Source organism: Heterocephalus glaber, unplaced genomic scaffold (assembly GCF_053883595.1).
Source record: "Heterocephalus glaber isolate CG9 unplaced genomic scaffold, H.glaber_assembly_v1.0 deba00001442, whole genome shotgun sequence".
NCBI lineage: Eukaryota > Metazoa > Chordata > Mammalia > Rodentia > Bathyergidae > Heterocephalus > Heterocephalus glaber.
Genome location: NW_028258296.1, coordinates 45,272,351 through 45,416,529, shown reverse-complemented (window position 1 = coordinate 45,416,529; position 144,179 = coordinate 45,272,351). Strand labels below are relative to the sequence as shown.

The 144,179-nt window shown below is 38.0% G+C and overlaps 1 long non-coding RNA gene across 1 annotated transcript; it reads right to left on the bottom strand.

Annotated features, from left to right (window-relative positions):
• Positions 1 to 49,046: 49,046 nt before the first annotated feature.
• Positions 49,047 to 131,661, bottom strand: LOC147827722 (uncharacterized). The gene is made up of 3 exons (XR_015452033.1): positions 131,352 to 131,661; positions 52,638 to 52,735; positions 49,047 to 50,225 (listed from the first exon to the last, which is right to left on the bottom strand). It is a non-coding gene; the product is annotated as an uncharacterized LOC147827722 (long non-coding RNA).
• Between the last annotated feature and the right edge of the window lie 12,518 nt (positions 131,662 to 144,179).

Sequence of the window (144,179 nt, the reverse complement as noted above, 5' to 3'; positions counted from 1 at the left end):
TATTTTGCATTGTGAAATGAACATAGACATTTTGAGAACCAAGAATAGAATCATAGCTTGGGTCTGGAATGTCCCCCAGAGGCACATGCATATAAGGGTTGGTACTCAGGTTGGTGCCATCGGGACACTGAGGACTTTAAGAAATGGACCTCAGTGGGACCTTTTAGGTCACTGGGGATATGTCTTCAAGGGATTGTGGGACCCTGTTCTCTTCTTTATTTTTTTTATTACATCTTGGCCATGAAGTAAGTAGAGTTATTTTACCACAAACTTCTACCATGATTAAGGACTGAAATCTTCAAAACTGTGAGCCAAAATAAGCTTTTTCTCCTTATCAGTTTATTCACCTCAGGTATTTGTTATAACTATGGAAAACTGATTAATACATGATAGATCCTCAGGAATGATCCACATGCACTTGAAAAGAATGTGTATTCCACCTTGTTGTTGGGTAGAATGTTCTAGTTAGGTCTAGTTAATTTATAGTGCTGTTTAAATGTTCTGTTTCCATATTGAGCTTATGTCTTGGTGTTCTATCATTGAAAGTGATATTTTGAAGTCTTTCACCATTACTATAGATATGTCTATTTCTCCCTTTACATGAGTAAATACTTGCGTTATATACTTTAAAATTCTTTTATACATAGTATATGTACATGATACTTGCCTTATGTACTTTGAAATTCTTTTGTACGTAGTATATGTTTATCCATAGTGTATGTATATGGTACATATACATACATATATGGTACATATATGTATATGTTTATAATTGCTATATCTTCTTGAAGAATTAGCCTATCAATATATAACATCTATTTCTCTTATAAGTTTTTAGCTTAAAGTATATTTTGTCTGATATTAGTATATCCACTCAGCTTTCTTTTGGCATGGAAAATTGCTTCCTTTCTCTTCCAATGTATTTATGTATGTGGATCTTAAGTGTGTCTCTTGTAGACAGCATATAGTTACATCATATTTTTCGAGATTTTCCTTTTTTAATACATTTACATTACCTGGAGAGTTTAATATATGCACATTATTGATAATAAAAGTCTCTGTGCTATTTGTTTTCGGGGTTTTTTATGCCTTCTTTTTCCTCTTTTTTCACACTATTGTCTTCATTTGTATTTATTTGATTTTTGGGTGTGTTCCATTTTGTTCCCTCCTCATTTAATTTTAGTTCTAGCCTTAGACACTTAATTACTGATGGCCATGGTAATTATAGTTAATATCTTATATTTATAACAATTAGTTTGAATTAAAATTTACATAGTTTCAATATTATATAAAATTTCTACTCCTTTACAGATCTATTCCCTTACTTTATACTATACTGTTATTGTCAGAGTTACATATTTATATATGTATACTCAATAACAAGATTGATAATCATTTTATATATTTGCCTTTTAAATCACCTAGTAAGCAAATGTGGTTACATATGAAAACTCAGTAATTATTCTCTTATCTATTTTTATATTTACTTGCATACTTTCTTTTATTAGTGATTTTTATTTCTTCACTACACTTCTAAACACTGTCTTCTGTCCTTCTATTTCAACCTGAACAACTCTTTTTAACTTAGTTCTTGGTTAACAGAGCTTTTATTCCAGAACTTTAATTATATCATCCCACTATTTTTTTGGCATCAATTTTCCCCCCCTTAAATTCTTTTATTGGTATATTTTAGGTATACAATACATTTACATTTCTCATTGGGAACTTATACCTTTACATGATGTATCTTGATTCTTATTTTTTCCCCATTCCCTGTCCTCTCTTCACCCCTGCTTCCCTATTTACAAAGACTTTGTTTCCGTTTTTCCATTTTCTGATATTAATTCCATTCCCTTCTATCCATTCCTCTACCCCTCCCTCTTCCCCTTCCCCTTTGCCCCTTTTCTTCCCATTTCACACTATCTATTATACCTTTTAGTCCTTATTTACACTTTCAGTTTCTCACACTAGAGATACTATTCGGTATTTACACGTGTGTCCTATTTATTTCACTTATGAGTATCTCCTCAATGTGCATCCATTTAGCTATAAATGTCTCTAATTTCTCATTCTTTATGGGTGAGTAGTACTCCATCTTATTAAAAAAAAACCCACATTTTCTTTATCCAGTCTCCAGTTGATGGGCATCTGGGCTGCTTTCAAGTTTTAGCTATTCCAAATTGTGCTGCTATGAACATGGGTGCACATATAACACTGTGGTATGATTCTTTTAATTTTGAGGGGAAGATACTCAGCAGGGGAATATCTGCATCAAATGGGACTTCCACTCATAGTTCTTTCAGGTTTCTCCATACTGACTTCCACAGTGGTTGCACAAGTCAACACTCCCACCAGCAGTGCAGCAGGGTTCCTCTTTCTCCACAGCCCCACCAGCATTTGTTGTTGGTTGATTTCATGATAGCAGCCATTCTTTCTGGGGTGAGGTGGAATCTCAGCATTGTTTTCATTTGCATCTCTCAAGTGACCAGTAATGTTGAACATTTTCTCATATGTTTATTTGCTATTTCTACTTCTTTGAGAAATGTCTGATCATTTCAGATGCCCATTTTTCGATTGAGTCTTTAAATTTGGGAGGTCTGATTTTTTAAAATTCTTTATAGATTTGAGATAGTAGACCTTTGTCTGAGGAACAGCAGGTGAAGATTTTTTCCTACATTGTGGGTTGTCTCTTCACACGGTTGGTGGTTTCTTTTGCTGTGCAGAAGCTTTTTTATAACAAGAGATCCCACTTGTTGATTGTTTGTGCTAGTTCATGTTCAACTAAGGTTTTGTTCATAACATCTTTTCCTACACCAGTGTCTTCAAGAGTTCTACCTAACTTCTGTTCCAGCTGGTTCAGCGTTTGTTTTAATATTTAGATCTTTATTCCATTTCAATTTTAGCTTAGTGCATGGTGAGAGATAGAGGTCTAGTTTTAATTTTTGGCAAGTTGAAACTCAATTTTTCCAGCACCATTTATTAAAGAGGCTATCTTTCCTCCAGTGAGGGTGTTTTGCTCCTTTATCGAAGATGAGATGGCTAAGTGTGTCTGGAGTTGATTCTGCATCTTCTAATCTGTTCCACTCATCTAGAATTGTTTTTGCTATTCTGGGTCTCTTCTGGTTGCAAATGAATTTTTGGATTGCTTTCTCAAGGTCCGTGAAGTATGCTACTGAGATTTCAATTGGGATTTCATTGAATCTATATAGCAGTTTTGGAAGTATGGCCATTTTCACTATATTAATCCTTCCTACTCAGGAGCAGGGGATGTCTTTCCATTTTCTGATATCATATTCAGTCTCTCTTTTCAGAGTGCTATAGTTTTCAGGGAAGAGGTCTTTGATTTCTTTTGTTAGGTTGATTCCTAGGTATTTCAGTTTTTTGGATGCTATTGTGAAAGGAATTGTTTGCCCTATTTGTCTCTCAGTGAGTCTGTTGTTTGTGTAGAGGAAAGCTATTGATTTTTGTATGTTGACCTTGTATCCAGCTACATTACTGAATTTGGTTATTAAGTCTAGAAGACTTTTGGTGGGATTCTTGGGGTCTTCTATATAGAGTATCATGTCATCTGCAAATAATGACAATTTGACTTCTTCATTTCCTACCTTTATTCCTTTTATTTCTTTCTCTTGTTTAATTGCTGTGGCTAATGTTTCCACAACTATATTGAACAGGAGTGGTGATAGTGGACATCCTTGTCTTGTTTCTGATTTTAGTGTGAAGGATTTCAGTTTTTGACCATTTAGTATGATATTGGCTGTTGGAATTTCATAGATGGCTTTTATGAGATTGAGGTAGAGATCATCTATTCCAATTTTTTGTAGGGTTTTTTTCATAAATGTGTGTTGTATTTTGTCAAATACTTTTTCTGCATCTATTGAGATATTCATGTGGTTTTTGTTCTTGGCTCTATTGATAGAGTGTATTACCTTTATTGATTTGCATGTGCTGAACCATCCCTGCATCCCTGGGATGAATCCCACTTGGTCAGGGTGTATGATCTTCTTGATGATCTTCTGCATTCTATTTGCCAGTATCTTAGTAAGGATTTTTGCATCTATATTCATTAGTGAGATTGGTCTATAGTTCTCTTTTTCAGTTGGGTCTTTCTCTGCTTTGGGGATCAAGGTGATGCCTGCTTCTAGAAATGAATTCAGAAGTATTGCTTCCCTTTCAATTTCATTGAAGAGTTTAATCAGTAGTGGAAGTAGTTCCTCTCTAAATGTCTTGTAGAATTTAGCATTGAAGCCACTGGGACCCGGAGTTTTTTGACTGGTAAGTTTTTAATTACATTTTCAATTTCATTGATTGATATTGGGTTGTTTAGAATGTTTAGGTCTTCTTTGTTCAACTTTAGTCATTCATGTGTATCTAGGCATCTGTCCATTTCTTCTGTGTTTTCCATCTTCTTGGTATATAGATTCTCAAAGTAGGTATTGATGATCCTCTGGATTTCTGCTGGGTCCATTGTAATTTCATCCTTTTCATTCTTAATTGCATAGATTTGGGTCTTTCCTTTCCTTTTTCTGATAAGGTTGGCTAAGGGTTTGGCAATTTTATTTATTCTTTCAAGGAACCAACTCTTGGCTTCATTGATCTCTTGTATTGTTTTCTTAGTCTGCATTACATTAATTTCTGTCCTGATCTTTATAATTTCCTCCCTTGTATGAGCTTTGGGGTTGTCCTGCTCTTCTTTTTCTAGAAGCTTGAGGTTCAGCATCAGGTTGTTTAATTGGGTTCACTCTGTTTTCCTAATGTGTGTATTCACTGCTATGAATTTCCCTCGTAAGATTGATTTCATTGTGTCCTATAGATCTGATAAGTTTTATTGTCATTGTTATTTAATTGTGGGAACCATTTGATTTCTTCTTTAATTTCCTCTGTGACCCATTGGTTATTCAGAAGTGTGTTGTTCAATTTCCACGTGTTTATGAAGTTTTTGCAGTTCCTTTTGCTATTGATCTCCAATTTCATTGCACTATGGTCTGATAATATACAGGGGATAACTTTAATTCCTTTGAACTTACTTAAACATTTTCTATGAGCGAGTATGTTGTCTATTTTGGAGAACAACCCATGTGCAGTGGAAAAGAATGTGTATTCTGATTTTGTGGGGTAGAATACTCTGAACACCTCTTAAGTTCATTTGTTCAAGAGTTTGATTGAGTTCTAGTATTTCATTACTTATTTTTCTGTCTAGTTGATCTATCTCTTTGTGACAGTGGGGTGTTGAGGTCCCCCACTACTATGGTATTGGTGCATATATGACTTTTCATGTCCATTAGTATTTGTTTTATATAGTTGGGTGCACTAGTGTTTGGTGCATATTTATGATTGTCATCTCTTCCTCTTGGATTGTTCCCTTTACAAGGATGTAGTGTCCTTCTTTGTCTCTCTTAATCAGTGTGGGTTTGAAATCTACTTGATCTGCAAAGAGGATAGCTACTCCTTTTTTTCAGATTCCTGTTGCATGAAGTATTGTTTCCCACCTTTTAACTTTCAGTCTATGATTTTCATTTTGAATTAAGTGTGTTTCTTCTATACAGCATGTTGTTGGATTTTGCTTCTTGACCCATTCTGACAGTCTATTTCTTTTGATTGGCAAATTGAGAACATTCACATTGATGGTTATAAATGATATGTATTGATTTATCATTGTCATGATTTTTTCTTTTTGTTGGATTCTCCCCCTTTACATTTAATTTCTTGTCATGCCTGATGGGTTCATTCTGCTGTGCTTCCTGGGGTTGTGATCCTCTTTGTCTATTCCTGGGATATTGTCTAAAATTTTTTGGAGTGCTGGTTTGCTATTCATGAAGTTCCTAAGGTGCTCTTTGTCATGAAAATATCTTATTTCTCCATTAATTTTGAAAGATAATTTTGCACAGTTCATTAATCTGGGTTGGAAGCTGTTTTCCTTTAGGGCTTGGAATACATCAGGCAAAGCTCTTCTTGCCTTGATGGCTTGTGTTGAGAAGTCTGCTGTGATTCTGATGGGTTTTCCTTTGTATGTGATTTGTTTCTTTTCTCTAACTGCTTGTAGAACTTTATTCTTCTGTTGAGTTTCTGGAATCCTAACTATTATATGCCTATGTGTAAATTTTTTTTATCAAGGCTAGTTGGGAGTCCTATATGCCTCATTTATCTGTAGTTGTTTTCCCCTGCTTGGGAAAGTTTTCTGCCATCACTTCTGTGAACAGTTTTTTTTATGTCATCTGCACTCTCTCCTGTTTCTTCATTGACTGCAATAAATCTTATGTCATTCTTCTTTGCATCATCTAGCAGCTGCTGGCTTGATTTCTCATGGTTCCTTACAATTTTAAAGCAGTTTTTCTTTTCCTGGTCACTAATTGGAATCGTATCTTCTATATCTGAAATTCTGTCCTCACATTGGCTCCTTCTGCTGTTTAAACTTTCAGTGAAGTTTTTGAACTCCTGGAAATCTGTTTGCATCTGTTTTATGGATTCCATTTGTTTCCTATGTTGGGATTCCATCATGTTCCTCAGCTCCTCTCTAAATTTATTGATTTTGTCTTGCACTATGATCACAGTCTCTGCTGTTATCTGAGAAATTATTTCTGATTTCATTTTTTCCTGATCCTCTTTTGTTGCCAGTTCAGGGAATCCAGGTGGTTGAGTATCAGAGTGGTCCATCTCATTTCCCTTTGGAGTTGCTCTAGGTGATCTGGAAGTTTGGTTTTGAGACTTGTTTTTGTGTCTTTTCATTTCAACGTGTGGCAGGGGGTGCTGTTGGCGCCTGTGCAGCTTACCTCCTCTGAGCTAGGAGTGATTGAACGGTGGCCCAGAAGACCCTACCTCTGGGCTGGGAGCAGTGGAATGGCAGCCTGGAAGCCTGTTCCACTGGGCTGAGAGTGGTGGGACAGTGGCCGGCATCAATGTTTTTGATGAAAAATTGTTTATTAAACTTATTGATTCTGCATGTCCATGATGAGTCTTTTCTCTCATCCTATCTTTAATATTCTCTCTTTGGCCTTATCAGTTTGATTAGAAAATGTGTTGGTGTCTGAGATTCTGTCTTGCTCTAGAAAAAAATAGCTTTCATCAAGAACTCTAAAAAACAAAAAATACTGGCAAGGTTGTGGGGAAAAAGAAACACTTGTACATTGGTGGAATGCAAACTAGTATTATCAATATGGAATTTAAGAAACTAAAAATAGAAATTCTATTTGACTCAGCTATACCTTTTCTGGGCATTTTCCCAAAAAGAATTAAAAGCATCATATTATAGTTATGTATGCCCATATTCATATCAGCACAACTCATAATAGTAAATCTTGGAAGTAGCCTACGTGCCAATCAACTGATGAATGAATAAAAAAATATTGTATGTATGCACAATGGAGTAAGTAATATTCAGCCACAAACAATAACTTTGAGTCATTTGTAGGAAAATGGATGCACCTTGAAAATATAATATTAAGTGAAATAAATCTGATACAGAAGGTTAAATGTCACATGATTTCTCTTGTATGAAAAACTCAAAGTACAAATAATTTAGAGAACAAAATAAAAGGTAGGAAATAAATGGTAGAAAATAAGTTGATAGATTACATGGAAAAGGGAAGAGGATCCGAGAATGGGGTGTGGTGGAAGGAGGAAGGGAAAGGAAAGTAAAAAGAATCAAGCTGTGATATGTATATGTACCAGTTCCCCACAATTAATGCATTTATTATGCATCATTAACATGTACCAACAAAATTTTTTTGAAAAATTAAATAAATGTATCTTGGCCTAAATCATTTTATTTTATCTTATTTGGAGTTGAGATTGTTGAATATGTACAGTGACATCATTCATCAAGTTTGGCAGGAAATTCACTATTACTTACTCAAACATTATTTATGCCTCTTTCCCTCTGTACTCGTCTAGGACTCCCATATTTTTTATGCTGCTCTTCTTGATGATATTCCACAGGTTCTTAACACTCTGTTCACTTGTCTTTGTTCTTTTTTCTTTCTGGTCTTCTCAATTTACCTTTGTAGCTCAATTTACCCTATTTCTTTATATTTTTCTGTATTTTGGATAATATTGTTTCTATGAGTGATTTTATTTTGTTATTCTTGCATTTGCCATGTTTCATGATTCTGAGTATATGTGTGTGCTTACTTGCATAGACAATCCTTAGTAATTATCAATTATTATCTTTATCAATATTAATCATTAGGTATTTTTATTATCAATAATTTCTCATTAAACACAATTATGGTGTTTAGTCTTGATTCTTCTTCATGTTATTGTTCTCCTGTGCTTTTGTTTTGTTTTTGTTTTATTTTAAGCAATTCAACACTTTAATTTCTTCACTTGCAAAGAATTTTCCAGGTAGAAAAATTATTATGAAACTTGACCTCCAGGAGGCAGCAGTTCCCTAACATGATGGAGAGGCACTGTTTGAACCAAAGGTTTTATGTCTGGGATCATTTGTATGCCAATACTAGTGCTCACAAGCTAGAAAAACTCATTTGCCTGGAAGCAGATAAAATGCTACACTATAAAACTAATGCCATTGTGAAATACTTGTTGTTTCCTGTTTATTTTGTTGTTTTATTTTTTGGTTATGTTTTGAAATACAGTCATGTTTTGTTTTAAAAAATAAATTAATTAAATAAAATAAATAAAACTAATACCTAGAAACATTCATCACAAGAGGACGGAAACCAAGCTCCCTTTTCTGAAACCATTGTTGATGTCCTCTCAAATAAAACTATTTATATACCCATAAATATACATCAGGTAAAAGCCATACATCAACAGTCAACACTACAACATTTTTATAATTCCCAATAGATTGTGGGAAATTCTCTTTAGAAATTTTTTAAATTTTTAATGAAAAATTTAAATGTGTAGCAAAATAATGAGAATAACAATAGTTAATATTCTATGTATCATTATCTTCAAAGTAGTTAGAGTACAAGACATAGACAAAAAAGAATCTCTCACAGAAGAAATAGGTAATAGCATAAAACTGTCTTGTCAATGAACTAAAAGAAACTAGTAGTATAAATGATACAAATTAGTATATAAATTAAAATATTTTTGAAACAATGGAATAGATAATTTAGGAAATTATTTAAACTTCTTTTTATTTCATATTTATCTATAGTCTGTTCTGCTCTCTCTACGTATATTTTTTTCTAATATAAGAGAAATTGTACAATATTTAAGCTATATCTCTGACATTTCATCTAAGATTTTGTTCTCAAATTGCATTCATTTACCTATTAGTGCTTCAAGTTTATCTTTATGGCAGAGTAGTATATTATATTGTGTGTGTGAATACCATATTTTCTTTATTTATTTATCTGTTGATGAACACATGCACTTTTTCCAAGACTGAGCTGCTATAAACATGGGTATGCATGTATCACTGGAATAGGATGATTTTATCTCTTTTGGGAAGATACTTAAAAAGGAAATAGCTTGGTCAAATGAAATTTCTCTCTTTAGTTTTTGGTAGACTCTCCACAGTAATTTCAATAGCGGTTGTACTAGTTTACATTCCCACCAAGAATGTAGAAGAGTTCCTTTTCCCCCACGTTTTCACCAACATTTATTGTTATCAGATTTTTTGATGACAGCCATTCTTTCTGGGGCAAGATGGTATCTCAATGTAGTTTTAATTTTTAAATTTGCATTTCTCTAGTGGCTAGTGATGTTGAACATTTTTTCATATATTTATTGACCATTTTTACCTCTCAAGTGTTTACTCATTTCAATTGCCCTTTTTTTGATTGGGTCTTTAATTTGGGGTAGTCTAATATTTTTTAGTTCTTTATATATTCTAATGTGTTTCCCCCAAAATAAGACCTACCTGGAAAATAAGTCCTGCTTGATCATTACCATGGTGGAAGCCATTGCCATGTATAAGAGTATACCTCACTATTCTCTTGCTTGGTGGCTACTCTGCAATGGCAGATAAGGCAATGACAGGCTGATTGGGACTGGCATTTTTGACCTCTAGTTTTCAAGGCTGATTCTTTTCCAGTTAGGTTTTCTTTTCAGGGAAATATACTAGATGTTAGTCCTTGGTTCATGGAATAGCTGGCAAAATATTTTTTGCACTCACTCTGAAGGTTGTCTCTTCACTCTGTTGGTTGTTTCCTTTCCTGTGAAGAAGGTTTTTAACTTGATATGATTTCATTTGTTGTTCTTGGTACTATTTCCTGTGCAGCCAGAGTTCTGCTTAGAAAGTCCTGGCCTACACTTATGACGTCAAGAATTTTATCTATTTTGTCTTCCAGCACATTGTTTCTGTTCTAACATTTAGTACTTTGATCCATTTTAGTTTAGTACATGGTGAAAGATATGGATCTGCATTCAATCCTCTATATGTGAATAGGCATTTTTGCAAGCACCATTTACTAAAGAGAATATCTTTCCTCCAGGGTATATTTTTGGCCCTTTTGTCAAAGATCAAATAACTAAATGTGTCTGGGAATATTTCTGCATCCTCTATTCTCATCCACTGAGGCACATGACTGTTTTTGTGCCAATACCATGCCATGTTTAAAGATATTATTGTATTGACTTCTGTTCCTATTGTTAATGTTCAAAAATAAACAGTTAGACCATTTCCTGGCTCACTGTAGATAATTTAGCTTCTCTCTATGGCTACTTTTAAGGTGCTCTTTTTGCCTGCCTTTGCTGAATTGTCATTCTACCAACTTGTTTTCTATGTATTTCATTGTATTTATTATTCTTACATTAATTATGCTTCTTGGATCTGAAGGGTCATGCATTTTACAAATCTAGAAACCTGAAGGGGCCACCTGCCCATGTCACTCCCACCCAACTGCAGCTGCAGCATCACACCTCACACAAGGATGAGGAAGGGGAGAAGAAGGAGCCTGTCTGTCCATGCTGTTACTGGCATCAAACTACCAACTCCTAACTGTCTCTACACTTTGGTTCCCCTCAGTACTGGGCAGCAGTGATGACTACCAAACAACTGACCTGACTGAGGATAAGTTCAATACCCAGAGGAGAGTTTCTCTCCAGGCCTGATCTATTATCCTACCACAGAAACTGGGTGAGAGACAGCCACAGAAGACAGATGCAGAAAGAGTGAGGACTAGACATAGATCACCTGAGATCCTCTGAGAAGCTCATTCTCAGGCCAGGAAGGATATAGGATCTGCATTCTATAAAAGGAGCCCAGGCTCAGTGGGTGTAGCCTCAGAATAGGCTGGTTCTGAAACAAAATCCTACAAGCAGTTAGAGAAAAGAAGCAAATCACCTACAAAGGAAAGCCCATCAGAATCACAGCATACTTCTCAACACAAACCCTCAAATCAAGGAAAGCCTGGAGTGAAGTATTTCAAGCACTAAAAGAAAATAACTTCCAACCTAGACTGATGTATCCTGCAAAATTATCATTCAAAATCAATGGGGAAATAAGATACTTCCACGGCAAAGAACACCTGAGAAATTTCATGAACACCAAACCAGCACTACAAGCAATTCTAAACAATACCCTAGAAAAAAGCAATGGAGGCCACAACTCCATGAGGCCCAACAGAGGGAAGCCACCAGGCAAGGTAAGACACTAAAGGGAAAGGGGAAAAAATAAGAAATAAAAGAGCCAACAAAAGTAAAACAGCATGACAAGGATAAATCAATATCTATCATTTATAACCATCAAAGTTAATGGCCTCAATTCACCAATCAAAAGAAATAGACTGGCAGATTGGATTAAAAAGCAAATTGCAACAATATGCTGTATACAAGAAACACACCTAACTCAAAAAGAAACTCATAGACTGAAAGTAAAAGGGTGGAAAACAGTTCTCCATACCACAGGAACCCAGAAGAAAGCAGGGGTAGCAATCTTATTTGCAGACAAAGTAGATTTCAAACCAAAACTAATTAAGAGAGACAAAGATGGTCACTACATCCTTGTGAAGGGAACAATCCAAGAGGAAGAGATGACAATCATAAATATATATGCACCAAATACAAATGCCTCCAACTATACAAAACAAATATTAATAGACATGAAAAAACAAATAAACACTAACACAATTGTAGTGGGGGACCTCAATACCCCCACTATCACAAATAGACAGATCATCTAGACAAAAAGTTAAGAAGGAAATTCTAGAACTGAACCAAGTTATTGAACAAATGGACTTAATAGATGTTTACAGCGTGTTCCACCCCACAAACTCAAAATACACATTCTTCTCAGCTTCACATGGGTCATTCTCCAGAATAGACCACATGCTAGCTCATAGGACATGTCTAAGTAAATGTAAAAGAATTGAAGTTACCCCCTGTATATTATTAGACCATAGTGCAATAAAATTGTAGATCAATAACATGAGAAACTGCAAAACTCCAACAAACACATGGAAACTGAATAACAGCCTCTTGAACAACCAATGGGTCACAGAAGTAATTGAAGAAGAAATTAAACAGTTTCTAAAAGTAAATGAAAATGCCAGTACAATATACAGGAATCTATGGGACACAATGAAAGCAGTTCTGCTTGGGAAATTCATAGCAGTGAATGCCCATATTAGGAAAACAGAGAAAACTCAGATAAATAACCTAATGCAGAACCTCAAGCTTCTAGAAAAAGAAGAGCATAACGAATCCAAAGCTCATACAAGAGAGGAAATTATAAAGATCAGAGCAGAAATCAATGCAATGGAGACTAAGAGAACAATACAAAAAAAATCAATGAATCAAAGAGTTGGTTTTTTGAAAGAATAAATAAAATTGATAAACCTTTAGCCAACCTTATCAAAAAAAGGGTAAAAAGGGCACAAATACATGCAATTAAGAAGGAAAAAGGTGAAGTCACAACAGATCCAACAGAAATCCAGAGGATCATCAATACCTACTTCAAGAACCTCTACTCCAATAAAATGGAAAACACAGAAGAAATGGACAGATACCTAGATACATATGAATTGCCAAAGTTAAATGAAGAAGATATAGAAATTCTAAACACCCCAATTACAATGAGAGAAATTGAAAATGTAATGAAATATTTACCAACAAAGAAAAGCCCAGGTCCTGATGGCTTCACTGCTGAATTCTACAAGACATTTAAAGAAGAACTAATGCCATTACTCTTTAAGTTCATCAAGGAAATTGAAAGGGAAGCAAGGCTTCCAAATTCATTCCTGGAAGCAAGTATGACTTTGATTCCAAAACCAGGGAAAGACCCAACCCAAAAAGAGAACTACAGGCCAATCTTCCTAATGAACATAGATGCAAAAATCCTCAACAAGATACTGGCAAACAGAATACAGAGGGTTATCAAGAAGATCACACCCCCCCACCAAGTCGGATTTATCCCAGAGATGCAAGGATGGTTCAACATTTGTAAGTCGATAAATGTAATACACCATATTAACAGAGTCAAGGACAAAAACCATATGATCATCTCAATAGATGCAGAAAAAGCATACGACAAAATCCAAAACCCATTCATGATAAAAACCCTACAGAAAATTGGAATAGAAGGTCTTTATCTCAACCTGATTAAGGCTATCTATGAAAAACCAACAGCCAACATCATACTAAATGGTCAAAAACTGAAGACTTTCACACTAAAATCAGGAACAAGACAAGGATGCCCACTATCACCACTACTGTTTGATATAGTTCGGGAAACATTAACCACAGCAATTAGAAAAGAGAAATTAATAAAATAAATAAAGATAGGAAAAGAAGAAGTTAAACTGTCATTATTTGCTGACGATATGATACTTTACATAGAAGACCCAAAAACTCTGCCAGAAGACATCTAGACTTAATTGACAGATTCAGTAGAGTAGCTGGATACAAGGTCAACACTCAGAAAACAATAGCTTTCTTGTACACAAATAACAGACTCACTGAGAGAGAAATTAGGGAAACAATTCCATTTATGATAGCATCCAAAAAAATGAAATATCTGGGAATCAATCTAACAAAGGAAGCAAAAGAACTCTACACTGAAAACTACAGCACTCTGAAAAAAGAGATTGAGGAGGATATAAGAAAATGGAAAGACATCCCTTGTTCCTGGGTAGGAAGAACCAATATAGTGAAAATGGCCATACTTCCAAAACTACTATATAGATTCAATGCAATGGCAGTTGAAATTCCAAAAATACACTTCACAGAACTAGAGAAAACAATCCAAAAATTCATTTGGAAGCAGAAGAGACCTAGAATAGCTAAAGCAATTCTAAGCAACAGAGACATGGCTGGGAGTATCACAATCCCCAACTTGAAACTATACTACAAAGCTACTGTGATAAAATCAGCATGATCCTGGCAAAGGGACAGACCTGAGGATCAGTGGAATAGATGAGAAGATGCAGAAATAACTCCAGACATACTCAGCCACCTCACCTTTGACAAAGGAGCCAACCACCCTCATTGGAGGAAAGATAGCCTATTTAATAAATGGTGTTGGAAAAACTGGATTTCAACCTGCCAAAGATTAAAACTAGACCCATACCTATCACCATCCACTAAACTAAGATTGAAGTGGATTAAAGATCTAAATATTAAGACAGAAACACTAAATATGCTGGAAGATGTTAGGTAGAACTCTTGAAGACATTGGCATAGGAAAAGACTTCATGAACAAAACCTCGGTAGCATGGAAACTAGCAGAAAGAATCAGCAACTGGGATCTCATCTTACTAAAAAGCTTCTGCACTGCAAAAGAAACCACCAACAGAGCTAAGAGACAACATACAATATGGGAAAAAATTTTAAGCAGCTGTACTTCAGACAAAGGACTACTATCTAGACCATATAAAGAATTGAAAAAAATCAGATGCCCCAAATTCAAAGACGCAATTCAAAAATGGGCATCTGAAATGAACAGACATTCCTCAGACAAAGAAGTAAAAGCAGCCAATAAATATATGACAAAATGTTCAACATCACTGGTCATTTGTGAGATGCAGATGAAAACAACACTGAGATTCCACCTCACCCTACAAAGAATGGCTGCTATCAAGAAATCAACAAATAACAAATGCTGGCGGGGTTGAGGGGAGAAAGGAACCCTTCTCCACTGTTGGTGGGAGTGCAGACTGGTGCAACCACTGTGGAAACCAGTATGGAGATACCTCAAAGAACTAGGACTAGAGGTCCCATATGACCCAGCTATTCCCCTGCTGGGTATCTTCCCAAAAGAATTAAAAGAATCACACCACAGTGATATATGTGCACCCATGTTCATAGCGGCACAGTTTGTAATAGCTAAAGCTTGGAAACAGCCCAAGTGCCCATCAAGTGGAAACTGGATAAAGAAAATGTGGGGTTTTTTAATAAAATGGAGTACTACTCAGCCATAAATAATGAAAATCTAGAGTCATTTATAGCTAAATGGATGCATATTGAGGCCATACTTTCAAGTGAAATAAATAGGACACACGTGTAAATACCGAATAGTTTCACTAGTGTGAGAAACTGATAGTGTAAACAAGAGTTAAAATGATTAAAATGAATAATTGATCATTTGAAATAGGAATAAAGGTTCAAATACGTAGGAGTGAAGGGGGGGGAAGGGGAAAGGAAAAGAGGGAAAGGAAAAACTATGAGAAAAGAAAAAAAAAGGGAAATGAAATCTATGTAAATAGGTAAGGGCGGAGGGGGTGAAGGGTGCACAGGTAATGGGGAAAAAAATAAGAACCAAGATACATCATGTATAGGTACAAACACCCAATGATAAATGTAAATGAATTGTATACCTAAAATTTACCAATAAAATGTACCAAAAAATTAATTAAAAAAAAGAGAATAGGCTGGTTCTGAAGATGATGGTATTGAGCCCAGTTGTCTGCTTACCCCACTGCCTACATTCAGCAAAGACTAGTGGTCTGATTTACTATGGGTCAGTATCTGATTTGCATTAGTGTTTGTACTAAAATCATAGTTCTCTTTGCTTTGATTAAGGTGATATCTGATTAACTCTTAGGGTTTGTCAGTATCCAGTTTATATTTCACTGTATTGTTCTTGCTGACTTTACTACTATACCCAAGGTGACATAATTGATGCTGTCAGTTGGTTTTCTCTATATGCCAATATCTGGATTGTCAGGGTTGGGGGTCATAATATTGTATCTTATTCCCAAAGAACTGGATACTGGACCTAATAAACTGCAACTTTCCATCCCAAATAAATGGAGATAGCTGGATCTTGGAACAGAAGCAAAGGCCAATAATTAGTCATGCCCAGAAGATATCTGTGAAAAGTAAACATTAACTAAAGAAGTTTCCATTCTAGCACAAAAGGTACCACTATATCAACCAGCAAATGTCAGCACAGAACATAGAGAATAGAAATATGAGAATAAAAGGCAACAGAATGCCTCCAAAAACTTCCAACTCCCCCAAAGCCAATCCAGGAGGCACCAAGGGGAAGAAAACCAAAAGCCACCCAGCATAAATATTTGAAAGGATATCAGTGTAACAAAACAGATCAATAAGGTGTTTGGTGAATTCATAAAAGATATAACTAAAGAGATAATTATCCCAATGAAACAAATCATCAGTAAGTATCCATAACACACTAATAAAAATCTAGTAGAGCTAAAGAAAACATGAACGGCCAACAGGGAAAAGAATAAGAGTCCGTTAAAAAGTTCTAAACAGCCGGGGATTTACCTCAGTGGTTCTGCTGCCTGCCCAGTAAGTGCAAAGACCTGAGTTCAATTCCTGGTGGAAAAAAAAAAAAGGAAAAGAAAGAAAGAAAAAGAAAAAGTTCTAAACAGAAATCCAGGAGATTAAAAGTATGTCTTAGAAGTATGGGCAGCAGAAGCCACCAATGTGCAGAGTGTCAAATCTAGAAGACCAGGCTATGGATGGTGATCATTTAATGTGAGATACCTTAAAAATAAAAAGAGAATATGAAAAATTGATCCAACAGCTGCTATATGACACAAAGAAGACTAATCAAAGATTAATTAAAATTAGTGAAAAATAAGAAGACAGCACAAAGGGCATATAGGAAATAATAGAAAAACTTCCAAACATGGAAAAAGAATTTAACACACAGATAATTGAAGCATATAGAAGCCCAAATAGGTGATCATAAAAAACCCACCTAACACATCATAATTGAAATAACAAAAGTCCAACACTAAACATAATATTAAAAGCTGTTAGAGAAAAGCAACAAATAAAAAAGAAAACCTATCAGAATTACAGGAGACTGCTCAACACAGACCTTAAAGGCAAGGAGAGTGGCATGAAATGTTTCAAGCTCTAAAAGAAAAATCTTCCAACCCAGAGTGCTATATCCTGCAAAGTTATCTTTCAAAATTGATGGAGAAATGAAATATTTTCATGATAAGGAGCACCTAAAGAAATTCATGACCCCTGAAACAGCACTCCAAAAAATTCTTGTGGATATCCTAGATCAGCTAATGGGCAGTTTACCCTTGAGCATATGAGCAAGCCCAACCATGATTAACAGAGCACCTAGCCAACCTCCAACAAGCTCCAGATGCATAAGCAATAACTGCTTCCTACTTAATGCTACCAGGGCTTGAGTGTTGCTTGTTATGAAGTACCTTTGTGGCAATAATTAATAAACAGAATAATGCTTCTTTGCTAAGGCAATTTTATATTATCTCTTTTTCTTCAGGGAGAATTATATTTTCTTTACCCCTTTATAAATTAGTAACCATAACAGAAAAATCATCCACATCATGTTTAAACACTTTGGAGTTATTTTTCTCATGTAATAAGACATATTTAATTAAATAGTTTCTGGTATAAGCTCAATGGTATAAGCCCAAGACTTCAGATTGAGGTCCCCCATGATGTGATGTTCTTGTCTTTTCCCTCATGATTACAGTATGGATAGCCTCAAAAAATCTTCACATTTATACTCTTGGAAGAAGGTAATGGGGAAAGATATGGGAAAGAAAAGAAAATATACAAGCAAGGCTTTCCAAGAAATCCTCAGCCAGTTTCCACACATGGCACATTACCTAGAATTGGATTACACAGCACTGGGGAAAAAATGTAGAATTGGATCACATTATTATAACAGCTATAATTTAATCTAGACAAATAAGTTTTTTATTTTTTATCCCTTAATCAAGGAATGCAATAAAATTTTACTGGAATGATTAAATGGGCTACAGTATTTGCATCCCATGTCTGTTACTTATTGTTTTTCCAGAAGTGCCATGTGTTTCCCCAAAGAAAATAAAGTAGTTGTGTTAGTTGGAATCTAAACTAATAATAAAGAGACTCTAAAATGTAGTGGTTCTACCAAAACAGAAATTTATTTCTACCTAACAGAATAGAGGCCAATTAAGTGATCTAAGTTATGTATATGGCATTAGTTCATGTGGTTTCTTCCATGCTATATTTTTCAGCATCACTAAAATATTCTCTTCAACTGTATAAATGAAAATATCTTAGAAGAACCATATATGAATTTCATCATATAAGAAGAAGAAAGGAAAAAATGAAAGGCAAGCAATTTTAAGGATTATACATGGGGTAATATATATATTACACATGGAACGATATATACATAACACACATATATATAGATACAGATATAGATATAGATAAATATAGACATAGATATATAGATATCACCACACTTACACACACACACACCACATTTTATTCACATGGCCAGGCAGAAAAAAATATCATCTCTAATTTGGTGGATTTGGTAGCTATATCCTCTGGTGATTTTTTTTTTTTTTTTTTTGACAGAGATGGTTCTGTTACATTAGAAATAAAGGAAAATAGCTACTAGAGGACTTGTATTTGATACAACATTGCAGCTAATTCATCTCATTGTTTTAATGGTGTTACTAAATGAATAAAAGCCCTTAGTTTGCATGAGATTTAATGTATCAGTATTTTCCTCATGCTTATCTTAATCCTTTATCTTTACATTTTTATTGTTTTGTTATCCACAGTTAATATGGAATTGAATTTTTTCCTATAGTGAGAAGTAGAAATAACTATAAAATATTTGTTCCATTTGCAAGTGTCTCAGAACTATTTTTTTAAATTGTCCTTTCTCCCGTTTCATAAGATAATATTTGTCTTAAATCAACTTCAATATATGTATGTATGTGCACTCTGAATTCTCTTTCTTGTTATATTAGTCTCTTTATCCAAGAGTTAGTGACAGTCCTTTAGTGACACTGAGTTTCACTTTGTTTTTTTCCAACAGTCTCTGAAAGCTATTCTTGGCCATTTGCATTTTTGTACAAATTTCAAGATCTTATGCCTAAGGTCCACATGTGTACTCTTTAAAAATTCTTTTATTGGTACATTTTAGGTATACAATATGTTTATATTTGTCATTGGGTGCTTGTACCTGTACATGATGTATCTTGGTTCTTATTTTTTTCCCCATTACTTGTGTGCCCTTCACCCCCTCCACCCTTCCCTATTTACATAGACTTTGTTTCCATTTTTTTTCTTTTCTTATAATTTTTCTTTCCCTTCATTCCTTTCCTTTTCTCCTCCTACCACCCCTACACCTTTGGACCTTTTCCTATTTCAAATTATCAATTATTCTTTTTAATCATTTTAATCCTTATTTACAGTTTCAGTTTCTCACACTAGAGAAACTATTCAGTACACATATGTATTCTTTCTTGCACACACATATACACAAATACACACACACAGAGTTGGGATTTTCAGTTTTATGAATCATGAGTATGATTTCCCAACATTTATTCAAGTCTTCATGAAGTTCCCTCACTAGTATTTTACAATTTTCTGCATAGAGCTCTTTTACATTATGAAAGATTTATTCATAGATATTTGATATTATGCTATTTCAAAGTTAATTTTCTTGTTATTAGTGTATTAAAATATTGTTGGTTTTCTATATTGGCTACACCCAGCAATCTTGATGAAATCATTTTTAATTTTAATAATTTATTGGTAGATGCTTTTAGATTTTCTATACAATCATGTGTCTATAAATAATAATATGCATGTGAATTTCTTTCTCGGCCTTCCAGTATACATTTATCTCTTATTTACCTTTTTTGTAATGGCTAAGATTTCTGGTACAGTATAGAAAAAATGATGTTAGCAGACATCTGTTTTTCTCCAAATATCAAAACAAGAAATTTAATATTTTGACATTAAAAATATATGTACCAGACTTTTGAGGCTACATTTTTCAGAGTATGGAAATTCTTTTATAAATATGCTAAAAGTTGTTATCTAAATATTATTTAAATTTTGGCAAATAGTTTTCACATCTATTAAGATAATTATATAATTTTTCTCTTTTAATCTATAAATGTGGTGAAATACATTCTTTGATTTTTCTAATATTAAACAAACCTTCCACTACTAAAATAAATTCAATTTGATTGTGAACTAATATTCTTCTTTATTTTGCTAGATTTCACTTGGTAATACTTTTTAAAGATGTATTTACATATATATTCATGATCCAAATTGTCCTTTTTTAAATTTTTTGGTACTGGGGATCAAACTCAGGACTTTGTGCTTGTGAGGCAGGCACTGTGCTGCTGAGCTAAACCCATGGCCCTCATTTTCTTTACTTATGGTTAATGAAGGAAAAATGTTAATAGAAACTAGACCAAAGTCTATCACTTCTCTAAATAGTTCACATTCTAATCTGGACTGAGCATACCAGCAAAACTTTGTTTGAATGGACACAATTACATTGTCTTCCATTCTTTTATTGGTTTATCTTTTGATGTGTTGCCATTTGTCTCTGGTAAGTAAGAACCCTTTGAAATGCACCACAGTGTTTACTGTAAGGATGTTGTTAAGGACTTATCTCTTTTTGTTACTTTTTTTCTTTTTTTAAGGCTCTTCAGGAAAATTTTCTCTCATACCTTAACACTGGAATGGTATTGCTTTTTTTTCTGAGTTTTCTATTTTCTTTTTTTCAAGAGTCACAGTAAATTGCATAATTTAACAAGTCTATACAGTTGTGTAATTTGTCGTTAAATTATGTAATTCATGAAGTTTTTCATTTAAATTTATTTCCCTTAGCAAGAGATAATATGACATACATTTTTAGTCTTCTAACCTAAGAAACAATTGCAAGTGTTAAATACTAAAAAATAATTTTAACATAAACTATTTGTTATGATAGTATAAGTGACACTTAGACTTCCTAAAATTGTAAGTATGGTTCAGTCCTTTATGGAGTAGAATAAGATACAATGTCATGAATCTACATTTAAAGATATATTTAAGGAGTTTATAATAACAAGAAACACAGCTGCCATTACATAAAAGAGAAATGTATAAAATGATATTTTATGTTCAGAATGGTCCCATTTATTTAAAAATAAATATAGAAAAAAGGACTAGAGGGAAATGAATCTAGATATTCATACTTGCTATGGATAATGGAATTATGGAAATTTTTTTCTACTATTATAATCAGAAGATACAATTTGCCTTAAAATAGAATCCAGTATTTTATTCACAGTATCTCTAGGACAGGCATAAAAAAGAACAATTTGTTCTGCTGGATCAAAGAGAATTGAAGGTAGAAGAAGCTCGGTACTGGGATAGCTCACAGCAAATGCAAATGTTCTGCTCATGTGGCAAAATGCTTTCATCCAGAGAAAATGAGATTTATGTAGCTGTCCATATCTAATTAAACAACTGAATTCACTCGAATATCCTTGCTTTTTTTTCCTTCATCATTTTCCCTTGGTGCCATAGAACCATCTTTATATTTTCCAGTTTTTCCTTAAAACTGGTTTTATAGTGTAAAGGTTAGCAGAAGGGAACCAGGTTTTATAGTGTAAAGGTTAGCAGAAGGGAGTTTAACCAACAGAAGATGTTGGCAGACATCAACCAGTCTTAGAGATTAGCATAATTGTTGAAGAAAAATTTTCCTTAGCCAAACACAGGAATCAGTTTTTATTTAAACCAGGAGCTATTCTAACTAGTCAGCTTAACTCCAGAAATGTAAATAAGCTTCTTGGATATCACTCTGAGAATCTAACAACCTTGAAAAGTGATTATACCTTCCTTCTTTCCTTTCATACTTTCCTCCATCTGAAGTCACTATAAGAAAAATACTGATGAAGCTGAAGTGTTTATGAGTTTCAAATAAAACTATTCTATTATGTTTATTAGTATACAAATACACTAACAGAGGCTAAGACAAAAAAAAGAATCAAGTTTTACATTAACTAGAATTTTAAAAGATTAAAAATTTTGTGGAAACCAGAGGACCATGTGAAGAGTTTCTCCTTCTAAAGTAGGTTGGATAATCATAATAAACAAATGAGAAATGGGAAATCTGAAAACAGAGAATGAATCTTTAATGGCCTACATATCCCTTCCCTGACCCAGGCCTTCTTACAACAAGGAGAACTACTTCAGGCAAAGTTTAGTGGATTGGAAAAGCACAAAGGAGCCTGGTCCTTATGCCATCTTTGATTCATAGTATTAATTTGGACTTCTTATTTGTGAACTTTCAATTATTCTAGGAAAAATAAGCCTAAAAATTTAAGGCAATTTAGAAGGTTTCTCCAATTCATCACTCAATACATTCTTAAAAATTTGGGAATGGTCACTATTGTAGAGCATTGCCCTTTGCTAAACTCTATGAGAGAAGCTCACTAGGACTTAATATTTATTTATTATGTACCTAATCTGTATAACCTTTACAAATACTAAAAAAATTTGTTGAGCTTTCTGAAGCTTGCCTTAACTCTTATTCACAGAGGATCTGATGGAAAAGGTATTCCAATCTATTAATCAGGCTTTGTAGGTTTCAAAGCAATGGCAGAGTACTTCAGGCTTGAGAACAGTATTAAAAAGTGGACATTGAGTTCGTAGAATTCATTGTTTGATTTTAGAGAACATGAAATTGTGTTTTGGATATCTAGCAGGTTTGGGAGTTACATTCCTTCCCCCTATATCATTTTGGAGGTCTTCCACTGAGATTACTGGTCAGAGGAAAATAGAAATTCAAAGTAACCTGGAAAGAAGACCTGCCCCAGTGCAGAACAGGTGACCATTCCAGGCCACTGTACCACAACCCCCAGTGCCGAGGAGCAGAGCTGCCACCAGCACAGAGGAGGTGAACCTTCCAGGCTGCCAGACGACCACCCCCAGTGCTGAGAAGGTGAGGCTCATGGGTACCAGCACCACACATCCCTCCCCAGACACCCCCTGTTGAAATGAGAAGACACGTAAACAAGTCTCAAAACCAGACTTCCAGATCACCCCCAAAGGGAAATGTGATGGAACAATCTAATACTCAACAACCTGGATGCACTGAAATGGCAAAAAAAGAGGATCTGAAAAAAACGAAATCAGAAATAATTTCTCAGATAGCAGCAAAGATTGTGCCCATAGTTTAAGACATGATTAATAAATCTAGAGAGGACACAGATAAAAAAATAGAGGAGCTGAAGAACATGATGGAATCCCAACATAGGAAACAATTGGAATCCATAAAACAGATACAAACAGATTTCCAAGATATTAAAAACTCCATTGAAAGTTTACATAGTTCAATGAGCTAATGTGAGGATAGAATTTCAGATATAGAACATGAGATTGCAATTAGTGACCCGGAAAAGAAAAATTTCTTTAAAATAGTAAGGGACCATGAGAAATCAATCCAGCAGCTGCTGGACGATGCAAAGAAGGATACCATAAGACTGATCAGAGTCAATGAAGAAACAAGAGAGACTGCAGACAACATAAAAAAACTGTTCACAGAAGTGATGGCAGAAAACTTCCCAAGCAGGGGAAAATAACTTGTCATACAGATCAGTGAGGCATATATGATTCCAACTTGCCTTGATCCAAAAAAACCTAGATATAGGCATATAATAGCTAAGATTCCAGAAACCCAACAAAAGAACAAAATTCTACAAGCAGTTAGAGAAAAGACACAAATCACCTACAAAGGAAAGCCCATCAGAATCACAGCAGACATCTGAATGCAAACTCTAAAGGCAAGAAGAGACTGGAGTGTTGTATTTCAAGCCCTAAAGGAAAACAATCTCCAACCCTACAAAACTATCTTTCAAAATTGATGGAGAAATAAGATACTTTCATGACAAAGAGCACCTTAGGAACTTCATGAATAGCAAACCAGCACTCCGAAAAATTTTAGACAATATCCTAGGAAAAAGACAATGAGGATCACAACCCCAGGAAGCCCAGCAGAACGAATCCACTGGGCATGACAAGAAATTAAATGCAAAGGGGGAGAATCCAACAAAAAGAAAAAGAAAAAGTCATGACAATAATAAGTCAATATGTATCAGTTATAACCATCAATGTTAATGGTCTCAATTCACCAATCAAAAGAAATAGACTGGGTCTATTTCTCTTGGATTAAGAAGCAAGATCCAACAATATGCTTCATACAAGAAACACACTTAATTCAAAAAGAAACACATAGACTGAAAGTGAAAGGGTGAAAAACAATGCTTCATGTGACATGAACCCCCTAAAAAGCAGGAGTACCTATGCTCTTTGTAGATCAAGTGGATTTCAAACCAACATTGATTAAGATAGACAAAGAAGGACACTACATCCTTGTAAAGGGAACAATCCAAGAGGAAGACATGACAATCATAAATATATATGCACCAAACACTCGTGCACCCAAATATATAAAACAAATGCAACTGACATGAAAAATCATATAAGCACTAATACAATAGTATTGCAGGACCTCAGTACCCCACTGTCACAAAGACATGGATCAACTAGACAAAAAGGAAGCAACAAAATACTAGAACTCAAACTCTTGAACAAATGAACTTAACAAATGTTTGCAAAGTGTTCCACCCCACAAATTCTGAGTACACATTCTTTTCGGATGCACACAGTTCATTCTCCAAAATAGACCACATACTCACTCATAGAACATGTTTAAGTAAGTGCAAAGGAATTGAAGTTGTCTCTTGTATATTTTCAGACCATAGTGTGATGAAATTGGAGATCCATAGCAAAAGAAACTGCACAAATTTCATAAACACATGGAAATTGAACAACATACTTCTGAATAACCAATGGGTCACAGAGGAAATTAAAGAAGAAATCAGACAGTTTCTACAATTAAATGAAAATCACAATACAACATATTGGAATCTATGGAACACAATGAAAGCAGACTTAGGGAAATTCATTGCAGTGAATACTCATATTAGGAAAACAGAGCAAGCCCAATTAAACAACCTGATGCTGAACCTCAAGCTTCTAGAAAGAGAAGAGCAGGACAAACCCAAAGCTCATACAAGGGAGGAAATTATAAAGATCAGAGCAGAAATCAATGCAATGGAGACTAAGAGAATGATACAAAAAAATCAATGAAGCCAAGAGTTGGTTCTTTGAAAGAATAAACAAAATTCACAAACCCTTAGCCAATCTTATCAGAAAAAGGAGAGAAAAGGCCCAAATCCATGCAATTAAGAATGAAAAGGATGAAATTACAATGGACCCAGCAGAAATCCAGAGGATCATCAATACCTACTTTGAGAATCTATAGGCCAAGAAGATGGAAAACACAGAAGAAATGGATAGATTCCTAGATACGTGTGAATCACCAAAGTTGAACAAAGAAGACCTAAACATTCTAAACAACCCAATATCAATCAATGAAATTGAAAATGTAATTAAAAACTTACCAAATCAGAAAATCCCGAGTCCCAGTGGCTTCACTGCTAATTTCTACAAGACATTTAGAGAGGATCTACTGCCACCACTGATTAAACTCTTTAATGAAATTGAAAGGGAAGCAATGCTCCTGAATTTATTCCTAGAAGCAAGCATCACCTTGATCCCCAAAGCAGAGAAAGACCCAACCAAAAAAGAGAACTATAGGCCAATCTCACTAATGAACATAGATGCAAAAATCCTTAATAAGATACTGGCAAATAGAATGCAGAATATCATCAAGAAGATCATACACCCTGGCCAAGGGGGATTGAACCCAGGGATGCAGGGATGGTTCAACATATGCAAATCAATAGATGTAATACACTATATCAAAGAGCCAAGGAAAAAAAACATATGATCATCTCAAAAGATGCAGAAAAAGCATGCAACAAAATTGAACATTCATTTATGATAAAAACCATACAAATAAATTGGAATAGATGGTCTCTATCTCAATTTGATAAAAGCCATCTATGAAAAACCAACAGCCAATATCACTCTAAATGGTGAAAAACTGAAATCCTTCACACTAAAATCAGAAACAAGACAAAGATGTGCACGATCACCACTCCTGTTCAATATAGTTTTGGAAACATTAGCCCAGCAATTAGACAAGAGAAAGAACTAAAAGGAATAAAGATAGGAAATGAAGAAGTCAAATTGTCATTATTTGCAGATGACATGATACTCTATATAGAAGACCCCAAGAACTCCACCAGAAGTCTTCTAGACTTAATAATCAAATTCAGTAATGTAGCAGGATACAAGGTCAACACACAAAAATCAATAGCTGTCCTCTAAATGAACAACAGACTCACTGAGAGAGAAATAGGGCAAATAATTCCTTTCACAATAGCATCCAAAAAACTGAAATACCTAGGAATCATCCTAATGAAAGAAATCAAACACCTCTTCTCTGAAAACTATGGCACTCTGAAAAGAGAGATTGAAGATGATATCAGAAAATGGACAGACATCCCTTGCTCCTGGGTAGGAAGGATCAACATAATGAAAATGGCCATACTTCCAAAACTGCTATATAGATTCAATGCAATCCCAAGTGAAATCCCAGCAGCATACTTCACGGACCTTGAGAAAACAATCCAAAACTTCATTTGGAAAAAGAACAGACCTAGAATAGCAAAAGCAATTCTAGGCAACAGAGATATGGCAGGGGATATCACAATCCCCAATTTGAAACTATACTACAAAGCTACTGTGATAAAAACAGCATAGTACTGGCAAAGAAACAGACCTGAGGACCAGTAGAACAGATTAGAAGATGCAGAATCAACTCCAAACACACTCAGCCACCTCATCTTTGAAAAAGGAGGCAAACACCCTCACTGGAGGAAAGATAGCCTCTTTAATAAATGGTGCTGGAAAAATTGTGTTTCAACTTGCCAAAGATTAAAACTAGACCTGTATCTCTCACCATGCAATAAACTAAAATCAAAATGGATTAAAGATCTTAATATTAAAACAGAAATACTAAACTTGCAGGAAGAGATGTTAGGTAGAACCCTTGAAGACTTTGGCGTAGGAAAAGATTTCATGAACAAAACCTCAGTTGCATGTGAACTGTCACAAAGAATCAACAAGTGGGATCTTGTCTTACTAAAAAGCTTCTGCACAGCGAGAGAAACCAACAACAGTGTGAGGAGACAACCCACAATGTGGGAAAAAATTTTCACCTGCACTTCCTCAGACAAAAGTCTACTATCTAGAATCTATAAAGAACTTTAAAAAATCAGACCTCCCAAATTTAAAGACCCAATTGAAAAATGGGCATCTGAAATGAACAGACATTTCTCAGACAAAGAAGTAGAAACAGCAAATAAACATATGAAAAAATGTTCAACATCACTGGTCATTTGAGAGATGCAAATGAAAAAAACACTGAGATTCTACCTCACCCCAGAAAGAATAGCTGCTATCATGAAATCAACCAATAATAAATGCTAGTGGGGCTGTGGGAGAAAAGGAACCCTGCTCCACTGCTGGTGGGTGTGTAGACTGGTGCAACCACTATGGAAATCAGCATGGAGATACCTCAAAGAACTAGGACTGGAAGTCCCATTTGACCCAGCTATTCCCCTGCTGGGTATCTTCCCCAGAGAACTAAAAGAATCATACCACAGTGATATATGTACACCCATGTTCATAGCAGCACAGTTTGTAATAGCTAAAACTTGGAACCAGCCCAAATGCCCATCAACCGGAGACTGGATAAAGAAAATGTGGGCCCCAGCCAGGCACATCCATGGATGCCACAGAGGGCTCCCCAGTTGCAGGGAACCCGCCCCATCCAGCCTGTACCCCCAGCCATGATCCACTTAGTCACGTGGGCACCTGCGGGATGCCCCCGCCCCTTCTCCTCTGGCCTCTTGACTGAACTGCCACCTGGTTCCACACTACAAAGACACAGGGGACACCAGACAACCAGACCACCATACTGGGTAAGTTGGAGGGATCATCACCTCCCATTGGAATCTGGACTATTGTCAAGGAAAGGGCAGCTGGAACCAGCAGTACAGCCCTGCAGAATTCAATCCTGCAAAAGGACAGAGAGCTCAACTTGGGACTTGGAGCCATAAATCTGCCTGAATCTCATGGGTCTGCAACTGGCTTGCTAAGACTCATTGACTTATATCTGCACACTACTACCAACATTGTCTATTGTGACAGCAGAGACAAACCCTGAAAGAGGCCCTTCATTTTCGTTTTTATTTTTTAATTCCAAAATTAGTATTAATGGTTTATTTTTTTTGCTCCTCTTATCTTTAATTTTTTTCCTACTCTTTGCAAATTTTTGTTTTTCCTCTTCGTTTTTTCTTCTTTCTTTTCTCTTTCCTTTCTCTCTATCGTACACTCACTCTCTTGCTGTCCCACATTGTTCATCTTCCTTTTTGTTCCTGTTCTGGCCCTCAGTCAGATTTCTTCTTTATTTTTATTTTATTCTCTTTTTCCTTCTCTCACCTGTGTCCTCTGGCCTCACTGCTAACCTTCCCCTATTCTTCTACCTATCTATCCCTCCCTCCTCAACTCCTTCTAACTCATTCCGAAGGGTAAAGTTGTTATATTGAAGAGTTTATTCACTATAAACATATGTTGGGTTGGTCCTCGATTTTGATTTAATTCACACAGTTAAAGGAGATAGATTAATAACTACCACAAATTGTCATTTTCTAAGATGTACTTGATGCTATGGTGTTGCTGATTGTATCACTTGGGCTAAGGTGTTGTTATTGATCTAGTCAGTGGACCTTTGTGGTATAATGAAAATGAGAGAGCCTCAGAGGCATTAGAGACTCAAAACTTAAAGACCAGCTATATCTGGAAGACACCTCTGAGAAGAAATGGTTCTATAATTGTTCTAATTACAAGCAACAAAGATACATACAATAAGCAATTTCAAAGTATCAACCCAGAAATTAAACCAAGGACAGTACCAAAAACAAAATGAGAAGACATTTAAGCAAGGCACAAACTCAGAATCCACCTCACCAAGGGTAAACCCCAGGGGAAACGCGGTAGAAAAGTCCAATAATAGATCACCTGGACATCCTAAACTGATAGCACAGGAAGTAATAAAACAGAAGAATGAGGCTCTAGAAAACTTCAAAGCAGAAATAATCTCCCAGATATCTACAGAGATGGTGAGCAGAATGAAAGACATGATTAGAAGCCCTAGAACAGAAACTATATATATATATAAAGATGAGCTCAGAAACATGCTGGAAGCCCTGAATGCCCAGCATAAGAAAGAAATGGAAACCACGATCACCCAACATAAGAAGGAAATGGAATCCATGAAACAGATTCAAACAGATATTCAGGACATTAAAAATTCTGTTGAAAGTATGCACAGCAGATTAAGGGAATCTGAAGATAGAATATCACATATAGAAGAAAGGATCACAGTTAAGGACCATGAAAACAGAAATTTCTTAAAAATAGGAAGGGACCACAAGAAATCAATCCAGCAGCTTCTAGGTGATCCAAAGAAGAATAACATAAGACTGATAGGAGTCCACAATAAAACAGGAGAAAGTACAATTGACATAAAAAAAAAAACTGTTCACAAAAGTAATAGTGGAAAACATCCCAGACAGAGGTAGAGAATTGGACATACAGATAAGTGAGGCATATAGAACTCCAACTAGACACGATAAAAAAAATGTACACCTAGACATATAATAGTCAAAATCCCAGAAACCCAAAAGAAGAATAAAACCCTATAGGCAGTTAGAGAAAAGAAACAAATCACCTACAAAGGAAAGCCCATTAGAATCACAGCAGACTTCTCAACACAAACCCTCAAATCAAGAAGAGCCTGGAGTGAAGTATTTCAAGCACTAAAAGAAAATAACTTCCAACCTAGATTGTTGTATCCTGCAAAATTATCTTTCAAAAGTGATGGGGAAATTAGATACTTCCACAACAAAGAACACCTGAGAAATATCATGAACACCAAACCAGCACTACAAATAATTCTAAACAACATCCTAGAAAAAAACAATGAAGGTCACAATTCCATGAGGCCCAACAGAGGGAAGCCACCAGGCAAGGTAAGAAACTAAGGGAAAGGGGGAAAAATAAATAAAAGAGCCAACAAAAATAAAACATCATGACAAGGATGATTCAATATCTATCAATTATAACCATCAATGTTATTGGCCTCAATTCACCAATGAAAAGAAATAGACTGGCAGAATGTATTAAGAAGCAAAATCCAACAACAACAACAAAAAAGGAAACACATCTAACTCAAAAGGAAGTTCATAGACTGAAAGTGAAAGGATGGAAAACAGTTCTCCACACTACAGGAACCCAGAAAAAAGCAGGGGATAGCAATATTATTTGTAGACAAAGTAGATTTCAAACCAAAACTAATTAAGAGAGACAAAGACGGTCACTACATCCTTGTGAAGGGAACAATTCAAGAGGAAGAGATGACAATCATAAATATATATGCACCAAATACGGATGCCCCAAACGATACAAAACAAATATTAATGGACATGAAAAACCAAATAAGCACTAACACAATAGTACTGGGGGACCTCAACACCTCTCTATCACAAATAGACAGATCATCTAGACAAAAAATTAACAACAAAATTCTAGAACTGAACCAAGCTATTGAACAAATAGACTTAATAGATGTTTACAGAGTGTTCCACCCCGCAAAACCAGAATACACATTCTTTTCGGCTGCACACCAGTCATTCTCAAAAATAGACCACATGCTAGCTCAAAGGACATGTCTAAGTAAATGTAAAAGAATTGAAGTTACCCCCTGTATATTATCAGACCATAGTGCATTAAAATTGTAGATCAATAACATAAGAAACCGCAAAACCCCCACAAACACAAGGAAACTGAATAACATCCACCTGAACAACCAATGGGTCACAGAGGAAATTAAAGAGGAAGTTAAACAATTTCTACAAGTAAATGATAATGCCAGTACAACATACAGGAATCTATGGGACACAATGAAAACAGTTCTACGTGGGAAGTTCATAGCAGTGAATGCCCATATTAGGAAAACAGAGAGATCTCAGATAAATAACATAATGCAGAATCTCAAACTCCTAAAAAAAGAAGAGCATAACAAATCCAAAGCTCCCACAAGACAGGAAATTATAAAGGTCCAAGCAGAAATCAATGCAATGGAGACTAAGAGAATGATATAAAAATGAATGAATCAAAGAGTTGGTTTTTTGAAAGAATAAATAAAATTTATAAACCTTTAGCCAACCTTATCAAAAAAAGGAAAGAAAAGACTCAAATCCATGCAATTAAGAATGAAAAAGGGGAAGTCACAACAGATCCAACAGAAATCCAGAGGATCATCAACACCTACTTCGAGAACCTGCACTCTAATAATGTGGAAAACACAGAAGAAATGGACAGATTCCTAGATACACATCAATTGCCAAAGTTAAATGAAGAAGATTTAGAAATTCTAAACACCCCAATTACAATGAGAGAAATTGAAAATGTAATAAAAAATTTACCAACAAAGAAAAGCCCAGGTCCTGATGGCTTCACTGCTGAATTCTACAAGACATTTAAAGAAGAACTATCTTTAACTTTACTCTTTAAACTCATCAAGGAAATTGAAAGGGAAGCAAGGCTTCCAAATTCATTCATGGAAGCAAGTGTGACTTTGATTCCAAAACCAGGGAAAGACCCAACCCAAAGAGAGAACTACAGGCCAGTCTCCCTAATGAACATAGATGCAAGAATCCTCAACAAGATACTAGCAAATAGAATACAGAGCGTTATCAAGAAGATCATACACCCTGACCAAGTCAGATTTATCCCAGGGATGCAAGGATGGTTCAACATTCGTAAATCAATAAATGTAATACACTATATTATCAGAGTCAAGGACAAAAATCATGTGATCATCTCAATAGATGCAGAAAAGGCATTTGACAAAATCCAACACCGATTCATGATAAAAACCCTACAGAAAATTGGAATAGAAGGTCTTTATCTCAACCTGATTAAGGCTATCTATGAAAAACCAACAGCCAACATCATACTAAATGGTCAAAAACTGAAAACTTTCATGCTAAAATCAGGAACAAGACAAGGATGCCCACTATCACCACTCCTGTTCAATATAGTTTGGGAAACATTAGCCACAGCAACTAGAAAAGAGAAAGAACTAAAAGGAATAAAGATAGATAGGAAAGGAAGAAGTTATACTGTCATTATTTGCTGATGATATGATACTTTACATAGAAGACCCAAAAAATCTGCCAGAAGTCTTCTAGACTTAATCGACAGATTCAGTAGAGTAGCTGGATACAAGGTCAACACTCAAAAAATAATAACCTTCTTGTACACAAATAACAGATTCACTGAGAGAGAATTTAGGGTAACAATTCCTTTTTTTTCCCCGTTAAATTTATTGGTACATTTTCGGTATAAAATACAGTTACATTCATCATTGGGAACTTGTACCATTACATGAGTATCTTGGTTCTTATTTTTTTCTGCTTCCCTTGCCCTCCCTTCCCCCCCTCCACAATTCCCTATTTGCAAAGACTTTGTTTCCATTTTTTTTCCTCTTCTCATATTTTTTCCTTTCCCTTTTTTCCCTTTCCCTACCCCTCACAATTCCCCTGCTCTTTTAGACCTTTTCTTCCTCTTACACAATATCAATTATACATTTTTAAAATTACAATATTAAGATCCAGGAGACATTACCATAGATTTTACAGAATTTAAAAGGATATAGAAAGCATATTACAAAAATCTGTTTTGAAATAAATTTGACAACTTCTAAGAAGCACCTTGGAAGACAAATTGATGAAACTAACTCTGGAGGAAATATAAAATTTGAATAGCACCTATTAAAGAAAGTATATTCCTAGCTTGAAAACCTACCTATATGGCAACAACAGGCTCATATACATTTTAGATGATAAATTATATCAAACAATTAAAGCAGAAAAAAGAAGGAACACTTCTCCCTTCATTTTAGGAAATCAACATTGTACTAATCCTAAAATTGGATAAAGATAATAGAAGAAAAAGTATGAACATAGATAGAAATTTGTTTAACAAAACAAATTATTGGAAGTCAGATCTGGCAGGATGTAGAAAGTGGTTTTGTTATAGGGATGGCAGTGTTGGTTCAGCATTGGAAGATTCACCCCCAAAAGTCATCATTTAAACAGAGGAAAGGAAAAAGCCATATGATCCTGTCACTAGTTGGAGAAAAAGTATTGGACTAAATTCTACAGCTGTTCATGGTAAAAGCTATCATGAGACTAGAAGTAGAACAGAACCTTCTCAACAAATTAAAGACATGTACTCCATACTTTCAGCGAGAACGCCTTATATGAATGGAGATGATACAACGCTTTCTCCTTAAGGTGGGGAACAAGGGCAGATATGCTAACTCTTTATCTGTCCATTAAATTTGAAACCTAGTCCCCACCAAAATAGTCTGGCAATAAAATGACACAACTAGGATATGATTGGCATGGCAGAAGTAAAATCTTTATCTGTAAATGAAATGATCATCTACATAGAAAATACTAAGAAATCTCTAGGAGCCCCTAGAACTTGTACTTGAATTTAGCAGGATTAGAAAACACAAGGTATGTATAAAAATTCAGGTCTGTGTATACTTGCTATAAATGAAGAATTGGATATTGAAATTTAAAAGTTATGTAGGAGTACAAATGTCCCAGAAAAGCCAAAAACGAAAACAAAAACAAAAACAGTGTTGGAAGACATTTAGGACCTAATTTTAAGACTTCTCCTAAAGCTACAGTAATCAAGGCAGTGTTGGTATAAGGAAAGACATATAGATCATTGAAGTATAACAGAGAATCTAGAAATAGAACCACACATATATGGTCCACTGAGTTTTGAAAGATTATTTAACATTAGCATTTTATAGAATATAAACTCGATTTAAGAGCCAAGGAAGAGATAGTGTTTTCAGCAAACGGCACTGGAACACCTGGTATCCGTATATAAAAGATTAATCTCAACCCTTTTAATCCATACATGAAAATAACTTGAAGGGTATGACCCTAAATAAGAAAGCCTAAAAGTATAAAACTTTAAGAAGAAATTATAAGGGAAAATATTTATGAATTCAGGATAGGCAAGAACTACCTAGGATACAAAAGACATGATGTATAAAAGAAAAAAATTGAGAAATGAGATTCCATCAAAATTTAGAACTTTAAATGATATCATTAAAATGAAAAGTAGTCCTTAAACAGACCATATTTACAATGCATATAGCCTATGACCAGAATACATAAAGAATTCTTAGAGCTCATTAATAGACAACCCAATTAAAATGTAGACAAAAGAAGATGATAAATAGCCAATATAGCACAAGGAATGGTGTGCAACTCTAGAATCAGAAAAATACTAATCAATAATAAGATAATAATACAATAATAAGATTGAATTATACACTCATTAGGGAGATGAAGTTCAAAGTTTTAAAAGCCTTGTCATGACTTTTTCTTTTTGTTGGATTCTCCCTCTTTGCGTTTAATTTGTCACGCCCAATGGATTCATTCTGCTGGGTTTCCTGGGGTTGTAATCCTCATTGTCTTTTCCTAGGGTATTGTCTAAAATTTTTTGGAGTGCCGGTTTGGTATTCATGAAGTTTCTGAGGTGCTCTTTATCATGAAAGTATCTTATTTCTCCATCAACTTTGAAAGATAGTTTTGCAGGGTACATCAATCTGAGTTAGAAGCTGTTTTCCTTTAGGGCTTGAAATACATCACTCCAAGCTCTTCTTGCCTTGAGGGTTTGCATTGAGAAGTCTGCTGTGATTCTGATGGGCTTTCCTTTGTATGTGATTTGCTTCTTTTCTCTCACTGCTTGTAGAATTTTGTTCTTCTGTTGGATTTCGGGAATCCTAACTATTATATGCCTATGTGTAGATTTTTTTTTGATTAAGGCTAGCTGGAGTCCTATATGTCTCACTTATCAGTATGTCAAGTTCTTTTCCCCTCCTTGGGAAGTTTTCTGCCATCACTTCTGTGAACAGCTTTTTTATGTCATCTGCACTCTCTCCTCTTTCTTCATTGACTCCAAACAGTCTTATGTTATTCTTCTTTGCATCGTCTAGCAGCTGTTGGATTGATTTCTCATGTTCCCTTAAAATTTTAAAGCAATGTTTCTTTTCCTCCTCACTAATTGCAATCTTATCTTCTATATGTGAAATTCTATCCTCACATCGGTTCATTCTGCTGTGCAGACTTTCAATGGAGTTTTTAATGTCTTGGAAATCTGTTCGTATCTGTTTTATGGATTCCATTTGTTTCCTATGTTGGGATTCCATCATGTTCCTCAGATCCTCTAATTTTTTATCTGTGTCCTCTCTAGATTTATTAATCATGTCTTGCACCATGATCAAAATCTTTGCTGTTATCTGAGTAATCATTATTTCTGATTTCATTTTTCCCAGATCCTCTTTTGTTGCCAGTTCAGAGAGTCCAGGTGGTTGAGTATCAGAGTGTTCCATCTCATTTCCCTTTGGGGTTACTGTAGGTGATCTGGAACTCTGTTTTTGAGGCTTGTTTATGTGTTTTCTCATTTCCATGGTGGGGGGGGTGTGCTTCTGGTGCCCACGCAGCTCACCTTCTCTGCCCTAGGAGCTTGGGATGGCGGTGGGGGAGCTCCCTTCCAGATGCTGGGACCGGCTCACCTTCTCTGCCCTAGGAGCCTGGGATGGCAGCGGGGGAGCTTCCTTCCAGGTGCTAGCACCAGCTTACCTTCTCTGCCCTAGGAAACAATTCCTTTTAAAATAGCATCCAAAAAAATGAAAAATCTAGGAATCATTCTAACAAAGGAAGCAAAAACCTCTACACTGAAAACTACAGCAGTCTGAAAAAAGAGATCGGAGAGGATATAAGAAAATGGAAAGGCATCCCTTGCTCCTGGGCAGGAAGAACCAATATAGTGAAAATGGCCATACTTCCAAAATTACTATATAGATTCAATGCAGTGCCAATTGAAATTCCAACAATATACTTCACAGAACTAGAGAAAACAATCCAAAAATTCATTTGGAGCCATAAGAGACCTAGAATAGCAAAAGCAATTCTAAGCAACAGAGACATGGCTGGGTGTACCATAATCCCCAACTTGGAACTATACAACAAAGCTACTGTGATAAAAACAACATGGTAGTGGCAAAAGAATAGACCTGACGATCAGTGGACTAGATTAGAAGATACAGAAACAACTCCAAACATACTCAGCCACCGCGTCTTTGACAAAGGAGCCAATTACCATCACTGGGGGAAAGATAGCTTATTTAATAAATGGTGTTGGAAAAACTGGATTTCAACCTGCCAAAGATTAAAACTAGACCCATACCTATCACCATGTAATAAACTAAGATCAAAGTGGATTAAAGATTTAAGTATCAAGACAGTAACACTAAATTTGCTGGAAGATAACTTAGGTAGAACTCTTGAAGACATTGGCATAGCAAAAGGCTTTATGAACAAAACCTCAGTAGCTCGGGAACTAGCAGAAAGAATCAACAACTGGGATCTCATCTTATTGAAAGGCTTCTGCACTGCAAAAGAAACCACCAACAGAGCTAAGAGACAACCTACAATGTGGGAAAAAAATTTTAGCAGCTGTACCTCAGACAAAGGACTACTATCTAGAATATGTAAAGAACTGAAAAAAATCAGACCCCCCAAATTCAAAGACCCAATTCAAAAATGGGCATCTGAAATGAACAGACATTTCTCAGACAAAAAAGTAAAAGCAGCAAATAAATATGTGAAAAAATGTTCAACATCTCTGGTTATTCGAGAGATGCAGATGAAAACAACACAGATTCCACCTCACTCCAGAAAGAATGGCTGCTATCAAGAAATCAACCAACAAGAAATGCTGGCAGGGGTGTGGGGAGAAAGGAACCCTTCTCCATTGCTGGTGGGAGTGCAGACTGGTGCAACCACTGTGGAAACCAGTATGGAGACACCTCAAAGAATTAGGGCTAGAGGTCCCATTTGACCCAGCTATTGCTCTGTTGGGTATTTCCCCCAAAGAATTAAAAGAATCATACCACAGCGATATATGTGCACCCATGTTCATAGCAGCACAGTTTGTAATAGCTAAAGCTTGGAAACAGCCCAAGTGCCCATCAACTGGAAACTGGATAAAGAAGTTGTGGGGTTATTTTATGAAATGGAGTACTACTCAGCCATAAATAATGAGAAACTGGAGTCATTTATAGCTAAATGGATGCACATTGAGGCCATACTCTTAAGTGAAATAATGTGTAATTACATGTGTAAATACCAAATAGTTTTTCTGGTGTGAGAAACTGAAAGTGTAAATAAGGCTCAAAATGTATAATAGATAATGCGAAATAGGAAGAAAAGGTGCAAAAAGGAAGGGAAAGTGGGAGGCATAGAGGAAAGGAAAGAAGGGAATGAAATTAATATGAGAAAATGAAAAAATGGGAACAAAGTCTTTGTAAATAGAGAGAGGTGCAGAGGTTGAAGGGAGGCCAGGGGAAGGGGGAAAAATAAGAATTAAGATATATTATATAAGGTGCAAATCTCCAAAGATGAATAATCATTATATTGTATACCTAAAATGTACCAATAAAATTAATTAAAAAAAAGATTTGTCAACTCTTGAGTCATCTTGTGGAAGCCATTGTTATTGCAATTGTATGTAGAGAGGCAGGTGCTTAAAGGGATCCATGTCAGATGACACCGTCTTTGCAAAATTCATTTACAAGAAGCCGCCTAGCCTTGGACTTCTTCCCTTGGAGTCCTATTGTTCTCTTAGGAAGTTCATAACTCTAACCTAGCTTCTGACTTTAAGTACCTTTCTGGATGCAGGCTCTCCTCCTCTACTGACCATCTATTTTAAAACTGGAAAAGTAATAGAAGCACAATAGTAGAGTAGTTAGGAGATATTCTAGGCTCAAACCCTAGAGCTGCTTCTTCTGCCTGACAAGGTATTTAAACTTTCTGAGTCTAATTCCTAATCAATAAAACAGACTAAAGCAGTACCTACATCATAAAGCTGTTTTGAGCATTCAATGAGTAAATATATTGCAATAGCTTAAAATTTGCCACAGAGAGAGTAAGCACTAGAGAAGAACTTGTTACTGTGGATAATTGTAGTTGACAAGTAAAAATTATATATATATAGTATACAAATTGTTTTGATATATGAATATACTCTAGAATGGCTAAATCAAACTAGCATACGCATTATTGTGCATACTTAGCATTTTGTTATGAGAGTACTCATATTCTCTTAGTCTATTCTCTTAGCAATTCTCAAATATACCAAATGTTATTAACAATTTTCAACATAATGTAAAATAGAATTTATTCCTCCTAATTAAATTGTGTCTATTGACCACATCTCTCATAAAAATAACTATGTTTATTATTAACTTTAAAGAAAATTGACATAGTATAGAATCTAATCTACCCAATTACACTGGAGTGTCCTGTCCGCAAGTATGACTAATGATTTTCTTCTTCCATTCTACCCAGTCTTCTCTGTTACTATCTTGACAAGTCTTACTCTAGGGGACAGCAAAAGAGAAACCTAGAGGACCAAAGCAAAGAAGAAAGTTAGAAAAATGATCATACTAACATAATTGATCAAGAATATCTACCCCTACCTCCTGCTCTGTGACACCACAAGACTTAAAGAAGAGCTATGTATCAAAATGACCTGTCCAGCATTCTTTTCTCACCATCTCCCTGCATAATCCTGCTCTCCTTCCCCATTTGCAGGAACTCAGTGGGAACAGGGCCTTTTCTTGGAAACTTTCAAGAGAATTTAGCTCTGGTCTCAAGTCTGGAAATCAGTGCAAAGAGCTTTGATCATTTCTATAGATCTACCATCAGAGGGCAGAGTGTCATCACAGGAAATGGAGGCAGTGAAAGTTTACATGGAGAATCCTCCAGAAAGCCTTTTAACAGCTCTTCCAACTCAGTTTCTCTGCAATTTGGCCCAGGATCTTGGAGATCACTTTGCAGTTACAGACATTCTGCCTACTCAGGTCCCTCACACCAAGCTGTGACCACACAGGCATTCAGACATTTCTGTACCTAATGTTCAGACATTTCTATTGCCTGATGAGGAGAAAAGGGACTACCAGAAGAGAGTGTAGGAAAGGAAAACACAAGGACAATGCCATGCTATCCACCAAACATCATTGCAGACAAAAGACTCACTCCCTTGTTCCCTTTGATATTGAGCATATTCATCTGATTAAAAAGGGGAAGGAAAGCAAATCAAAGTGAGAGGGGTGATTTCTTCCTCTCTTGCTGCCAGGTCTTTGCATTTTAGACATCTTAAAGCTTTGGCTTAAGTGAAAGGCCCTCATCAAATTTGGTTGCAGAGCAGTTGGGCAGTCCTTCATCAGCTGGTATGAAGTGACATAATTCCTAAAACCATATTTCCCGGTCCCCAGTTCTCCTCATTTAATTTACTTTTAAAATTGGGTTGAGTCAGAGTTTGGTTTGGGTGGAAGACAGTAGAAATCTTTGTACTCAAATGTCTTGCAGTGATGTAATTAGTGTTATCATGTATGACTCCACAGAAAAGACTCACAGTGGTCCTCACATATTATATAACTTTCTGGACTCACTGTCACATTGGTACAGACACTGTAAGATACCTTTACCCTAGACAAGCAAAGGGCCAGGAGTCTTGGGCTAGGACACAGGGAGCTTGAGTTCTGGCTCCAATTTTGCCTTTGTTGTGCAGCTGTGTTCTGGAGAACTAATCTGAGCTTCACTTTCTTCCATTTGAACATAATTGTTCCTCTTAAAGGGTAATGCCTGCTGGGGAAGGCAGTTTTCTAAATCTGGGACTTCTCGATACCATTTCTAAATTATTCTTTCTTAAGCCTCAGGATTCAGGAAGGCAGATGAATGAAGAATAAGGAACCAAGATTTGCAGAAAAAAGGATATCTCCCAAGGTCATGGAAAGAGTGTGAAATGTCAAATTAGTGTGATTTTGCTTTTTGATACACACACACACACACACACACACACACACACACTTTCCATTCCCAGAGCTTAATTTGTGTTTTCTGGCACAAGAAACATAGCACATTTGGAATATAGTTGACTGTTCTGTAATACCACACATTTAGTATATTATTAACTGCTATGCAACTCTTCTATGATTATCACCTTCAGGAAAGTCTTGGGGGAAAATTTATTAGTTCTAATCTCTAGAACAGATTTTTTGCCTATTCATCCCACCTGAAGATATTTTGGGATCATTTTTCCTGTATGATCTCAAATAAATCACTTACGTTCTGTGGTCATCACATTTACAGTATTTTAAAATTGGAAGTCATAAGAAGGTTCTATTTTCCTTTTCTTCTTTTCTTGGTACCTCTCCATTCTCCTCTCTCCTGCACTCCACATTCTCCACATCAGGATTCTACACTCAATTCTGAACTACAGTACCAGTTTTCCCAGATAAAATCATTAATTCTTGACTTCTATATATGCAGCACCCTCTACTTTGAATTCCTTTTCTAAACTCTATATTCTCCAACTAAATCCTACCAAACCTCCAGGACTCCACTTTGACATCATCTTCTCCAGGAGAGCTTCTCTGCTCCTCCCTGCCACCATTTCATCTGAGCTTGATGCCCCTGCCTTACATAACAACACAGCCTGCAATTGTCTGACCAATGTTCTGTGTCTCTCTGGACCATCAACTTCTTAATTTCTTAATTATCTTTGCATACTTGATGCCAAGAACATTGCTCTGGTCTTCATCTCAATATCTTGCTTACCGGGTTCAATTTTTAATGTAGACTTACGTGCTCCTCCCTAACTCTGCACTGATGTCGAGCAGAAAATCATGACTCTGCTTTTGGATACTTCTACTTCTATGGCAGGGATGTGCTCTGAGAAGCCATGATACACAGCCTCCTTTCCCATGGCTGGAGGTATTTGTAAATGGTTTCTGTTGAGCAGGAGAAATTTCCTAAGAAGAGGGAAACCACATCCATCTCGTACACTTGACATTTGGGCAAAGGGATTTTATGTGCTATTTAACACTCCAAACTAGCCATACACAAGATTGCTTTTGTTGTTTAGGAAGGTGAGGCTCCAAAAGGAACCAATTCAGGGTTCTAGGAATAAGAAGTAGTAAAGCTTTGACTAGGAATCAAGTTGTTTCTGTTCCTAGACTCCAAATCAGGGAGAATATTGCTTCCCCACCTTCTCTCACCCTCCCTCTTCCCTCCAGATAACAGTGTCTGCACTGTACTTACAGAAGCCCTAGGAAGAATAAGAAAGGCAGGACATTGGAACAGACAGATCTGCAAGGGCCTGCCCTCTGTGGACTTGAGGAAGAACTCTGTGTGCTTTTCCTCTCTTCACCTCAGCAATGCATTGATCTCACAGTTGGAAAAATCAATGTCAGTGAGGGCAGGAGGAAGATTTGCTCAGATACATTTGTCACTGGAGGTGGCCTCAGACATACACTGCAGTAGCTCATCTGCCTCATTCCCCAGACCAACCCCTGCTGTGGGCAGTGCTGAGCATGGGAATCAGAACCAAAGAATATCAAGGTCAGGGTCAGAGGACCTGAGAGGATTTCTACTCCAATTCACCATTGCAAAATTGAAGAATCTGAGGATAAGAAGTGAGTAATCTGCTCAAGATTACACAGATGAATGGAGACAGGGCTAAGATGGACTCAGATCTCTAGATGCCACTCCCACACTCTCACATTATGAAGACATGATTCAGGGCTAGGGGATCACTTTTCCTTCCCTGCCTCCTGATGCTCAGCTGCCTCCATCAAGGTTTCTTCAAAGAAGGAGCACAGAGCATTGGTTAACAACACAGGCTTAAGGTCAAGTGGATCTACTTGCTCCTACTAAAAAATTATTTAACTTATATGTCTTGCCATTTCTTTTGCTGTATAATTCACTGCATGTGCCAGTGACTATACATGTATTACACTTAAAATAATTAAACAATTGGATGAGCCTGATACAGTTGCCTATGGTACTCTAGGCACAGAGACATTCAGAAGCTTGCCCAGGGTCATACCTCTTCAACATGGCAGCAGTAGGTATTGAATGAGAAAAATGTAGCTCTGGATCCTGTGCTTTGACTTTTGTGCGGTCACTACACCTGAAGCTCTCTGCACACTCATTCCACCCAATCCAACAAGCATGAACACTTGCCTGCAGATGACCGCACACTCAGACCATGTCTACTCAGCTGTAGGCAGACAGTGGGTCAGTTCTCCCATTGCTGATCAAAAGGGTACAGAGAAAAGGAAAATATGAGTCAGCTAGGATTTGGGGGTTCCATAGACTGTGATACTATGTTCCTCCATCACTGTAAATTGCTAAGACAGCCTGTACCCACAGAATCTAGTTTGCTTTGGGCCAGCCTATTTCTGAAGCTGAAAGACACTGCATTTTTTGAGCAGATCCAGGAAAGGCTTAGCAAACAGAGAGCTGCTTTTGACCCCACAAATCCCACAGTAATTTGGTTCCACAGTGTAAGTGTGGCCCAAGATGGATACTCACAAACATCCCTCCACTCAGCACATTAATTATTCATAATGTCCTTAAATACTCTTCTATGATGAAATGTTAAGTGACACATTAAATATTCATCACAATGTATCTAGTGCAAGGCCAAGGGTAGAATGAAGCAAAACAAATGTGATTTCTGATTACATCTTTTTAATTCTAGGCACTAAACACCCCCAGGCAGCTAGGACTCCATCCTATTCTGAAAGAAAGCCAGGAAAGTATATTCCACAATATCCCCTTATGTGCTGCCAAACTCTTTAGAATCTTGGCATGAAGTTCTTTCCTTTTTCTTTCTTTTTTTAACTTTTAGAAATGGAGGTATAACTTACATGAATACATGTGCACAGTCACGTAGCCAACATGCACATCAAGATATGGAAGACTTCTAGCAACTCAGAAGTCCTTCCCATATTTCTTCCCAGTCAATATCCATCTCTCTTCACCCCCATAAGAAATCATTATTTTGACAAGAAATTGTTTTTAAATTTAGCTTATATATTTCCTATTGTTTTTGCTTTCAGATTCTATAATTTTAAATTTGAAGGCAAGGCCAAGTAGTCAAGTTCATTGACCTGAAGTTGGCTAGAGTGGCAGCATGGAGAACAAAAGGGTCCTAGGGGAGTCCTGGGAGAGATGATGCTGGCCAGATCTGGAGCAGCTGGAGGGAAGGTGGAGTAAAGAAAACAACTGTTGAAAGTATTTTGGAGGTAGAGGTGGCAGTACTAGATGAAGTGACAATGAAGGAAAGGGTCACATCAGGCATCGCTGATGGGCTTTGACTTGAGTGTCTTGGTGCAAGACATTTATTTCTTTTTTTTATTATTTTTCCCCATTAACTTTATTGGTGCATTTTAGGTATAAAATACAGTTGCATTCATCACTGGGAACTTGTACCATTACATGAGTCTCTTGGTTCTTATTTTTTTTCCCCTTCCCTTGCCCTCCCTTCCCTATTTGCAAAGACTTTATTTCCATTTTTATCCTCTTCTCATATTTTTTCCTTTCCCTTTTTTCCCTTCCCCTACCCCTCACAATTCCCCTGCTCTTTTAGACCTTTTCTTCCTGTTACACAATATCAGTTATACATTTTTTAAATTACAATATTAAGATCCAGGAGACATCACCACAGATTTTACAGAATTTAAAAGGATATAGAAAGCATATTACAAAAATCTGTTTTGAAATAAATTTGCCAACTTCTAAGAAGTACCTTGGAAGACAAATTAATGAAACTAACTCTGGAGGAAATATAAAATTTGAATAGCACCTATTAAAGAAAGTATATTCCTAGCTTGAAAACCTACCTATATGACAACAGCAGGCTCATAAACATTTTAACTGATAAATTATATCAAACATTTAAAGCAGAAAAAAGAAAGAACACTTCTCCCCTCATTTAGGAAATCAACATTGTGCTAATCCTAAAACTGGATAAAGATAATAGAAGAAAAAAGTATGAACATAGATAGAAATTTGTTTAACAAAACAATTAGAAGTCAGACCTGGCAGTATGTAGAAAGTGGTTTTATTATAGACATGGCAGTGTTGGTTCAGCATTGGAAGATCCACCTCCAAAAGTAATCATTTTAACAGAGGAAAGGAGAAAGCCATATGATCCTAACAAATAGTTGGAGAAAGAGTATTGGACTAAATTCTACAGCTGTTCATGGTAAAAGCTATCAGGAGACTAGAAGTAGAACAGAACCTTCTCAACAGATTAAAGACATGTACTCCATACTTCCAATAAAAACTCCTTCTATGAATGGAGATGATACAATTCTTTCTCTCTAAAGTGGGGAACAAGGGCATATATGCCTACTCTTCATCTGTCCATTAGACTTTGAAACATAGGTCTAAACCAAAATAGTCTGGCAATAAAATGACACAACTAGGATAGGATTGGCATGGCAGAAGCAAAATCTTTATATGTAGATGAAATGATCATCTACAGAGAAAATACTAAGAAATCTCTAGGAGCCCCTAGAACTTGTACTTGAATTTAGCAGGATTAGAAAACACAAGGTATATATAAAAATTCAGGTCTGTGTATACTTGCTATAAATGAAGAATTGGATATTGAAATTTAAAAGTTACGTAGGAGTACAAAGGACCCAGAAAAGCCAAAAATGAAAACAAAAACAGTGTTGGAAGATGTTTAGCACCCAATTTTAAGACTTCTTCTAAAGCTACAGTAATCAAGGCAGTGTTGATGTAAGGAAAGACATATAGATCATTGAAGTATAACAGAGAATCTAGAAATAGAACCACACATATATGGTCCACTGAGTTTTGAAAGATTGTTTAACATTAGCATTTTATAGAATATAAACTCGATTCAAGAGCCGAGGAAGAGACAGTGTCTTCAGCAAACGGCACTGGAACACCTGGTATCCGTATATAAAAAATTAATCTCAACCCTTTTTTTCCATACATGAAAATAACTTGAAGGGATCTATGAACCTAAATAAGAAAGTCTAAAAGTATAAAACTTTAAGAAGAAATTATAAGGGAAAATATTTATGAATTCAGGGTAGGCAAGAACTACCTAGGATACAAAAAACATGATGTATAAAAGAAAAAAAATTGATAAATGAGATTCCATCAAAATTTAGAACTTTAAATGACATCATTAAAATGAAAAGTAGTCCTTAAACAGACCATATTTACAATGCATATAGCCTACGACCAGAATATATAAAGAATTCTTAGAGCTCATTAATAGACAACCCAATTAAAATGTAGACATAAGAAGATGATAGCCAGTATAGCACAAGGAATGGTGTGCAACTCTAGAATCAGAAAAATACTGATCAGTACAATAATAAGATTGAATTATACACTCATTAGGGAGATGAAGTCAAAAGTTTTAAAAGCCTTGTCATGACTTTTTCTTTTTGTTGGATTCTCCCCCTTTGCGTTTAATTTGTCACGCCCAATGGATTCATTCTGTTGGGTTTCTTGGGGTTGTGATCCTCATTGTCTTTTCCTAGGGTATTGTCTAAAATTTTTTGGAGTGCCGGTTTGGTATTCATGAAGTTCCTGAGGTGCTCTTTATCATGAAGTATCTTATTTCTCCATCCATTTTGAAGGATAGTTTTGCAGGGTACATCAGTCTGGTTTGGAGGCTATTTTCCTAATTTAGGGATTGAAATGCATCACTCCAAGCTCTTCTTGCCTTGAGGGTTTGCATTGAGAAGTCTGTTGTGATTCTGATGGGCTTTCCTTTGTATGTGATTTGTTTCTTTACTCTCACTGCTTGTAGAATTTTGTTCTTCTGTTGAATTTCTGGAATCCTAACTATTATATGCCTATGTGTAGATTTTTTTTTGATTAAGGCTAGCTGGAGTCCTATATGCCTCACTTATCAGTACGTCATGTTTTTTTCCCCTCCTTGGGAAGTTTTCTGCCATCACTTCTGTGAACAGCTTTTTTATGTCATCTGCACTCTCTCCTCTTTCTTCATTGACTCCAAACAGTCTTATGTTATTCTTCTTTGCATCGTCTAGCAGCTGTTGGATTGATTTCTCATGTTCCCTTAAAATTTTAAAGCAATGTTTCTTTTCCTCCTCACTAATTGCAATCTTATTTTCTATATGTGAAATTCTATCCTCACATTGGTTCATTCTGCTGCGCAGACTTTCGATGGAGTTTTTAATGTCTTGGAAATCTGTTTGTATCTGTTTTATGGATTCCATTTGTTTCCTATGTTGGGATTCCATCATGTTCCTCAGATCCTCTATTTTTTTATCTGTGTCCTCTCTAGATTTATTAATCATGTCTTGCACCATGAGCAAAATCTTTGCTGTTATCTGAGTAATCATTATTTCTGATTTCATTTTTCCCAGATCCTCTTTTGTTGCCAGTTCAGAGAGTTCAGGTGGTTGAGTATCAGAGTGTTCCATCTCATTTCTCTTTGGGATTGCTGTAGGTGATCTGGTAGTCTGTTTTTGAGGCTTGTTTTTGTGTCTTCTCATTTCTATGGGGTGGGGGGGTGCTTCTGGTGCCCACACAGCTCACCTTCTCTGCCCTAGGAGCTTGGGATGGCAGCAGGGGAGCTTCCTTCTGGGTGCTGGGACCAGCTCACCTTCTCTGCCCTAGGAGCCTGGGATGGAGGTGGGGAGCTTCCTTCCGGGTGCTGGGACCAGCTGAGCTTCACTCTGCAAGACATTTATTGGGAAAAGGAAGATAGCAGAGTTGCAGAGTTGAGGGCAAGATGAGATCAAGAGCTCTGTTTGAGCTTGTTTACTTAAGATTTCTGGTAGGCTTCCAAGTATACAGTGCAAATCATCTAGAGTTTGGGGAAGATGTCAAGCCTGGAAAGATAGATGTATTTAAAATCATTCACCTGTAAAGGAATTTTAAGCCTGAGAATGGCATGGAGTCACCAAGGATAAACAGAACAGAGAACAGGATACAAGACAAGAGTGTTCTTTGTGATGATAGCATTTGCCGTCAATAAGCTCTAACAATTAGAAAGAAGAAAATAAACATTGTCTAGTTATAATTCAGTCTCAAGATTTAACAAATTTAGTCAGGTGCAGTACAAACCTGTAATCCCAGAACTCTGGAATTCTGAGACAGGAAAATCACAAATTCAAAGCCCAGCCTCAACAACTTAGCAATTTAGCAAGAACCTGGCTCAAAATTTTAAAAAACAAACAAAAACAAAGAAACGAAAAGGGCTGGGAATGTAGTTCAATGCAAAGGCCTGAGATTCAATCCCAAATAAACAAACAAACAAACAAACTTAAAATTTACCTTCAGGTTGAGGTGAAAATGTTATTTTTAAATGCTTGACAACCTCATGCAAATAAAAGAGATCAGATTCTCACTTTTGGTCAGAGCAGCTGTCCCTTTAGGGTCCTAGTGGGCCCCAGCCTGATGAACACCAATCTCTAGGTAATCTCACAAATTCTTTCCAGTATTTCAAAAAGTGTGACTGAAATAATATGATGTTTAAATTTAGTTACAACATAAGGTGTTTCTGTTTTGACTAGAATTCTATCAGTCGGCAACATTGGCTATCTTATGATCAGAAACCTTGTTCAATTATTTTTTAAAATGAGAAAATATATAAGCATGCATAAGCAATACGGGGAGGGGTGGGGGTGAACTCAGGACCTTTGTACTGAGCTATATCACCAGATCTTTATTTTTTAAATTTTGAGATATGGTCTTGCTACATCAATAAGTTGCTGGGGCTGGTCTCAAACTTGCAATCCTTCTGCTTCAGCCTCTCAGAGTGCTTTGGATTACAGGTATGTGCCACTACACCTACCCTAATCAATGCATTTTAAAAAGGAAATCAATTATTTCTATCATCTATAAAAATAGGAATGATAGAGTTCGATCCCTGGTACTAAAAAAACAAAAAGGAATGATACAAGTATCTGCCACTTTGGGATATTCTACAAGATTACTTGGGAGGATGTACATGAAGGCCACACTGTATGTGCTCACAATATGGTTGAAGTTCTTATTATTGTGGAATAGTTTTGATATAAGATGGATCCCAAAAGAATAAATAATAAAAGATGCCCTTGCTGTGAAAGATGTGGAGATCCCACTATGCTCTGTTCCATGGCACATTCCTTGGTGCTGATAACAGACAGCAAGGACCTGGCTAGCAGTTCACATATCTCTATCTCCAATGGCCTGGCCTCCTCCCCCCCCCATTAAGTTTATTGGTACATTTTTGGTATGCAATACAGTTATATTCATCATTAGGATCTTGTACCATTACATGAGTCTCTTGGTTCTTTTTTTTTTTCCCCTTCCCTTGCCCTCCCTTCACCCCCTCCACCCTTCCCTATTTGCAAAGTGGCCTCCTCTTACTGAAGGAACCCTTCTCCAAGAATCTGAACACTTGGGCTGGCTCTAGCAGCTATGATAAATGAAAAGACAACCCAGTCTTCCGCAAGCTGGCTCAAACAGGCAAACTGAGGGAGACAAAATCTGCAGTAACCTGGCCTTTTAGAAATCTTTCAGCTTATTTCTGAGTTTTTTACCAATGATGTTGTTATAGAAACAATAATACAAAGCAGAGTGTTTTGTACCTTTTCAAGCTTCCCTTGTAGATGGATTCATCCCCTACAAAGTCTGAGGAAAGATGAGGGAGGGTCTCATCATGATGCAGCTCAGAGGGAGGCAAGTGTGCCTGGCCCTAAGAAAACTAGAATGTCATTTTAACAAAAATGCATGATTAATGGCAAAAAAAATTTTCAGCATATGTTATTTAATTTTATATGTATATATTATATGCTATATATACTATTTTTATTAGCATTCATATGCTTTAAAACTTTACACCATATATATGGAATATATATGTATATATGTACCATTCGATCTCCATTTGACCAAATGGAGATTGCCTTGCCAGGTCAATACTAATATACTCTTTTCAGATATATGGATTCAGACCTTAAGAGTGATTAAGAAACTTATTCAAAAGCTGGAGGCAGGGCTCCAACCCTGCCTCCTTTCCATCCACTTTTCTCCATGGAAAAATCTGAGTGATCCAGAAGCCTATGGGTCTGCATGAAGCAAATCTGGGGCATGACCCTCAGGAGCCCAGGATACTCATTTAAGCCATGCTTTTGACATTTTTAAAGATTGTTTTTTTGTTAATGCAAATATTAAGTCAGACATTTGGATGTTTTACTCTAGGTAGAGTCAACTACCTAAGTAAGTGTTAAATGTCTCCGTATGCACTCCACTTTTGTTCTATTTAAAAATATATTTTATTGTTATAACTACCACAATTACAAGTTTCATTCGTATGGTGATAGAAATAGAAAAAATAGAAAAATTGTAACTCTCCACAGGATTTGTTTTGAACTATTGAATAACTATGTGATCCAGGGCCATTTACTTAATCTCTAAGCCACTATGGTACAACAGAACCAATCTGGTAGCCAATAGTCATAACTCTATTGATGACTGAAAATATGACTAATTTACTCAGAACCTAACTTTTAAATTTTAATCATTTCAAACTTACAGAGCTGTATTAGCTGGTGGCTATTGTATTGAACTGAGACATCTTAGACCTATGTCCTCACCTATAGAAGGAATTGTTAATGCTGGAGTTGATTGTTAAGCTTCCTGTCATAGTTCTTAGCATAGTGGCACATATTAGGCACTCATTAAATATTTGTTAAATACCTATCTGTAGAATGAAAAAATAGCCAAATGAATAAAGATATTAACAAATACAGTGATGTATCTGAAGGGAATATCAGCAGTGGAATTATTTCAGGGTGTTTTCCTGGAAAACTCAGTATTTTGAGGAATTAAGAGAAACACTGGCATTGACTGCAGCAGGGCGGAAACTCTTGGCAACTATTCACATGGGAACAGAACCAAGTACAACCCAGATCACACTTGCCTTTCCACTTCCTCCATACTTGGAAAAGCAGCTTCCTCTTGGGAAGTATTTGCATAACCCAAGACTCCAGGTGAAGAAGGCTGTCAGTGCTGAAAGTACAGGGGAGGAAGAATGTCAGGAAAGAGGGGACAATTGTCAGGAAGTCCCAGTGACAGCTGCCAAGACTTCATTCCAATGCACAGGAAAGATTTCCTTCAGACACAGCTCAAAATAGTCACTGCCCTCAAATTTGCTGGTTAAAATCAGTAAGTGACTCACAACTGCCCATCTTGGCTTTAACTCTCCATTCTCCATTTCTGTTCAAAGGAGTGTCTCCCTTCTAGGCTGAGGCCTGCTCTCAGACTCACTTCTCAACACTGATTATGGCAGGTGTCTTAGAGTTTCAGAGGGGGTGACCAACCCAGAAGGCATATTTCTGTTAAACACTTAGCTTTGTTAGGAATATGAACATGGAAGGTTTAGCCCCCTCTCTCTTAATCAACTATATGTTCCTCTAACCTATGAACTTACTTTGCTTCTATTTTTAAACATTAGAGATTTTTATTGTAGCAAAATATATGTAACAATTTTAATAATTTTAAGCATAAATTCTATGGAGAAAACTCACAGTGTGGGGCCACCACCAACACTAAGCATCTCCAAAACTTCATCCTTCCAAGCTAAAATTTTGTTACCACAAAATACCAACTCTCCATTGTCCTTCACTTCAGCCCCTGGTAGCCATCATTCTTTTTGTTTTAATCTATCAGTTTAACTACTTTAGCTACTTAATGTAAGTGGAACCATAAAGTGTTTGTCTTCGTGTGACTAATTTATTTCACTTAGCATAATGTTTTCAAGCCTTCTCCATTTTGTATCATGCATCAGAATTTCCTTCATTTTGAAGGCTAGATACTGTGTTTCACTGAATTATATATACTCTTTCCTTTTTCCACACTGAGTGGCTTCTATCTGTTGGCTATTGTCAATAGTGCTGCTGTGAATAAGGAGGTACACATGCCTGTGTTCTTGCTTTCAGTTTCTAAACATATATGCCTAGAAGAGGAATTGCTGAATCATACGGTAATTCTTAACCATTTGAGGAAGTTCTTTTTTTAAATCATTCCTAAATTATTTTTCTCTTTGTTATATTCTTTAGTACTTGAATTTTATTCCTAATCCTCTACTCCTATATATGTACATGTTTTCAGCTTTTAGCTTTTTATCTGAAGTCCTAATCTTAATCTTTTATTTCTTTTTGCTTTTTAAAAATTTCAGCATATAACCTCTTAATATAAACCTCATGTAAGTTATCTGATTTTCAGTGTTTCTCAAATCTATAAGCTTTTCTTTCATTTACAAATCATCTCCAGCTAATCCTTTCTATTCTATTTCTATAGTTTAATGTTTTTACCTAGAAATTGGCATAATTCATTCATAAATCTTTAAGTTGTCTCCTACAAATTATCATATTTCTGGTAGTTATAAATGTTTCCTTTCTGAGATTCTGTGTATGGGATGTTGGGAAAGTTATGTGAAACAGGAAAGGGGAAGCGAGCATAACTGGAGTCTGTCGTGGGCAGATTACCTGGGAAATAGAGTTAGAGGTGGTGGGGCAGGGTGGATGGGGCCTCTCAGGAGCAACACTGGGAAGGAGTGTGGGGAGCAGGGTGGATAGATGGAGAAGGGGAACTGGGATGAAAGTGCGTTGGAGTCCTAAGACCCACAAGGAGTTCTGAACCTGGAGTGGGTCTTCACAGGTATCCAAAACTGAGGCTGAAACCGGGCCATCACTCACTAGAAGCTTAGCCACACCAGGAGGCCTGATCTTGGGAAAGAGGTTCCTTTCCTGTAGAGCCACACTGGGAAGGTGCTCCTGTATGCTGTCAACAAGTGGCACTCCTTGGGTTGGTCAAGGGGCCTAAGTCATGCACCACAGCATCCTTTGTGCTCCTACAAGAAAACATACTGTATTTTGGGGATGGGACGTCAGTTCTTATAATCTAGGCCAGTGGTGGCCAGCCAACTTGGAAGCATGTATTACAGTTACCTGGAGAGAAAATGTGATAAGCTTCCTTTCTACCAAGTGTGTAGTTTGAGGAACCAAATCTAATCATTGTAATATAACCACTTCACCTTGGAATATAGAAAACTGGCCTAGGATAATATGATAATACCCCGACTTCTTAGAATGGTTGAGTCTATTTATAGGACCCTACCAAAAAATGTGCTATCTCATATCATAACAGGTCCTCCATAGCAGTAGATTCAGACTTTATGAGGCCTCATGTTTATATAATTTGAGAAAGTTTTTTAAAATAATACAAAATTATGAATATAAAATTGACAAGCATCATGCAGAGCCTTGGAAGGAGCCCTCAAATCTCAGGAAAGTGCTCTTTCTGTTAGGAGGAATGTAACTTTCTCTAGCTACTCAATTACCCTCTTCCTTTAGAGTGTCTTAAGAAATTCTTCATTAGCAAGGGCCCCAGCAAATCTCACCTGAAGACAGTTGAGCTCACCTGGAAATTCTGAAGATACCCCATCTCCAGGAACTGGTGACATAGTGTACCTTAGACTGAAGGAATGGGGCCAGGCAGATTTGGGCCATGTTTTCTTACTGGGAGAAAAACATAAAGTATATTATGATAAAATTAGTAATCATCATAATAATAACGCATTACAATCTTTAAACATTTAGTTTGTGTTAGCTCTTGTTCTAAGCACTTTATACAAATGACCACATGTAATCTTTATAAGCGCACTTGTCAGAAGACATTATTTTTTATTGTCATTTTAAAGATGACAGAATTGAGGTAGAGAGTTTAATTAATGTGCCCAAAGTCTCACAGCTATCAGGCAGGGAAGCCAAGATGCAAATTCAGGCCATGACTCCAGCATGATTTCCCTTGACCTCATACTATTGTACCCTAAGAGAAAGCCAGCAGTAGTTTGCGTCCTCACTTGAAACATGGCCAGTTGAGGTCCTACAAAAAGGCTCCTCTATGTCAGATTTTCTGAGGGGCTTAAGGTCTTTTGCTGAAGGGTTATAAATGCTCACATCAAGTAAAGCAACTGAAACCACTTGAGCGATACTTAGGCAGATGCTGTGCTTTTGGTGTAAGTTCAGAAAGATGCTGTACTTTTAGAACAGAGTCTAAAGAATCCTTTAAAAAGTCAGCTCTTTATTTCTGTCAAACTAACATGCTCATGGGCACCTTTTGATTTAGAAATTCATTTTTCTATGGATTTCCCCATACATCTCTGTGGCTGTGAAGAAAAAAAAAAGAAATTTTTATAGCAGTCATGGTGGATGAGTCACCCTTATCAGTCAACTTCTGCTCCACTGCATGAGGAATGAAATTTCTTTTTTCTGCCTTGATTTATTTCTCTGCCCCAATGAAGATGGTCTGCATTACTAGTCTCGCTGTCCTATCTGCTTATACTTGCTGTCCTTTTTTGATGGTTATCTCTAGGTTCAAATAATTTCTTTTTCTGTGGGTTCAAATAGCTTCTCTGTAACTTAAATGCCAGGATTGGTAGTGACTCCACTGATACTTTATTTCAAGTTTTAAGAGAATGAGTATATTCCTGTGGACAAGTTTTTCACAGATATATTCATTGATCTGAATTGTAAAAAATTCTTTCCACGTGTAATAGTCAGATATTCCATTCCTAAGATACAACATCCAACACCCACAACTTAAAGGAGTACAAGTTTAATTTGGTTCATAGTTTTGGGGCATTCAGTCCATGGACAACTGGCTTCAAGCCAGAAACACCATGGTGGAAGAGTCTGGTGGAGCAAAGATGCTTAGGTCATAGTAACCAGACACAGAACAAGGGAACCGTGCAGAGAGGAGGGAGCAAGGAACCAGACATAGACTCCAAGATCACACCTCCATAACTGACCTGGACACACCCAGAAGCACACTCCACCAATCCTCTGGATGGCTCCCAAGCTAATCAAATTGGCACAATCGAGCTTAGTTGTCACATAAACCTTAGTTTCCTCTGAACACAGTGGAACTAAATAGTAAAAAATTGAATAAATCTCAGACAAATATTACTTATTTTCTGCCCATATGTTATATTATGTACTGTGGCTAGCCCTTTTTTTCTGTGGTCCAATCAAAACATATATGTGTTACCCTTACGTATCTTCGCATAGCTTCTATGAAGCCTACCTGTACTCATGATTATTCAGGGGAGGCTGGGGGACTGACAATGAATACACCAAAATTTTTCTAGCTGGATTTGAGCAGTTCTATCAAAAAATCTTTTAAACCTTGGATGTCTCAAAGGAGAAGTTTGTCCTCTTATCTCATCTGAATGAGTTCCATTACCTTAAAATGATTTTATTCATATTCTGGTCTAGTATATATAAGGCTTACCCTCCTGATGCCTTGCTTGGCAGAGAAGAATCATGTATAACAGAAATTAGAAAAGGTCATGCAGGAATTTTTCCATATGTATTTATCATAGACTTCTCATTGCCTTAAAAAAAGACCCAAAACCATAGGAAAAAACCTAACTATTTCTGTTATAGCCTTTGTGGACAGGAAGAGACTAGTTGTGAGGAAAGCTACAAGATTTTGACCCTGACCCCTGACCCTGACCTGGTGTAGAACACATCTTTCACTGACAAAGAATTGGATGAGTTGGAATATGATGTTGATGGATCTAACAGCACTATGCAAGCACAGTGGGATAAAATAGGATGTGTTCAGAACTTTTTAATAATCAAAAACAAATAATTTAACAACACCATTAGGATAACCTACACATTCCCAATACAACAAAAAATATAAAATAACATTCTCTTATTTTGGCAAAATAGGAAAAAGATGCTCAACATCATTAGAGAAATACAAATCAAAGCCATAATGAGATTTGACATCACAACTATTAGAATGGTTACTGCCCAAAACAAAGCAAAACAGAAAATAACAAGTGATAGTAAGGATGTAAAGACATTGGCCTCCTTGATCTGTGTTGGTAGGAATGTAAAATAGTGTAGATTCTATGGAAAAGTGTGACAATTCCTCTAAAAAGAGAAAATAGAACTACCATATGATCCATCAATTCTACTTCTGAGTGTATATTCAGAATATTGAAATTAGAGGCTCAGACAGAAACTTATACATACATGTTTCTAGCATTTTATGCACAGTAGTGCAAAGGTAGATGCTATCAAAGTATCTATAGCCCACAGTGTTCATAGCCAAATGTCAGTAGCCAAAAGGTGGAAGTAATCCAGCATCCTACTGAAAATTGTCATGCCTGAGATTGAGATTTCACTTGCCCTTTTTTTTCTCTCTGCTACATTTTTATTGTGGCCATACTCAATGGCATTGTGTCTTTGACCATACAATTGGTGGTCCAATAGGTTCCAAATTGTTAAAAGCAGAGATGTCATGGCTACTCCTAGAAATATTTCCTTGGCTCTATTTCTGATGCACACATCTTGGAAGACTATTCACTTTCATAACAGGATACCAACTTTACCTCCAGTTGGTTTACTGTCTAATTGGATCAGAAAAACTTCTCAGAGAAGGTGGTATTTAAGCATAATCTTCAAAGAAGGGTGAAAGTTTGCTAAGAAAATTGGGGAGAAAGGGCATTTCAAGTAAAAAGAGGAAATTTACACAAGACATAAAATTTTGGAAGTTCTTAGAGACTTTAAAAAGAGTAAGTGAGCTGGGTGTGGTGGCTCACACCTGTAGTCCCAGAACTCTGGGAGGCTGAGGCAAAGGAATCTCAAGTTTGAACCCAGCCTAGGCAACATAGCAAATTAGTAAGATTCTGTCTCAAAAAAAATTTAAAAAGAGTTGTGGGGATTTAGCTCAGTGTGAAGATTCTGGGTTCAATCTTAGTACCTGGAGAGAGGGGACATTGTGGTTGAACAAAAAAAGGGGTCAGTGTGATCAGTTTGGATTAAATGTGCTATGCTCCTCTCTTAGTCCTATAGGAGGGGAGGGAACAGAGAAAAACTGTGTATGAATTTCTGAGGGCTAGAATTCTTTAGAGAGAAATGTCATGATATATATATTTTATATATATATGGATCCTTGCTCCATCCAGGATCATCCACAGGTGTGGACAAGAATTAATATGGATAGCCTTCTGTTCTCTATAAAATGAGATCCCAGAAGTCAACCAGTCCAGCATCTTCATACTCAAGCATTCAGCCATCCCCAGGCTGGGGAAGCATAATTGATACAGTTGGATTTAGGAAAGTGGGCAGGTGCAAGTGTCATGACATGCTCGATTCTGAAATGCTCCTTTCCCAAAAAGTATCTCTTCCCAGCCTTCTAAAGCCTATGCTAGTCTTTTTTTGTGTGTGTTATCACATTTTTTTCACTATCACTAAGGGGGGCAGGCATAATTCTCTACTGAGGTTTAGTCCCAGAAAAAGAAGTAATATTCCAAGTGTATCAGTTAAGGCTAGAAATAACTACGCATGACATCTGATAAATAGAGGCAGAAGTCCAAAGGCAGGTAATTTAGGGCTGACTTGGCTATCGGATGGTCACCAGAGACCCAGAATTTTTCAGACTTTCTGCACTATCATACTTCATGTGTGGTCAGTCCTCATCCCCATGGCACAACATAGCACCAGATATCATATCCACAATCCAATAGCAGAACAGAAGAAAGAGAAAGAAGAGATGTTTCCAATATAAGAAAAAGTTCCATAAACTCCATACATTTCAACCTATATTTGTCATTAACTAAATTAGCTATATGAGTTTTGATAATCAATGATGTGTCCCTCTAAAAGTTAAGGTTCTGCTATTTCTAGACAAAACTGAATGGATATTCAGAAGACAACTAGCAAACTCTGCTATAACTTGGAAGAAACTAGGCAGACACAGACTGATACAGTTTCAAACCTTGTCTTGTTCTATCACTTTAGCATTCTTCCAGGACGAAGGGAGAGTATTAGCCAACATCCAAAGCCAGGAGATTTCAGGGAAGTCCAGAAGTGAAGAGTTCAGTATAATAGGCTCACCTGGAATGTGGTGAGCACTGTATATGGAGGTGATGTGAGAAGACAGGAAGAACCCTGATGCTAAAACAGGAAGTGTGGATGCTCTCAGTCCTAAAGGCTGTGGGAGTCACCTCGGGCTTCTAAGGAGAAAACAGCCATCTGCTTCTCAAGTGGATGCTGAGGATCTTGGTGATACGGCAGAGTCCAGTGTTCAGGGGATCTACTGCTGATATTTGGCCATTTCTAATATTAGGCAAGTTTAACCTCTTTTGCTTCATTTGTATGAAAGTTTATATATATTGGTAAAAGGCTGAGAACAGTACCAGACTTAAAGTAGATTCTTGTGCCATGTGACAATGTTTTGGTCAATGGCAGATTACATATGTGACATGGTCACATAAGATTATACTAGAGCTGAAAAGTTCTTATTGCCTAGTGATATCATAGCCATAGTAACATTGCACTGTATTATAATACATTAGCCACATATTTATGGTGATGCTTATGTAAACAAACCTACTGTACTACAAGTTGTATAAAAGTATCGCACATACAATTATGTATAGTACATAATACTTAATAATAATAATAACAAAGTAATATGCTGCTGGTTTATGTATTCCTATGCTTTTCAACCCTTATTTTAGAATATGCTCCTTGTTTTAGTTACTTTCTTGTTGCTAGGACATATAACTAACACCCACAATTTAAAGGAGGAAAGGTTTATTTTGGCTCACAGTTTGTAAAGGTTTCAGTCCATAGTCAGCTGGCTTCAAAGCAGGGCAGCATGGCAGTGAAGCACGGCAAAGTAAAAACAGCTTATGGCATGGTGATGGGAAGCTCAGAGAAATCAAAAGGGGAGCGAATGAGATAAACCCTTCCTGGCCACGCCCCAAGTGACCCACCTCCTTTGACCAGGCTTCACCCCAACATCACATTTAGCTATAAACTCATCAGTGGACTAATCCATTGATGAGTATCACACCACCATGATCCAATCACCTCCCAAAAGTCCCACCTATGATTGTACGAGGCTATGGGGGCATATAAACTACAGCACCTCTTTTACTTGTAAAACTATGCCATGTCACCCTGCCAGTAGCATCATGCATGTTTACCACATCTCTTGATCATTATTTTTCTCTTGTGCTTATTTTGTTCATCATTACCCCTAATTGAGCAGAATCTAATGTGGCTAGTAAAAAGCCACAGCAAGTGATTGGCCTGTAAATGAAATTGAAAGTTATTAAAGACAACAAAGGTAGACAATAATGGATAGTGCTCTCCAGTCAAGCATGTCTCATTACATAACAGCTATGATTTTGAAGAAGAGGAGCAAAGTAATACAAGTTGTTAAAAGATCTACTGTACCAAAGGCGACAAGAAGGGCTTATAGTAGATATAGAGAAACTTCCAGTGACTTGGATGGAAGACCAAACACAGAAGCATATCCCTCTGGGAACCATGATGGCCACTCCAAACCAAATCCTTTGTTTGTGATGTTAAAAGAAAAATGTGGATTCAACTAGGATGAATTTCCTGCTAGCTCTGGATCGTTTAAACAATTCAAGAATCACTATTTGTTACTTAAGTGTGAGAGACAAATCTGCAAGTGCTGATGTGAAGGCAGTTGAGAATTTTTGTGAAGCCTAGAAAAGCTGATTATGGAGGAAAATTACTTGACAGAGAAAATCTGCAATATAGATGAAATCTCTTTATTCTGGACATGGATTCCTGAAAGCCTATCTGTGCAGTAGGCAATACTACCTAGGTTTCTGTAAGTACACTCAGATGTTTATGACAAAAATTGCCTAACAATGCACTTCTCAGAACCTAGTCCTATCGTTAAACAATACATGATTGAGATAGGTCTCCCGCTACCTCAGCAGCTATTATGTACAGTAGCTGCCCCTCTTCCTGTGGTGCCTTGCCCCCTCCCCTGTGTGACATCATGCCAAGATGGCTGCTCCCACCAAAGAACAAACCCTTCTTCCCAGCATGCCCCTGTTCCCACCTAGAGAGTAACCTAATACTCGCTCACCTCCTACCACCTAGTGATGTCACCGGCTCCTCCACTCCCTAGTCACTACCTCACTCAACCCCACCTCAGCCCCTACAAGCCCCACCCCAGTCCCTATAAAAGACACTCCCTGGCCCGGCCATATTGCTTTTGTCTCTCCTTTGTTCAGAGACAGCCCGGCAGATCTATTCCCCTAATAAAGGCTTGTTGTGGCCTGGTCTGGTCTTGGTCTTCGGTCCTTTTACCTGACATTTCGAATGTCTAGAAATTTGTTGTAGTTGTTACAATGTTACCATGGCTCTTAAATTTCATGAAATCAGACTGTAGGTAAAGAAAGAGATATTCTCCTGGGGCTATAGCTACCAGAACAGAACCAAGTAGGGGATTCTTCAAAAGTTTTATGTGGTTTTTCAGGGACTGGTAAGTTGGGGGCCTCCTTCCTTCAGCTGGAAGAGAAAAGGGATTTTGGTGAAACTGGAGCAGCCTCCATCCCAGATTTTTCATCCTCCCAGATGTTCCTCAATTTCCTCTTGGGCTCAGACTCAAGACCCAATTTTTTCTTCTCTCAAAGACAGCATCAATTTAATGCTCTTGTGTGGGTCAACTTCTGAGGGTAGAGAAGCTTATCTTGCAGGTTGGGTTTTACATCAGAAAGAGGTTCTTTTATCTATCTGGTAAGACACTGACAGTTCCCTACAGCTATTCCTCAGGGTAAGAGAATTTCTGTGGGATTCTCTATGAGTCTCCAAAATCCCAGCTTCAGCCCTCTGCCTCAAGGAAGTTAACCCTAATGCCACTCAAATTTAAAAGAAAAAAAGCTTCCCTATGCCCTTAATATAATATTGAAAATAAAATTAATTTTCAATTGCATAATCCTTTCCCCAGATAATACTCAGATTAGTTTCAGAAGAATAGTGCCAAGATGTAAAAGTAGATGCTGAAAATGTCTGTCTTCACTAAGTTTATCACTCTATTCTATAAAATCAGCAGCAAAAGGGCTCTGTACAGTTGGTATCATTACCGTCATGTTTAGGTGAGCAAACAGCCCGTCAGGGAGAGGGAGCTGAGGCCCAATGCCTGTGTAATTTCCTGTTTGCCAGCATGTGGCGCTGTTGGCCATTACCTCCTCTGGAAGAGCTCTTTTGACTTCTATGATACCAATTTTCTCTGGGATTTTTTCCACCTCCCTATTTAATTGATTATTCTAAATTCTTTTTGGTATTTTCTTAATCTCCCGCTTTCTCGGAGGTTTCTAAATCCCGATTCTGTCTCAGAAAATCTATCTCCTCTCTTTTTAATTTTAAACTTTTAAAAATCAAAAACATAATTTAAAAAGGCAAAATAGTGCCAAAATGTTAACAACTGTATAGAGCAGTCTCAGTGTTTTGTTTTGTTTTGTTTTGGTACCGGGGATCGAACTCGGGTCCTTGAGCTTGTGAGGCAAGCGGTGGAAACACTGAGCTAAATCCCCAGCCTGAGCAGTCCCAGTCTTATATCAACTTCTCTCAACATTGGTTCTGTTCCCAAGGCAGAGAGACTGGAAAGCTGCTATTTTGTACAAACTTCAACTTTAAGGAACACCATTCAAATACAGATGTCTCTCAATGTATGATATTGTTATGTCCCAATAAACCCATTGTAGGTTTAAAATATCTGAAGTTGAAAATGCATTTAATACACTTAGCAAAATGAACATCATAGCTTAGTGTACCTTAAAATGTCCAGAACATTTACATTAGCCTACAGCTGGATAAAATCATCTAACACAAATTCATTTTATAATAAAGCACTAAATATCTTATGTATACACACAGATGGGTGTCAAAAAAATCCAAAATTGTTGGAAATCCAACAAATTGTGGAGAATCAATTTTTTGCCTTCTTAATCTTTGGTCTGATTAGGATCTTCAGCTTGCTACCACTGCCTAGCAATCTAGAGAATATTTCAGCACATGTCTCATGCCCCAGAAAAGATCAAACTTCAAACTAAAATTTTTAATGAATAAGAATAAATTTCAAACCATCATAAAGTGAAAAAAATCCTAAATTGAACCATCATAAGTTGGGGACCACCTGTGGCCTAGGATTGGAATAGTGCCATCCACAACACTCACCATGTATGGTAGTCTAGCCAACCTGAAACCATTTTCAACTAATTTATCTATCTTATTTAGTATTTATCTTCATGATTCTAAATAATAAGCTTGAACTGCTTTCTCAAGATTTTCCAATAGCAGTTATGTGTTGTATTGGTCAGCTTTCCCAATGCTGGTGACTAAGACAATAGGATAACTACATCACTTTTCTTCTTATTGGGACAAAATATCCAATACCAGCAACTTTAAAGAGGAAAGGTTTATTTTATCTCACATTTCAATCCATGGTTGGCAGGCTTAAATGCTGAAATAGCATAGTGAAGAAGCCTGCTGTTAAGGAAAGCTGCTTGCATCGTGGCAGCCAGGAAGCAGAGAGGAGGGACAGGGAAAGAGATACACTCTTCCAGGTCACACCTCCAGTGACCTTCCTCTGAAGAGGCCCCACCTCTTAATACTCAGCTGCTGAACTGATGAATCCACTGATGAGTATATCACCCCCATAATCAAATCCCCTTCCAAAAGCCTCATCTTTGAGCAAATATAAACTTTGGGGGACATTCTAAGTATAAACCATAGCACCTACATACAACTGAAAACAGAAGAATCCCTTCTTCAAAGACTCAACAGGCCCAGCACTCCTAAAGACTGTTTATATTCTTGTCTGAGACTCAAGACTACTCTTAACTGTAAACCCTTGTAAAAAATTTTAAAAAAACAAATTCATAATCCCAATATACAGTGGCACAGAATAAACATTCTCATTTCAACAGGGAAGAAAAGATAGGGTCAGTCCAAAGCAAAATTAAAACCCAGCACAGCGAATATTAATCCCTGAAGCTCCATGCCCAGCACTTGGGGTGTGAAGTAGTGATATGTGAGTTCCAAAGGGCTTGGACAGCCCAACTCTGATAATCTTGCTAGATGAAGCCCACATGGATTCTCTCTTGGGCTGATTCTGCTTGTTGTCTGCAGCTTTCCTCAGCAGACATTCACATTCCCAGGATCTCCAGCTTCCCAAGATCTCCATTGTACCTTCAGCCTCATTCCCCTAGCTTCATGCATGCATCTTCCTCTCCAGGATATACTGGCTGGCTGCCCAGTCCTTCCTTTGAAATCTGGGTGAAAGCCTTCATGATCCTGCAACTCTTGCTTTCTGCATGCCTGAACATCCAGCATCAAGTGAACAAACCCCAGGTCTGTCACCAGTTTGAGAAATGGCCAAGGCCCTTGCACTGCGGCTTCAGTGGCCTCTAAGTGCCTGAATGGCCAAACATGGTGAAATGAATCTTGGTGAACCAATTTCCAAAAAGACCCTTCTGAAGTCCTAAGGACTCTCTTCTCAACAAAAGATTCCCTAGTGCACCCCTGAGCCTAAACTTGGTGGAGTCTTGCTGATTCTTGACTTCAAGACATCTTTCTTCTTGTCCCTATGCAAAGTATTTGGCTTATTTTTAATGGTGCTAATCTCTTCAGCAATCATACCTCCTTTGGCCCTAACTTTATATATGGTTCTCTTTGGGCAAAAGTGTAAGTTTTTCAAATCTTCCTACTCTGCTTTTTGCTCCTGATTTTCACTATAAATATGGCTACAAGCAGTCATCAGTATGCAGCCTATCACTTGACTATTTGGCTAACTTGAGATATCCTTTTCCAGATCAGTGTCTGTCATCTTTAAATTCATCTTCACATAGTCTTAGGACATGGATAAAATGTAGCTGAATTTTTTTTTATCAGAATGTAACATACATTGCTGCTAATCCAGTTCTGAATAGAGTCCTTATTTCAATGTGAAACCTCGTGAAGCTGGCCTTTACTCTCCACATTCCTATCAGCATTCTGGTCTTTTGAGCTCCCACCAGAATTGTCCATTAAACTGTGCTTACAGAATTCTAGACCTTCTCTAGTGTTATTTTCCAGAATTTTCTAAACTTCTCCCCCAAATCGGTTCCAAAGGCTTCCAAACCCCATAGTCAGGGATAGTCACAACAACAGCCTCATTCCTGGTACTGATTTTCTGTATTGGTCAACTTTTCTGTTGTAGGAGAAAATACCTGATACCTGCAATTTAAAGGAGGAGAGATTTATTTTGGCTCATAATTTCAATTTCAGATCATTGTCACCTGGCTTCCAAACAGAAACATCATGGTAGAACAAAGCCACTCACTTCAGGGAAGCTAGAAAGCAAAGCACAGGAACAACATGTCAATGAAAGAGATGTCCTACAGAGCCACTCCCCCACTTTCTCCAACTGGGCCCCACTTCCTATAAACACATTCAGCTATGAACATCAGTGAATTAATCCACTGTGAAGTAGTGAATTAATGCCCCTTGATACAATCACCTCTCTAGGGGGTCTCTTAATCCAGTCAAGTTGACAAGATTAACCGAATCATGTGTTGATTTACTACTAGATAATTTTTGGTAGTACTAAGGAAACAAAAAATAATCTAAGTTCCCCAATACCTCCCCATCATTTTTCTTCTTTTATCTTCTCTGTATAATTAGATCATAATTTTGTTTCCACCAATATTCGTATACCCTTGTCTGCCTGCTAAAATTCTATTCAATCAAACTTAATCTCAAGCAAAAAAACCTCTTTTGTCTCCATTTTGTAGATAATCTCCTGTATGTTTCACACTCTCCTGAACATGCTCTGTGCTGCTAGTAAGATACTGAATCCAGATTATCTTGAATATGTTAACAGATATGTAAATTTCTCTCATCTGGTAGAGAACTCCTGAGTGGTAGGGATCATGAAGATCTCTTATAATACCAGAAGTGTTTTTCATAAAGCATAAACTGAATAAAAATGTATTGAAAATATCAGGTTTTCCTGTTACTGAATTCAAGGAAGCAATGTTCAGTTGGTACTTATATAAGGGACACTGAATTGCTTTATTCACTCTCTTGATATTCAAACATTTATTCACCTACTTTTTTTTTATTCTTTTTTTTTCATTCACCTACTTTTGACAGGGCCCTGTGCCATATACTGCAGTTGCAAAGATGAAAAAGACACAGTAATGAAGTGGCTCACAGTCTGGCAAATGAACAGACAATAGTATAAACAATTACAAAAGCATATGATGATGCTACAACAGAGATGGTGTCTGTTATTTTTCCCATTGCTGAGACAAAATACATGATACCCACAAGTTAAAGAAGGACAGGTTTATTTAAACTCATAGTTTGTAGAGGTTTCAGTACATAGTTGGCTGGCTCTGAGGCAGGGCAGTATGGTAGAGGGGCATTAGAGAAAAACAGTTCATGATGCAGAAGGCAGCAAGCAGCAAGCAGCAAACAACAAGCAGCAAGCCACAGCAGCAAGGCTGCCTTCCCTTTTTCTCTTTGTATTTCATCCAATCTATTAGCCTATTGATTGGCACCACTCACATCCGGGGTGGTGCTTCCATTATCTACACTAGGCTAAACTCATTTAGCTATCACACACCCTAGATCCAGCCACCTCTGAAAAGACCAACCCCTAAGTGCATGAGGCTTTCAGGGGACATCTAGATACAAGCCATAACAAATATGAACAAGATGGGAAGAGATTACAACCCTACATGGGAAAGGAAATAAGCTGGGGTGAGTGGACCAGAAGAGTTATTTCCAGCTAAGATATAAAGGATAACGAACAATTCTCTAGAGAGAGAGGGAATAAAAATGATATTCTAATAGATGATATGTCACTTATAGCTTTATTAAGAAGAGAAAAACCATAAATTTATTATTTCAATATTAAAATATTTTTAAAGAAACTATTGATAGGCCAGGTCCCATACAAGGCATATAATTTTAATATAGGTCTTCCCAAAAGTGAATAAAGGAGCAGCACATTTAATTCAACAGAGAACTTTATACAGAATTACAATAATATAGTCGATATATCTTCTAATAATTGCTTAATTCAAATAGAAGCTTAGAAGAAGAAATCATGTTGATAACATAGCCATTAGACAGTTTCTCTCAAACACCAACTGTCCCAGCAAGCATTTGGAAAGAGCTGCATTGCAATCAATTCCTGGTTGAATTCTCTGATGAGGGTTGGAAATGCCATTATTCTAAATTGTTGATTAAAGAGGGATTCACATGCTTTCCATACCAGATGTGCAGGAGGTAGGACTGACTGCTTGTGCTGAATGATTAGGAGCCTGATTTATATTATCTCAGAGGCAGAGCCAGTGTACGTCTCACAGTGGCTGAGGAAGGAAATGTGTATGTGTGTATATGTGTGTATGTATGTATGTGTGCATGCATGCATGCGTGTGTGTATGTGTGTGCTTAATACTAACCTCATGCCGACCACTATGATAGACACTTTATTATCTACTTTAATTTTTACTTTAATTTTGAGATAGATTTACTATGGAGATGCCTGGTAAAACAAAGTATTTCTTTCTTTTGATTGGTATTATTATTATTTAGTTATCAGGAATGATGGCAGTCAGTTCTGCATGTAGACACAGAGAATCACGTTGGGACCTACTTTTCTGTTCAAGGAAGTTATTTAAGTAACCTCTCATGTTTTTGCAAATACAAGACAAGAAGGTGCTCTGACCAGGGGAAGTTTTCTGTTTTGCACTTGACCATGTCTTTCTCTAATTTCTCTGAATCTATATAGCTCATGGGTAAAATGGAACTTAGCACATTCCAACACTGTCAAAAAAGAAGGTAGGAGATGGAGACCAAGTCTTTTCCTTTGAGGTTCAAAATTATTGGATCTTTTTTTAACAAATTTTCCAGCTCCATAAGAGCAAGGTCTGCTCCCAAATTTTGAAGGTTAAATTTAATTCTTCCTTTCTCATTAAATCTCACTTCATAAAAGTTTTGGCTGCTTTTAAACTCTTTTTGTGTATTTATATCCAATTGAAAATTATAAAAGTGATGCATTCAAATAGTAGAGAAGTGTCTGTCCTCTTGTGTATTAACATCAAAGAATGCAAAACTTGATTATTATTCATTATTCATATTATTCATGTCAAATTCCTTAAATAAATAATCTAAAGAGAGGTGGTACATAATTACAGGATATTTTAAACCATTTACTATTGGAGTTATGTCCATTATTATCCAGGTCATACTTCTGATTTAAGAAATATTGTTTCTGTAAATATAAATTTATTGTTTCGACTCTCTCACCCAGAAGAGCCTCAGGACCCAAATAAGCTAATTGTAGCAGGGTGTTCCAGACAGGATTCTGGACAGAAAAAGGACATTAGATAAAAACTAAGGGATCTGAAGAAAGCATGAGTTCTAGTTGATTAAAAAATTTATTGTTTTTTATTTAAAAATAACTTTATTATCAAACACACACACATACAGAAATTAAAACCATTCAAAGAAAAGCAATGCAAGGGAAAAAATTACAATAATATTCAAATACAGTAGAACTCAACCAAAACAAAACTGAAAAGCTCTTAAACATTTTTCCATATAACTTAATAAAACATCTCAATCACCAACAAGACACCAGAGGATGTGATTTGTTTCAGAAAGATCCCCAAAACCAACACTGAACAAATAGTGGTCTGGAAAAAAACTCCAGTTAGCTACCATACTCCACATAAGCCAAACTTCTGCCTAATTTAAATTTTGATACAGTCATATGACACGCGATGGAAACACAATCCGAGAAATATGTTACTAGGCAATTTCATCTATGTGTATCCTTAAATACACTTTCAGTTTCTCACACTAGAGAAACTATTCAATATTTACACATACATGTCCTATTTATTTCACTTAAGAAGATGGCCTCAATATGCATCCATTTAGCTATAAATGTCTCTAGTTTCTGTTTTTTGGCTGAGTAGTATTCCATTTTATAAAAAAAAAACACATCTTCTTTATCCAGTCTCCAGTTGATGGACACTTGGTTTGTTTCCAAGCTTTAGCTATTATAAACTGTGCTGCTATAAACATGGGTGCACATATACCGCTGTGGTACGATTCTTTTAATTCTTTGGGGAAGATACCCAGCAGGGGAATAGCTGTTTTTTGAGGTATCTCCATACTGATTTCCACAGTGGTTCCACCAGTCTACACTCCCACCAACAATGGAGAAGGGTTCCTTTCTCCCACACACACACCCAGCATTTGTTATTGGATGATTTCTTTATAACAGCCATTCTTTCTGGGGTGAGGTGGAATCTCAGTGTTGTATTCATCTGCATCTCTTGAATAACCAGTAATGTTGCACATTTTTTCATATATTTATTTGCTGCTTTTACTTCTTTGTCTGAGAAATGTCTGTTCATTTCAGACGTCCATTTTTGAATTGGGTCTTTACATTTGGGGGGTCTGATTTTTTTTCAGTTCTTTATATAGTCTAGATGGTAGTCCTTTGTCTAAGGTACAGTTGATGAAAATTTTTTCCCACATTATAGGTTGTATCTTAGCTCTATTGGTGGTTTCTCTTGCAGTGCAGAAGCTTTTTAATAAGATGAGATCCCAGTTGTTGACTCTTTGTGCAAGTTCCTGTGCCATTGAGGTTTTGTTCATAAAGTCTTTTCCTATACCAATGTCTTCAAGAGTTCTACCTAAGTTATCTTCCAGCAAATTTAGTGTTTCTGTCTTGATACTTAATTCTTTAATCCACTTTGATCTTAGTTTATTGCATGGTGATAGGTATGGGTCTAGTTTTAATCTTTGGCAGGTTGAAATCCAGTTTTTCCAACACGATTTATTAAATAGGCTATCTTTCCTCCAATGAGGGTGGTTGGCTCCTTTGTCAAAGATAAGGTGGCTGAACATCTGTAGTTGTTTCTACATCTTCTAATCTATTCCACTGATCCTTGGGTCTGTTTCTTTGCCAGTGCCATGCTGTTTTACCACAGTAGCTTTGTACTATAGTTTCAAGTTGGGAATTGTAATACCCCCAGCCATATCTCTGTTGCTTAGAATTTCTTTTGCTATTCTAGGTCTCTTCTGGTTCCAAATGAATTTTTGGATTGTTTTCTCTAGTTCTGTGAAATATATTGTTGGAATTTCAATCGGCATTACATTAAACCTATATAATAGTTTTGGAAGTATGGCCATTTTCACTATATTGGTTCTTCCTATCCAGGAAGAAAAATTTATTTTTTTGAGATCAGATCCCAAATTGTTCATTGATGGTTTTAGCTGAACTTAATTCAGACTGTTTTAAAATAAAATTATCATTATTATTTTGATATTTTTAGAAATATTCATAAACCCAAGAGATGTCAGAGTTAGACAGATTTCATTTCAGCCTTCCAATAATCTATTCATCTAGATTTGGGAGTAAATTGATGGCATTTCAACCCAATTTAATAAGTATCTTCAGGGATCATGACATAAATAAAAGGTGTAAAACCTAGTCCTTACCCAAGAATCTTATAGTCTGGTAGGGAGAAATAAATACCTAAAGGAATGGCTATAATGCAAAGCGATAATATGGAATCAGATTAGGTGATCTTTTATAGCATGAAAGTAGTACGTGTGTACTAACAGGAGTGAAGGCAGAGTGTAAATTTACAGATAATATATCTTCTTTCAGAACTGTAGTGAGATTCATTCCATATTAATCTTTTGTATCCACTTAATCTCTCTATTACTATTGTGTGTATGGTCAGATTTAGGGCAATATTTAGGTTTGAAATAAGCTTAGAAAGGAAATGCTGACCTTCAACCTTGTCTAGTGTATCTTTCTAAAGGACTGAGATAAACAATGAAGAGTGGACTATTAAATGGGCAATGATGCGGGCTCTTTGCTTAAGATGTAAATGAAATTTCCTCTCAACTTATTTTACAAATTAACATAAATATTTTAAATTGCTATGATAAATGATTGGCTGTGTTTTCATCTTTTAGTCAGGCATCTGTCCTTGGAAAAGAGACCTAGGAAGAGCAACACTCAGGCCAGATATTCTACAAATCAGTGCTATCCTGGCAGGCAACTCTTCAACACTATTATGCTTGCCTTATACAGTAATAATCATTTGAATGACTGAAAGAGTCTTCTTTTGCCTTCATAATTTCATATAGCAAGTACACTGAGCAATATATTTTAAAATTCAATTCTGAGCACTTTTCAAATCCTAACTCATTTAGCCCTCATAACAATCTTTGAGATAGATATCATTATTATATCCCCACTTTATACATACTTTGAAAAATTAATTGAAAATTAGTTCAATTTAGACTGTCAATAATCTGTTAATCTATGATGTAAGAGGAAATGGTGGCACAGAGGGCCTAAGTAATTTGCCAAGATCACATAAATGGTAACTGCAGAGGTAGAATTAAACCCAGACAATCTAGCTCCAGATCTTTGCTCTTAAACAGTACAATCTAGAAAAAGGAGCCATGTGGACCTAACTCCTACATCTTCTGGAAACCTAGAATTGGCTTTCTGTATGTCCCAAGGGTAAGATTATTATAGACATATATAACAGACAAAAAAGTAAAAATGTGTAATACTTTGGAAATTCATAGTTTTAAAATATCTTTATTAGAAAGAAGAAAGTCATAAAATCAATCATCTAAACTTATTTCCACTTTAATAAGCTGAGATAGAAGAGAAAATTAAATTCAGAGCAAGTAAAAGACAGTAAATAATGAAATCAGGAATAGAAAACAATTTTTAAAATGAACAAATAACATAAAATCAAGGCAAATATTTGAAAAGATTAATAAAATTGTTGAACTTCACCTAGACTAATTGTAAAGGCTATAAAATGTGACTGAAAGTTTTTGAGACTTTTCTCATCATGAGATGAACCCTAAGTTCTTTCCTCTTTATCTAGGCTGACCTGGTGACTTGTTTGGGATCAAAAACATCCAGTGGATATAGCACTCCTTTACTTCCAAAATATGTCATAAAAGTCCAAACAACTTCCACCTGGTTCTCTTGGGATTCTTGCCCTGGAGGCAGACAGCTGCTATGCTGGACAGGCCACAGGTCACACCATCAACAGCCCCAGCTGAACTCCCAGCCCACATTTAGCACCAATAGGCAGCCATGTGAAGAGCATCTTTGACATCCAGCCTAGATGAGTCACATATGATCAAGGCCTCCACTGACAGCTGAATGCAACTACATTAACGGTACCAAGAAAGAACTGTTCAGTTGAGCTTTTCTAAAACTTCTAAAACACAAAATCATGAGTAAATTAAATTGGTGACTTTTTAGCACTAATGTTAAAGATTAAAAAGAGAAAAAATAAATTTCTGATATTGGGAATGAAGGCAGAGACACTAACATAGAAATTACACAAGAGAGAAGGAAAATAAAGCAATATTATGAATAATTTTATGCAAATTGGATTAAATGGACAAATTCCTTGAAAGACACAAATCACCAGAGTTAAAACAAGTGACAAAAATCCAAATAGCCATAAATCTGTATTGTAAAGGACAGAAATTAAATTCAAACTCGAAAAACCTCCCGCAAAAGATATTTCAGTCTCAGATAGTTCAATAGTAAATCAAATCAAATATTTTGAGATGAAATAATACTAATATTACATAAACTCAGAAAAAAGCTATTCAGTAAAAGCATACAAACTCCTTTTAGGCGGCTAGAACAATCTTATTATCAAAACCTAACAAAGACATTCCAAGAAAATAAAACTTCAGACCATTAGTTTTTTGTAAACATAGATACAAATACTTTTAACAAAGTTTTAGAAAATATTATCCAGATTTCTATAAAAAGATAATAATGCTTAAGTGAGTTTGTCCCCTTGGTTCACCATTCTAATATAAATGAAGTGCAATATACACAAATAGTAGTAGCCACAGAAAAAAATAAAATTTAAAAATAATATTTATGATAGTATAAAAAAGATTATATCTAGAAGTCTAATGAGGATGTAAAAGATGCCCATGCTGAAAACTACAAGACAGCGTTGCCAAGAGAAACTAAAGGACATTTAAATAATTAATGATATATGCCATATCTACAAATTGCAAGACTTAATATTATTAAGACAGTCATTCTCCCAAATTAACCTATACAATCAATGAAAAACCAGTTAAATGCCACAGGATTTTAAAAAGAAATATGGCACACTGATTCTAAGATTTTTTCAATGGAAATATGAATGGTTTGAAATAGTTAAAATAATCTTTAAAGCTGAGAAAAGTTGAGAGGTTGAAACTACTTGATTTCAAGAGATACTTTCAAAATATGGTAATGGAATTGTGCAGCCAGGAGTAAGGATAGGTGAGTCAATCCAGTGAAACAGAACACAGAGTCCCAAACCTTCCCCATATATAAAGTCAAATGGCTTTTGACCAAAGCTCTGTTAAGTGTGTGGGGAAGAAGTATTTTAAACATTTAGGGAAAATGATATCTACATGGAAAAAGACAAATGTCAACCCATGTTTCACATCTTATACAAAAAAAAATTAATTAGAGATGGATTATAGACTTAAATGTAAAAGGTAGAACCATAAATTTTCAAGACAAAAATATAGACTAATACACTTCTGCCCTTGAGGAGGCAACATTTCTGTGGACACAAAAAGCAATAGCTAATTTTTTTAAATGATACATTGTACTTCATAAATATTAAAAATCACTGTACTTCATAAATATCAAAATGTTCTGCTCTTCAAAATTCACTGTTAAGAAAATGAATAGAGACTCTATAGGCTGGGAAAAATATTTGCAATACATATATCTGACAAGGACTTATATCTAAAATTCTTATATATAAAGAACTTCTCATTCAAGTACTGTTTTAGCTACATTCTACAAATTCTTAATAGCTTGGGGTTTGTTTGTTTGTTTGTTTGTTTGTTTTGGTACCCAGGATCGAACTTGGGTCCTTGTGCTTGTGAGGCAGGTGGCAGAACCACTGAGCTAAATCCCCAGCCCTATATAAAGAACTTCTGCTGTGCTGGTTTGGATATGGTTTGAGTGTATCCTTCCCAAGAGTTCATATGTTGGAAGATGGGTGCCCAAAAGTAGTGATACTGGGAGGTAGAGGGATGTTAAGTAATGCAGCCTAGTGGTAAGATTTCAGAAGGCAGTGGGGGACCCTATTTACTCTCTCAGCTCCTGCTTTTGCAATATAATTTCTTACTCCCTACACCCTCTTACTATCCACCATGGAGCCTTCACAAGAGGCAGTGCTATGCTGATTGAACTTTCAGCTCTAAAACTGGGGGTTAAATGATCTTTTCTTCATAAGTAGCCTGCCTCTGCCATTTTGTTATGCTAAGAGAAAACTGACTAATACAACTGTCAATATAAGAGAACACAATTTTTTAAAAAGGAAACAGATTTGAACAGACACTTTACAAAAAGAGATATATATGTGAATAAGAAGCACATTAAAAAGATCTCAACATTATGAGTCATCAGGAAAGTGTAAATTTAATTCACAATGAGATACCCATCAGAATGGCTAAAAATCAAGGTTAATAACAGTAGCTGTTAGAGGTGAAGATATACAACAACTAAAACTCTTAATGTATTGCTAATGATAAAAGCTAAAATGTCACCACCACTAAAGATAACTATCATTTAAACATACATCTATCTTATGACCCCCATCATTATACTCATAGGTATTTATCCCTAAGAAACAAAAAACAAAAAAGGTCCAAAAATGACTTCTATAAGAATGTTCAGATCAGCCTTACTCATAAGAACCAAAACTCTAAACAACCATAATATCTATTGATGAAAGGATGGATAAACAAATTGTAATATTTTCTTACAATGGACCGCTATTAAGCAATTAAAAAGAATAAACTATTGATACGTACAACAGCATGTATGAATCTCAGTCATATTATTTTGAGCAAAAGAAATAAGACACAAGGGGGTATATGATTCATAATTATACAGCCAGATTTATTTATGAAGTCTAAGAGCTGGCACAACAAATCAGAAACAACCTCTTGGTTGGGAGTTTGACAGGGAGAACACATGGAAACTCTAGAATAATGAAAACACATACTTTGTTTGCCTATACATAGCTTTGTGTATACAATTTAAAATCTCATCATGCTGGGGATGTAGTTCAGTGGTAGAGCACTTGCCCAGCATGTCCAAGGCCCTGAGTTCAATTCACAGCACCACAATAAATAAATAAATAAAACTTTTAAAACTGAGTGCTTAGAATCTATGCACTTTATTATGCTGTGATTTGAGTGTTCCCAAGGAGTGGTAATAACTGAAGACTTGGTCTGCAGAAAGGTGCTAGTGGGAGGTGGTGGCAACTTGAGGAGTTCTTGCGGCAGGCCCTTAGACCCTTGTGGTCACGGCCTTAGAAGGTAGTGTCCATAAGACTCCTTCATACTTCTCTAGAGGGTTGCCCTACACAGCTTTCTGTGCTTTCTCACTTGAAACCCATCTCACTTGATGGGTTTTCTGACATGTGACCCTGTCATTCACCATTCACCCTTAGGTTCTTACCAAAACAAAGTTCATGCAGATAACATGCCTTGAACCTCCAAAACTGTGAGTTAATGAACCTTTTTTCTTTATAAAGTTAGCTGCTTCAAGTATTTTATTGCAGTAATGCAAAGCTAATACATACTGCACGTAAAATAAATCTCATGTGCATATTACATACACACACGCACACGTACATATGAGTGTGCAGCATATCCCACAAAGATTTTCAAACCCAGTCTCTACTCTTGACCAGGGTTGGGGGGCATCCAATCTAAATTTTTATTAAAGAAAAACAAAAGAACTTATTATAAAACAGAAGTAGAATGCACTGAAATGGCACCACACTGTGACCAAGGTCATGGATGTCCCACCAAGACGGATGAATGATTGAACAGATCAAGTAAGTATACCACAGACAATCTGACCGGAAGGGTCAGGAGAGCTGTAAACTTCCCTACAGAGTCTATTTAGACTCCTCTGCCTTGTGCTGAGGTGGGTGCACTTCTTCAATCTGAGTCACACATTGATGTTTTCATCTCTGTCAACTCCCTGAGTGAGTCTGCAGCTACATGAAAGCCTTTCCTCCCTTTCTCTGACCACCTCACCACAACAGTTTTCTAGTTATTCTCATGAGGAAATGTATTCCATTTCACTGTATCTTGTGGAGAAGAATACCTTTGCAACATTTCCTACATCTATTCTTCCCTCCTTTTCTTTTCACTTTCCCAAATGTTTTTAAGACTATCTGTGCCTGGGCTTCTCAAATTTAAATATGCATGTGAATCACTTGTAGATCTTATAAAAAATTATATTCTGATTCAGTATTACTCAGGGATGGGTTCTGAGACTGCATTTTTAAGAAGTTTCCAAGTGATGCCAGTGCTCTTGGCCCAAGGATCTAACTTTAAAAAGAACCCCCTGTAATATGCGAGCAGAACAACGGATGCTGTTTCCTCCATGTGACTTGTAGGTTAGGATAATTTGGTTAAGAATATAACATTAGAGAAAGATGAGGGAGAAAAAAAGCAATTGTGATGCTCTTTTTCTATCTCAAGCCCTGCCCCTAGTGCTTCCCACTACATGTAACAAATGTCTCTGTTTTTTAAAAGCTATACACACCCACCCCCGGTGACATCTGTCTTCTTCTAAAGATGTAATAGAGAGGAGGGAAGGCAGGATTACTCATTATGGTCATGATTTGCTCTGTTCCACATTGCAGATGGGAAAACTGAGGCATGAAAAAACTCTGGGTGAACTGTTCTGAATTATAAGCAAATACAACATAAAGCATGACTATTTACATCCAGGATTTTTTGACATTAAAATTGAGGTATGTTGGCAGAGTTTTCTTAGTGGCTTATGGGTTGAAATTAGAAGAGCTTGCCGGGGATTTAGCTCAGTGGTTCCGGCGCCTGTCTTGCAAGTGCAAGGTCCCAAGTTTGAGCCCTGGTACAAAAAACAAAAACAAAAAAACCCAAGAAATTAGAAGAGCTCTTTCCATATGGTTCTTAAATTAACACTTAGAACAATCAGCAGCAACAGCTCTGGCTAGCATGGCAGATCATTACTTTCTTTTTCTTTTTATTTTTTTTGGTACTGGGGATCAAACTCTGGACCTTGTGCTTGCGAGCAGGCACTTGAACCACTGAGCTAAATTCCGGGCCCCAGATCATTACTTTCTACTTCACATTTTTCAGGTTTCCTTTTCTAACAGATATTTATTTTTTTGCATTCAACAACATTTGTTGAACATCTACTAGTTAGGCTTTATGTACTTGTTGTGAATAGCAAGAAAGATAAGCTCATTTTATTTATTTACATTTTTTGTCACTGCCAGGGATTGAACCAAGAGCCTCACATATGCTAAGAAAGCTACAACCCCAGCTAATAAATTCATTTACTGTGCTGGAAGAGACAGACATGCAAACAAAGAAATGGTGAACTAAAGGAAGAGAGTAATATTTATCAAACAACTACTGCATGCCAGAGACTGTGCTGCCTTTTTCAAGTGGCCTTAATAGAGGAGGACAAACAGTGCCTAATTCTGCCACAGAGAAGGAAATGAGTGTAGGGCAGTTTCATTTGAGTTCAGCCTTGATAAGAGTGGAGTTTAGGGGCAGAGGAAACACGAGAGGGCTATCTAGACAGTGAGAAGGCAGCCTGAGCAAAGGTGTGAGATGATATGGTATGCTCAGTCCTCTGTGTGGGCCTGGGTGACAAGAAGATGAACCATGGTGGGCTTAGGAGCATTTCCTTCCATCTGTGGACAGTTTGTGCAACATCTGCACATGCATTCTTTCTTGGTCTGACCAGCCTGCACCTCCCTTCCCAAGGAGACCCCTAATTACCTGTCAGCTAGAATGACAGAGGCTTAGGACGCACCTAAGGAAGGGCTAAAGGGAATTTTAATCAAAGCCATTCTGAGGCAGTGATTAAAATTTCCAAGCCTTCTGCTTCTCCAGAATTTTCAATGCAATTATTATCTCATTCTCTGGGAGCAGGCAGCTCTCTAGAGAGTCTTCCTGAGCAGCCCTGACATTTCAGAATCAGAGCCTGCACTCCTGGCTTCCTGAGCTGACCTGACAGCTCCCTTTGCATCTCCAGCAGTGATGTGGCTGCTGCGCCTGGTGGTGGCTTTTATTTTGGACCTGAGTCTCTTGCATTTCTCTGCAGGAGCTCTCAGTACTTCTGGCAGCACACACCCACACTGGCTCTGAGGCCCCTGGGTCTTTCTTACAGCAAGGGAATATAGGAGGCTCAGGACCAGCTGTTCAAACACAATGGCTCACAAACTAACTTTGTGTGTACTTTGTGCCCTCAAGGGGCTTGTTTAAAATGCAGTTTTTCTGTTTTCAACTGAGAGAATCAGATTCAGGGGCTCTGAATATCTACTTAAAAAAACAATCTTCTACATGATTGGGATCTAAAGCAAAGTTTGAAAAGGCCAGAATTTGGGTTTAGAAATCTCTGCTCAGTGCCTCCTTACTCACTCTGTCACATTGTAGGTTTCTATTCAAACAGACTTGGACTCAGAGCCTAATAGTTTCTGATGTGAGAAAAAGATGAAGTTGCGGGTCACAGATTAAATTTATACATTCTCCACCCCGAAACATGCCTCAGAAGGAGATAATAGAATGATCTTCCAATTCCATTGGCTGCAACATGAGCTCCAGGCCCCATCACTCCTAGAAGACTCTGAGGAGTCCTTCCCCATTCCTTGCTGATTCTAGAAGAGTGAAATCCCTGGGAGGGTTATCCTGAGCCTTCCCAAAGACAAAAAGCTCCAAGCACTGTCCTCTGGATGTAAGGAGCAGCTTCTCTCACCCTGCATTGCCTGCTTGAGCAGAGAAATCTTTGAAAACCATTTCCAGCCTGGCTAATGATGCAGTGCTTCGAAAAATGTCACCAAGATGAAAAACAGCTCACAAATGGGGAGTCCTCGTTATTTTACCAGCACAGCCGGCAAGAAGCTCCTGCCAAGCAAGATCAAACTTCTTGGGAATGTTTTGAAAAGCTGATGGAAACAAGGGCCCCCGTCCCACTTCTGTCACCCCCTACTCTGGCATGTGGGAAACGTCTCTTGGAAGGGAAGCTAGTTTCTCTCTGAGGCATACAAAATTGATGGATCCAGCAGCATTGCCATTTCCACTGCAGGCCAAAAGCTACATCCTTTAGTTTCTAACGCAAAAATGGAAAGGTTAGAGAACCTTTCCAGGTTTTCTCTAAAATAACTGGAGCAATTTGAAGGTGCTGTCTGGCAAAGCTGCTTCCCAAGGCTTCCCTTCATCCTCCCCTACCAGATACTTGAGCTGGGCATTGCTTAACTACCAGCATTATTCCCCTGGCTCCTATGCCTTGGTCCAGGTGCCCTCTCTGTCTGCTGGAAGCTGAGCCATCTGTCAGACACCTCCCTCTGCCTCCCCAGGCTCTCTCTCACCTATACATCTTGATTAGCAGATGACAGTTCTGCTATGATGTTTGTTTTACCTCTGACAGATTTTCAGCTAAATAACTGGAGGAGGGGATGGTTTGCTGTACTCAGAATCAGCTCTGGCGTTCTTTGGTTCCCCCTTCCAATCTGCTAGGGAAAGAAACCTGTAGGTATTCAGAAAGAAAGGAGATAATGTTTGTGTAGCTGTGGAGTAGTGAAGGTCAGGTTCTCCTTGCAAGTCATAGTGCAGAGAATTGTTTGTTTACTTCTCCAAGAGGCATTGATTTGACACCATGAGCAGCAGACAAAACTAAACAAGAGAATTCATCTGTAAATCAGAGCAAAAGTGGGAGAAAAAAATTGTCCTTTGGTGGGAAAATGTTGAATCGTATGGTCATGTTTCACTTTCTAGTCATTCCTCCCCCCAAACCCATTATCACCTTTTGCCCCCAGTCTGGGTCTTCCTGGGATTTTAGATAAAGTCTCATGAGAGATGAGATATGGCATCCAGAGAGGAGAGTAACAATGGAGACTAGCAATGGAAAGGTGTACATCCATCTGTAGATCACTCAACCAAAAGAAACACTTATAGTTCATGCCCAGACTCATTCTTTGGATGAGTCAGTGACAACTGACTTAAAAGAATACAATTTTAATTCAGTTAAGAGCCAGAAATTTGGGAGCATTTTCACCTCTTCCTTCTTCCTCAACTTCTACACCCAACCCATCATCAGAGTCTGACTCCTACATATCTGTCAAGTCTACCTGATTTTCTCCAGGGGTATTGCTCCAGTTTGGTACCATCATTTCTTGCCTAAATGACTGCGATAGTCTCCTAATTAGATACCTATCCCAATCAGCTCCCCACAAAGCTCCCAGAGATGAGTGCAAATTTCATGCCATTTTGCTGATAAGACCCTTCAAGAAATACATCCTCCTGTCTTCTTCAGGCCCCACTTTTGCATTCTAAGTCTTCAGGCCCTGCATAATCTGGCCTCTGCTTATTTCTCCAGGCTCAATTCATGACTATTTGCCTCAAACACTAGGCTTTAAAAAAACTAAGCTTCTCTTTTGCAACAGAACCCGAGTACTCTATCATTTATGGGCCACTGCATATACTGTTCTCTCCACATGGAACAACCTTCCAATACTTCCAACCCCTCTCTCCCCTCTTAGCTATTTCTGGCCTAAACTTTTGGTCTCAACTGAAATATCACTTCCTCTAGGCAACCTTTACTAAACCTCAAAGCAGTTGAGCCAGGACTGTGCTCAGCAATACATGCATCCCTACTTCTGGTCTATGAGATCTAAGAGAGCAGGAGCCATGTCTATCAAAAGGGTTAACATGTATCCATCCCTAGTCCCAGATAAGAGAACAAAATGGGCTCCATAAGATTTGCTATTTTGTTTTGATTTTGTTTTTTGTTTAAACAACATCGATTTTCTCACTACTGGAAGCTAGAAGACCAAGACCAAGTTATCAGCAGATTTAGATTTTCCTGAAGCTTCTTTCTTTGGCTTGTAGAAAGCTGCCTTCTCATTGTTTCTCACATGCATTTGATGTCTTTGTGCTTCCACATTTCTTCTCGTTTTTAAAAAAATGTTGACACATAATAATTGTTCATATTTATAGGGTGCTGTGTGATACTTCAACACATTGCAGAGTGCACTGATCAAATCAGGGTAAATTAGCATATCTATCACTTCAAATATTTATTTTTTCTTTGAGTTGAAATATTCAAAATCCTCTCTTCTAGCTATTTTGAAGTACACAGTAGATTATCATTAACTATAGTTACCCTGCTGTGCCGTATAATACTAAAACTTAATCCTCCTAACTGTATTTTAGTAACTGATATTTCTCTACCCACCCTGCTACACTTTCCAGTGTTTGGTAACCACTATTCTACCCTCTTCTTCCATGAGATGGACATTTTTAGCTTCCATGTATGTATGAGTGACAACATGCAGTATTTGTCTTTCTATGCCTGGCTAAGTAAGGATTTTTAAAGATAAATAAATGTCTGTGTCTCTAATTTTTTTCTACTTAATGCTTAAGAGACTACAACTTGAGTTTACTTTTGTCTCAGCACCAGAAAATCATTTCTTTCAGTTCATGGGATTCAAGATTAACTAGTATATTTCCTTCTCCCTTCTTTTTTTCTCAAAGGCTGTCCATCAAGGAGATCACTTTTGTTGCATTTTGCTAAAAATTTTCATTAGTGCCTTTCCCTAACATACCCCTGAAGCTACACTCAGTCCAATTCAATCTCCTGAAATCTGAAATATCTCAAAACCATGAAATTCTTGTCTGCAGCACTTATTTGGCAATTGATCAGGTACTGCCTTATGATAGATTTTTTTGCTCCTGTCTTAAACTATTCTCATTATGACTCAACATTTCATAGCTTTATAATGTGTCTGCTAACAATACTGTAAGTCTCTTAGGACTTAATAATTTTGAGGGCCCCTCATATCTTCCCCATAAGAAATCAAGCACACCTAATAAGGGAAAATGTCATTAATTAATAAATGAATAAACATTAGGTATCCAACACAGATGACATCTATTTTTTTCAGGAAGGTGTTGAAGAGGTCCAAAGCAACTGGCCTGAATTCAAGAATGACCAAAACAAATAATTAAAAATGTTTTTAAAATTATAAAATTGCCAGGCATTAAGTCAAGAGGCAAGACTAGGGGCCGGGGATTTAGTTCAGTGGTTCCACCTCCTGCCTCGCAAGCGGAAGGACCCAAGTTCGATCCGAGGTACCAAAAAAACCAAAAAGAGCCAAGACTTATCTTAAGCCTGCTAAATAGAATAAAGCTACACACAGATAATTCCACTGTTTCTGTTACACTCATGAAAAGAAGAAATTGTCTATAGCTAAGAGAGAATGATTCCCATCAGGAAACCTCCCTCAAAGCTCATCAAGTCTTCACAGATCCTACTCTAGCAGCTAAGATTCTGAGGCCCATGCCTCAATTTTTGCTTTGATCTCTACTAGCCAATGGAAGGAATTCTAGACTAAAGGCCAAGAGACCTAGATTGGCTTTTCAAGACCAGCTATAACTTATATTGTTTTCTTATTCAAGACACTTACTGTCTCTGGGCCTCAGTTTTATCATATATATTTTATTGCTTGGTATATCTACTTCATATCCATGTTATAGCAATTAGATAGAGTCAGATAAAAATACAGCTCAGAAGAGTTTAAAGAAAAACACAAATGTGAAATATTAACACATTATCTCAGACCCGGTAACTAGCTTTCTTGGGCTTTGGATTCTCACCCCACCTGCCACCATCAGTCTGGAGATATGGCAGTGTTGAGTTCAATATGTGTTAAATCTTTGATGCTACGTACCGTCATAAAACCGTTTCTAACTGAGAGGAAATAATGTAGAGAAAAATGAAATCCCTTCCCAGTAATGGTGTTTTCTCTAGGTCTTTCCCACATATAATGAAATGTTAGCTATTTATTTTTGTTGTAAAGGAATTTATTTTAACATCTATCACATGCCACAATTTTACTACATATTGAAATAAGATCAATAAACTCTAATAGGATGTATTATATGGTAGTAAAGATCCATAAACAAGTCAACCTAATTCCTTTAAATGTAATTCAGTCAAAACAGCACAGCAGGTGCAAGGTACAAGTAAGAGAGAATATAGCATAGCTTCGAAGTGAGGCCTGATAGTTACAGTTTTAATAGCATGTAATAAGAATCATTCTTGAAATACATACTTCCTCAAGGGGCACAAACCAGTTTGGAATTGCTGCGGCTGACTTTCCAAGCTTCTCTCAGACATCCATGTCAACCAAGCACATATACAGAGAATTTTAGTATTGATCACCACTATTCCCTTTCCTACCCACTCAACCACTCCCACCCTCAACCCCACAATGCACTGCAATGTCACAGGAACAACAGACATTTTCAGGGTGGGGAGAACCCTAACACTGTGGGCTTTGTTTCAGCTCCAAAGACAGAGAAAGTGACAGTAGTTCTCCAGCTTTAGTTTATTAGGGTTTGAAGCTGAATTTAAGATTGCACCAGCTTTTAACCCAAAGTTTATTTTATAGCTGATTGTCCCTCACAAAGCTGAATGGTCATACTTGAAGCATGTGTCTCACTTTGATGTTGTGATCTTTCTGATCAGGACCCTAAGACTCAGCAACTATATGCTTAGTGGCCATTGCTAATATTAGGACTGTTTTCCTCATTCACCTACAGCCCAACTGCCTGGCCCTATGCCAACTGTTTAGAACCCATCTGCCTGTATCAAAAATTGTCTTTCCACTGCCATGGTTTATTATTTTCTATTCTATTTACAAATCACATTTCCAAAGGCTAATCCAGATGAATCCAATCAACACTGCAGAATTCAATTCATCCAGGAGAAAGATTAGATACCTGGATTATGACTTCTGCAGAACTGACTAGGAGAGGAATAATCAGGTCAACAGCGCAAGAAGAGAGGACATAGGCTCAGTGAGCACACTTCCATGAGAGGTTTTACAATAGACTGTGAGCTCTATGAGGACAAGGACTAAACCTTTTCACTACTTTGTTTCAAGCATCTAGCACATGGTAATCATCTTTGAAGTGCCTGTTAAATAAATTAATAATTATAATATGTAACTCAGACACCCATTAAATTTTTATTTTATTTGAACACAATCTGGTGCTACCTTTAAGAAACTCATAATCTAATAAATGAAACAGTCATAAATATGCAAGTAAAAAGCTAGATGGCTGGAAAACACAGAACTATACAGTATGGAAGAGGCAGTGGTTTCCAAAATGGAGTACAAGGCAAGGGAGAATTCAAATAAATGGAAAAATTAATGACATTGAAACCAAGCAAAATTCCTATTCCTGCACCTGGGAAAAGTTAATTAATCCTGATCTTCGTTATATTTTAAATGGTGGCTCACAGAGGACGAACCTTTGCTTATTCACTATGTTTCCTTTCCCTTCAAATCAATACAACTGGCAAATTATCTCTGGCTTTTGATATATTTTTGCCCTGGATACTGAGATTTACCAGTGGTAAAAGAAAGAGCTTCTGGTTTGACTGCCTTATCCTGCTCCATACTGATCTTTCCCCCTTGCTCCCTCATGTGAGCTAGGAACCAAGAGTCTTCCATTATGCTTCTGGCTCTGCCAGTGCTTGCTGTACTCCTCCTGGACAATGCAGTCTTCACTCTATTTTTGCTCCCTATATCCCCTCACTTACTTAGTGCTCTGGGACCCATACAGACCAAGCCAGGTCTTCTCTGTTCATGTCCTATGCTTTCTCACCTCTATGTCCTGCCCATGTGTCTCCTCCCACTCAGGGAAGGTTCCCCCATTCCAAGCTCCACATGTCAGAATCCAAATCATTCTTCAAAGCTTATTAAATAAAGCCTTGAAGTTTTTTACCCTCCCCCCTCACAGCCCTTAACATTTTGTTCTTCTCTGCTGCCCTAATGCAGTGATTCTCAACCCTGATGGACCATTAGAATTTTGTGAGGAGATTATAAAACACCAGTTCCTGGACCTCATCCCAGACTAATTAAATTTTCACCTCTGGTGGTGGGGTTAGCATATTACTGAAGCTTCACAAATGATTCTAATGTGCAGTCAGAGTTGAGGCCTTTGCTGTCCTTATTACTCTATTATTCATTTCTCCTATAGTATTTGACATAAAATCATAAACTCCTCTATGACAGAGGCTGTACATCCATATTCTAATTCTAGAAATGTATGTCACCCACAATAGCTTCTTAATGAGTGTTGGATTGAATTATACTGGGTTGAATTGATCATCATTGAAATAAAAACATTTAGGCACTGATCCCAGATATGCAACAAATCAACCAGACAGACATAGGCAACTTACTTTCCTTCTTTTGTCTTCATGGCAAAGAAGAATTTTGGCTCCCTCTCCCCATACCTAGATATACTTCGCCTATCTCCAAAAACAATGACAGTTATGATTGGCATTGAGAGCCTGATGCACTGAGTGAAGCACATTTATACACAAACAGGGTCACTATGTATTTAAAGGCATAACTCCATGACCCCATGCCCCACGTCTCTTTTGCTTGACTCTCTTTTATGCACAGAGAGATAAGTGGTGCACTCTCTCCCTCCCTCTCTCTTTTCTGAGATTCCCTTATGTATGTATGTATGTATGTATGTATTTAATTTTTGCAGTGCTAAGGTTTAAACACCTGGCACTCTATCACTGACCTAAATCCTCAGCCCTTTTTATTATTTTTATTTTTATTAGTACATGTTTCCAATACATAATTATCACATTCATCATGGGGAGTTGGTAGACGTACATAACACATCTTTTTATTCCCTTTCCTCTCCCTCCTTCCCCCCTCCATCTCTTCATCACCTTCTCTTTCTTTAAAGAGTTGACCAGAGGGTAAGAATAAGTTTTGGATTCATACTTTAAGAAAATATTCAAGGGTCATTTAAGGCAAAAAGAATATCCTGCAGCTCAAATCTTCAAGAAAGACCCATAACATTGGTCTAGAAACACTGACTCTTACCATCTTATGTCACTGTGTTTTATATGGCTACAATTCCTTGAGTGTTTCCTTCCCCATACTCTATCAGACAGAAAGATAATTGGAACAATGTGCGTATTTTTGAGTCTCTTTTCCCAGTGCCAGGGAAACCCCATCTTCACTTCTAATTGTTCTCAGTTTTGGCTTTGCAAAATGGCCCAGGCATTTTTCAACCTTCAAATTCAAGAATTATCATTGTATGTACATAAAAAAATAAGCCTTGGGATTGGCTGAGAGGAGGCAAGAAAGATGATTCTCTCTTCCTCTTCTAAAAAAGCTCCTCACCCTTTCCCATTCCCTCACTGTGTACCACACACAGCCCAGCATCCCAACGCCTTCTCTGGCTGTGGGAGGCGTGAAGGGAGCTTGAACTTTAGCAGAGCTATTTTGGTGCTGACCAGAGGGTATGTGAACATGAAAACAAAGTAGGTGAGGTGGAAACCCAACCCACATCCTGCTTCTGCCCTAAAACCCAGACAGAAGCAGGCAGAGCTCCCCCTTTCCACAAATCGCATCACATATCAGCGGGTTTTGACAGTGAGAGCTATGATCTTCTTTCTCTTATCTGAAAGCCCGATCTACCCAACAAACAGAAATGCAGAACCATAGCAAAAAGTCAGTTTAAGTCTAACAAACTCTGATATGTCTTCAGAAACCAAAATGCTACGTGTGTTTCTTCTTATTTGGGTTTTTTTTCACCATGCATAAATTTATTTGTCTATTTTATCACATTATCATGGTCAGGTTTGAACATTATTTCAAACTGTCTTATCTTCCTCTGAATTTTTGCCAGTTCCACAACAGCAGGGTTTGATTTTATTTTTTTTCCACATGTGTACCATATATTTGTAATTTTTCTCTTTGCTACCACACCCAGCACAAGAATGCTGATGTATTACTGTACTCTATTTTTTCCCTGGGGCTGCCATAACAAAGTACCACAAACTGCATGCTTGCTTTAGAACAACATAAATTTATTATCTTGTAGTTCTGGAGGCTGGAAGTCTGAAATGAAGGTGATGACAAGGACATCCTCTCACAGAAGGCATAGGGAACGATCTGTTCCAGGCTTCTCTTCTAGCTTCTGGTAACCTCGGGTTTTCCTGGACTTTTATTTGCATCACCCCAATCTGCTCCTTACAGAGCATTCTCCTTGCTTCTTCACATCATCTTTCCTCTTTTCAGCCCCCTTCTGTGTCCAAACTTCTCTTGGCAATGTAATGTCTATATGACACCAGTCATACATTAGGGTGCACCCTCATCACTTCAGTTATCTCTGTAAAAATCATATTGCCAAATAAAGTCAGTCTCAGGTGCTAGAATATCCTCTGTAGGCTGACACAGACCAACCTATGACAAACACCAATTCTCCATTTCTTTTGTATTAGTACAGAAATTACAAAAATTCCTTAGGCAATTGGCTGAACAATGAATCCAGAACTCTTTCCTTTTATGCATTTGTGCCATTGCCAGAAAAACACACAATTGCTTCTATCTCTCAGGATCATCCATGGTGTTGTTGAATATCCACATCCCAGGAACCATCTACCCCAACCATCTGTCTACCTCAAACATCCTAGCCTGTGGCCACTGGGACACTGCTCACACACCTGCATGCCAGGGAAATTGATGGGGCCTATCCCATCTGTATTCAGAGCTACCAATGGAAAAGTTCTTATACTGAGTCCCAGTTTCCCAAATTCTGCCTTAAAGAGATAGAATTAAGCTTGGCTACACAGAAGGCCTTCAGATATCTCAAGGATGTGAGGTAGTCATGCATCTGGTGTAACCCACACCAAAGAGCTCAGACCAGCCCACAAGACCTGAGGGTGACCCATACAGAAGCCTGTAGAACAATTTTGTCCTGACTATGAAATTCTATGACCATGGCCCAAGATTACGTTCACTCTCACAGCAGCTACCTTTTCAAAACAACTTCTAGCTACACAGTAATGTTTTAAGAGTACACATGATCAAGTAGGTATCACAATCAAGCCATGCACTCAACATTTATTGATCTTAACAAAGACTTTTTAAGTGCTTTCATTACCTTAACATAGAAAGTCTGGGAGGTGCAGTCATTTTGTCTTCACTGATAAGAATATTGAAGTACTATGCAGAGAAATGCTTTACTCACAGGTCTGTTGGCTACAGAGCCCAGGCTCAAGTCTGTATATTTGACTTCAAAACAAGTGCACTTTCTATTACAGGTACCACTACATCAGAATTATTATTTATAATCTCTTGTTTTTGTGTTGTTGTCTGTTTGCATCCTTATCTGCATGAATTGACACTATGAGATGTAGATATAAGGCATAAATTATATATTATTATCATTGAGTTTTTAATACAATGAACACTATATTCAATCTCTTCCAAATAAAACCTCCTTAAATCTTTACAACTCTATGAGATAGTTACTATTATTATCCTTATCGAAACTATGATGAAATTGAAACTTCACAGATTAAATAAATCACCTAAATTGATTATATTATGGTACATTGGTACACAGTGTACCAATCAGAAATAAAAATATATCTTTGGTACAGACATAGAAAGATGTACAGGATATAGTAATGAGAAAAGCAAGTTGAATAATAATAAAAGCAACTATAATAAATAGCATATGACCAGTTGGAAAAAAATATTATTTTATAACTCTCATTGAAAAAGGACTGAAAGGACATATATACACAACAGTTGTTATCCTAGGGGTAGGAATAGAAATGTTATATAGAGAACACTTTACTTTCTATGATTTTTAAATGTTTTTATTTTAATGATTGTTACATGGCTCAAACTGCTGGTGAGTGGCACAGTGAAATTCAGATTTGACTATTTCTAAAACCCCCAAAATTAACTGTAATATTGAATTAATAAATGACATTAAATAACAGCATTAATGCCTTATTTTTTTCGACTTGGATCTATTTCCTCCTGGAAAGAACAAGAAGTCATAGAATTATGCCTCTCCACAATGACCAGTCCTGGACAAGTAGACTTACGGCTAGAGTAATGCAGAAGTCTACCAGAGCTTTGTGCAGGTGTCTGTGTTTGGGAGCTGGTTATATTGAGGGTTCTAGACCCCCAAAGACTTTAATCTTCACATTCTTCTCTCTTCTCCCAGTGCTGGGATAAAGTTGCAGAGGAAGAAAATCAATGAAAGCAGGTCAGATTCCTTTGGGTCATCTAACATAACAAATCAGCCCCAAGGAAGAGCTTTCCTGAAGAGAAAATATAAATGCACTGAAAAACTCATAGGTCAAATTTTCCATCTTCATTGAGTATCCCTCAGGCCCTCTGTAAGTAAAAACAAGTTCAACTCTTCCCCTTTGGAGAAAGGCGAGGGTGGACACTTCTCTGCATGTTCCTGCAATGGCATCTGCAGGAGATGGCTCAGTGAGTGTCCAAGTTAGAGTCCTCAGGCTGCCTGAACCTCTCCAAGCCTCTTGACCCCATGGGCTGCAATATCCACCCCATCCAGGGCAGGGGTCAAAGCCAAATCCAGCCTGCCATGACCACTGCATTTTTATCAACAAAATTTTCCTGAGATACACCCATTTGTTCATGTATCACTGAAGCTGATTTTGCATCACAGCAGAGATGACAAGTTGCAGCAGAGACCATTTGGTCCATAAAGCTGAAAATATTTGTTATTTGGCCCTTTAAAGAAAAAATTGCCAACTCCTGGCCTAGGAACTCAGAAGATTCCTAAGCACAGTGAAGTTTGAAAAGCAATGCCACTGCTCTGGAGATCACTAGGCCATCTGTATACCTCTGCACTGTCTTTAAGAGATGCTAAGCCTGAAAAGTAGGTTCTGAGACTTTAGGATCCTGCGGTGTTCAGAATCCAGAAAGGAAAAAATAAATTTATCAACAATAATTGAGGGGTGAGAATTGACCAACATTTCCCATGGCTGCTGATTTGACCTGACCTTTAAGAATGATTCAGATCTTCAAAAACCAAGAAGACTTGGACAGTGAAGACCCCCTGCCCCCCTCCACTGATCTCATAGTTCTTCCTTTTTTCCAGTCTGGCCACAGTTTCTGTCTGGGAAGAAAGAGGCTCCACATCACCCATCTTATGCTACTAGATACTCCTGGGGCAAGACAAAGAACATCCATGCCTGAAGGGTACAAACAGGCTTCCAGCACCAGCCTTAGAGGGACAAGAGTTGGGGTTGGAGTTGGGCCCCATGCAGTGATTGTGTTGAGGGGTGGGAACATGTCTGGGGTCAGAGAAGCTCACTGCCTTCTCCATCAGGCTTGGCTTCCTTCTGCATATTGATGCCTCAACCTGGGGGAGACCACAGGGCTGAGGTGAACAAGGCCTCACCTACAGGAGCTAGGAAGGAGGCCCATGTGTCAATTGGCCAGGCTCCTTTAACCAATTAGCCATACTGCCGGCAACTTCTCAGGAGTGGGATATCTTTATCTAGCCTAGAGAGCTTTATAGCATGTCTCTGAAGAGTAAAATAGGGCCTTTCTCAAAGGCAGGTTTTATTTCCAGTAAACAATCAAGTCCAAGTTGAAATACCAGAGAATGTGTAGGCAGTGAAGAGGGGGATTTCTCTTCCACTCAGTCTCTCCTCTTCTCAGACTCCCACTTTCTGGACTAAGCCCCAAACCTACCCTCTTGCTATTTTGTCCTTGTATTGTGGATGTCCATTTCAGGGCTGGTTTTGCCCTAGAGACATGAAATGTTTCTTCTAACCACAGAATCACCTCCTTTCCTGACAGTGCAACCTCACTGGACCTACAGTAATTCTCTGCTGGCTGAGCAGCTACAGAGCCCTTCCCACATGGAACCAGTTTCACCAGAGCCCTTCCCATGTAGCAGCATTCCAACCATATGCGGAACAGAGAGACCTAGTTAGAGACAAATTGTCACTAATAAAGCATGATCTCTACTTCGATTCCCAATTCCAAATTGAGTTTTCAAAACTAATTTTTCTTGCTCTGTAACCTCTGTCCTCCTCCTCCCCTACAGAATTTCCAGGTGCTGGCCCAGTCAGTGGGGATGTAAGAAACTGTGAGACTCTCATCCCAGTAACCCGGATGCCTTTTAAAGGTATAGAACCACATGTGGCCTCCATGGAGGGTTGATTATGGAAAGGGCTGGATTTTCCTGTTCTTTTGGGTATTCCGGGAATGAAAGCTCCTTTAGCTGGAGCCTCCCCATGACTCCAGTTTTCTAGCACCTGCTGGTCATTTTGTAGAATGCAATCAGGACATTTCTCTTAGTTTGCCTGTATTTTTCTCTGGCCCCTGACCATTTTACTAACTCTAAAAAATTGCACTCTCAGTCAGCTTTTGTGTTTGCTCAGCTGTGTGTACCCTGACAATGACTTGTGGCAAATCTTCTTGTGCAAGCATTTTGGCCTACCCACCCCACTGCTTTTTTGCCCCTGTGCCTTCTTTTGAGTAACTCTTGAGTTCCTGTATTCCTACACTAACTGTTCTCATTGGCCCTCCTTTCCCCTCCACATTTTCTATGCCTCCCTCTAGACCCTCAGGTAGAGCCTAGGGGCCTGGATATGGGGATTGCCTAATTACTGGTGAAGCCTGATAGGTGCTAAGATACCAGTGGAAACAGCAGGTGAGAGACAAGCAGAGTGAGGACTACAGAAAAACAGGGATGGGAAAGAATGGATCAGTCCTTCCCTTAGCTCTAAGCATCTCTTCCCTTTGATTTATAGATAGCAGAAATCACCTCAGTTAAAGAGCTGCCTTTTCACTTATTCCTTGTCTGATTACAAAAATGTTAATTACCTTCTCCAAACATTTAATCTGAAAAATGGAAAGAACACATCCACTTTGTACTATTGTTGTGAGTTAAATGAGAATGTACCAAAAACATATTGCAATGCCTGGCCGGTAGTAAGTCCTTGGTAAAGGGAGGCTTCTTTGTCCTGGGAATTCCTTCTCTACTTTTCTGCAGTGCTCTCTCTGGCATTTAGTCTCCCCCAAATAGTAGAACAGTTGAATCTGTTTATTACAGGGTCCTTACCTTCTTTTCCCAGCTTGACCATTGGGTCAGCTAAGGAGTGGAAAGCAAGAAAGGTTTAAGGAATACCAATGTTGGATAGATGAACAATACTAAGAACAACCACTTATTGAGTGCCATTATTCATCCTCCCAGCAACCTCAACAGCTAAAAAGTTGAATATGTTAGCTGGGTGTGGTGGCTCCTTGCCTGTAATCCTTGCACCTTAGGAGGCTGAGGCAGAATGGGAAATTTGAGGCCAGTCTGGGCAACTGAACAACTTAGACACCGTCTCAAAATAAAAAATAAAAAAGGGTAGGGATGTAGCTCAATGTGAAGGCCCTGTGAACTACCAATCTCTAGTACCAGAAGAAAAAAAGCATGCCGAGGTTTTGCTGACTGAATAACTTGCCCCAATCACACAGAGGAGCCTTGGTTTGGATTCAGCCTGACTCCAATGTCCAGATCCTTTAAAATTATATCGTAAGGCATCTTAAGAAGATGAGGAGATAAGTTAGAAACTGGCTTAGGAGGCGATGGGGCAGATAAGCATGGGAAGAGGAATAAGTGTAAGATGGGAGAGTACTGTACAGGAAAATCTGAGGGAAGAGAGAGTGCAGGGATGAGAGGATCAGGGGCTCCTGAGATGTAAGGAGACAGGATGAGGATGCCAGGTGCATGCATTTGCTGATGGGTTCAGGCAGCCAGGATTGCCCGTGGCCACTATGGATGTTACAGTCCAGGGCTCCATCTGGTGCCCTGACACTACTGGGAACTGAGTGCACATACTGAAACCAATGGGTAAGTCCTCTTTGTGCTCTCTCAGAGGCAGGTGGAAAAAACAAGGGCAAACCACCTTGGAAGTTAGGAGCAGGGAGAAGGCAAATTCAAGCTAACACATCAGGACTGCTAATGGAGGCAGGGTCCAATTTGATGACTTCTCAGTTACCTCTGCTCTCCTCTAAGAAATGAATCTGGCTAGTACTTCTCCCAAATAATCTGCTTTTCTTCTCATCCCCTACTTGAGAACTGTTTTGGTAGTCCAGGAGACCTCCTGCCTAAAGCCAGGAAAGGGAAAAGTAGCCACATAGTCATGTTTCCACACCCAGGCTGGGTTACTGCTCTCCACCTGCCAACCTGAGTTCAAGCCAACAAATATCCTTTATAAGCTAGCTCTACCTGTGGCCTCCTCCCCAAAACGTTCCTAATCCCAGTGCAAAGGCAGGCTTTGTGAGGCCTCCACTGTGCTCTGTTTGCACTACAATCACTCAGAAACAGGTATTTGTTGCCAGTTCTGAGCATCCCTAGGACTCCAAACATCTTGAGGGCAGAGGCTGTGACCCATTTTAGTCTAAACTCCAATTAACTGGCTCTGTGTCACTCTCAGAGTGTGAAAATAATCTTTACTGACCACCTACTTGGGGCCCCACACTGGGGACACAGAACAGGAGAACATGCCCTGTGTGCAATTGTGAATGGTCAAATGAGAGGGATTTTTTAAAGTACACAATAGGTATACATACAATAGGTCCCCTGATAGGAAGGTTATGCTGTCGCTGTTGTCAGCACCAATATCTTCCTAGCCCCCGAGAGGTGCTACATGATAATTGACAAAGGACTCCAGCTCTTCCTACGGGTAGTGCCATTTACTTCCTACCTCCACTTTTCTTTTGAGCTTGGACCTGGCATATAAGATGGAGGATGATCAAGTGAGTGGATATTTCTTTTCAGCAGTAATGAAAATGGATGAGGGAGGGAGGGAAAGAAGAAGGGACAGAAGGAGGGAGGAAGAAAGAGAGAGGGGGAGAGAGAGAGAGAGAGACATTGGGCCTAGGCCCATCCTCTTCCCATAGGAGTATAGCAGAGCATAAGCATACTTTGATTTACATTGTAGAGCTCTAGAGACCCTCATAGGAGGCTCCAGTGGCCCCAGCCTATGACCCTAGGCTCACTTCAGCACTGACTAACCTTTCTCTGACAGGGAAGTAGCTTCCAACACAAGCCACCATATGGTATTGTTGTAGTAGAGACAAGCCCAGTGCCGTCAGTTCTTTAGCCTGAGCCCTGGTTTCTCTCAATATCTTTTGTTCCTCTGCCTCTGAGGTTGGTCAGACCTGCCCTGACCCTGGAGAATCAGGAACCAACAGCCTAGTCCTCCTTCTCCTCACCTCTCCATCAGTGCCCAGCAGCAATGCTCCCAACAGTGAACAGCCAGACAAAAAAGAGGACAGAATCAGAATACAGAAGGTAGAGGTCACATTTATGAACAGCCTTTCTGGCTCCAGTGGAGTTTAACAGCCAAAGTTAACTAATTTGTTTAGTATCTGGGATGTACCTGGATATAAAATAAAAGGAAAGGGAGTCAAACCCTTGGTGGAAGAGATAACTGTCCTCTTAAATGCCCTCAAACATGTTTATATAAAGGCTCACAGAAAAACTATTTTGAAGCCTTTTCTCCATTATTTTTCAAAGAAAGACTTTATGGAAGGAGAAGGAGAAGCTGCTAAAGAGGCCAGAGAGATGCTATGAAAGGTCTCACTCCTGGGGGTAACACAGCAGCTTAAAAACATACTTAAAAATAAATACTTGGGGTTAGAAAGGAGACTGAAGAAAAATTAGTCATTTCTCCCTACTCTACCTATTTCATAAGCCAGTGCAAGCTACTGTAAAATCCTTGCTGTACATTTATCAGTCAGGATGAAAAGAGGCGGGGGGACAATATATCTGAGAACTATGGAAAAAGAATGGAAAGAATTTTATGAAGCTGAGTTATGGATTCAGGCTCTGAAGTTAGAGATGTGTCGACAAATTCTAGTTGTGCCACCCATGCATTATGCAACATTGGGAAGGAACATTGTCTAATCTCTATAATCTTCTACTTCTTCATTCGTAAAATGGATTATCTACTCAATGTGTCAGGAGAGGTAATTCCAAAAATGGGTATTTCTTATTATTCTCTGAGACATTAGCCTTGCTCTAGAACTCACCCTGTAAAAGGTAGATATACAGCATTTAGGAAGAAGGTCCTGGAATGAGAAGGCATCCATAGGTTTACTGGAAAATTGAACCAGGTAGAACAGACTCCCTGGACCAGTGTTTCTGAATTCCTTGCTTTCTCAGCTACCAGTTCTGTTGTCACTACAGGAACCTTAAGAAAGTAAGAGTCTCTGGAGTCATAGCCCTAACTCTAGGCCTTCACAAACTAATTCTTATAAGCCTTTCAGTAGAGAGGATCCTCTAAAGATGGCTTCCAACTCCAGGTAAATGGAAAACCTGCTATCTATATAGGGCTTCCTTTGAGAGTTTCCCCGGCAAGAGACACGGAAGTCCATTACATGGAGGAAGAGCTCCTGTAGAAGAGGGATTTGATGGTTCAAAGGCAAGAGGAGCTGATGTGCAGTTCTTAGGCCTTGGGAGAAGGGTTGTCAGGCCTTGTTCTGAGAAGAGCCAGAGGGGGCTGATGCTTGTCCCTCTCTTTCCCCTTCTCCCTCAAAATTTGCTTTGATGACAGTTGTTTACACTTGACTCAAAATTTAAGCTAATATATTATTGCCCCCAGGCTACTTGTGTGTGAACTCTTTGGTGTTTTGTGTGTAAGTTGGTCAACAAATGAGGAAAGATTAAGGCACCAAATGGGAAAAATATTTGAATTCAGAAGGTTTTCTTTCATTGAATTGTGCCTTTTGGGTAGTCAAATATGTATAACCTGAGACCAAAGGAAGATAGACCCATTTGCCAAATGGGGGAGACACATCTATGCCCTATCAAAGTCTGTACCAAGGAGAAATAGTGAGATAGCCCTGATGGAAGATGGGGAACTCAGTCTTCCTCCTCATCCTGACTCATCACTTTTCCTCTCCTAACCTAATGTATTCTCCCTTTCATTGTGCTTCTTATCCAATTTTTTAACTGGTGGCTTTGAAGTTACCTTGCAAATATTTTTCAAAGCTCATTAGGCAGCAGAACATTCTCTCTGCCCACTCAGTGAGCATTAGTTGGCATTTCTCAGTGCCTCACTACTTTCCACAGTCCCGTCTTCCTCCTCAACCTGAAGCTCAGAGAACAGGCTTCAGCCTGCAGCAAACACAGATGCAGCCTCTGCAGACACAGGCCTGCAGGGCAGGCCTACATGCAGAGAAAAAAAGGAGAAAAAGCCTGCTAGATTCCTTTTAGGGTGTCCTACCTAATTCATCAATACTACAGGCAAACTAGAGAAGTAGGGAATTGAAAGAAAAATAATAATAGAAAAAAATCACCACCTTGTATTTATACAGTCCTCTGTGTTTTCCACATTTGTTATCAATTTGTTTTCATAACTGTTTGCTAAGGCTTCCATAACAAAGTATTACAAATTGGGTGGCATTAAGCAACGGGATTTTCTTCTCCCATAGTTCTGGTTGTTGGTAGTTTGAAATTTGGGTGTCAGCTGGATCATATTCCTTTTGAAGGCTCTAGCAAAGATCCTTCCTTGATTCTGCCTACTCCCAGCAATCCTTGACTTATAGCTGCATCACTCCAGTCTCTAATTCTGTCATGATATGGCCTTCTTCCTTATGTGTGTTCTGTCTGTTCTTTCCTCTTAAAAGGTCCCCAGCCATTGGAGTTAGGGCACCCCCTAATTTACTATGAACTCATCATAACTAGTTACACCTACAAACATCCAGTTTCCAAATGTGGCCATATCTTGAGGTTCTAGATAGACATATACTGGGGAGACACTCTTTAACTCACCACAACATTACTCCCAGAAGACTTGTTTTCTGAGTTGCCCCTGTTAAGCACATATTCAGCTGTGATCATGAATTCACCCATCATTCATCTTCTCCCATTTCTACTTCCACTACTAAGTGGTGGAAATTCTGTCTTTCTTGATTCTATTATCTTTATTGATATGCATATACTATAGCTTATGTATTTTAAGTTAAATTCTCCCAAAATAAGATCACGAAAGAAAGATTTGACCACACATAGTTTATTAGGAAGGCAATCCCTAAAAGCACCAACATAGTAGTGGGGAACAAGGAATGGCAAAAAGTCAGTGTAGGTTTGCTGTGGGAAATAGGTTCAACCTCAGGAGACTGTGTAGAACAAGCTCAGAGTTGTTCTACTTGAGGGGTGAGGAAGTTGAGGTATTTATCCCCCAATTCCTATCTGCCATTAACTGAAGTCTTCTCATAGGAGCATCAACTCCCCAGCACCTCAAACCTGTACTGTACACAGGTCCTGCAACCATACAAACTCCTAAGGCAAAGGAAGTCCATAGGTGATTCTAGTAAATAGCCAGTGGCTTATTCAGGAATGGTGAGTGTTAAGGAGATATTGACACAAACTCTAATGTTACCTGCTATAACTAGGAAGATACATTACTTCCTAGGGCTTACGACATTCCTCTTAGTAGGTGCTAGAGAAATGTTGAATTAAGTTGGCACAGGTCATTTGAATAAAAGAATAGAGAACAAAGATAATTCATTTGGTTACTTTAAAAATCTTCATTAAACATTTGCCATATTTCATGCACTGTGCTGAAACTTAAAGATGCCAGCCTGGTATACATTTAAGCTTAGTATAGAATTACTCCCCTTAATAACCAATCAACCAATTTTTGTCTTCACCCATTATAGAAAATCAGCCCATAACCCTGCAGTCTTTCTGAAAGCTGGCCAGTTATTGACAAACAATTCAATAAAGTGTTGACCTTTGCTGGGATGTTCACAGGCTTAGGAGGTTAGCATGGAGAATCTGAGTCAATTACTTAGTAGACACAAAAGAAAATATTGTGCTCTTGACATTGAGACTTTTTCCAATTCATCTTTTCTATGCCTAGAACCACTCAAACCATTGAGACTTAGTTCCTTTTTAATGAGATGTCCCAACATAGAAACTCCCTCTCACCTTGTTCCTACCCCCAGAACAAATAATTCTCCTTTCTGTTGTCACTCTAGGGTAAGCAAAGCCCACAGTTCAGACAATTCCACAAACTATTGCCTTCTAGTACCAGAGCTGTCTAGTGAGCAATGTTCCCCAAGGTCAGGCTTGTCAGAGACCAAAGCAGGCTCCAGGGCAGTGGATCCTGCCTCCTGTCAAACCTTACTTCTCTTCTTGCATACTGAGGAGCTCTGTCTCCCCCCTCCCTTGGTCTCTTGATCTGAGCTTTTAATATTCATTTCCCTCTCCTTCTTCCTCTCTTGATTTGAATTAAAAGAGCAACTTGCAAGGCAAACAAGAAGAAAATAACAGATTGCTGCTGCTCATTAAAGCTTCAGCTCAATAGAGTCTGATAAGAGCAATGAGATTGGTTCCCCTCCCAATTGCGGGTGGGGGAATTGGGGGAATGATAATTACAGTACCTTGAATCCGCTCTGAGCTCAAGGGATTTTGCAGATGGAAATGCATTTTTCTTCCTGAAGCTATACTGTCTGGTGGAACACCAGAATTGAGCCTTAGCTCTCTCATTTCCCTGACATATAATCTTAGAGAATTCATTTCATTTTTCTATGTTTCATTTGTTTCCTTACCTGAAAATGAGAAAAAAGATTAATAGCTCCTTAAATGAACTGTAAGGCTAAATAAATGAATAAATATGAAAGCATTTTGAAAGACTTATTTTCTATAGTCTCTCTCATTTTTAAATATGCATAAACAACTTTTTCAAATCTTAAAACACTGAAGTTTTCCTCCAATCATAGATCCCACTCTAACTACTACCCTATTTCTTTTCTCCTCTTTGAAATCAAACCTCATGAAGTGTTGTCTATATTTGTTACTTTCATTTCTTCACTTCCTACTCCCACTCCTTAGGCCAAAATAATCTGCTTCTGCACCATCCTCCCATGAAACTGTTCTTAACATGACTACCAATGATCCTGTTGCCAATTTCAATTAATATAATTTTAGTTATTATCTAACTTAACCTTTATTTCCTAGCTAGTGATTCTCCCGTTCTATACTTAATTGGCATCCAAACATTCCTATCTCTAGGTTTTTCTCTTACCTTTCTGGTTAATCCTCTGTAGGCAAATTCTTCTGTATTTCATTAAATTTCAGTGTCCTTCAGACCCTCTTCTCGTTATTGATTTCTCTAGTGCTCCTGTTTATTTCCCAAACTTCATCTCCCATCTGTATGTTAATAACTCGTTGTGTATAACTCCAACTCAAATCTATCTCTAGAGTCTGATCCATCAACCCAGTTTTTACTGGATATCTCATAGGTCCCTAAGAGTCAACATCCCAGAAGAGACCTAGAATAGCAAAAGCAACTCTAGGCAACAGAGACATGGCTGGGGGTATCACAATCCCCAACTTGAAACTATACTACAAAGCTACTGTGATAAAAACAGCATGGTACTGGCAAAGAAACATACCTGAAGATCAGTGGAATAGATTAGAAGATGCAGAAACAACTTCAGACATACTCAGCCACCTCATCTTTGACAAAGGAGCCAACCACCATCATTGGAGGAAAGATAGCTTATTTAATAAATGGTGTTGGAAAAACTGGATTTCAACCTGCCAAAGATTAAAACTACAGCCATACTTATCACTATGCACTAAACTAAGTGGATTAAAGATCTAAGTATTAAAACAGAAACTAAACTTGCTGGAAGATAAGTTAGGTAAAACTCTTGAAGACATTGGCATAGGAAAAGACTTTATGACCAAAACCTCAGTGTCATGGGAACTAGCACAAAGAATCAACAACTGGGATCTTGTCTTATTAAAAACTTTCTGCACTGCAAGAGAAACCACCAACAGAGCTAAGAGACAACCTACAATGTGGGGAAAAAAATTTAGCAGCTGTACATCAGAAGAAGGTCTATTATCTAGAATATATAATGAATTGAAAAAATCAGACCCCTCCAAATTCAAAGACCCAATTCAAAAATGGGCATCTGAAATGAACAGACATTTCTCAGACAAAGAAGTAAAAACAGTAAATAAATATATGAAAAAATGTTCAACATCACTGGTCATTCAAGAGATGCAGATGAAAGCAACACTGAGATTCCACCTCACCCTAGAAAGAATGGCTGCTATCAAGAAATCAACCAATAACAAATGCTGATGGGGGTATGGGGAGAAAGGAACCCTTCTCCATTGTTGGTGGGAGTGAAGACTGGTGCAACCACTGTGGAAATCAGTAGGGAGATACCTCAAAGAACTAGGACCGGAAGTCCCATTTGACCCTGCTATTCCCCTGCTGGGGATCTTCCCCAAAGAATTAAAAGAATCATAACTCAGTGATATATGTGCGCCCATGTTTATAGCGGCACAGTTTTTAATAGTTAAAGCTTGGAAACAGCCCAAGTGCCCATCAACTGGAAACTGGATAAAGAAGATGTGGTCTTTTAAAATAAAATGGAGTACTACTCAGCCATAAAGAATGAGAAACTAGAGACATTTATAGCTAAATGGATGCATATTGAGGCCATACTCTTGAGTGAAATAAATAGGACACACCTGTAAATACAAAATAGTTTCTCTACTGTGAGAAACTGAAAGTGTAAATAAGGATTAAAATGAAAAAAATGAATAATTGATAATTTGAAATAGGAAAAGGTCCAAAGGTGTAGGGGTGGTGGGAGGGGAAGGGTAAAGGAAAGAAGGGAAAGGAAAAATTAGAGAAAAGGAAAAAAAAGGAAATGAAATCTATGTAAATAGGGAAGGGTGGAGGGGGTGAAGGGTGCACAGGTAATCGGGAAAAAAATAAGAACCAAGATACATCATGTACAGGTACAAGCACCCAGTGATAAATGTAAACATATTATATACCTAAAATGTACAAATAAAAGAATTTAAAAAAAAAAAGAGTGAACATCATCTTCTTCCACGACCGTATTTTCCTCATTTTTTCCTACTCCAGAGAATAGCACTGCTATTAAGATGCTTCCCCAAGCAGATCCTGGGAGTGGCTTTTCAATTTCTCTCTCTTCCTACCCCTATATATTTCCTCTTTTTTTGTACCAGGAATCAAACTCAGGACCTTGCGCTTGCGCAGCAGGCGCTGGAAACACTGAGCTAAATCCCCGGCCCTACCCCCATATATTTAGCCAATACCCAAGTCCAACCAATTCTCCGTCCATCACTTCATTGTCCCCAGCATGTAGTCTCCCCTCTTGCAGGCCACCTTTCCCATTGCTTTGCCTGAATGGCTGCAATAGTCTTCCTACTGCCTCAGCCATACCATCTTCCAATATGTCCTCCACACTACTTCCACAATCATCTTTCTAAAGTACAATCCTGACAACTGCACTCCTATTTTCCATAGTATTCAATGACTCCCCTTGATCCTCAGGATAAATCCCAATTCATGCACATGGGGTCCAAGGGTCTTCTCATTCTCATCTCTCTGCACCTCACTCACTAAGCTCCACGTTCCACCACTCTGCTCGCAGTTTCCCGTGGACCCTGTTCATGCATACATGAGCACACTCACTCTCACCTCTGAGCCACTGCATATGCTTTTTCCTCTTCTAGGAATATTATTTTCTCTACCCTGTATTTCCATGTCTGCCAAACTATCATCTGCCCTTTCATGATTCAGCACGGATATCACATTTTCTGGAAATCATTCAAAGTTAGATTTTGGTCCCCCTTGAATCTTGTGTCCTATGAGTCCCCCTTCCTAGCATTTATCTCATGACACTGTAATCACCTCTTTATTTGTGTGTCCCTCATCATACTGAAAACTCACTGAGGGCAGTGGCTGTACCTTTGTCTTTTGAATTTAGTCCAGTAGCTGACATGAACTAGGCCCTTAAGCACTTACACAAATGAAGAGTGTATGGTATGCTGAAGGGTGACTATTTTCACTGCACAATAAATAAGATAAAATGCTTTCTTACTGGATGAAAGAAAGCTTATGGTGCCTGAAAATTAAAAGACATTTTCAACAAGACTCCTCTTCTGCTGAATCTCTACAGGGACCAATAGTTATTGTCATAAGCACAGACAAGGACTTGCTAATTTTTCTATTCTAAAGCCCATAGCCCCCTAAATGCCACTCCTCCCTCTCCCTCAGAAAAGTAAACATTCAGTAGCTGTGTTGAATTGAAAAGCTAAAGAAATGTTAGCACTAGCTATGTTGAGGTGGGTAGGATTATTGGACTTGTTAATGTTCTTTTTGCTTGTCTATATATTGAGTGTGTACTATTTTTTTTTTTGTATCAGGGATCGAACTCAGGACCTTGTGCTTGTGAGGCAGGCGCGGCACCACTGAGCTAAATCCCCAGCCCGAGCATGTACTATTTTTAATAAGAAATTGCAGAAGTAACTTCATTTGGAGATTGTAGTCTATACTAGCATGGAGTAGAACTGATAAGCAGAAGCTGAGTGATGACACTTTAAGAGGAAAATCCAACTAGGGATATGAAAGGAACAATGACACAGGAAAATTTTTCATTTGGTTCAAACCTACAGTACTGATCACTTGCTGACCTTAAGACCCTTCTCTGGATGCTGCAGGGAATAAGGGCATGAAAAAGATACAGTGTCCAACACCAGCAGAGAGAGAAAAAGGCAGGGGGGAAATTTCACTGAGTGTTGGGACTGTCCAGATAGCAAGCTAAGGGCTTTGCTTGTGCTATTTCTTATCATAATCACCATAACCCTATGAGATAAGCATCATAGTCCTGTTTTTAGAGACAAGGAAATTGAATCATAGAGAGGTTTATGGACAAGTCCAAAATCACAGCTAATGAGCCAGGATTTAAACTTAGGTGTATCTGATTCCATTTTCTGGAATAAAAAACTGGTTTTAGTATCTCTTGAGAGAGTTGTGAATGCAATGGTGCTTCTATTAGTGGTTCATGGAAGGCTTTCAGGAAGCCCCGTATGAGATAGCTTCAAAAAAGGAGGTAAGATGGGAGCAGGGCTGTAATATGAGTCTCGGGAAGTGGCAGATCTTTGGGAATATTATATAGACAGCAAAGGCATCCAGACCTGAACAATGTCCAAGTAGGTGGGAAGAAAGCAATGGGCCACAGTGAGTCTGGAAACCAAGAGTTCCCAGAAGGAGAGGGCAGCTGAGGTCAGCCAGCAGAGCCAGGTGGTCTGAAAGTTCAGTCATTAATAAAGAACAAGGCTGCTCTATCAGAGGGCGATCAATCCTCCAACTGCCTAGAAAGGGGGACTTTGAGGGCTGAAGAAAAAAACAATAGAGAACTGCATAATTTCAAATATATGGGGGCCTTGGAGGTCAGTGCTTCAGAGTGGGCAAAGGACAAAGACACTCCGAGCTTGCCAGTATTTATTGGGTTCACAGGGAGTATCAAATGACTCAGAGGGTGATGATAATCCTAAATTGACAAGGATGATATAGTCAGAGGACATATCAGATGACTCGGATGGTGGTGGTAATCCTATGATGATGAGGATCTTATGTTGATGAGGACCTTAAGTCGATAAAGAGCTTATGTTAATTAGTATGGTGAGATGAGCAAAATGTTCTTATAACAGTAGGTGGGATGAGTTAAGCTGATAAGGAATTTGTCCCTCCCCAGGTGAAAACTGTTCTCTTTTTGTATTACTACTTGGTTCTCAATGAACGAGGTTGTCTTCAGCTGATGTAACCCTCCCCTTGAGCATCACACCATCATGGGACCATCAAGGCCTCAGCTGTGACTGGAGGCAAAGCAGAGTTATGTTTCTACATGCCATAGCTGGCCCATAGGCGAGAAGACTTGGCCTCAGACAACCCTGATCATAATTTGAGAAATGATTTTTCCCCAAAATTATATAGAATGGCTCCCGACACTGCACAAAAGGAGGTGGTACAGGCACAGGCAGCCATCTTCTGGGCTGAGGTCTTCCCTGAGGATGGAGCCTGGCATCCTACAGGAGGATCATTCTAGGCAGAAGGAAGAGCTTGAGGAAAGCTTATTAAAACATAGAACAGTTTACAGATAACAAAGGCAGAAATGATGATATGATAGGATGTTTAAGGACCATAAGAGGAAAGGCCCTCATTTTCTTGGAGTTTTCCTCTTACCTCTTTGCCAATAGCCATTGTCACCAATATGCAGCTAGTGAGCATTAGAACATGTGTAACTGAGACTCATCTTCATCAATTGATTGGTGACTCCTTGCTACCCCTTGTGGTTTCAGGACCATCTTTTGATCCTAGTTTACAAAAATAGCCAATCATTCCACCCAGGGGTGGCTATGTCATCACAAAATGAAAATGTAGAGCCCCTTGAAGAAAAACTGGGGCAGGAGGGTGCTGTTAAAGTTTACTAAAATATAAAACTTTTTCTTTCATCCACAGTCTTTTGACTAGTCATAGTGTGTTTCTAAATTTGATATCTAATAATGTCATTCTAAGTAAAGAAAAAATAACTTTCAATTATTAGTATTTTACGTATCTTCCTTGTATTGTATAATGTCACTTTTACAATATGAGTATTAAACTTATATGTGGCATCATTAAAATTAAAAATTTTCATTCCCTGGCTCTTAGGTGCAGACAGATCTCATTCTTACCAAAACACAAATCTACTATCACTGTTCTCATTTTAGTCTTGAGAACATGTATCTTCTGTCAGTACCATCTACCTCATCTACCTTCAGTTTCCTGCTAAGGACAGAAAAGAAAAGGAGCTATCAGTTGTTCCGTCTTTATGCTCACTCTTTTGTGTCATCATTTTCAGTGTAAGCAGTTGGCTAACATAATGAAATAACATAAGTAAGAAAGAGGAAATTGGGATTCCTTGTTTATTTGTGTTGCTTAGCACATTACTGCCTTCTTTCTGCATAAAGCAAGCTCTGGCTGGAATAGAAACCATGGCAACTCAGGCTGTCAGCATCTCTAAGTACTCAATCATATGTGCAACACATGAAACCTTGTACTCCTTGTGAGTACCATACATTGTAACTCCATCTGAATTCTGTGTTCATGAATTTTGCAAGTGCTGTATGCAAACAGGGCTGCCAGCAACAATGACATGAGTCCATCTGTCCCAGATTGTTCTGTCCCTGCTCCTGATTCTCCTGTCTTCCTTGAGCACATTGTTAGTTCCCAGTTCTTGCTTTTTACCCTAAGCTGTGGGGACATACTTCTGGCCTGGAAGGTTTGGAAGTTACTTCTAACCTTCCTCTTCAGAAAGCCAACTCTCTACTTGGCTCTTGGTTCCTAATTTGGGCATTTTCTTCAGTGTCAGGAAATAGGATCCCACCTCATCCTTTGCTTCACAGAATCCATCAGCTAGGTCAACTTTCCCCTAATCCAGACACTACTATTACCACCCAGGCAAAGAAAGAGGACTCATGTTATTGGGAACCCCAGCCATGGGTCTCAATCTCCTGCAAGACCATATCACACAAACAAGAAAGAACAAAAGACACAGAAGCAAGACTTAAAGAGAAAAGCTGGGTCTTAGCTGGTCCCAGCTTCTCTGGGCAACAAGACAAAAAGCACCAAAAACTTCCAGTATTTATTGATTACAAGCGTAGGAAGAAGTAGAGCAGGGAATAGGTAAGACATCTGGCGATAGCGGTTATCACAAGAAGGGATGTGAAGGGAGGCACTTGCTTATCACGCAGGAGAGAACAAATGGGGACCAGGATTGGGTTTGCAGTAACCAATAACCGATCAGGTCAGTAAGTGAAGCCATAATTCAGGGAAAAGAATTTAACTGGGGTCACGCTGAGCTCAGGTGAAGTTAACTCAACAGGGCCCACCACTTCACAGACCAGGACTTAGGTCTCCATGGCAGCCATTGCCAGAAGAGCTATGCTCATCCAACTCTACCATCTAACATCCCGATATGAGCCACATAGGGTTTGATTAGACTCCTGATATAATAAAGCCAAATTATGGGGAAGCAAGAAGCTTGTGCCGCTTACAGCCTGGGCAGGCATGTCTGCTACAACATATCTGTGTTCAATATTCATCAGAACACATACAAGACACATAAACACACATACAGCCTCCACACATACACAAATCACACACACATCACCACCACAACTATTTTATTCTTTCTATCCTTTTTACCCTACTGAAAGTATGCTCTTAAAGACCAATTGCAAACCCAACGATTGTTTATATCCTATTTCCTTCATCACTTTGGGGGCAGTTGCTACTACTGACTAGCTTTTCTCTTCTTCACATCTTTTCTTTGGCTTCCATTAGACTAAACTCTTCTTGTTCTACCATTTCCAAAGGTGCCTGTTTGGGTGTATCTTCTTCCCCTGCTGATAGCTATAGAATTTCCTCAAGACTCAGGCTTTAAGCCATTAGCTCTCTTCCTATTTTCTTTTTTTAATTTTAACACATTTGGCAGTATTTTATTTCAGCTACTGCTTTTAGAAAACAGGTATGATGACTTTTAAGCATCATAATAATAACTATCTTTTGAATCCTTCTGCCTTAAAAACAATCAATGAAATATTGGTACATTTTAGGTATACAATATAATGACATTCTTTATTGGAAATTTGCACCTTTACATAATCTCTCTTGGTTCTTATTTTTTCCCCATTCCCCTGCCCTCCCTACAACCCCATCATCCCTTGCTATTTACAGAGACTTTGTTTCCATTTTTTCTTTTTCTCATATTAATTAAATTCCCTTCTTTCCTTTCCCCTATCCCTCCCACTTCCCCTTCCCCTTTGCCCCTTTTCTTCCTATTTCACATTATTTATTACACTTTTTAGTCCTTATTTATGCTTCCAGTTTCTCAAACTTGAGAAACTATTTGGTATTTACACATATGTGTCCTATTTATTTCACTTAAGAGTATCGCCTCAATGTGCATTCATTTAGCTATAAATGTCTCTAATTTCTCATTCTTCATGGCTGAGTAGTACTCTATTTTATTTAAAAAGACCACATCTTCCTCATCCAGTCTCCAGTTGATGGGCAATTGGGCTGCTTCCAAGTTTTAGCTATTACAAATTGTGCTGCTATAAATATGGGTGCACATATCACTGTGGTATGATTCTTTTAATTCTTTGGGGAAGATACCCAGCAGTGGACTAGCTGGGTCAAATGGGACTTCCAGTCCTAGTTCTTTCAGGTATCTCCATACTGATTTCCACAGTGGTTCCACCAGTCTACACTCCCACCAGGAGTGGAGCAGTGTTCCTCTTTCCCCACAGCCCTGCCAGCATTTGTTATTGGTTGATTTCATGATACCAGCCATTCTTTCTGTGGTGAGGTGGAATCTCAGCATTGTTTTCATTTGCATCTCTTGAATGACCAGTGATGTTGCACATTTTTTCATATGTTTATTTGCTATTTTTACTTCTTTGTCTGAGAAATATCTGTTCATTTCAGATGCCCATTTTTGGATTGGGTCTTTGAATTTGGGAGGTCTGATCTTTTTAAGTTCTTTATAGATTCGAGATAGGAGACTTTTGTCTGAGGAACAGTAGGTGAAAAATTTTTCCCACATGGTGGGTTGTCTCTTCACACTGCTGGTGCTGGTGGTTTCTCTTGCTGTGCAGAAGCTTTTTAATAACAAGAGATCCCACTTGTTGATTGTTTGTGCTAGTTCACGGGCAACTGAGGTTTTGTTCATAAAATCTTTTCCTACACCAATGTCTTCAAGAGTTCTACCTAACCTCTCTTCCAGCCGATTCAGCATTTCTATTTTAATATTTAGATCTTTCATCCATTTTTAGTTTAGTTTAGTGCATGGTGAGAGATACAGGTCTAGTTTTAATCTTTGGCAAGTTGAAACCCAATCTTTCCATCACCATTTATTAAAGAGGCTATCTTTCCTTCAGTGAGGGTGTTTGGCTCTTTTGTGGAAGATGAGGTGGCTGAGTGTGTCTGGAGTTGTTTCTACATTTTCTAATCTGTTCCACTGATCCTCAGATATGTTTCTTTGCCAGTATCATGCTGTTTTTATCACAGTAGCTTTGTAGTAGAGTTTCAAATTGGGGATTGTGATACCCCCTGCCATATCTCTGTTGCCTAGAATTGCTTTTGCTATTCTACTTCTCTTCTTTTTCCAAATGAATTTTTGAATTGTTTTCTCAAGGTCTGTGAACTATGCTCCCGGGATTTCAATTGGGATTGTATTGAATCTATATAACAGTTTTGGAAATATGGCCATTTTCACTATGTTGATTCTTCCTACCCAGGAGCATGGGGATGTCTGTCCATTTTCTGATGTCATCTTCAATCTCTCTTTTCAGAGTGCCATAGTTTTCAGAGAAGAGGTCTTTGATTTGTTTTGTTAGGATGATTCCTAGGTATTTCAGGGTTTTTTGGATGCTATTGTGAAAGGAATTATTTGCCCTATTTCTCTCTCAGTGAGTCTGTTGTTCATGTAGAGGAAAGCTATTGATTTTTGTGTGTTGACCTTGTATCCAGCTACTTTACTGAATTTGGTTACTAAGTGTAGAAGACTTTTGGTGGCATTCTTGGGGTCTTCTATATAGAATACCATGTCATCTACAAATAAGGACAATTTGACTTCTTCATTTCCTATCTTTATTCCTTTTATTTCTTTCTCTTGTCTAATTCCTGTGGCTAATGTTTCCAAAACTATATTGAACAGGAGTGATGATAGTGGACATTCTTTTCTTGTTCCTGATTTCAGTTTGAAGGATTTCAGTTTTCTTGTTTGTTTGTTTTCTGGTTTTGTTTTGTTTTTTTGTTTGTTTGTTTGTTTTCGTACTGGGGATCAAATTCGGGACCTTGCACTTGTGAAGCAGGTGGTAGAGTCACTGAGCTAAATCCTCAGCCCAGATTTCAGTTTTTGACCATTTAGTATGATATTGGCTATTGCTTTTTCATTGATAGCTTTTATCAGATTGAGGTAGAGACCATCTATTCCAATTTTTTGTAGGGTTTTTATTATAAATGTGTGTTGAATTTTGTCAAATGCTTTTTCTGCATCCATTGAGATCATCATATGGTTTTTGTCCTTGGCTCTATTGATAGAGTGTATTACATTGATTGACTTTCATATGTTGAACCATCCTGGGATCCGTGGGATGAATCCCACTTGGTCAAGGGGTATGATCTTCTTGATGATCTTCTGCATTCTATTTGCCAGTATCTTAGTAAGGATTTTTGCATCTATGTTCATTAGTGAGATTGGCCTATAGTTCTCTTTTTGGTGGGGTCTTTTTCTGCATTGGAGATCAAGGTGATGCTTGCTTCTAGGAATGAATTCAGGAGTATTGCTTTCCTTTTAATTTCACTGAAGAGCTTAAACAGCAGTGGTAGTAGTTCCTCTCTAAATGTCTTGTAGTATTCAGCAGTGAAGCTATCAGGACCTGGGCTTTTCTTAGTTGGTAAATTTTTAATTACGTTTTCAATTTTATTGGTTGATATTGGGTTGTTTAGAATTTTTAGGTCTTCTTCATTCAAGTTTGGTAATTCATATATATCTAGGAATCTGTCCATTTCTTCTGTGTTTTCCATCTTATTGGCATATAGGTTCTCAAAGTAGGTATTGATGATCCTCTGGATTTCTGCTGGGTCCGTTTTAATTTCATCTTTTTCATTCCTAATTGCATCGATTTGGGCCTTTTCTTTCCTTTTTCTGATAAGGTTGGCTAAGGGTTTGTGAATTTTGTTTATTCTTTCAAAGAACCAACTCTTGGTTTCATTGATTTTTTGTATCATTCTTAGTCTCCATTACATTGATTTCTGCTCTGATCTTTATAATTTCCTCCCTTGTATGAGCTTTGGGTTTGTCCTGCTCTCTCTTTCTAGAAGCTTGAGGTGCAGCATCAGGTTGTTTAATTGGGTTAACTTTGTTTTCCTAATATGAGTATTCACTGCTATAAATTTCCCTTGTAAGACTGCTTTCATTGTATCCCATAGATTCCAATATGTTATATTGTCATTGTCATTTAATTATAGGAACTGTCTGATTTCTTCTTTAATTTCCTCTGTGACCCATTGGTTATTCAGAAGTGTGTTTTTCAATTTCCATGTGTTTATGAAATTCTTGGGGTTTCTTTTGCTATTGATCTCCAATTTCATCACACTATGGTCTGATAATATACAGGGGATAATTTCAGTTCCTTTGCACTTACTTAAACATGTTCTATGAGCAAGTATGTGGTATATTTTGGAGAATGACCTGTGTGCAGCTGAAAAGAATGTGTTTTCTGATTTTGTGGGGTGGAACACTCTGTAAACACCTATTAAGTTCATTTGTTCAAACGTTTGATTGAGTTCTAGTATTTCATTGTTTTTTCTGTCTAGTTGATCTATCTATTTGTGACATTGGGGTATTGAGGTCCCCCACTGCTATTATATTAGTGCTTATTTGATTTTTCATGTCTGTTAGTATTTGTTTTATATAGTTGGGTGCACTAGTGTTTGGTGGATATATGTTTATGATTGTCATCTTTTCCTCTTGGATTGTTCCCTTTACAAGGATGTAGTGTCCTTCTTTGTCTCTCTTAATCAGTGTGGGTTTGAAATCTACTTGATCTGCAAAGAGGATAGCTACTCCTTCTTTTTTTCAGATTCCTGTTGCATGAAGTATTGTTTCCCACCCTTTAACTTTCAGTCTGTGAGTTTCTTTTTGAATTAAGTGTGTTTCTTGTATGCAGGATGTTGTTGGATCTTGCTTCTTGACCTGTTCTGCCAGTCTATTTCTTTTGATTGGTGAATTGAAACCATTAACATTATTGATGTATCCTTGTCATGACTTTTTCTGTTTGTTGGATTTTCCTCCTTTGTGTTTAATTTCTTGTTGTGCCCAATGGATTCATTCTGCTGTGCTTCCTGGGGTTGTGATCCTCATTGTCTTTTCCTAGGATATTGTCTAAAATTTTTTGGAGTGGTGGTTTAGTACTCATGAAGTTCCTAAGGTACTCTTTGTCATGAAAGTATCTTATTTCTCCATCAATTTTGAAAGACAATTTTGCAGGATACATCAATCTGGCTTGCAGGCTGTTTTCCTTTAGGGCTTGAAATACATCACTCCAGTCTCTTCTTGCATTGAGGATTTGTGCTGAGAAGTCGGCTGTGATTCTGACAGCCTTTCCTTTGTTTGTGATTTGTTTCTTTTCTCTAACTGCTTGTAGAATTTTGTTCTTCTGTTGGGTTTCTGGAATCTTAACTATTATATGACTATATGTAGGTGTTTTTTGATCAAGGCTGGTTGGAGTCCTATATGCCTCACTGATCTGTATGTCAAGTTTTGTTATGTGATTTGTTTGTATGTGATTTGTTTCTTTTCGCTAGCTGCTTGTAGAATTTTGTTTTTCTGTTGAGTTTCTGGAATCTTAACCATTATATGCCTATATGTAGGGTTTTTTTGATCAAGGCTAGTTGGAGTCCTACATGCCTCACTGTTCTGTATGTCAAATTCTTTTCTCCTGCTTGGGAAGTTTTCTGCCATCACTTCTGTGAACAGTTTTTCTTATGTTGTCTGCAGTCTCTCTTGTTTCTTCATTGACTCTGATCAGTCTTATGGTATCCTTCTTTGCATCATCTAGCAGCTGCTGGATTGATTTTAAAGAAATTTAAAGAAATTTTTCTTTTCCTGGTCACTAATTGCAATCCTGTCTTCTAGATCTGATATTGTGACCTCACATTGGCTCATTCTGCTGCATAAACTTTCAATGGAGTTTTTAATGTCCAGAAATCTGTTTGTATCTGTTTTATGGATTCCATTTGTTTCCTGTGTTGGGATTCCATCATGCTCCTCAGCTCCTCTGTTTCTTTTATCTGTGTCCTCTCTAGATTTATTAATCGTATCTTGCACTATGGACACAATCTCTGCTGTTATCTGAGAAATTATTTCTGATTTCATTTTTTCCAGATTCTTTCTTATTGCTAGTTCAGAGAGTCCTGGTGGTTGAGTATCAGATTGTTCCATCTCTTTTCCCTTTGGGGTTGCTTTAGGTGATCTGGAAGTCTGGTTTTCAGACTTGTTTAAGTGTCTTCTCCTTTCAAAGGGGGCTTGGGGAATGTGTGCTCCTGGCACCCTCGCGGCTCACCTCCTTGGCTCTGGGGGCAGTGGTACAGCAGCCTGGAAGGTTCACCTCCTTTGCACTGGGGGCAGCTTTGCTCCTCAGTACTGGGAGCAGTGGTACTTCTTCCTATTTTCTTAATTCACATCCCTCTCAGCCCTTGGCTGACAGCTCCTAGACCTGTATCTTCCAGTCTAACATCCTTCCAAATCAGTCTATTAGCACCACCTCAAGCCAATTCTCTCTGGGTCTCAGTATCCTAATCTCTGAAGTAAGAAGTCTAACCTGCATGGTATTGTACTATAACCCAACTTCAACAATGTCTTTTTACAAACTGAATCTCCCCCCTGATTGCACTAATTCCATTGAAACTTCAATCTGAAAGAACAATTTTAATTTCAGTTCACTTTTGTGGGCATTCTTATCCAAGAAATTTAACGGGGGTGGGGGGGCAGGGGTGATAGGATTTCTTTTATATTATGATCTGAGCCCATGCATGGTCTTTATCTTGGGTCTATGGTAAATTTTTCATACTTTTACCTCTTCTGAATAATGACACTTAACAATGGCAGGAAATCTCAGGTCACAACACAGAAAGTAGGGAAATTACATGTCTACAGTTTAATCAACCCATGTTTGCTACAGCTTTAACAATAATTTTATGTTTATACACTTGTGTCTTTCTGTTCTCAGGTATTTGTTCCCTGAAGGTTAGCTGATTTTCTTAGCCACAGTTTTCAAAAGATTTAATTCTTTCCTGACAAGCACCAAGCTTCTGCCTGCTAGATTCTTTCTGTAGCTACCTCTCCCTCAAGACAAAAACACTCTTATTTCCTTCCTGCAACTCCTGAGCAAGTCTGTTTATAAAACATGTTTTGGGTCCACTGTTTTCCTAAAGCTGAACTCAGTCATGCTGCTTTTTCCCATCAGAGCCTAAACAGCTGGTAGTTTCTCTCATCTGTAGAGCTGCTAACTCTACAGGCTGGTAAACCAATCTGATCATAACCTTTGCTTATCCAGAGGAAAAAAAGAGTGTGTTTAGTATTCAATTTTAAATTGAGAAGGGTATCCTTTTATCAAAACCAGAAATAGGCTCAAATTATAAGTCATCAAGAGCTCATTAATTCTCTTATTCCTTTTCCTTCCTCTGTGTCCTGTCAATCACTCAAGCCTGTCTGGTGACACACCCTTCATTTCTCCTTTCTATTCTCTAAGCATCCTGCCTGGTCTCTTCTTGCAGCACCTTAATTCATCTCCCTGTCCCTAGTCTCTTCTCTGACAGACACTGCACACCTCTGCCAGGGCTCTCTCCCTCAGATTTCTCATCCCGCCCCTCTCTAGCAGCTTCACTGGATGACTTCCGGGTGTACAGGACTGAATCCAGTCTGCCACTGACACGGTAAGGACAGAGGGAAGTGGTGGGGAAGGCATGAGTTAAGAATCAGACAAAGAAGGTAGCAGGTCCAGTTCTACCACCTGCCATCTACATAAGTTTGGAATACTTCACTTCTTAAGAGTCCCATTTTTTTGTTAAATGCAAACAATCATGTGACCCCCTAGGATTTTGAGGAATGATCAAACAGAATAATAATATGTAAAGTGTATATAATTGTATATACTTTAGTTCACAGTGACTCTAAAGCACCCAGTTGTAGTGTAGCCAGCATTAGCTCTCTCTGTTATCTGCCCTCTCCAAGCACTCATTCTGCCCCTGAACGGCAGTATGACTCCTACTATGGTACTTACTATATTTCATTCCGCCTCATCTGCCACCAGGGGAGGGCTTTTGATGGTTGGGACCTTCTTACTTTTTCAAAACTGTTATTAGATCACTTAACAGGGAAGCTGCGACCAGCCAGGAGAGACAAGCAGCATGAAACTCTGCGGCCGACCCGGGCCACGCCCACACCACAGTGAGGTCCGCTTAGCCTCACGGGCGCCTCCAACGCCCAGTCCCGCCCCTGACACACACACACCCTACATTCTGGCTTTTCTGCTACCTGGTCCCACACTACAGAGGCACAGGAGATTATAAAGACCCTTGTCCTGAGCCCCACAAGATAGAGCAGAAGTTAGTAACAGAAAGAGGGCCTCTCAGGCTCCTCGATGAAAAGTGAAAAATGAAAGAAAAAAAAAACTCAGCAGAAAAGTAAAGAGAATCTCTACAATAAAGGCACATCAGACCACTGTACTTGGTCTGCTGCTGGCTTGCTGAGACTCATTGACGCGTATATACACAGGGATTCCTACGTTGCCTACTGTGACAGCAGAGACATACCCTGAAGGGGGGCCATAATTTCTACTGATATTTGCAAAAAAGAAAAAAAAATTTTTTTCTCTTATTTTTAATTCTTAATTTTTACTTTTTTTCTACTCTTCAAAGTTTTGCTTCTCTTTCTTTTATCTTTTCTTTCTTTTATCTTTTCTTTCTCTCTCTCTCTCACTCATTCTCTCGCTGTCCCACATTGCTCCTCATCTCCCCATTTGTTCCTTTCTGCACTGATTTCGGATTTCTCCCTTACTGTTCTTTTCTTCTCTTTTTCCTTCTCTTATCATTAGGTTTAAAGGAAAGTAAATTCGGTATCTAGCCTCCCTGTTGCTTTTAGGTGATTCTATTCACATCTTTGTTCTTTCATTCTGCCTTTTTCTCTTGCCTTTAACAACTTCTCAGAGTTTGTATGATCTTTCTGTGTCTTCTGGCCTCACTGATAATCTTACCTGTTCTTTCTACCTGTCCCTCCCTCCCCAACGCCTTTTAACTCCCCACCCCAAAGGGAAAGATGCTATATTGAAGAGTTTATTCATTATAAACGTATGTTGGGTTGGTCCTCGGTTTTAATTTAACTCACATAGTTAAAATTGATAGATTAATAACTACCACAAATTGTCACTTTCTAAGCTGTGCTTGATGCTATGGTATTGCTGACTATGTCATTTGGGCTAACACATTGTGTTTGATCTAATTAGTTTTCCTTCCTGTATAAGAAAAATAAAATAGCTTCAGAGTCAGTAGAGTCTCAAAACCCAAACACAAGCTATATCTGGAAGCCACCTCTGAAAAGCAATCATTCCACAAGGATTTTAAACACAAGCAACAAAGATACCTACATTAAGCAATTTTGAAATATTAACCCAGGAATTAAACCAAGGACAATACCAAAAACAAAAATGAGAAGACACTTAAGCAAGGCACAAACTTAGGCTTCCATGCCACAAAAAGGAAATTCTGGGGAAAATGAGGTGGGAAAGTCTGATAAGCAACCACTTGGACACCCTGAACTGATAGCACAGGAAGTAACAAAGCAGATGCATGAGGCTCTAGAAAATTTCAAAACAGAAATAATCCCCCAGACAAATACAGACATGGTGAGCAGAGTGAATGACATGATTGGAAGCTCGAGAGCAGAAACAGATAAGAAAATAGATGAGATCAGAAACATGCTGGAAGCCATGAATGCCCAGCATAAGAAAGAAATGGAAAACATGATCGCCCAACATAAGAAAGAAATGGAATCCATGAAACAGATTCGAACAGATATTCAGGAGATTAAAAACTCCATTGAAAGCATGCAGAGCAGACTGAGAGAATCTGAAGACAGAATATCAGATATAGAAGACAGGATTGCGGTTAAGGACCATGAAAACAGAGATTTCTTAAAGATAGTAAGGGGCCATGAGAAATCAATCCAACAGCTGCTAGATGATGCAAAGAAGAATAACATAAGACTCATAGGAGTCCATGTAAAAACAGGAGAAAGTACAACTGACATAAAAAAACTGTTCACAGAAGTAATAGTAGAAAACTTTCCAGACAGAGGTAGAGAATTGGATGTACAGATAAGTGAGGCATATAGAACTCCAACCAGTCATGACCAAAAGAAATCTACACCTAGACATATAATAGTCAAGATCCCAGAAACCCAACAGAAGAACAAAATTCTACGTGCAATTAGAGAAAAGAAACAAATCAACTACAAAGGAAAGCCCATCAGAATCAGGGCAGATTTCTCAACACAAACCCTCAAATCAAGGAGAGCCTGGAGTGAAGTATTTCAAGCCCTAAAAGAAAATAACTTCTGGGCCGGGGATTTAGCCCAGTGGTTCCGTTGCCTGCCTCGCAAGCGCAAGGACCCGAGTTCAATCTCCGGTACCCCCCTAAAAAAAAAAGAAAAGAAAAAAAAAAAGAAAAGAACTTTCAACCTAGACGGTTGTATCCAGCAAAATTATCTTTCAAAATTGATGGGGAAATTAGATACTTCCATGACAAAGAACACCTGAGAAATTTGGTGAACAGTAAACCAGCACTTCAAACAATTTTAAGCAATATCCTAGAAAAAGACAATGAAGGTCACAATTCCATGAGGCCCAGCAGAGGGAAGGCACCATGCAAGGCAAGACACTAAAGTGAAAGGGGGGAAAATAAGAAATAACAGAGCCAACAAGAGTAAAACATCATGACAAGGATGAGTCAATGTCTGTCAATTATAACTATCAATATTAATGCCCTCAATTCACCAATCAAAAGAAATAGACTGACAGAACAGATTAAGAAGCAAAACTCAGCAATATGCTGTATATAAGAAACACACCTAACTCAAAACGAAATCCATAGACTGAAAGTAAAAGGATGGAAAACAGTTCTCCACGCCACAGGAACCCAGAAAAAAAGCAGGCATAGAAATCTTATTTGCAGACAAAGTAGATTTGAAACCAAAACTAATTAAGAGAGACAAAGATGGTCACTACATCCTTGTGAAAGGAACAATCCAAGAGGAAGAGATGACAATCCTAAATATATATGCACCAAATACGAATGCCCCCAACTATACAAAACAAATATTAATGGACATGAAAAACCAAATAAGCACTAACACAATTGTAGTGGGGGACCTCAACACCCCTCTATCACAAATAGACAGATCATCTAGAAAAAAAATTTAAAATGAAATTCTAAAACTGAACCAAGCTATTGAACAAATGGACTAAATAGATATTTACAGAATGTTCCACCCCACAAAATCAGAATACACATTCTTCTCAGCTGCACACGGGTCATTCTCAAAAATAGATCACATGCTAGCTCATAGGACATATCTAAGTAAATGTAAAAGAATTGAAGTTATTCCCTGTATATTATCAGACCATAGTGCAACAAAATTGGAGATCAATAACATAAGTAACCGCAAAACTCCCACAAACACATGGAAATTGAACAACAACCTCTTGAACAACCAATGGGTGACAGAGGAACTTAAAGAAGAAATTAGACAGTTTCTACAAATAAATGATAATGCCAGTACAACATACAGGAACCTGTGGGACACAATGAAAGCAGTTCTACATGGGGAAATTCATAGCAGTGAATGCCCATATTAGGACAACAGAGAGAACTCAGTTAAATAACCTAATGCAAAACCTCAAGCTCATAGAAAAAGAAGAGCACAACAAACCCAAAGCTCGTACAAGACAGGAAATTATAAAGATCCAAGCAGAAATCAATGCAATGGAGACTAAGAGAACAATACAAAAAATCAATGAATCAAAGTGTTGGTTTTTTGAAAGAATAAATAAAATTGATAAACCTTTAGCCAACCTTATCCAAAAAAGCAAAGAAAAGGCTCAAATCCATGCAATTAAGAATGAAAAAGGGGAAGCCACAACAAATCCAGCAGAAATCCAGAGAATTATCAATACCTACTTTGAGAACCTGTACTCTAATAAAATGGAAAACACAGAAGAAATGGACAGATTCCTAGATACATAGGAATTGCCAAAATTAAATGAAGAAGATATAGAAATTCTAAACATGCCAGTAACAATGAGTGAAATTTAAAATGTAATAAAAAACTTACCAACAAAGAAAAGCCCAGGTCCTATTGTCTTCACTGCTGAATTTTACAAGAAATTTAAAGAAGAACTATCACCATTACTCTTTAAACTCATCAAGGAAATTGAAAGGGAAGCAAGGCTTCCAAATTCATTCCTGGAAGCAAGTGTTACTTTGGTTCCAAAACCAGGGAAAGACCCAACCCAAAAAGAGAACTACATACCAATCTCCCTAATGAACATAGATGCAAAAATCCTCAACAAGATACTGGCAAACAGAATACAGAGTGTCATCAAAAAGATCATGCACCTTGACCAAGTTGGATTTATCCCAGGGATGCAAGGATGGTTCAACATTCATAAATCAATAAATGTAATACACTATATTAACAGAGTCAAGGACAAAAACCACATGATCATCTCAATAGAGGCAGAAAAAGCATTTGACAAAATCCAACACCCATTCATGATAAAAACCCTACAGAAAATTGGAATAGAAGGCCTTTATCTCAACCTGATTAAGGCTATCTATGAAAAACCAACAGCCAACATCATACTAAATGGTCAAAAACTGAAAACTTTCACACTAAAATCAGGAACAAGACAAGGATGCTCACTATTACCACTCCTGTTCAATATTGTTCTGGAAACATTAGCCATAGCAGTTAGAAAAGAGAAAGAAATAAAAGGAATAAAGATAGAAAGGAAGAAGTTAAACTGTCATTATTTGCTGATGATATGATACTTTACATAGAAGACCCAAAAAACTCAGTCAAAAGTCTTCTAGACCTAATTGACAGATTCAATAGAGTAGCTGGATACAAGATCAACACTCAAAAAACAATAGCCTTCTTATACGCAAATAGCAGACCCATTGAGAGAGAAATTCAGGAAATAACTCCTTTTACAATAGCATCTAAAAAAATGAAATATCTAGGAATCAACCTAACAAAGGAAGCAAAAGACCTCTACATTAAAAACTATAGCACTCTGAAGAAGGATATAAGAAAATGGAAAGATATCTCTTGTTCCTGGGTAGGAAGAACCAATATAGTGAAAATTACCATACTTCCAAAACTACTATATAGATTCAATGCAATCCCAATTGAAATTCCAACAATATACTTCACAGAACTAGAGAAAACAATCCAAAAATTCATTTGGAACCATAAGAGAGCTAGAATAGCAAAAGCAACTCTAGGCAACAGAGACATGGCTAGGGGTATCACAATACCCAATTTGAAACTATATTTCAAAGCTACTGTGATAAAAACAGCATGGTACTGGCAAAGAAACAGACCCAAAGATCAGTGGAATAGATTAGAAGATGCAGAAATAACTCCAGACATACTCAGCCACCTCATCTTTGACAAAGGAGCCAACCACCCTCATTGGAGGAAAGATAGCCTATTTAATAAATCGTGTTGGAAAAACTGGATTTCAACCTGTCAGAGATTAAAACTAGACCCATACCTATCACCATCCACTAAACTAATATCAAAGTGGATTAAAGATCTAAATATTAAGTCAGAAACACTAAACTTGCTGGAAGATAAGTTAGGTAGAACTCTTCATGACATTGGCATAGTAAAAGACTTTATGAACAAATCTTCAGTAGCACGGGAGCTAGCACAAAAAAATCAACAACTGGGATCTCATCTTATTAAAAAGTTTCTGCACTGCAAGAGAAACTACCAACAGAGCTAAGAGACAACCTACAATGTGGGAGGAAATATTTAGCAGCTGTACCTCAGACAAAGGTGTACTATTGAGAATATATAAAGAACTGAAAAAAATCAGACCCCCCCAAATTCAAAGACCCAATTCAAAAATGGGCATCTGAAATAAACAGACATTTCTCAAAGAAGTAAAAACAGCAAGTAAATATATGAAAAAATATTCAACATCACTGGTCATTCGAGAGATGCAGATGAAAACAACACTGAGATTCCACCTCACACCACTAAGAATGGCTGCTATCAAGAAATCAATCAATAACAAATGCTGGCAGAGGTGTGGAGAGAAAGGAACCCTTCTCCATTGTTGGTGGGAATGTAGACTGGTGCAACCACTGTGGAAATCAATATGGAGATACCTCAAAGAACTAGGACTACAGGTCCCATTTGACCCAGCTATTCCCCTACTGGGAATCTTCCCCAAAGAATTAAAAGAATCATAACACAGCGATATATGTGCACCTATGTTTATAGTGGCACAATTTGTAATAGCTAAAGCTTGGAAACAGCCCAAGTGCCCATCAACTGGAAACTGGATAAAGAAGATGTGTTTTTTTTTATAAAATGGAGTACTACTCAACCATAAAGAATGAGAAACTAGAGACATTTATAGCTAAATGGATGCATATTGAGGCCATACTCTTAAGTGAAATAAATAGGACACACAAGTGTAAATACCAAATAGTTTCTCTAGTGTGAGAAATTGAAAGTGTAAATAAGGATTAAAATGATTAAAATGAATAATTGATAATTTGAAATAAGAAAAGGTCCAAGGGTTTGGGGATGGTCAAGGGGAAGGGGAAAGGGAAGAAGGGAAAGGAAAAATTATGAGAAAAAAATAGAATCAAACTCTGTATAAATAGGGAAGGGTGAAGGGGGTGAAGGGTGCACAGGTAATGGAAGAAAAAATAAGAACTAAGATACATCATGTTCTGGTACAAACACCCAATGATAAATGTAAAGGTATTTTATACCTAAAATGTACCAATAAATATATATATAAATAAAAAAATAAAATCACATAACTGGTACTCAATAAATAGTCACATAATCAAAATACAGGTTGCAGTTGTGGTATCATTGTGTTGGGCATACATGATATGTTTGGGAAGTTTCTCACTTAGAACTGTTTTTCTGAGGCTGCTGTTAAGATGAGTTTCTGCTTCCCAAGTACTTTCTGACTAGCTCTGGGCAACAGAGGCATGGGATTGGGCTGTGAGGGTGGGAATATGAGCCTTGGATAAAACACTGGTTTCTACATGTTCTGTTAACTTTTACCTGATTAAGAGCTCCCAAAATGAGAAACCTCTTTTTCTCCTCCTTAACCAACACCCAAGAAGCATTTTACAGGTCATGCATTGTTTAGAAAGATGGATCTACGCTTTACAACAGGATATATAATTAATAGAATTTCTGGGGTAGTGCCAACAGCTCCTCTTCAAGACCCATTCTTTCAGAATGCTGTCTGGTATGGTGAAGAGATATTGACTTCTAGTCAATACAATGGTTCCAGCTACATTGCTTTCAATTGGTTGCTGCTTATTTATTGTGCCAAGGCACTATTAAAGAGAGGAGATTCAATCAGAAAAAATGGCGTCATGCCTCAAAGACCAAGAGAGACAACTTAAAGACTGGAGCCAATATTATAGGTTGTAAAGGAAATAAAAAAGCAAAGGGAGAGAAGTGTGACCTTCACCTCAGGAAAGATGGCCCTGTGGAAGCTAGAGCCACAGAAGACATACAAACTCTCCTTGTGATTCTTCTCAGAACAAGAGTGAAGGGAGAAACCTCTGGTTTCCACAGTTCTCTTGGCCTTCAATCTCTTGCCAGTTTCATTTTCCCAAAGCTAAGAAAAAGGGGACCCCTGCAAATGTCATTTTTAAAAGTTGGTCCCCATAGTACAGAAAACAGTAGTAGAAGGGCATTAAAAGATGAAGACCATTGGCTTGTCCAAGGGATTTGCTTCCATTATCTCTATCACCCCTCATAAGCCAACCTAATAAATAATCTAATTTTTAAAAATTCTTTCTGTTCAAGTCCACTGTTGCAATTAGCATGCTCCTCCTGCCAGGGAAGTGCCAACCCTAAGTTCCTCCACAGAATTCCAGAGATGGTGCCATCCCAATTATTTCCAGGTTCATTCTATTGGCCTATAAAGTAAGGAAGTGATGGCTCCTCAGGACTCTGTGGCTTGGCTTCCTCTCCAGACCTCTTCTGGCTCAGCTGTCAGTCACATCTTGGCTCAGACAAGGCCTAAGAACTCAATTGCCACACGAAGCTGGTCTCAGGAAGTCAGTTATTTTTCATGCCACTCTTGAAGGTCACAAAAGTTGGAGGTTTTCAATTACAAGCAGGCTGCGTGCAAGGATGCAGGAGCTGCCAGGAAATGACAAGTGGTATGCACAATCCTTCCAGGCCAGGCACGTCCTAGCTGCAATGATGAATGTGCTCAGCCTTCTTTGGTTGGCACCAACCTGTCAGCCTTTGATAAAGAGCTCGCCAAACATTTTGCTATTATGAGAAAGGATAGACAGGATAGAATTTCAGTTCTCTTTGAAACACAGGCCTGCAAGTAATCTAAACAGGCAAGAAGAGCTGAGAGCCCTGAAGGACACAAGACACTTTGTGTCTTTCCTACTGGCTCCTCTGAGTTTTCCCTCCTGTTCTGTCACTTTCCCCGAAGTAATAAGTCCTGTTCCCTCACTAAGAAGGGATTCCATGAGGAATGGATAGTAAGCAGGGAGAAGAGTGGCAAATTTCTACTATCCAGAGGATGATTTATCTGGAAACAGACTGTGGCATGTTGAAAGCCATCCAGAGAAGTTTGGGTGTTTCTGAGAATGGAGGAGCCATGGAGTGGTTTTGAAGAGATGAGTCAGATGATGATAGTGATATTTCAAGAAGAGAAGTCCGTCCGATGGCACTGTGTAACCAGGTAGACTGGAGGTGATGGGCAATAAACATATAAGGATGCATAGGAAAGCATTTTAGAAATTCTTCCATATGGTATGGAAGCACATGGCATGTAGGAATGGTAGAGGTGAAAAGGAAATATCTGGTGTGGGGAGACTATTGTGTTCAGATTTACAGTGAAATGTCTTGATAGATGTTCCACCCACCCATTGGACTAAGAGTAAGAGGACTGCACTACAGCAAAATATTTACTAATCTAAGAAGAAACAGCTGATGTTATGATTAAGGAAAGGATAGTAAGGTTAAAAATTAACCTAGTTGATACTCAGCAAGTATTCCCGCGTTCTGTGGTTCCCATGTTCAAGTATCAAAACGCTCTGTAGAGATCATATTTTCACTCTCCAATCTCTCCACTTTTGCCATTCACCTTGAGATTTGAGTCACACCAATACTTGGGACTGGCATCACTGTCTAAGGAGGAGAGAGCCTGAGCAAGATGAAGTACTCTACTTGCTGCTCTCAGGATTAAAAGAGGGATTCTCTTTGGAGCAATCCATCTACCTGGTCCACTAACATAAGGAAACTAGAAGGGCAGCTTCCTGAGAAGCCTCCACATGAATGGACACCAAGTCAATCAGTGTCACTTTACCCCATGGTGTTCTTTCTGTGAGGAGAAGGGGATACTGTCCAGGTGTCATGGAACCCTTGGGTGATGGCCCATCTCCTCTTCTCCAACTGAAGTGTTGTGAGTCACTGAGAAATTCAAGATTTTGAGAACAAGAGAGAAAGGATTTTAATCTTGTGGGAAAGAAAAAGACCAAACATATTAGAACTCAAATCCCTCTAGAAGGAACAGCATGTAAAGGGATCAAACAGCATGTATGAATTAAGAATGCTATTGCTGTAAAGTGGAAGAAAGGACCTCCTCAGAAATCTGGGCTTGATATTTCTCTTTGGGATGTTTTCTGTTTTATTAAGGAGAGGCTCATGGTATGGATTTAGAGTATATAGTCATGGAGGCCCTGCTAGGAATCCTGTGGGGAAAAGGAGCAGCTGCCAATCTCCTCATAAAGATTAATGCCACACACTAAGCAACCTGGAGGTACTCTTGCCTGGTCTGACTTCTCTCAGAGTTTTCCAAGGATATCTTCATCCTTCCCCTTTGTTATGTTTTGAATAAGGCTACATCATGTTCCCACAAAATTTATGTCATTAGGGTCTTGATTCCTAGGGTGTAAGTGTTGGCAGATGTTACGGAAATTATACAGGGTAGGCCCTTGTGGAAGGTCATTGAGTCACTGGGGACTCAAGGTTATTAGTTCTCCTGTGACCCTTTGGTAGTCCATGTGGGCCCTCTTGGTGCTTCTCATGATAGAGTTATTAGGAAAGGTGCAAACCCTGCCTTATCCAGCTCTCTCTGCTTCTTGCCTCAAGATGTGAGTGCTCACTACTAGGCTACTACACAGACTCCCATCATAGCCCTCTGCCATCCACCAGAATTGAGCCAATGCAGGTGCTATCCCCTAGAACCCTCCAAACAGTGAGTTAAATAAGTCTCTCTCTCCCTCTCTCTCTCTCTCTCTCTCTCTCTCTCTCTCTCTCTCTCTCTCTCCCCCTCCCTCCCTCTCTCTCTTTCAAAATAAGTAACTGGTGTTTGGTATTTCACTATAGTGCTGAAAAGCTGACTCATATACTTTCATTTGCTTTATCTCATGAGCAAATTCCTACTTGCGATTCAGTGCTGTGGTTTAGACCTAAAATGTCCCCCAAAGCCTCATGTGCTTATAGGAGGGGCTTTTGGAAGGTGATTGGATTAGGGACCTTATAGCTGACTGGCTGTTAGGAGATGGATCACTGAGAGTGTGATCTGGAAGGATATACTTCCCTCCTCAGGCCCTCCCTATATAGTCTCTGCTTCCTAAATGCTATGCCATAAGCAACTCTCTTCTGCCATGCTGCTCTTCTGCCATGCTGCTCTGCCTTGGAGCCAGCCAAATATGGACTGAAACCTCTACAAACTGTGAATCAAAATAAATCTTTTCTCCTTTAAGATACAAGTGTCAGGGATTTTGTCCCAGTGGTGGTGAAAAAAAAGTGACGAATATGTTCAATATACCTCTTTGGAGCCAAAATACCTGGTTTAAACCTAAATACCATATGTTTACATATCTAATTCTGAAGCCAGACTCTGAGCCCTTAAAAGGAAGTGACTGCATGCTGTTCTCCTTCGAATGCCTTGTACCCAACATAGTGCCTGGAACTCAGGATGGTCTCAGAAAATACTTGGCAAGTGATTAACTAGGAAATTAAGAACATCACCTCTGGAACTGAGATGCCTAGATTTGAACACTTGTCCTATCATGTACTAACTATATGACATTAAGCAAGTTTCTTAACTTTTCTTAAGTTTCTGCCTCTATTTCTACAACTGGTAAATGCTTATAGGATTATTGTGGAGATAAATGGAGTTCATAATATTAGAATGTATAGAAAGTGATTGCCACACAGAGAAAGAAAGCAATAAAAGTTAGCTGTTATCAGCATTTCACTAGCACCTCAGATGAATTATTAGCCATCTTTTCTTAAAGAATTTCATATTAGACATAATGGGTTGGTTAATCATTCTTCAATATCATAGCTTGTGAGGAATTTGTAATTAGATAAATTAATGATCACACAAACAAATTATAATTCAGGATTTCCTACAGTAATTTGGCCCAGACATAAAATGAACCCTAGAAAGCCAAATTGGCTCATTTATCTCTCCTCCAATAAGGCCTCATGGTGAAGAGGAATTATTCACAAAAAAGTTCCATCAACAATGGAATTTACTTTGAAACAACAATGATTGGGCTATTTTTCAACCTCAGCTTCAGGTGATACATTCTTATTTTGTCTCAAGCTAAAGAAAAGGAACAGGTTTTATCGGGGGGGGGGAGTGTAAGAAGTACAGTAAATAAGCATTACAAAATATAAGGGAAGAGTGCCACCAGAACTGAGGGGTTAGTCACCAGGTCGAGTCTACAGCCAGGTCACCACCAGAAACATACTTTTGTTCTTGGAGTTCAGAGCCAAGGTTGCAAGGAAACCCTCACATCTCAAAATAAGAACTTGAATGTGCCAAGCTGCCAATAGAGCACATCCACACAAACATCTCAAGGTCAGGGAGCACAACTTTAACTTCTCTGAGTCTTCTATTGAAACAATGATAGTAGCTACAGTTATGGAGTGTTTACGACATGCTAAGCATTACGTTAAGAACTGAATATTGTTTACCTCATTTTCTCCTCACAAAAACTGTACGAGGCAGATTCTAAGCCCTGGTTTACAGCTGAGTGAATGGATGCCTGACTTCCTCTTGGGCACACAACTAATTAGGCTTTAACAGTGTATACATATATGTAGTACTTGCTGCCTTCTACAGGGCATATTATGCAAGCAGAAGCTGCTTAAAAATTGGTTTTTTTTGGATGGATGGATGGATGGATGGGGATGCCATAGGAGAGAAAGTAGAATTTTCTGGACTTCCTGAATGGCACTTCTTATGAGCTAAGTCTCTGCCTTCTTCAGGCTTCATTTTGGATGGATAAAACAATATTTTGGCTTAGCATCTCCTTGGACTGTGGACTTACCCTGGGTGCACTAACACAGAGGTACAGGCCCCCAGAAAGCTGGGTAAAAACTTTTCACTTGTCATCCAGAGCTTTGTAATAACACAAACTTTGGACAAAAGACCCATCTAGCAGTCAAGGAACCCTTCAAATTGCAAGCCTCTGGACCTTCCCTGTCTTTTCTGGTAAGCCAGCACATTTGCAAAACCCAAAGAATCCTTAACCTTCTTTGAGAAGCTGCATTTTTCCTTTGCTTCTTGGGTAAAAGCAATGACTTTCAAATTCATTCAAGCTAATCTTCAAAGACATAATCACAGAGAGAGTCAAGGGGGGTAAATATAAAGTGGGTCATTAGGACCCAGAAGCCTTGGCTAGAGCCAGCTGCGTGGACAGATAACCTGATAAAAGCAAAAGCCATAGGATTCCTAATGAAAAATGAGAACGTACTCCAGTTTCCCTGCCTCCTGCACCATCAACTGCTGCCAATGGCCCTGAACAAGGGATGTCCTGATCCCCTCCCTAGCTTACAATGAATAAGCTTTTAGTTCACCCACCACGCTGGGAAGGAGGGGGCAACCCCTATCTTGCACTGGAAATTCACTAGCTAAAGAATCACAGCTTTGTATCAGTCCCATTTCCCAAGGCTGTACAGATCTGCTCCTCATTAGATTCTAACAGCTGAGCACAATTTCTTTCCTCAACACTCAAAATGATTGCAAGGCGGGGTGGTGGTGGTGGTGTAAACAATGGAATTTACTATGTTAATATTCTCTGCAGCCTGTAGGGCATGGGATGCATACTAAACACTGTCAAAAGCTCCAAGCAGTGAGCTTGGGCTCCAAAGGGTGATGATGCGCTAGCCTAAAACAAAAACCCCTCTGCTACTAGCCACGAAGTCTGAGATAAAGAAGCATGTCCTCTCACATCCGCAGCTTTGATTGGGTGGCGCCTGAACTCCAAGGCTCACACTGAGTATGAGGCAACAACTCAGAGCCACCAAGGAAGGAGGCTTTCCTGAGCTTATGGAAAAGCTTAGGAGTATTAACACTGACAGTTTATTAAATATATACAGAGAATCAGGCACTGTGTTAAATCCTTCACAAATATTATTTAATTTTGAAGTGATATTAATTACAAAATAAAACCATGCTCATTATTTTAAAAGCAGTATAGATGACCAGAATGAAAAAATAAATCCTTTGTAATCCTGTCTCCAAAAAATAATCACCATTTACATTTTGGCATGTATACCACATAATAACTCTATGAGGTACAAATATTACTATGCCCTTCTTTAGCTGAAGAAACTAAGGCCTAGAGAGGTCAAGCATCTAGATAAAAGCTACTGCACCACTAGAATCAGAACCTGAACTCTGGTTCTTTCATATGATGAATGTTTATTGAGAATATATGTTAAGCACTATTCTGAGAAATGGGATGATAGGCTCTTAAGGAACAAGACAGATAGGATTTTTCTCACTACAATTTTCAATCTTGGGGGAGAACCGATCAATACACCAATAAGTGATTTCTAAAAATGACATGTAAAAAATGAAAACAAGGCAAGGAACTGTCACGGAGAAGGTAGTAACTTGGAATGGATCAAAGCTGGATTCTTTGAGGAAATAATGTTTCCATTTCTTAAACAAAACTTAAGTAGCGCTTACTGTGTTCCAATCAGTATTTTTTTTCTTTTATTAACAAATGTTAGTGCACTCTACAAGGCTAGCATCACATTTTTATTACAGATAAAGAAACTGAGGCTGAGTAACTGATGTGAGGTTGCACAGCTGGGACATGGTAAAGCCCAAGAATTAGATCCAGGCAGTATGGCTGTGTAACCATGCTGTGGCCATGACTCTCCTCTGTCTGAGTTTGAGCTGAATTCTCACAGTGGCAAGGTGCAATGCAGGCATAGATCTGGAGAGAGCTTGGAGGGGACAACAGGGACAAAGCTCTGAAGTGAGAGTGTCCTTACTATGTCCAAGGATCTGAAAGAATGCCATTGGCTTCTCAAGCCAGAGTAGGTAAAGCCTGGGAGGCTGGAAGAAGGCCTTCATGTTTTAAGTGTAGTACGAAGAAATTGGATATTTTCCATGGAGAAGTAACTTGATCAGATTTGCAGTTTCAGATATCCTTTTGCCATTGGATAGAGAACAGATTTGGGGAACGGGTTTTCTGTATGTCAAAGAAAGCATACAGGCCAGACTGAAGATGAGGGTGACTTGCACTCAACACCCCAGAAGGTAGAAATAAATGGGAAAAATGGTTGAAACAAGTTACACTTTTTCCATTTAAAACTCATTAATTTAGAGAAAAGTATTTTGGTAAGAATTCTTTGCTAAGTAAGGAAAAATATCTTTGTAGGGTTCAGTGAGGGGCATAAAAAGGACTCATGGTGGTTCTTTACAAGTTATGAGCTGGAATCAACAATGGAGCCTACCAAAAAGGAACAGAAAATAATCAATGAGTAGCTAACTTGTTCCAGCCTACATTCTAAGTTCTTTCCATATACTCACTCATAGAATCTCATAAGAATGCTATGAGGAAAGTGTATCATCAATCCCATCTTACAGACAGGTTAAGTCCAATCTACTCAAGGCCATAATGTGAGGTAGTGGCAGAGCTGATCCTTCAACTCAGGCAGGGTGACTCGAGACCATGGCTGTTAGCCATTATGTTGACCTGCTTTTGTAAGGTGTCCATTAATCCAAGCAACAGCCTAAAGAGCTGCCAGATGGGCAGTGAGCAGGCTCACAGCTATGGCAGCAAGGGTCTTGCCCTATTTTTTTTAAACAAGAAGTATGTTTGCATATTAAAAAACAAACAAACTAGGGTACGGGCAATCTTTTCTTCAGTGCTGGATTTCACAAAACTCCCATTTGTTCACCTGCCACTTACTCCATCAGTACCACATGTTGTTTCAAGAAGGAGCAGAGGCAGTACTGAGGGTCAGCTATATCCAGGCTTTATGGTTGTGGGCACATGGGAGCAATGGTCAACTTGAATTTAGAAAGAGACCTCCAAATGAATCAGTCTATATTGCAGATAATGAAAAGTATATCTTGAGACATAACTTATGAACTAACTACCTTACCAGAGGCAGCATATTAACCTCTGTCAGATGGGAAGAGACATTTCTGTCAGTAAGGATGAGAAGTAAAATTAAGGTCTCAGTGAATAGTAAGAAATACCCTCAGGAAACTATATTTTGAAACAAGCATACTTAACAACAGCCATCTTTTTATTTATATATGTATCTTTGTTGTCAATGAACATCTTCAAATCAATGAGATATTAAATTTCATATTAAGCAAGTAATATATATACTAAATATACATATATATGTTATAATGACAGCCCACATTGGGAAAATTATATAGAAGAGGTTCAAAACATTTCAGGTTTAATTTACACCTCCTGGAAATTTATAATCTTACTATAAAAATAAACTATATACATTAATCTGTATAATTTAAGGGACTATGACTCATACTACAGATATTGAAGCAAAGAAAGACTTGACACACTTGCTGGGCTGATCAGACACAGTGTCTCAGAGGAAATGGCATTCTTGTAGGAACCATATGAATATGGTAAGGAGAGAATTCCAATCAGCAGCACTAGGGATGTTTATGGGATGATGGTAGACTGGTTGGTGTAAGAAGTAGACTGAATTGTATACCCTCAAAATTCTTATGTTGAGGCTATAACCCCAAATACCTGGGAATGTAACTGTATTTGGAGGGCCATTAAAGAAGAGTTTAAGTTAAAATGAGGCCATTGATGTGGGCCTGATTTGATCTGAATGATGCCTTTATAAAGAAGAAATGTGCAAATAGAGAGACAATCCATCTGAGGACACAGTTAAAAGAGGACCATCTTTAAGCCAAAAGGAGAAGCCTTAGGAGAAACCAACCCTCCTGACACCTCGATCTTGGGCTTGCTCTTATTTTAGGAGGTCCAACCTAGAACTTGGAGTAAATAAACTGTTGTTTAAGCCCTCCACACCGTTGTGTTTTTTTATGGCCAGCCTCATAGACACACATGGGTATGAAGGAGGCAGAGAGACAAAAGGCCAAATATGTCGATTTGGGCAGATCAAGAGTCTCCCCTTCACTTCCTCTAGATCAATATCCCACCCCTGGCCTCTACTAGTCACTAGATGGCTTAGCACGAGATGTGAGTATATCAATTTACTAATAAACTAGCAGGTATTTGTACTGCCCAGGCTGCAGCACATGGGAGCACCTCTGCAAACGTTTACTGAAATAATGAAAAATATGCATGAAGCAGACTCCAGGCAAAAGTGCAGACAGAAAGTGATATTTGACCAAGGCAGCCAGGGAACATTCTCATTCCTCATTTCTCTAGATTCACTCTTATTCATTTAATTGTTTTTGTAACCCATATTATCACTTAATTTTAGTAAACTTTTTTATGTGTTTGGTTTCCTCAACTAGAATACAAGGCACATAAGTTTCACGAGGGTGAACTTGGACTATTCTTTTTCATCCAGCTTTTATAACAATATATAGAGGACACTCAGAATATTTATTGAACCAGTAAAGGTAGCATTCTTTCCACACTGATAGCCTAAAACTTTATAAAGTTAGATTAAATTAATTCAGCACTTGGATTTAAATAATTTAAGAATTATATGTTGTGCTTTACAATTTATAATGAGCTTTAAAATGAATCATCTCACTTGCATCTCACAAGAATTTTGCTAGGTAGATGAAGAATGTTTTAGAATACTGTCCATTCTATAGATGTTGAAACTGAGGTTCAAAAGGTTATGTTTAAGTTCGCATAGTTAAAATTGAGACTCACATTAAGTTCTCCTGAGAACTCATGTAGTCTATGGCCATACCACCCTGAATGTGCCCAATATCACCTAATAACTCATGTAATGCTTTTCTCACTATACCACATTGTATCTCTAGTGGCTTTGCTGAGTTATTACTTAATAATTTTATTATGAGGCAATAAAATAAATAGCCCTATGAAGAATATCTCTGTATTACCTGCTGAATTGCTGGTGGAGACATTATTTACTAATAACTTGAGTCTATAATATTAAAAATAAAAATGAACATCATGCCAAGAAGAAGTCTAGGTCTAGACGGGGGATATAGCTCAGCAGCTCAGCATCTCCTTGGCAAGCACTAGGCCTTGAGTCTGGTTCCTGGTACAAAAGAAAAAAAGAAGTCTAGGCCTCCTTAAAATTGACATTTTTTTAACCATACAGAGTCACAAATTATTAGATTTTGGATTTTGTCTTGGTTTTTAGGAAACATAGAAATCAAATTAAAGCTTAATGATAATAATAATCTAATTTCTGGTCCAATTACAATCCTCTTCTTCTGTACATGGTTTCTGATCTTCATTTTATCCAATTATGTATATGAACACACACTTTTGATTATTAGCTATAGTAAGTCCTTTTTAGAAATAGTTATAATAGAAAATATAAAATAGGCAATAACTAGAAGTAATCAAGTCCTTATCATAATCCTAGGGCCATCTTTGCAGTTTACATATAATAACTCAGTTCATCTTTTTAAAAATCTTACACTGCCAGAGAAACAAAATGTCATAGTGTAATGAAATTACTATTCTGAACCATGAAAGTATGTGACATGTGCTTTCTCCCCACTTTCTCTGCTACCACCCTGGTGGGATCCTCCACCACCTTTCACCTTAATTATTTCAATACTCACCTCCTTAGACTGCCTGCTTCCATCCTTGCTGTCTTCAGTCTTTCCCTCACTGAGTGACTAAAATTTCCCTATTCAAACAAGAGTCAGACAGTGTCACTCTTCTATCCCAAACCTTCCAACCACTCCCAACTCCCAAGCTCACTCTAAGTCAATGTCAAATTCCTTTCAAAACTCGACAGGCTATGAAAGATCTGGCCTCATCCTCTCATGCTCTCTCATTCCATCACTCCACTCCTTGGCCACACTGACCTCTGGTTATTTCAGGCACCTTTTCATTCTTAGTGTTGCATTTGGTGTTTCCCAAGGCTGTGATATTCTTTTCTTGGATATCTGCATGGCTTGTTCTCGCCTCATCTTCAGGAATCAAACACCATCTTCTCTGTGAGGACTTCCTGATTCTCTTGCCAGCCTCTCCCCCAGTGCTCACTATCTTCCTTCTTGTTTTATTTCTCCAGAGCACGTTTAATTAACATGCTGTTCAATTGACTTATTTATAGTTTATTTATAGTGCCTATCTTACCCCACAATGAAGGCTCCCTGAAGACAGGCATTTTTATCCATCTTGTTCTTTGTTGCATTCCAATCAATTAGAATAATGTTTGGCATATAACAGATGCCTAATAAATATTTTCTGAATTAATAAGGCAGTGAGAAAGGAGGGAGCATTTGTAGATATACTAAATATGTAAAACTAAAGTATGATAATTATTACACTGCTTTTCCAAACTTCTTTATCTTGCCACATATTAAAGCTATCAGGTAAATTCAGTTAATGCTTGACTGAATACACAGAATGTGGTTATCTACACAATTTAGGTACCCAGATTTTTCAAGCATACAGGCACTTTTCTCCCCATTACTCTCTTCTCCCAAATCTTTTTCATTTATTAATTCCCACAGAAACTTTTATTTTTTAACTAGAGAAAGTGTGGTGATTAGAGTTTGAGGGACAGGAGCTAAGGCCAAAGGATGGGAAAGAGGAGGAAGATGATTAAGATCAGTGTCATATTTATGTGTTCATTCCTACATCCCAGCTATGGGAAAAGTGCCAGGCACACACTAGGCAATGAATAAGAAGTTGATGATTGAATTGTTCACATGTCCCCTTGGTTTGCATCTGAATTCTTATGGCTGAAAAGATGAAATCAGAAGTCACAATTTTTTTTCCCTTGAGAGACTTATCAGGTTCTGAGCAACACATTCTCTTCACCTGGCAGCTTTGGAAGCATTTGGGGTGGCGCTGCTGGACAGGGACTGGCATGAAGAGTGAGCAGTGTTGAGAGCGAAGCAAGGAGGTGTTGAGTATTAGACAGGAGTAAGTAGCAGGCATCTCACAGTGGGGTGCCTGTGAGACTGGGCTGGGGACACACACACACACACACACACACACACACACACACACACACACACACGAGACACCCATTTGGAAACTTCCAGAAGTAACAGGGACACTTTAAAGAGATAGACTGCAAATTTTGTCAGCTAGTGAGGCTAGGCTGAGCTTCACATTACATCACAGAATGAAGATTTTCAAGGAATTTTAGAATCAACTCACCAGTCGTTTCATCCAAGTTTCTTTCATTTTTCAGGGAAGAAGAAAAATACATTAATTCAGCTTAATTCGGCATAATTCAGTCTCCCTTTTCTCTCATATATCTAACTTTGAATTTGTCTAGATTGTTTTAAATCTATCTCATCCCACAGCTATCAGGGTTGAGATTCTCCTTCTCTCCAACTTCCAGGCTCTTTCTGGAGGTAAAGCTTTTGTTCCTCTCTACTTAATGTGTGCTTCCTTGTTGACACTCCTGCCAAGTATCTTCTTGCAGTTTTAATTGCTAGTCTTAGTATGGGGCGGCTCTCCTTCTCCTTTAGTAGAAAAAAGCATTCATTTAATTTCTAACCCAATTAAACCATGAACTCATGTTCTGTGGGCCAGAGCCATGGGTTCCAGAGACATGAGCAGAATAGAAATTGCCAACATTAACATGATTCTCTCTTTCCCATCCAGGAATGACTAACACGGGGAGAGATTAGGTTTGTGCTCCAGTAGCTTTCTTCAATTAATAAATCAGCAAGTATAAGTTCAAAAATCAAGCTTCTGAAACTGTTGAGAACTTGCCGGCATTCTTGGGAACAACAGGGTAATAACTTGGAGTTTCAGAGGAGCTTAGTAATGCCCACTGATTCTGATGCTGGCCTCTTCCAATTTTCTGACATTGAGGGAATTTCATTCAGTTTTATGGAGAATAACATGGCCTGATAGCAGATCAGAGTACACAGTTCTACCTTTTCTGCTCCTGATGGAAATAAAAGGAAAATCCTTCTCAAGCCTAAAGTTTGGGCAGCAGAATGGACAGTTGCTATAGGGATAACTATGAGTGGCAGAGGAGCACAGGGCCAGGAGTCAAGAGACAGGGACCATCTGGGTGCTTGGTAGCTATAAGGGCTGAGGTCAGACTCTTATTCTTGGTCTTCTTTTCTACAACACAAGATGACTTTGCCGGAGGATTGCAGAATCTTAACCTCTGTGAGTGTATCAGTGAACAGCTCTTAGGCCCTTGCTGGGTGGCTTGTTTGTTTGTTTGTGTGTTGAAACAAGTTTGTCTCAGGCTAGCTTTGAACTCACTACATAACCCAGGCTGGCCTCAAACTCATGGCAATCCTGCCTCAGCTTCCTGAGTGCTGGCATTACAGGTGTGCACCACCACACCCGACTCCTTGCTGGATGTTGGCATCTTCTATTTCTCTAATCTCCTCCCCTCTTTCTGCCAAAGCAGAACATTATCATTGGGAAAATATTCCCCCAAAATGATTGCCAGAGAAGCTTATTAGGATTTCTGGAGTCCAAGAGAACTGAGAGTCAGGCCTTTGACCGAGATTAGGGAAACAGATACCCAATATAAACAAGCAGAGAGAAGGGGAAAGATGGGGGGCAAGATAACTAGAGACATCCAGAGTTGGTGGGATGAACAAAACCATAAGACTGGACAAAAGTGTATCTCCTGAGCTGACGAAGCTGGAATTTGCAACTACAGTCCTAAAAGAGAAAATAAATAACCCAACCTTCAATAGCAGAATGCCAAAATGCTCCCAGCCACAAGAATCAGAGCCCAGAAGATAGGCCATAGGCTAAAGAAGGAGAATGGCCTTGGAAGAAACTGGCCAGTGTTGCAAACCTATGACAGATCTTTGGATAATGTCAGTCTTGTTTGTGACTTTGTGACTTTGGGGATCTCTGTTCTTCTCTCCTCTCTCCTCTCTCTCTCTCTCCTTTCCTCCATTTCTTCCTCCTTCTCTCTTCCTCTGACTCATTTTCCCGCCCCTACTCCTCACTCTTCCCATGCGTCCCTGCACACACGTACACACATGCAGATATACATACACATTCACACGGCATGGATCAGGTGTGTCCTTGAGCCAACTGTGTACTCAGTTTTATATTAGAAAATATGGGAAAGGCAAATGGATAAAGAAGAAAAAAATGTGAGCATATATTGTTTATTGAAATCTCCCCATTTTTTTACTATTGGGTTTCTTGGGTTTTAGAAACAAAAAACAAAGCAAGAGCAGAACAGATCACAGAAATTCAGTTGATATTTGAATAATGAGAGAGGGAATTAATTAGATTATATTAGTAAGAAAATTAAAATCTCATCTATTCACTGGGATTGGTCCTGTCTTATGGTAGGATAGATTCTCTAACAGCATATTTTGCTGATTTTTCTTGAGACACATCTCTGTAAATTCATTTCTCTGTGAATAAATAAAAAAATCTCAAACATTTGCACCTCGTCTGAGGGTCTCCTATGAAAGAGGAAGGATTGGAAAAGTACTCTGTGAAGACTGTTTTGCTTTGTGTTGACATCAGTCTGCCTAAAATGCTGAGAAGCAAATGTTCTCAATCATTTTGTATAGTGTGTTAGGCTCATTTGCTCCCAGCTGTGTGAGATAAAAACAAGTAGCTGATTTTTCCCGAGTAAACTAAATTCCAATTGCTAAGGGTACACCAGAAAAGAATCCACTTAAATGGACATATTCTTGTTTAGTATTCTTTGACATACACAAATGAAAGACAATATTCTGTTTTTATCTTGTTCTCTCTCCAATAACTAAGACAAAACTCTTTCAGTGTATTTATAAATTATTCCTATATAAAATTATGACAGTGCACTCTGAGTGGGGGTCTTTAAGTCAAGAGACACCAACATCAAAGTTTTCCCAACTGCATTAACTTTTCCTTTTGCATGAACACTTCCCACATGAAGCCTCATCATTGCAGATTCTTGTATTTCATTTCCTGGATGTCTAGGGTTGTCTTTCTGGCTAAGAACAGAGTTACCATGAAGCATTGGAGAAATAGTGATTGTGTCCTATTTAAAGTGCAGAATTTAGAAGGTTAGGAATAGTATAGACCACACCACAAAAACATCTCTCTGTAAATTGTGTGCATGAGATCAGAGGATTGGACATAAGCCTCCCAAGTGGAAGAAGGCAATGATGCCAAGGCCCAGACCATTTCTCCAAGTATCCTGAGCTCCTCCACAGAAAGAGTATACTTGAGGACACCTCTACCTTCCCCAGTAAGAGACATTAAAACATCCTTAGCAAGGCACCAAAATAAAGGCTCTTGTATTGCCAGAATGATGTTTCATAAATTCCCTCGGCTTGAGGGAGTATCTCAAGAGCTGTGCTCAAGATTACCTGCCTTCCAGGTAATGGACTATGGGTCTATCTAGTTAAAGATTTTTTTCACTGTAGTAAGAACTGACCCACTAGGATAGACCTAAATTGTTTGGGACAATTGAGAATGTGTATGTCTGCCACCAGCTGCCTTCTTTCTCTGCCTCTCTTCATGAGATATTCATCTTCTCCCCTTAAGCAAGTGATGAGTAAATATTTAACAAATACAGGTTTGAATAGTGAGATTACTAACCTGCAGATTTGTTGACACTAGGGAAGCCACTGGGCAGAGACAAGGAGTTTTCTGGGTTTATTCTCTCCTTCCTACCTCCCACCAGCATCCCCTCCATGATAGATTCCTGTGGTTGTGAATGCTTATAATTGCTCACACATGTCCTCTCTTTGTTTAGAGATCTCTGTCTGGACAATCTATGAACAGACACATTTGAAAACTCCCAGAGAAGCCACAGCATGGCCCCCAGGCTCTGTGCTTCAAAACCTCTGGCCTCCGGAACACTGTAGGTTGACCCCTAAACAACATATTTCATCTAAATAGAAAGATAAGAGAGCAGAGTGCACAGAAGAGAATAAAACATTTGAAACATGATTTGTAGTTAAGTTGCTAATTAGCTAAGTGGCCTTAGTCACCATGTCAGAGACTGTGCTCATCAAAAGCTCATGGCTCCTCTACTTTCCCCAACGACCCTTGAAGTTAGGTTTGGGCCATGTGCCTAAAGTTTGCCAATGAGATGTGAACAGACATAGCCTATGTCACTTTCTGGCTGAGGCACTTCAGAACCAGCATGCCTCTCCATCTCTATTTTCTAGATGACATAACTACAACATGGAGATAGGCCACTAAGCTGAATCTAATTGTGACATAAAAATACACTACTGTTGTGGTTAGTCAGGGATACATGGTATTCTGGTGCAGCCAGCGTCAAATAACTATAGCAATTCCTCCCTATTGGAGGTTTTACTTTCTGAGGTTTCAGTCACCATGGTCAACCACGGTCCAGACCTAGTAAACAAGTATTTTAGGAGGAAGAGAAAGGTCACACCATCCCACAACTTTTATTATAGTATGTTATTATAATTAATTGTTCTGTTTTATTATGAGATCCTATTGCCAATCTTTTACTATACCTAATTTATAAATTGAACTTTATCGTAACTACATATGTATCAGAAAAAAGAAAACACATATTCATTCATAAGGTTCATTACTATTTGCAGTTTCAGGCACTCATGGAGCATCTTGGAACACGTCCCCATAGATCAGGAAGTTCCACTATAGTCACCTTATTATGCTTTCTATCTCCAAAACCTATTTATCTTGCATAACCAAAATACTGTACCTCTTGACCAACATCTCCCCCTTGTCCCTCCCACCCTGGTAATCACCATTCTCTTCTCTGCTTCTATGATTTTGACTATTTTAAATTTCACAATAATGGAGATTATACAATATTTACCTTTCCTTGTCTGGCTTTTCTCACTTAGTACAGTATCCTCCGGGTTATCCCATGTTATGGAAATAGACAGAATTTCTCTCTTCTTAAAGGTTATATAATATTCCAGTGTGTGTGCCTATGTGTGTTTACAAATGTATATACATACACACAAAACCCATATTTTCTTTATCTATCCATTCATCCATCAATTGACATTTAAGTTGTGTAGATACCTTGATGGTTGTAAATAATGCTGAAATGGACATAAGAGTACAGATATCTCTTTGAAGTCCTAATTTTATTTCCTTTAGCTATTTACCCAGTAGTTGGATTACTAGATTATAAATCAGTTCTACTTTTAATTTTTTGATGAATCTCCACAGTTTCCCTATTGACTTCATTAATTTATATTCACACCAACAGTATACTGAGTTTCCTTTCCTCCACATCCTCACCAGTACCTGTTATTTTTCATCTTTATGGTAATAGCCATCCTAACAGATGTGAGGTAAAATCTCATTGTGGTTTTGATTTGCATTTCCGTGATGATTAATGACACTGAGCATCTTTTTTATATATTTGTTAGCCACTTGTATATTTTCTTTTTGAGAAATGACTAATTAGTCTTTTGCTCTTTTTTTTTTTTTTTTTTTTTTTTGGTACTGGGGATCGAACTCGGGACCTTGCACTTGCGAGGCAGGAGGCGGAACCATTGAGCTAAATCCCCGGCCCTTTTGCTCATTTTTAAATCAGTTGTTTCATTTTGGTTTTTGCTATTGAGTTGTATGATATCCTTAAATATTTTGGATATTGACCTTTTATGAAATTATTTGCAAATATTTTCTCCCATTCTGTTTCATTCTGCTGATTGTTTCCTTTGCTGTCAAGAAGCATTTTAGTTTGATGCAATCTCATTTGTCCATTTTTGCTCTTGTCACCTGTGCTTTTACTGTCATACTCAGAAAGCCATTCCCAGACCAATGTCAAAAAGCTTTTTCCTTATGTTTTCTTCTAGTAGTTTATAGTTTTAAGTATCACTTTTGTTTTTAATACTTTTGAGTTGATTTTTGTATTAGGTATGAGATAAAGTTCTAAATTTATTATTCTACATGTTTTCCTAACATCATTTATTAAAAAGACTAATCTTACCCATTTTTATGTTATTGTCACTCTTTTCAAAATCAGTTGGCAGCAGATGGGTGATTTCATTTCTGGGATCTCTATTCTGTTCCATTAGTTTGTATGTCTGTTTTTATGACAGTATCATACTATTTTGGTTAATGTAGCTTTGTAACAGTTTGATAGAACTTTCATAGAAGTGTGATTCTTCTGGCTCTTTTCTTCATAGTAAAAGCTGCTTTGGATATTCAGGTCTTCTGTAATTCCAAACATATTGTGGGATTTTTTTTTTTCTATTTCTGTAATGAGGTATATGGAAAGTTTAATTCTTCCTTCACAGTGATAGAGGTCTCATTTCCCTCATGGAAATTCTTTTCCATCACAGCAATTATTTTTTAAATCTTATTTTACTTAAATAATTATCCTGTACCTTACTGCTCAGTTGTTTGCTGTTCAATGCAATAAAAATAAGCCTGCTTTCTTTCCCACATGACAAATTTTCAAATACTTGAAGACAGTTATTAACTCCCATTTGTCTACCATTTTTGCATGCTAAGTCCATTCAATTACTTCTTCAAGGCTGTATATATTTATTTTATCTTATTTTATGTATGCATTATATCTTTCCTACAAAGATTTTAAGATGACAAACAAAAGGATGAAGCAAATATACCCATCTAAAGTGTTAATGCAGTTACTAAGTTTGAATATTGAATAGACCTCTGAGTTCCTGGCAGCCAAGACTAAAAAGAAAATAGGATGGTTTTACATAGCCCTAAATAGCAGAAAGAGGAAGCATCATACACAAAAAAATTGTTCATGATTCTTTGCCATCTTCATCATCTTTCTCTAAAAGCATCGAGCTTTCAGTATCTCTCCCTCACTACCACAAACAGAAAAACAGAAATGAATGCAACCCTTCAGATACAGTTTCCAAGAACAAGCTTATGAAAGAGCAAGTTGGTCTTAAATAAAAAGCTGTTTCCTGAGTATTTCTGTGGGCCAAGGATATACAATGTTCTACATATATTATCTGTAATTCTCACAACAGCTTTTCTTTTTTTTTTTTTTTTTTTTTTTTGGTACCGGGGATCGAACTCGGTCCTTGTGCCTGCAAGGCAGGCAGTGGATCACAATAGCTTTTCTAATTGCTATAAATACTTTAATTTCACAAATGAGTAAAGTAGGAAATCAAGTAACTTACCCCAAGGTCACACAATTAGTACAAATTCAGGTCTATCTGTATCTAAATCTGATATTCCTTTCATTAGTCAACAAATTCTCAACTGAAAGAATTAGACAATTTCTGAAGGTGCCTTAATGAAAATCACAAGCATGTTGAGTCAGAGGGAGAATATGGTTGGATGTTTTGGATCTGACATTTTCTTAAGAACCAACACTAGTAACTGTTTTCATCTTCTTCCGGCATCTTAAGGAATCACAGAAACACATGTGAACTGGGGGTGGTTTTGTTTTATACACTGCAGCAATTACTCATTTTGGGGGGACACACTCAACACAAACTGGATTTGGATGCACTGAGCTTTGTCAAACACGGGTGTTTATGCACTAATTCAAGTCTGGGTTGGCAGAGTCCAGGTTCGATACAGAGTTTACATTCCTACAAATGTATGGAAATATATACACAACAGAGGAATGAGGAAATTTTCTCCCTGTTGACTAGAGGCTTCTCAAATCAAGACTTTTTTCTCCATTTTCAGGGCTACAGACTTAGATCATATCCTTATCATCTCTCCTTTGTAATGCTACAGCTATGTGCCTGGCCTCAAGCCTCTCACCTTAAAGTAGTCCACACTCCACAGCCTCACGGGAGTAGTGCTTGTTCTTTGTTTTTCTTTTGTTTTGTTTTTTGGTACTGGAGATCGAGCTTAGGACCTTGCACTTGAGAGGCGGGTGCCACGCCACTGAGTTACATCCCTGACCCGGGAGAGTGCTTCTTAAAAATAGTTCAATCAGTAACTTTCCTGTTTATGAACCATTGTCAATTTCCATTGCTTAAAAAAATCATATTAAAATCCTGAAACATGGCACATAAGACACTTTACTATCTGGTATTAATTCATCACTCCATTCCCGTTTCCCTTCCTTTCTCACTAATAGAGCTCTAGCCAATGCTGACCTCAACATTCCAAACATGGCTTTTCACACCTTTATGTCTCCGCATGGGTTACTTGCTCTTCCTAGAAATGAGCTCCTCTACTTCCTTACCTGGAAAACTTCTACTCATTCTTCCAGACTGCTGAAATTTGCCTCCCTCTTAAGATTTGTCTGACTTTCCCAATCAAAATTCCTCCCTCAGGCTAGGGATTTAGCTCAGCGACGCCATACCTGCCTGCAAGTGCAAGGTCCTGAGTTTGATTCCTGGTACTATAAAAAAAAAATTCCTCCCTCTTCTGGAATCCCATAGTCTTATATCTAATAAATCATTTATGACTTGTTATCCGTTTTTCTACCACTATTTGACTTCTTTAGAGAGGTAATTATATTTTGTTCAAAAATGTATTTTCAAAGTCTACACAAAGAAAAGTCCTTGATAAATGTTATACAACAGATGTCCCCGTCGAGGTTGCTAACCTACACCACCAGAAGCTGACAGCTACAAACTTTGAAACTAAAATTAATAAGTCATCCTGTAAATGAAATTAGTGAGATCAGCTGATAATGGATAATAGCCATCATGTATAGAAATATACGACCTTAAAACTGTCTTGGAAAACCATCCAAAATATAGATCTAGTGATACAGATATAACCGCAGAAAGAATCATCTAGATAGAGTGCATCTATCATAGTGCTTATTTGGTCTTTTCTTATGATAAAATTAGCATATGAATTATGATAAAATTAAAATATATATATAGATAAATAAAAAGAGGGCATTAAAATAACTCATAATCCACCTATTCAGGAAACATTAATATTTTGGCATATCTTCTTTCATACTGTGTTAATCACCTTTTTGTTGCTGAAACAAAATACTTGACATATACAACTTAAAGAAGGAAGGATTTATTTTGTTTCCTGGTTTTGGGAGTTTCAGTCCGTGGTCACTGATTCCAAACCAAAAACACCATGGCGGAAGTGCATCGTAGAGGAAAGCTGCCCATCCCATGGGAGCCAAAAAGTAGAGTACAAGGAAAGAGCCAGAAAAGAAGGGGTTGGGGATCAGATATAGTTCCTAAGGTCACACCCCCATAACCCATTCAGGCACAACTAAAAGTGTGTTTTACTAATCTCTTAGGTGTCCCTCAAGCCAATAAAGTTAAAAATCCAGATTAACTATCACACACACACACACACACACACACATGAAATTGTATGTTTTTCACTTATCAATATATTTTAAATATTCTCCATGTAATTAAATTTTATTTTAAACCATGACTAATATCATTCCATTATGTGTGTTTGTATGCAATAATGAACTGATCTGTTCTTGGACAAGAGTGCTTTTAATTTTCCAGTGTTATTAATAGTGATAAAGAATATCCTTACAGCTACCAATAGTTCATGCCAAAAGATCCTCCAGGAAAATTGTGCTGATTTCCCAAGGATAAAAGTGTCTGTTTCTCTAAAACTCTTGCTAATCTTAACATTTAAATTTTGATTTTTAACTAGAAAATTAAAAAGCTAATCACCTATACTGCATTTTATACCTTTGACAAATGTATATTTAGGAAGGGGAATGAGAGTTTAGTCACCAATAATGGATTTAGTTAGAGATTTTTTTTTTAAACCCACTGTCCATCTGGGCCTATGAACATGAATATTCTCTTCATACAACAAGTGCCTTCTGATGAAGATGGATGCATCAACTTCATGAATTTAATCGCCTTTGACTCTGAGAATTATTCACTCCCCTGCTTCTGGGTTCCTGCTCACCTGGCTATATTTGGCCTTTTCTAATTTGGATCTTAAGGGTTTCCCAAAGGTCCATGTGGTAAAATCTTGTTCCCCAGCTTTGTGCTGTTGGGAGGTGGTGGACTCTTTAGGAGGTAGGAGATTGTAGGAAGTCTTCAGATCATTGAAAGTGTGTTCTTAAAAGTCGTTGTGACAATCTTGTCTCTTTTACTTCCCAGCCGTGAAGTAAGAAATCTGGCTCTGCTGCATGCTTCCACCATGATGGGCTGCCTTGCCACAGGCCCACAGCAACAGAGCCAACCAGTCATTGGACTAAAACCTCTCTATTTACAAATTTATTATCTTGGGTATTTTGTTACAGTAACAGAAAACTATCTAATGTAAGCCTATAGAAAAAATAGGGCCTTTGACTACCAAAAACCTGGTCCTCAGAGATAGTTCCATCAATTGTTACTCTGATCCATACATCAGTCTCTTGTGATAATTGTACTAAGATGAGTTTATCTCCAGGAAATTTGTCACCTATGGAAAGAATTTCTAAGACCAAAATTAGAGGTGAAATCCTAGATGGTCCACAAAGTCACTGACCAGCAATCATTTGTGTGTGTGTGTGTGGGTGTGTGCATGTTTGTGTGTATCTGTGTGTGTTTATAGACTTCGAAAACCCATCATTGGGAAATTTGATTTCAGAACTCTGGGACAGGACCTAGGGATTTTTTTCAAGGTTCACAGATAATTCTGATATAATCTGAAGACTGAAAACCAGACTTACAGTGTGATGCCTAAGTCCAGTTTTTATTCTTCAGGTGCTACCCTATTGAATCATCTATTGAATCATCTTGCTCTCTCCAAATAAAGGCCTTTGTTTTTCTCTATGTCATCTTCAAACAGCAACAAGTAAAACTAAGGATGATAATAACTAACACATCAGGTCAAAGCACTTTTCACAGATTATTCATTCTATCTTCACAACATTCCATTAGTCCTAAGGCTCAGTTTCTTGATCTGAAGAATGGGCTAATGTCAAGTTCTTATAGAAAAAAAATAACTATCATCTTAGTAATATAATTTTAGTGAGAACTTTCCTCTTCATTACAACTGTAGGCCTAGCTGTTATGAGAAACAGTATAAAGAAAATGTACTAGTAAGTGAATCTGATGGATTTTCAAGGCTCTGAGTTTGCAACACAGCTGTATTACCTGTACCAACTCTAGGGGAATATGTTCTGTATGCTGAAACTACTTGTTGAAAAATATCATGTCTCTGAAATTTTCGTTCTCATTTTGTCTTGTCTCATAAGTCTTATGAATGCTGAAAAGCTGCTGTGCTGTCTTTGTAGCTTCTGATCATTTCTCTAATGGCTATAGCTATGACATCATCTCAGAGGGTGGGACTTGGCTGTAGAATCTTCAAAGCAGGCCAAAGCCAGCTGCATTCAGCTGAGAAAGGGAACAGCCCAATTAAGGCTAATACCTATCTACAACTCCAATTCCAAGCCAAAATGCTCATAACATCATAAATAAAGCAATAGAGAAAATTTATAAGTCTTCAGATTATGTCCTAATCCATAAAGGGGTCTCTAGACTCTTGAAAAAAGTGGTTGTCAAATGAAAAAGAGATGTTGGGAAGCAATTCAGCAAGTTGAAAGAGAAAATCCACAGAGCAGACCCATTTTGATCTGTTTGTAATAGTGACTCAAAGAGTTATAAGATGGTCAGAAAATGTCATCTCAGACAATGACCATCATTAGGCCACTGGTCTTGCTTGTACAGCCACAAGGTATTTTTTGGCACTAGGGTGGACTCGGACCACTCCCTACATGCCAGTGGGTATGTAGGGGATCCTGCGAGCTTGTCCATTATAGTCTCATATACTGAAGAAACCAGGACACCCAGAGGCGTAAGGTGAGGGCAATCAACATACCATCCTGTGCATCCTGTGCAGGACCAGAACAGTATGGGAGCAGACCTGCCACATAGCATCCTTAGACTTGTCTTTGCCCTCACTCCTAAAGATGTCAGGAGACTTAGTAGCAACCAAGCTGAGCACCCAGCATACCCCAGCACAAGAGGCACATACTTGGGAACATATCCCAAGCATGAGGGAGAAGGCATACCTGCAAGAAGCAGAGTGTGCTGACCAACCCCACCACCTCTACAGCCTTCCTCTCACTGACTGGCATCAGTGCATGTCAGAAGGCCAGCTCTTCTTACACTCCTGGGTCCCTCCTTTTTTCTCACATGAGCCCCAAGAAGCCTGGAAAAGCAAAGTAAATAAAGCTGGGCTTGAGGAGGGAGTGAAATGGGGAATCAGTGCTGAGCCGCAGAGAGATTTACTTTTACAAGTTAGGAAAAATAGTGAAATATCTGCTCCCAGCAGGCAGAGATGGGCACAATGCTGAGCTCTGTCAGTGATTAGGGGTGGCTGTAAACATTCTTATAAAACCCAGATAATTTTGATTTTGTTTTTCTGTTTCAACAAAAGAAAATATATATTTGGACTTTTTCGTCTTTCTTTCTGGACGTAGCATTAGCTGGCTTCCTCCACAATAAGCCCCCAAATAGAATGAATGTGTGAGAGGTGGGAGCATTGAGGACAGCCCAAAACCAAAATTAGAAAGAAGTCCAAAAGAGCAGCAGAATTCTGGGTTCTTCACAAAATCTGCTCTCCCAATCTGGCTCCCAAAGCACTGCTCTTTTGCTAAACTAGCAACAGTTGCCACTAAGAACCGCAACTGGATCTCACACTCCTCATTCTGGGCTCCAGGGTAATGACTGAACCTCTTTTGAAAACCCCCATCAGCCATCTCTACAAGCCTCTTTGATTTTTCTATCACCTCTCTCTTCCTGTTTGTCACATTTTTAGCAGACCACAAACCAACTAAGGGGAAAAGAAGGCCAGGTAAATGTTGCTTTTATTTCACAACTGTCATATGTGAAACACAGCAGCCTTGGGAAAGATGGGTATTCACATAAGCTATCATCACAATTAAAAAATATGTATATATACCAATGCTACAAAGTATTACTGTTTTCTGGTTGCTCAATTTTTAGGAGACATAACAAGCACTAAGTTTTAAGCAAACATTAATTTGTTTAGTAATTTATTTTCTAATTTTACTTGTATTGATTTTCTTTTTGAAACAAAGGATATATCCTCAATTCCATTTTATCTTGATATATTATGCCTAACACTTTATAGATACACAATAGACATAAATCGTCCCCCATGTGGCCACCAAAATTATTT